This window comes from Meriones unguiculatus, chromosome 10, assembly GCF_030254825.1.
Source record: "Meriones unguiculatus strain TT.TT164.6M chromosome 10, Bangor_MerUng_6.1, whole genome shotgun sequence".
NCBI lineage: Eukaryota > Metazoa > Chordata > Mammalia > Rodentia > Muridae > Meriones > Meriones unguiculatus.
In genome coordinates this window covers 109,623,358-109,762,847 of record NC_083358.1, presented here as the reverse complement: position 1 = coordinate 109,762,847, position 139,490 = coordinate 109,623,358, and the positions used below count along the sequence as shown (strand labels likewise).

General features: G+C 43.1%; 3 protein-coding genes and 1 pseudogene across 10 annotated transcripts; 3 read left to right on the top strand and 1 right to left on the bottom strand.

Moving 5' to 3' along the window:
* Positions 1 to 22,072: 22,072 nt before the first annotated feature.
* Positions 22,073 to 22,222, bottom strand: Ctxnd2 (cortexin domain containing 2). Its single transcript, XM_060393344.1, has one exon. The coding sequence runs from the start codon at positions 22,214 to 22,216 to the stop codon at positions 22,073 to 22,075; it is 144 nt and encodes a 47-aa protein (XP_060249327.1). The 5' UTR covers positions 22,217 to 22,222.
* A 24,919-nt stretch (positions 22,223 to 47,141) lies between these two features.
* On the top strand, positions 47,142 to 57,657 carry LOC110544389 (histone-lysine N-methyltransferase SETDB1-like; annotated as a pseudogene).
* Positions 57,658 to 58,156: 499 nt separating this feature from the next.
* On the top strand, positions 58,157 to 122,713 carry Arnt (aryl hydrocarbon receptor nuclear translocator). 8 transcript variants are annotated; one of them, XM_021627788.2, is made up of 23 exons: positions 58,157 to 58,312; positions 73,235 to 73,346; positions 77,244 to 77,288; positions 84,629 to 84,673; positions 91,101 to 91,145; positions 94,557 to 94,770; positions 97,652 to 97,865; positions 98,973 to 99,075; positions 101,730 to 101,795; positions 102,813 to 102,898; positions 105,497 to 105,573; positions 106,553 to 106,687; positions 108,645 to 108,719; positions 109,766 to 109,917; positions 113,185 to 113,295; positions 113,473 to 113,542; positions 113,899 to 114,022; positions 114,214 to 114,316; positions 114,707 to 114,854; positions 117,173 to 117,335; positions 117,961 to 118,127; positions 118,834 to 118,933; positions 122,613 to 122,713. In XM_021627788.2, exons 1-22 carry the CDS (start codon positions 58,288 to 58,290, stop codon positions 118,921 to 118,923), a joined length of 2,370 nt encoding a protein of 789 aa, XP_021483463.1. In that variant the 5' UTR covers positions 58,157 to 58,287; the 3' UTR covers positions 118,924 to 118,933; positions 122,613 to 122,713. The 8 variants fall into 8 exon arrangements, with proteins under 8 accessions (XP_021483463.1, XP_021483462.1, XP_060249085.1 ...); XM_021627787.2 differs by lacking the exon at positions 122,613 to 122,713 and adding an exon at positions 119,747 to 120,761; XM_060393102.1 differs by lacking the exon at positions 122,613 to 122,713 and having other exon boundaries at positions 117,176 to 117,335; positions 118,834 to 120,761.
* On the top strand, positions 122,613 to 132,782 carry Ctsk (cathepsin K). The gene is made up of 8 exons (XM_060393108.1): positions 122,613 to 122,732; positions 124,375 to 124,495; positions 124,962 to 125,084; positions 125,165 to 125,320; positions 126,496 to 126,714; positions 130,114 to 130,279; positions 130,474 to 130,579; positions 132,213 to 132,782. The coding sequence occupies exons 2-8, from the start codon at positions 124,376 to 124,378 to the stop codon at positions 132,310 to 132,312; spliced, it is 990 nt and encodes a 329-aa protein (XP_060249091.1). The 5' UTR covers positions 122,613 to 122,732; position 124,375; the 3' UTR covers positions 132,313 to 132,782.
* Positions 132,783 to 139,490: the final 6,708 nt, after the last annotated feature.

Below are 139,490 nucleotides of genomic sequence, written 5' to 3'. Positions count from 1 at the left end.
GCAGTTTCCTCAATCCATAATTTACCACTATATGGATGATATCTTATTAGCTGATTCAGATATGAAAACCTTAGAAAATATTTTTGATGAAATAAATAGAACTTTGCCTTGTTGGGGATTACAGATTGCTCCTGAAAAAATACAAAGAGGAGATTCTATTAATTACCTAGGATATAAAATAGGTCTACAGAAAATTCGACCACAAAAAGTACAAATTAGAAAAAGCCAGTTAAGAACTCTTAATGATTTTCAAAAATTGCTGGGAGAAATTAACTGGCTACAGCCTACCCTTGGTTTAGCTACTCAAGAGCTAAGTAACTTATTTCAAACCTTACAGGGTGATAAGGACTTAAATAGTCCAAGAAGGTTATCAGCTGAAGCTGAAAAGGAATTGGCTCTGGTAGAAAGGGAATTACAAGATGCATGTATAGACCGTATTGATCCAAAGAGGGCCTGTATTTTGGTTATTTTGCCCTCCACTCATTCTCCCACAGGAATTCTTATGCAGAGGGAGGACTGTATTTTAGAATGGATATTTTTGGCACACAAACAAAATAAAAAACTGAAAACCTATATAGAAAAGGTTTCTGAATTGATCCTAAAAGGAAAAATGAGACTTCGTCAACTGGCTGGAATAGATCCAGCTGAAATTGTGGTGCCCTTTACCAATGCTGAGATTTTGTCATTATGGGCAGACAACGAATATTGGCAAAGAGCTTGTTGTGAATTTTTGGGAGAAATCAACAACAAATACCCAAAAAGCAAGCGACTTCAGTTTATAAAAAAAAAACCAATTGGATTCTCCCTCATATAGTAAAAGAAACTCCAATTTCTGGAGCTCCCACATTTTATACAGATGCCAATAAATCAAAAAAGGCTGGTTATAAGTCAGAAAATCTGAGTAAAGTCGTGGAGAGTCCATATGATTCAGTTCAAAAATCAGAATTATATGCAATTCTCTTGGTGTTATCAGATTTTCAGGACTCTCTTAATATAGTCACTGATTCTCAATATGCAGAAAGAGTTGTTCTGCATATAGAAACTGCTGATCTAATTCAGGATAATTCAGACTTAACTTCACTGTTCCTTCAATTACAACAAGTAATCAGAAATAGAAATAATCAATTGTATATAACACATGTCAGATCTCATACAGGTTTACCAGGTCCTCTAGCACAAGGCAATGATGAAATTGATCAACTATTGATAGGAAGCGTGTTAGAGGCCTCAGAATTTCATAAAAAACACCATGTTAACAGCAAAGGTTTAAAAAGAGAGTTTTCTATCACTTGGCAACAAGCCAAAGAAATTGTGAGAAAATGCCCCACGTTGGGCACCATTTGTTGTAAAAAGTTATTAATATTTACTATGGGTTTAACTTCTGGTATCGCTGCTGTTAATCCTCAGCAGCTGTAAAACCAAATCACCACACAGAGACTGGGTTTTTAGTTAACCTATAACACAATGCTGGGCAATATTTACTCCCTCCTAAACCTCCATGCCCTCAGTTTCCTAACATTTAGATTTCCCACATTATACTTGCTTTTTGTGAAATCTTAGGTCTGGTTCATGCTCCAAGTCCTCCAAGCTCTCCTCCCGCTCTCCTCTCCTCCTGCATCCCTCTCCCCGAGCTCCTCCTCCCTCTCGCCCCTCCCTGTTCTCTAGCTCCTCCCCTCTTTCCTGTCCTCTGGCTCCTCCCATTGCACAACATTGTATCTAGTTGCTTTATTTGTGTCCTGTTTACACAAGAGTTGAGACAGGATGCTTATAGTGAGTATCACAATGCAATATCCAAATTGAAACCAGAGAGTTGGGGGTGGGGAAATCAGCATTTGAATTAACAAGGGTAAGGCATATACATTTTAAAAGAACATTATACCAACAGTTGGCTTAAGCAGTATGGCTTGGTTTTATTTAATAAAATTAACAAAATAAATACCAAAGTCTTTTGTCCTCCCCCAAAGGATTGAGAAACTATTCCAAGTTCTCTATTAGAATGCCCAAGGTCATTATTTAAAATGCCTGATGAACGTTAAATGTTTCATAGCCTTAAACATTTAAACATTCTCCAAAACCTGTTTTTGCAATATCAATAAAGTACCCTTTTTAGGAGTGAAATCACAAAGCATAACCGTGATTTTAAAAGTCGAAACCAAATTACCAGTGCAATGCAATCTTTAAAACCAACAACAATTTACAATGAGAATTGTCTTCTCAGTCTAAAAGGAAATAGAATGATAAACAAAATTCATTATGACTAAGAGGTTCTGTAAAATTTTTTTCTATCTCTGACCACGTGGCAACCTAAACACCGCTAAAAGGAAATAGAATGATAAACAAAATTCATTATGACTAAGAGGTTCTTTAAAATTTTTTAAATTTTTTTCTATCCCTGACCACGTGGCAACCTCAAGATGGCGGAGTCACATGACCATGACACGGCCAGCCATATGGTTACTATTTAAACACCTCTATGCTTTTATAGATCATAGGCATACATATATGTTCTAAACAAGGGTTTGAATTTAACCTTTAAATATATCCAATAAATCTATAACCAAGACATTCAGAGCATATTAGCCATTTAAGATCAGTCAAAAACAAACATATAATGGCCATACATACATTTAAACAGACAGACAAAACTTGTCTTACTGGATCCAGCTGTAATTTCAAGCACTTTTTTTTTTTCTTTTTTCTACTCAGTGGCACCTCCTAGCTAGCCAAGAGCCAGCCAGCCATGGCTTTCTGGCCACAGCCAAAAGTGGCCCGGTTCCCTCTGCCATGGTTCCAGAGCCTGCGCTGCCTCTACGTTGCCATTCTAAGAACAGGGTGAGCATGCTGGGGAACAGCACGGCATGGCAGGGTGGCCAGTCCCGAGGCTGCTCCATTGTGGCTGGACCGACACTAGTGGGACCCGGACAGGACTGTGAACCCTCAGGAGGACTGAAGCCCTCAGGAGGAGGGGTGTGGGTGTGTGCATGGCCCGGGGCTGAGGTAGGATGGCTGAACCGCTGCCCACACCTCCGTGTTCCCACCCGCCTGCCAGAGCCGATTCTGACCGGTGATACTCAGGGAGGGGAAGGGAAGAGGAACAAATTGGACAGAAACAAATTGGACAGACAGCCGGAAGAGGTTAAAACTGATGGTGGGATTCCACATCCACCCTAGGGCCAGAGACTTCTCCTCTTTACCCCCACAGCTGTGCCCCTCGAGTGCGTCCACTCCCAGTCACGTTTCACTGTTCCTACAGATACAGATACCTCGAGGCCTTTCAGAACAGAAAACAGAAAGTAGATGCAAACATAAATACTGCACAGAGACACAGAACTTGGCCAAGACAAAAGGGTTTATTCGAGGTTCAGATCCTTCAGCTTGGGAGTCCTGGGAGGTCTTGGAGATCCCAGATGAGCCCCCAAGTATCTTATGCCCAAATTACGATACCCCAAAAGACTACCACCAGGAGTCGAGTCCGTTATAAAACACATGAGGATCTTTTTATTACAAGCTGCAGCTTGGGTTTACACACGCTCACGACCAAAGCGGTGAGAGCCGAGAGCCCCATGCTCAGGTTAATTGGGTGATTTAAAGATTCCCGTCACTCCCACCATGACCAAAGCAAGGGGATTCCTGCCTGGCAAGCATCTATTGGTCGAAACACAAAAGGGGATGTTGCATTTGGAATTGATTGGCTATAGGAAGTCCCCAAGCCATTAATGGTCTGGCTTCCCGACCTAGGGGGATGGGCTGCTTTCCTAGCAACTGTATCTCTAGTGGGCAGGAAAGAATGCAGTAAAGCTAGTTCTTCCCCTCAGGGCATTAAGGGTAGTTCTTCTCTGAAGGTAGCTGGACATGTCTCCATTTTCTAGCCTTAGTTCGGGCTTGTGCTTTAAACTTTAAAAAATAGCCACTGATTTTTAATCCTTAGGTCTCTCAGGAACCACGCCTGCCTGCTTCCACAGGCCAGGCCATTGCACTGATGCAGCTCCTGGCATCAAGCTTGACTCTCATAGGGTGGTGAAGGGCCTTAGTGGGAGGGATCAATTTCTTGGTGCGTGCACACAGGGCTGGTCAGTCAGAAAGAAGGGATTAACCACCTATGTTAAAAATGGAGGAAGTCACACCCACACACTGCATTTGGATTCCATTTGAGTTTGTTTCTCTTAGCATACAAATAAATTTTTCAGTGATCATTGCAGTTTTGTATACTCTCTTTGGGAGAGTTCAGAAATGAAGAAACTTAGAGAAGGAGGAGACTGAGAAGTGGATTGCTGGTTTGGAGAACATAGAACAGAGATTAAAATTAAGACACACGATTAAAGAAAAACCATTTTTCATTTCATGCTGCTAAGGCACAAGTATTTGAAAATAATATTTTTTTATGCCTAGTTACCTGTTTTACAGTCAGGGAAGTTGGTTCCTTTGAAAGACTAACACTTGCCATGTCCTGCTTATGAACAACCTGGACAGTGTGTGATGGTTCTCAATAATAACTTTCAATATTTTTCTCAGAAGCATTCTTCATTTTATAGTTTGTTTTTGAGATTGGAAGAGCGTTAATATGTGTTAATTGCTGTAACAAATCACATCCCCATAAATTCATGCCTAAATTAGTCACAAATGGTTTTAATTTTCCTATTTTTCCTCTTGGCCCTATACACCCCACCCATCTTGAACTTTGTTTTACCTGAGATAAAGTTCCAATCCTTAGAAGTTGACATTTACTTCTTGAAGAAGCCAATCTGGATGCCTAGATTTTGATGAAATTATTGTTACGTCTGCTCCTGTGTCTACTAAACCTTCAGTTCCAATGTGAGTTATTTTTATTTTTAGCTTAGGTCTCTGATCATTTACAGCAGTATGCCAAAATATGTTTTGTGTTTTTTTTGTGAATGTTTTTGTTTTACCATTTGAAGGAGTGCAGCATTGTTTTTAACAACAGGCATTAAATGTTTCAATTGGATGAGTTTCCCTTACGCTGATGAGGAATGATTGAATTCAATTTGAGTATTTCGTTACAGCAAAGGGTTACTTTACCTATACCTTGTTGATCTGCATTCGTTAGTCAATGTTGACCTTTCCCACAGCTTCTGCATACTCCAGAAGCCTGGGGCCTTCCTTTTGGATTATCTCAAAAAAAAAAAAAAAAACAACAAAAATAGTTTCTAGTGTTTTACCCAGTTTTCGAGACCTCAAAAGACCACTGACTACACCAGGAGTCAGAACTTGTCTGCAAAGGCAAAAAGCTGTTATTTCAGGCTTAAGCTCAGATTCCCAGCATGAACTGACAGAGCAGTCAGAGGTCAGGAGCCCCTAGCCAAGAAAGAAGCTAATTTTTATAGGGCTTTTAGTAAGGGGAAGGGAATTCTGGACTTGGCAGTTACATGATTGGGTGAGATTTAGCAAGAGCAGGCTTGTTACCTAGTGATTGGCTAAAGGCAAGTTGGAGTAACTGTTTTGGCAACCACAAGGTCAACAGTCATTTTGACCTGTTTCCTGATTGACTGGTGTCGGGGTGGGCACACTGTCTTGGAATGTTATGGTTTCCTGCATTTTTCAGGTTTTGGGAACGAGGGCTAAGTCAACTACAAGATGGAGGCTATTACCAAAATGGTGTCTGTTGTGCTCATATTCTACACTAGGAACAATCTCTCTTCAAATGGCCTTTCTCGCCACAATTAAAACATCTACCATTTTGATTTTTTCTAAGACTTTTAGAAATTACTTCTCCTATCAGATTAACATCATAAACATGAGATCCAATATCAGTGTATATCCAATCCATTCCTCTATTGGTGCTGATCTTGCCTTTAAAGGTCTAATCACTCTTTTGCATTCTGAATTAGCATTTTCAAAAGCCAAAGATTTAATTAGTATTTTTCTGACTTCTGAATTTGATACTATTCTATTTACAGCTGAAGTCAATCTTTGCCAAAAAAAAAAAAAAAAAAAAATCAGCGAAGGCTTCTTTTGGGTCTTGTATAATTTTAGTAAGTGACTCAGATCTTTTTCCTGATTCTTTACCCTTATCCCATGCATGTAGATGACAGTGCCAAGGTGTGACCATCACATTCAAACTGTCTTTGTAGATCAGCATATTGACCTTCACCTAGCAACTGATCCTGGGAAATATCAATATCTCTGGCCTGATTTCATTGTTCTATCACCTCTTCTTCCTTTTTCCACCATGATTGCCAGTGTAACTGAGGACCAGGTTCCAATACTGCTGTTGCCAAATATTTCTAGTCTTGGGGGATAATCTTGTTCTGAGTTGCCCATGAATTTAGAATCTGCTTCACGCTGGGTATGGTAGTGCACACCTGTAACCCCAGCACTCTGGGAAGCAGTGTGGGTCACCGTGAGTTCGGGACCAGCCTGGTCTACAAATCGAGTCCAGGACAGCCAAGGCTTGCAGAGAAACCCTGTCAGGAAAAAACAAAACAAAACAAACAAACAAAAAAATTAAATTAGAATCTGCTTCACATAGGATTAATGCAAACCATAGGAGATGTCTACTTCCTTATGTCTCTTCAAATCTAATATGTCTATAGGATTCCTGTTACAGTTACTTTTATAAAACTTTGTTTCTCAGGTTCTCTTAGCACGGCTATCACACAAATAATTGAGACTCTTTTATATTTGTTTAATAATAAGATTCACAACACAATAACTGAACAGTTCTTAGTCTATTCTTAACCCTCTAAACTAATTTGGTTTCCTCCCACCAAACATTCCAGAGATACTTGCACTTTGTAACTTCCTGCTCCAGCTTCTCCCTTCTCAGGACTCCTGGACATCTCCCTCGGCAGCAGTCCGTACTTCCTCTTCTAACTTCTTCCCAGGCTTGTAGGAAGTCCAGCCCTATTCTCTCCCCTGCTCAGTAATTAGCTGTAAGCTGTTTTATTGGCATAACAGGGACAATTGGGGAACTGATTTTACACAACATGGAGACAAGAGCATCTTAGAACAAGGATTGCTACCAGATATTGGGGGTATGGAAATCCGAATTTGAATTACACAGTAACTTTATGCCTATATTCCATTTAACTTCATTATAATATTGGGGTTGCCTATCATCTCCTGGTATATCTTGCATAGTAACTGGACTCTAAGGTTAGTCTTCTAACAGTCATGGGCAGCCCCTTTCAGTTTTATTATGTGGTGGCATGGTAGGTTCTTGTCTAAAATCCTGTCTGTGTTTGAAATTTTTCCTTAATCTCGTTTTTGGTGTTTCTAAAGCTTGTCTAAATTCCTTTGTCTGTGAATTTTTTTTTATTCTCCTTTATAAATCTCTCTAATTTTCCTTTTATGGCTTATATCTTATCAATCCACTTTATCTTTTTGTGAGTACAGAGAGTCATTATGGCTGTTAAAAATAAAGTATAAGATATCAAAATGATAATAGTCATAATTGGCATTGGGGCAATTTGAATAAATTCATTTAGCTTCTCATTTTCTGCTTCTAATTTTAAGCCAATCAGAGTAGCACTAAACAGGATTCTAAAGCCTTCTATTATGGTACTTCCCATCCTTAACCCCTTGAGGACTGCCCAAGTCTGACAGCTGCTCAGTTTGTCTGCAGCTGGAGCGATCTCTGTGTGGGGCTGTGCTCTTGTTAGAGCCAAAATGTTATATGAAAGAAAACCGCATTGTTTTCTATTATCAATAAACACTCAGGAGCCAGATATTGAGGTGATAACTTACTAGCTCAGAAAGGCAGAGGAAGCACCCCGCTGACTTTCCTACTCAGCTCCCATCCCAGAAGAAAAAAGTCAAAAGCCAAGAAGTTTGCTAGCTCAGCTGACAGGCCAGGACAAAAAGACCTGCTAGTTAACTGACAGCCCAGGGGAAAAAGTCAAAGCTTTCTTTTCCATGCTGTCTTAAATACCCCTCAACTCAAAGTCCCTCCTTTCTGTCTACTCCCTATTAGTGGTTACTTGCTCCTCCTCTTAGCCTAGTGTTAACTTTATTATATCCTGTGTACTGAACCACACCACAATCACCTGTTTACAATAAGCAGAAAGTTCTTGGATTAAAGGTGTGTGTTAGGGCTGAACCACGCCAAACAAGAAACAGGCTTTTAGCGTTCACAATCTCAGGGTTCACAATGGGATCAAATATCCTGCAACAAGCTGTGTTCTCAAAACAAAAACAAAGACGAAACACAAAAACAACAACTATGTCCAGAACAACTTAAAATGGCTAAATAGTCCAATATCACAGGCTGTTCCAGCCCAGACTTCAAATAAGCTTGTATTTTCACTGCGTTTAAAAACTGGACAAAAGTTTACAACCAGTTTTCTTTTTTTTTTTTAAGATTTTATTTATTTATTTCGAATGTTTTATCTGCATATACACCTGTATGCCAGAAGAGAGCAGTAGAAGGTATAGATGGTTGTGAGCCACCATGCGGTTGCTGGGAATTGAACTCAGGACCTCTGGAAGAGCAGTCAGAGCTCTTAACCACCGAGCCATCTCGCCAGCCCCCACAACCAGTTTTCTTAAGACAACTATTTTTCCAATTTCCTTGGGCTTCCAAAAGGGAAACTTTGCCCCCCCAAAATGAAAAACAATTTTAAAAGAGCATGATGCTCTCATTAATGAGAGGTGGATCCCAGGATCTGGCTGAACTGTAGAATGAATACCAGAAATAACACAAAAGAAATCCAAGCTCAAACATTAGCCTCTGACCAATCTTTGAAGTTGTGCTAAATGCTAAAAAAAGAAAGAAAGAAAGAAAAAAACCCTGAAAACTGAATATAGACAGTCATAGGGAGAATGTCTCTGAAAGGAGGAAAGAATTAGAGATTAAAAATAAAATATTTCCTATGTTAAAAATGGAGAGAAACACAATGGCATAATGCATCTTGATCCCATACAATTTTGTTTTGCTTAAGCATACAAATAATTGTATTTTCAGTAACATTTATAATTTTATATATCCGTTTTAAGAAAATCATAGAAGGCAGACCTAGATAAGAGATTGAAAAAAGAATTGCTAAGTTACAAACAATAGAACAGAACTTAGACAATCCTTTAGATCATGAAAAAATTTTAAATGAATCCAATCTAAAGTCTAAAGCACCACCATGTTACAAGACTGCAAAAAGGCAGTCCATAGCTGTTAGAAAACCTAAAACGATTCTCCCATCCTTATTAAAGGAATTAGATGAAGATGAGAGAAATACACAGGGTTATCAAGAATTCCCAAGGCAACATATAGAGATGCAATATACTGAGTTAAGAGTACAGACAATACTTGGTGCCACCTTGGAGCAATGTCATACAATAGCTTGTCTGTTTAACTTGGTAGAGTTTGAAAACTTAAAATATGTGCATCATATTTTACTGGTACAAATTCAGAATTCCAATGTGCTTAAGTTCTGAAAAAAATGATTCAAGAGAATAACACATTTATTAGAAGGGATGACTATTAACATTATAGAGATTTTTGGGTGATCAGGCAACAAACTGTTAATTTTTATTTGTTGGAAGCTTCTAACATGCACTTCCTGTTTACTCCAGTACCTAATTTTATTCCTTCTCAAGTCTCTGGTGGGGTTGAAGACCAAATAGTTATAGTTCCACAATTAAGCTTAAGTTGTTTAGAATTTAAGAAAATATTTTCATATAGGTAATACCAATAAGGATAAAAGTTAATATAGGTATAGAACTCTAAACTTGACAAGATAGGATAGTCAGATACTTTCTCCCAAGTTGCCAAATACACATGGACTAGACATTGCACACATAAATTTTATCTAATAGTGTTCATAATTTTTATAATTATTATTGTATTAAAAGAAAAGGAGCCTTTTATTGGACTTAAAGGGGGAAATGTTGGTATAATATTCTTGTGAATGAATATAATGCTAATTTCTCTACCCCACTATCTGGTTTCAATCCGGACATTGCATTGTGATGTTTATTCTGAGCATTATCTGTCTCAAGTTTGTGTAAACATGCCACCATTTGTTCTCTGTATTTTCAATAAAACAACCAGCCAATGCTATGCAATGGAGAGAATAGGGTGGGAAATCCTGGTCCAGAGGGGAGGAGAGAGAAGGAATAGGAGGAGAACAGAGTTCAGCAGGAGAGGAATGGAAACCACAGGGAGAGATGAACCGAACCTAAGATATGACTAAAAGCAAGTATAAAGTTGGAAATTCTAAATGAGTGGGCCTGGAGGTTTAGGATGGAGTAACTATTGCCCAGCATTGTGCTCTAGGCTAATTAAATAAATCCTGGTTTCTGTGTGGTGATTTGGGTGTACAGCTGGTTTAGGAATAACCACTGTTTAATTAAAGATAAATCAATAGTAAATATTAATATTCAACAACAGGCTGATTAGGGTCAATGGGCCTTTACCAAACTCAGTCAAATCAGGATACCAGCAGAAGAGTCCAAAGGCCAACAGCAATCAACAGGAATCAGCATGACAAGTCAGCTAAAGCCACAAGACTCAGTTGGATTGCCTAGAGAAGTTCTCTGCAACATTTCTCTCTGTGAAGTCAAGTGGTGAAGCATGAAGATCAGCACAGCCATGTTGATCCAAAAAGTAACGCTTCACTGTGCATGGGCCTCTATATCTCCTCTCCTTAGAGTCCATCCATTGTTAGTATAATGTTCTTGTGGAATGTATACAATTAACCCTATTCTCTCCATCTATAATATCAACAGTTGGGAGGCAGCAGCAGGTGGATCTCTGAGTTCAAGGCCAGCCTGATCTACAAAGCAAGTCCAGGACAGCCAAGGCTACATACACAGAGAAACCCTGTCTCAAACAAACAACAAACAAGTAGTCATAGTGTGGCCCAATCCTAGAATACCTGAAGCTACAAATACTAGCTAGCATACACATAAAGCTCTTTAACGCAACAGCTTTCTGTAAACAAGAGCTAAATAAAGTTAACCCTAGGTCAAGAGGCAGAGCAAGCAACCAGTTGACTGTAGAGAGTGAGAGGAAATTTGGAGGACGGACTAGAGAAGTTGAAAGAAGAGACATTCAGTTCGTAGGGTTTTTAAGACAGCATGGAGAAAGAAAAGGGCTTTTTTCCTTCTAGGATGTCAGCTGAGTAGGAAGGTCAGCTGGGTCCTTTCTCTGCCTCTCTGAGCTAGCAGGCTTTTGCCCCAATATACGGCTCTTGATTTTTTATTGGTAAAACCGAATGATTGAGATTTTTCTCTTTATAACAACATCATATTTTATAATATTTCTGTGTTTTTTAAAGAAACCAAAATTCCAGAATTGTCATTACAGGGTAGGGATGAAGTTCAGTTGGTATAGTACAAGCTAAACAAAAGGGAGACTTATGGTTCAATCTTTTCCACTAGTTTAATCAAAACAATGGGAACAATGACTCAGGCTCTCCACAAGCTTGATGACCAAAGTTTAATCTCCAGAACCCCGTGTCCCAGTTAGGGTGTCTATTGCAGTGATAAGACAACATGACAAAATGCAATTTGGGAAAGAAAGTGTTTATTTTAGCTTACAGTTCCAAATCACAGGACTTCATGAAGGGAAGTTAGACAGGAACTCATGCCACAGAGAAAGAATGCATACTGCTTTACTCCTCACGGCAGCTTACATAACCTGCCTTCTTACATAACCCAGGACCAATGGCCAAGGGATGACTGCATTCACTGTGAGCTGGGCCCTCCCACATCAATCATCAATCATGAAAATGGCCCTACAGGCTTTCTCAGAGGCCAATACAATGAAGGCACTTTCTCAGCTGAGGCTCCAGATGACACTAGTTTCTGACAAGCTGAAGAAGTAAAGAGGTAGAGAAAGGAAGAAGATGGAAAAGAACCTACAATGTAGTGAATGCTGCTGCAGGATGCACCCAGATGAGGCACTAAGCAGAATGAGAAATATTTCTAATGCCATAGAGGAAACAGTAGGAGATGAAGGAATGGATAATTTTTCTCAAGAGGCCAGCAAAAATTTATTGCTGCTGCTACCTATATTCTGTTCCAAAAAATGTTGGGAGAATTGCTAAGCAGTTGGAAGATTTGTGGATGGACATGCTGGGGAGGCAAGTATCATCAGAAAAAAGAGAAGTGAAAGGTTCAGACCCAATGACTGAGCAACAGAGCTGGTGTCTCCCCCAGGAGGAAAGAGAAGAAAAAACTGTGCTGGAAGGCATATCAGGGCCCTGCCTGGTACCTCACACTTAAGTTTTTAGTTCCCACAGTTCCTGGAGGAAGCATAGAGCTGGGTGGGCTGCAAGGGAGAAGGAGGTGGCATCCTCACGGGGTTTCAGGGTCAGAAAAATGATGAAACAGCCTGTCTTGAGAGAAAGGCTTAAATCCTCATTAGCTTTCCCAGCAGTCCTACAGTATATGCCTGCTAACAGAGTGGAATGAGGTTACGATGAGATAGGATGGTGTCCTATAGAAATGATAAATCTAAGGCATTTTAGAGAGACCAATGATTTCTTATGGGATACATTCACCTTATGTGAAACAAACTCTAAATAACTGGGCTACTCAAAATAAAATTATTCCCCCAAACTGAGAGGGATTGGTGATAGCTACACTGGAAGCCTGCCCACAATGGCAGTGGTTAACGTAGGGGAGGGAGAGAGCTGCAAATACTGCAAGCACCTGCTGTATTAAAACAAAACAAAACAAAACAAAAAAAAACTTTCATTTATATTTCTTATATCTTTTTCTCCCTACTCCACCCCAATCCCTTCCAACATCCCAACACCAGGTAGGAGAGAGAAAGGGTTACTGGGAGAAGGGGCTCAGTTCTCTTCTTAGCTGCTTCCTGCTGGTTAAGGTTATCGGGTTCCTTGGAGCCAGTCCAATCCAGGTTTCAGTAAATCTGTAACTTCTTGTCTCACAACAGCAACCAGGAACAGCAAGGGGGAGCAGGAGCAGCCTTGTTCTTTCTCAGAGCTCTACACTCTCTGGGCTCTGGCATTTATTCTCTCTTCAGAGTTCTCAGATTTAAACTATCTGCAGCTGGCAAAAAGCACCTCTCAGAGCCCACATAAGGCAAATAGTCAGCTGCTGGGGACTATCTGAATCAGTCCCACATCCCACCTGGGACCAAAACAAAAACATATTTATAGCCACAACAAACAGCAAAATGGTGCAAGGTGAATTAACATAGTAAAAGATCAGCTGCTAGGTGAAGGGCAGTATTTTGATATACAAGAACAGATTCAATTTGATGATACCCATAAAGAATGATATCAATTAGTGGCTTTAAGAGTGTGGGACAAAGTTAAGAAGCCCACCTCATTTACAAATTTACAAAGACTCTAGAGAAGCCTTCACTGATATATATATATATATATATATATATATATATATATATATATATATATACACACACACACAGAGATTAGTCTCAGCTGTGAAGAAAGCCATATCACACCCTGATGCAAGTCAGGTGTTGAAATTTTGAAAATTTTGCATATGAAAATGCAAATATTGAATGTATGTAGTTATTAGACCATTAACAGTGTATTGTTTTTAATAAAATCCCAAATGTTTGATTTTACCAATAAAGACTCAGGAGCCAGATGCTGGGGTAAGCACCTACTAGCTCAGAGAGAGAGAGAAGGCACCCAGATGACCTTCCTATTCAGCCAGTGTCCCAGAAGGAAAAAAAAAAACCTTCTCATTCCCCATGCTGTCTTAGAAACACTTCTGTTGATTATTAATATTTAATATTGAATTGTATTTTAGTTAAACAGCAGTTATTCCTAAACCAGTTATATACCCAAATCATCACACAGAGACTAGGATTGAGTTAATTAACCTAGAGCACAATGTTGGGCAATGATTACTTCATCCTAATCCCCCAAGCCTGCATAGCTTCCTCCCATTCAGATTTCCCACATTATACTTGCTTTTTAGTCATATCTGAAGTCCGGTTCAATCTCCTCTTGGATCTCTCCTCCCATTTCTCCTTTCTTCTCCCCCCAACCCCCCATTGACCCTACCTATTCGCTCAGCATTGGCTGGTTGTTTTTATTTTTATTGACAATACAGAGAACAAATGGTAGCATGTTTACACAAACTTGAGACAAGTGATGCTTAGAATAAGCATCGCAATTCAATGTCTGGATTGAAACCAGATAGTGGGGTAGAGAACTCAGCATTTGAATGAACAAGGGTAAATTGTGTACATTCCACAAGAAGATTATACCAACACACTTCAAACTGAATGTTCCTCCTTTCTACTTCCTGTGCATCCATCCTCCAGACTTCCTGTCACTGTGCTTTTTCCTATGTTCATTCCTGTCAATTGGTTGCTTGTTCTTCCTCTTGACCTATGGTTGACTTACTTAATCCTGTTTACAGAAAGCTCTTGGGTTTAAGGTGGCTCACTGAGCCACACCACAACTAGAAAAAAGCTTTTCCAGTACACAATCTTGGGGTTCACAGTGTGATCAAATATCCTGTAACAAAGGTGCAAGTAGTTCCTGTGGACAAAAGGATAAGGGATATGACTGATATTGGTTCTCACATGTCTGATGCTGACATCATAGGTCAAGCTAGAACTAGAGGCTTCTGATAATGCCTGGTGCTTCAGTTGTGTTAAATTTGGTCATTTGCAAAGAAACTGTGACCAAGCCACTTAAGATCTCAAATCTCAAAATGCCTGGTTTGATAACTGTGGGGAGTACGGTACTTTGATCCAGAGAAGGAACAAGCTGTTCCCAAGTGCAATGGGTTTTTTAAATACAAATCAGAGAGAAGGTCTAGGTTTCCCGGGTGTGCAGGCATTGCGACAAGGGTTGTCATTAGACCAATGAGTGTATGTCCAAGAGAAATTTCTTACCAAGACAATTGGTAATCCAAGACAATTTCTTACCATCAGGAAATGGCTTTGGGGGTAAGAGCCATTTCAAACTAAAACAGCTGAGAGTCACTGGCTTATAGAAAAAAAAACTGTGAAATTAAATCAACCTATATACTATAAGAATGTGTTAACATTAGAATGTTAGAATCATTAGAATCCCCAAAGTTTTGCTTTGTGGGTTTGCTTGTATTTCCACAGATCATTAAGAGCTGTGGAGGCAGAGGCAGGTGGATCAATGTGAATTTGAGGTCAGCCTGGTCTACAAAGCAAGTCCAGGAAAGCCACGGCTACACAGAGAAAATGTCTCAAAACAACAACAAAAACCAGAAAAATCCAATTCCCCTTTCTTTTCTATGTTTTTTTCTTTTCTTATCTAGTATTAGGGAGTTGAAGTAAAAGGGTGAGAAGAGTGGAAGAGAGAAAAGAATCCACAAAGTAGCAAATGTCAGCTACAGAGTGCTTGAAGTTTAAGGTCACTCTGGTTTACATAGTGAGTTATGGGACAGCTAGGGTTACAATGTTGAAACCTTGCCACACACCCAACAAAAACTGTCCCGCAGGCAAGTCAAGCAGGGTCTACCTGAAAGAGGGAGTGGGAATGATAGGGGCAGAGACGCGAAGAAGGGAGTCAAGACAGGTTTCTGATCAAGACTCCTTTTTAGGCACACAAGCAGCTCTTTTAAAGCAAAAAGCCACAAGCAACCTTCTCACGATAACAGCTCATCTGCTTCACTTGGCAAAACTTCTGAGGATTCACTCAAGTTTACACAAGGTTTGTTATCTAGGTCTCAGGAAGAGAGCACCCTGCTGGAGAAACTGCCAAGGTCAGTTTCTGAGAAACTGAACTTTAAATTAAACCCATATCTGCCAAGGCCAAGAGGCAAAATTCCATTACCAGACTCCTTCAAAAAAGTAAGCCAAAAGAAGTGGAGGAAGAAAAAAAGGAAAAGGAGAAAGGAAAAAGAAAGATAGAAAGAAACCCTACTTTCGTAGAGTCAGAAAAAGAAACACTTTTGAATCTATACTAACAGTATGTGTTTAGAGTTGTGTCTTTATGCCATGTGGTACAGTATCTCCTTTTGCCAATGTGTGTGTGTGTGTGTGTGTGTATACACATGGATGTAAAACCTTGCCAGATTGCTTCCCCTTCCATAGGAGTTTGAAACTCAAGGAATCCTGTAGACATTACGATGATCAGTGTTATTTGTTAACTCGACAGAAGTTCGAATCATCTTGATTACTCTAGTTGGGGGTGAATCAATCAGCCTGCTATGGGTAGCACCAATGTCTATTCTGGGGACCCTGGACTATGTAAGAGTAGAGAAATGGAGCTGAGCACCAGCATGCTTTAATCTACTGTTCTGACTGTGCATGTAACTTGAATAGCTGCTTCAGGCTCCTGCTCCTATGACTTTCTCCTCAGTAGTTATGGATTGTGTGCCTTGAACTTTGAGGTAACATAAACACTTTTCCCCTTAAGTTGTTTTGATTGGAGTATTTTGTCCTAGCAACAGAAAAAAAAAAAAAAAACAAACCCTAAGGTATGCACCTATCATAAATAAGTAGTAAATTAAGCACAGAAAAGACTAGCAATTGTAACTACTATAATAAAAAATAACAATTTCTGAACTGAGGAATCATTCTCACCAGAGATGTTAGCTAACCTCAGCCTGTGAGTTCCTTTTTTAAAAACTTTTTATTTGAAGCTGGGCATGGTGGCACAGACTTTTAATCCCAGCATTGAGGGAGGCAGAGGCAGGTGGATCTTTGTGAGTTCCGATCTTGTCCCCAGCTGATACCAGGCACATAGATGGTACACAGACATATATTCAGAGAAACACTAATAAGACTCATACACACGAAATAAAAATTTTAAATCTAAAACATAAATTTAAAATTTTACTTTTTATGATTTGTTCTTGTGAGTTGGGTATGGCGACACACATCTTTGATCCCAGCACTAAGGAGGAAGGGGCAGGTGGATCTCTGTGAGTTCTAGGCCAGCCTTATCTACATGGTGAATTTCAGGACAGCCAGAGCTACATACTAAGACCCTTTTCTCAGAAAACAAGACAAGATTTATTTTTATTATGATTATGTGTAGGTGCATGTGAGTGCAAATGTCTGCCGAGGACAGAGGGCATTGAATTCCCTGGAGCTGTAGTTACAGAGGGTGTGGAGAACATGTTTTCACCCTGGCCTTCACTAAGAGACAGAGCTAAGAGGATGTTCCACCAAGTTCCCTAGAACTTGTTTGTGTGACCTTGGACATATCTGCTACAGGGAAGTAGTTTCAGAAAACAAGTTTGGCAGTTCCATGAACTTCTTTCTTGTATTGATGTGACTTGTTTTTGTTAGGCCTGTTAAAAGGAATTGTGGAATAAATTCGAAGCGGCAGTCTTACTGAGAGCCCTCTTGAAATGATCCCGCATGTAGTGTGACTTGCTTTAATTATTTCAGTCCTCACTCCCCACTCAGGAACTTTTGGACTCTGCTGGCGGGCTCTGGCAAGATGGCTGTGAGCTGCCCTGTGCGTACTGCAAACTGAACCTGCATCCTCTGCAAGAGCAGCAAGTGCTCTTGACCACTGAACCATCTCCCTAGCTCTTCTTTCTGTAGCAGAGAACTTTTGATTTTGCTCTTATAGAAAATGCTTTGGAGTGTTGGGAGGTGGGGGATTGGGGTGTAGTTCAATGGTAAACACTTGCCTTGCATGTGAAAATTCCTGAGTTTGAGCTTCAAAACTATAAGAAGCAATTGTTCAAGCACAAGGGTTAGGGTGGGGGATGAAGTTAAAAGGCCCTATCACTTAATAAACAATTATAGTGTAATAGCTCCCTATCCTCCAGATAGGAGGCCTTTTGCTCCCAGCATAACTGAGAGTCAGAAGTCCTTTAGAATCTTTTAGAGTGTGGTGGTCCAAGCCTGTGGTCCCAGCACTTGGGAGCTGAGGCAAAAGGATAATCAAAACTACAAGCTGAAAGCCAAGCAAGACCCAACCACCCCATCCCCACTGGCTATTTTTGATGTGCGCATGGTTGATTGAATCCTAGCATTCGGAGAAATGACTACTGCAGTGTAAAGCCTGGCCCAGAATGACTCCATAAACCCACATTTCCTCTGAGATGACTGCTTGCTGATCCATATTCCTGGATGATCCAAGGTGACATTACCATAATTACATTCAAAACTGATGGCTTTCAGTTCACACTCACAGGGTAGGTAACTGTCTGGAGCAGTAGGCAGGCATGGCTGGACATGACAATTTTTATTCTCCGTTACTTCCACCCTAGATCTAGTCTTCCTTAGACTAACCCTTCTTGAGCTTCAGCAGACTAGAAGCCCTCTTTCTTTCTAGCAAACTCCCCTGCAGACTTTCTTGCCAGCCGGCTGATATCCCATACTTAAGTTTCTTTAACCTCACACTTCGGACAGTAGAGTGTAATGGAAGTTTTGGTTTCTTTGTAAACCCAGTTTCACTATGTAAATATGCCTTAACCCCAAATGTGGGATTTTAGTTGGGCTGTAGTTTGTCTACACCTGTTGATTGTCTGGTGTGTGGCTTTTGTTAGCTGGTACTGGCCTTCCACGTGTGGCACAGAGAGGAGCATGGTCTAGGACTCTGAGGGTGTAAATATGGGGGCCTGGAGAGCATGGTGGGATGGGCAGTGTTGGTGTGCGGCATGTGGCAGTTTGGAGAGACCCGAGATGGTGTGACAGTTTGGAGCAGACAGACGGAGAAACACTTTGGGGAGACTGCTGGCTGCCTTTGCTCTTGATGGAGAATGGTATAGAGCCCTAAAAGAACCCACCAACCCTAAAAAGCCTAAAGAAATAAAGGGGCTCCTTCTACCCACTAACCTTCTCTCTCCTTCATAGGGTTGGGAGGTTGGAAGGGAGGTTGAGACCTAAACACCCCAAATAGAGTTTAGTTTTAAAAACAAGTGCTACAGTAGAGAGCTATGACTTCCTTTTTGTTAAAAGCTCTCTCAAGCAAGGTGTGGTAGCACAAGCCTTTCATTCCAGAACTTGGGAAGCAGAGGCAGTCAGATCTGTGTGAGTTCAAAGCCAGCCAGATCCACAGATTGAGTTCCAGGACATCCAGGGTTACACAGTGTAATGCCAGGTTTACGGGACCCTCAGAGACCACCAGGAAACGACTCGATGCAATTGCAAGAGAGCTTTATTACAAGAGTGATCGAACTTGGGACCCAAGTCTCACTGACACAGCTGTAGAGAAGTGGGACCCCGAGCTCTGAGAGAACAGAGGAAAGTCTGTGAGCAGGGGGTTTCCATGGCAGCAAGCAGGGGGCCACAAGCCTTGGCGTTACAGAATTGGGTGAAGTTTAGCAGGGCGAGGTGACCTTTTCTGAGGCACACAATCACAATGGCTAAGGCATATAATCACAATGGCTATTTTTGTAAACCATATCTGAAACGTTGGGGAGAATTTTCCACCCGATTCTCAACCAATTCCCATTAATTATTGCCAGGGAGTTTGTCTCTATTTTCTATGAAGTATTTATTCTATATTCTTTCTTGGAGGCTGTTGCTAGGAAAGTTAACTTTGTTTTCTGCCAGGTGCACATTTTGTGATATTTCCTGGTACCTGAATTCAGTTCCCAGCCAAGATCTTTATTTCAAAATGGAGTTATACTCAGGCTAACTGTACTCTTCAACAGAGAAATGCTGTATTGAAAAACCAAACCAAACCAAACCAAACAAATAAACAACCAAACAACCAATCACACAAAAAAAATCTCTGGATAGCCGGGCATACTGGCACCCACCAGGATTCCAGGGCAGAGACAAGCAAATCTCTGTGAGTTCAAGGCCAGCTTGGTCTAACGAGCAAGTTCCAGGACAGCCAGGGCTGTTACACAGAGAAACCCTGTCTTGAAAAAACAAACACACAAAAAGGTCTCTGGAAAATTGATGCTAGTCCGTGTTATCTGTCAGTTTCCTGTGATTGTCACAACAAATGACCACATTTTGTGGTATAATGAGACAGAACGTATTTGCTCACAGTTCTGAAGAGCAGAAACCTGCAGTTAAATAGCTTCTTGACCTTTTGACTAACATCACGTGAAGAAGTCCACACTGAAGCTGGTGGTGAGGCCATACCACCAAAGGCTGCAGTCTCTTTCAGCTTCTGGTGGTTTTTGGCTTGTGGCTGCATGACTCAAATCTCTGTCTTCACTTTCATCTTGATGTGGTTTTCCCCTTACCTCCCATTTCCTGAGGCCCAGGCTTTCTTTGACATCACTATATGACCCAAGTTAAGAATTCAGCCCTTCTACCTCTGACTCTCACATGCGCTTATGGGTACGAACCACCTCATCCCGTCCAAGAGTCTTTATTTCTTTAAAGACTTTCCCCACATCTGAGCATGTCCCTAGCATTCAAGGATTAGGGCATCTACCTTTTGGAGCTTCTCTTTACCCTCTCAGATTACTGTACAGACGAGGGAACTTTGGCAGGTAGAGACTAGAGGCTTACTTGAGGCGAGTTAGACCACCTGTACCGCAGAGCTTTGCCCTTTTGAGAAGAAAGCAGAGTTGACACTCTGAAGAGGTCTGGTTGGTTGTTTACTGTATGAGAATTTCAGTTTTTATAAAAACACAGAGATGTTATGTGAATATGGTTTTGTTTTAACACCAGGTGTGGGATTTTGTGCTGCTTCATATTGTCCATAGCGGCTAACTATGACTTGTCTCATGCTCTGGCAGGGACATGATTTTGCCAGCTGAAGATAGTTTATGTTTGAAATTCCAGGGACTCTTTAGAGAATATATCAATGCAAGAGCCCCAAGAATGGTGTATGCTGCCCCTGCTGCTGTTGCTGTGTGTTGCTGGATTGCTGGTGGATGGTTGGAGATAACCTGAAGACAAAGATCAAACTTTCCCTGAGGAACTCCATGTTCCTAATCTGCAGGACGTATTCTAACAATATCAACGGCCCTCTTTTCCTCTAACATTTTTTTCTCTCTTACCTAGTGTTGGGGTGTAATGCCAGGATCACGGGACCCTCAGAGACCACCAGGAGACGACTTGATGCAATAGCAAGAAAGCTTTATTACGAGAGCAATCAAACTCGGGACCCAAGTCTCACTGACGCAGCAGCAGAGAAGTGGGACCCCGAGCCCTGAGTGAGCAGTGTTTTTAAAGGGAAAGACTGCAAGCAGGGGTTTCCATGACAGCAAGCGGGGGGGGGGCACATGTTTTCATGACAGCAAGCAGGAGGTTTCATGCCTTGACATTACAGGATTGGGTAAAAGCCACAGGGACAAGGTGACCTTTTACATAATCACAATTGCCATTTTTCTAAACTACATCTGGAACATTGGGGAGAATTTTCCCAACCAATTCTCATTGATTATTGCCAGGGAGATTGTCTCTATTTTCTATGAAGTATTTATTCTGTGATATTTCCTGGAGGCTGTTGTTAGGAGAGTTAACTTTGTTTTCCACCAGTGCATATTCTGTGATATTTCCTGGTACCTAAGTTCAGCTCCTGGTCAAGATGGCTCCTCATTTCAAAATGGAGTCACCCAAGCTAACTTAAACTCTTCAGAGGTATTGGAAGAGATAGGGTGGTATAGGGAGGTAGGACAAAGAGCCCAATAAAGTAACCAAAAGACTGGTTACAGTTAACCATTTCTGCATCTCTTACATTTGTGAGGAACAAATCAATTTGACCACCTCCAAGTCAGCTTCTAGTTTCAGGTGGGCCTCATCAAGCATAGCATTGCGTTGCATTACATTATTAAATTAAGATTCACTGTCCCATCCCAGGGACATTAGATATGGGACAATGGAAAATCATAGCCTTAGCCAATAAGTTCAACTTTAGCAGGATTCCCTGAAAAGAAACAATGGAAAAAGGACCTGTGTTTTCTCTCTGGTGAGATTTCTGTGTAAGAATCTTAAAGTTCTTATGTGCTTGTCACAGAACACAAGATCGGAAGGTTGAGAACCATGGAGGTAAGAGAATATAAAGTCTGTTCATACACACCAATATAAAAGATATGAAATCTTGTAATGGAGCATACTTTGTAGTCCTGGTACTTAGGAGGTGAAGGATACAGGAACATCAGGGGTCTGAGGCAAGCCCTGGATGTGTAAGGCCCTGATGCACATACTGTCTGTCCCCCCATAAAAAAGATCACAAGTCTCTTGTGAGAGGAATTGACCAGGTTTTATGGTTCTTCAGCTCAGAGATGAATCTGTGGCCTTATGAGGAATTCTTTATGACCTGGTCTCATGGGTATCCTTCATAAACTTTACACACCGAAAAACCATCACTATTAGAAACAGGAGCACAAGGACAACAAAGGCAATGGCAAAGCCTTTGTCCACATCAACTCCTTTGGACAGGCTCGAATCTTCCATGAGTTCACACACCTCTTACTGTCTTCCAGATGTAGCTACTTCCTCAGGCATATCTTCAGATTTGTTGTATTTCTAGAAAATAAAGAGCATAAACAAGTTGTTTTTTGTCTTGTGTGTGGAAAGTGAAGGGGCAAAGGGTTGAAAAAATATCGTCAAGATTGATTTAAAAGCCAGGCATGGTGGCCCATACCGTGATCTCAGCACTAAGGAGGCAGAGCCAGATTGAGCTGTAAGTTCAAGACTAGCCTGCCCTATGTGGCTCACCCTTGTTCCTGGTTGTCATTGGCCACCAGTTCCCAGGAACAAGAGATCAGATGCAACAAATAGGGTTCAGTGTGCCCCATGGGCACAAACAGAAGTACTCTTCCTGGACCAGCTTCAGGGAGGTAGATCAATTTTATTCTTGGTGAATGAGGGTCATATAGGGCTTTGGGGAGGGGTGGATATATCCCAGATGGGTGAATGTCAGTGTCTGAAAGGACAAGGCACTGAGATGCCTCATTAACACAGAGAGGCATTCTGGGAATCCCAGGCGCTTGCTGGCTGGTTTGTTGTAGGGAGAAAAGGAGGTAGATTTGTAATTTCCCTCAGGACTATGTGCCATTTCTCAGGTAGGTATGTGGGAGTCCAGGATACCCCAACCCAGGCAAAGAAAGGGAAGCAATGCTGACAAAAGGAGTCCCCCATTTTGCACGGAGCTCAGGGCTTTCCAGTAATGGTGAACTGCAACCTTAGTAGCAGGATTTTCTGACAGGTCTACCTCACAAGTTCTAGGTCAGCCAGAGCTACCCAGTGAGACTGTATCAAAAACAAAAGATTCTAAACATTCCAATTCTATATACCTCCCTAACTTTTCTTCTAATTCCTAAAATATCTATTGTACATTTTTCTACGAAATAGGATTTCACTATGTAGCCCTGGCTGGCCTTGAACTCATGGAGATCCTCTTTCCTGTTCCACTTGGGTGCTGGAATTGAAGACACTCACCACCATGCTTGGCTTCAACGTTATCCCTGTGTAAAGGTTTATTTCTATTTTTATATATGTGTGTGCCATGTGTGTTTGGTGTCCATGAAAGCTGAAGGATAAAATCATATCCCGTGCTCTAAGCACACATATGATATACATACATACATGCAAACAAATATTCATACACATTTTTTAAAAAGTTTAGAATTTCACCCATTTATGAGATCCTGTGTACTGCATGACCAAAGTGCCAGTGCAATGTGCTCACGGTAGGTATCATAGTACGACTGTTATGGAGTGTTGCAGGATATTTGATCCCATTGTGAACCCTGAGATTGTGAACTGTTTGGAGTGGTTCAGTCCTAACATGCACTTTTAATCCAAGAACTCTCTGTTTATTGTAAACAGGTGATTGTGGTGTGGCTCAGTCGTAGCACACACCTTTAATCCAAGAGCTTTCTGTACACAGGATTTAATAAAGTTAACCCTAGGTCAAGAGGTGGAGCAAGTAACCAGCTGACAGGGATTAGGCAGAAAAGAGGGAATGTGGGCTGAAGTATTTAAGAGAGCTTGGAGGAGGAGGAGCTTTTTGGTTTTTAGCTTCTGGCTTTTACCTCCTGGGATGTCAGGTGAGCTAGCAGGCCTTTTCTTCCTGGGTCATCAGCTGAGCTAGCAAGCTTTTGGCCTTGGGCTTTTTGGCTTTTGCTTCAGGACCTGAACTGAGTAGGAAGGTCAGCTGGCTGCTTTCTCTGCCTCTCTGAGATAGCAGGTTTTCAGCCCAACATCTGGCTCCTGAGTCTTCACTGGGAAAATTGAATAGTTTGGGATTTTTCTTTATTAATGATAACAATGGGGTACCCAACTGCTTTCTGATTAAACTTGAGGCATGTCCCACAGGAGGGAATTTATGATTGGTACTGTAAATCTGGCCAGAATCCTAGAACTAGACATAGACAACATAGACCCCATTGTGGAAGCCACTACGGTTTTGTGTTTGTCAAATTTTGACATGTTGTGCCCATCAAACTACTTTTATATTTATACTAATAGGCTAATGATCCTCTCTGTAGAAGAATTTTAATCCAGCAATATGGCTGCTCTGGCAAGGGATCACTTCCAAAGATCTTCTAGGGCTATGTGGTCCAGCTGGAATACAGACACACCCTGGATTACAGTATGATATGGCTGGAATACAGACACGCCCTTAGATATACCTTTAATCCCAAACAATGTAGGTAATGTTAGTTTGTAGAAGGAAACAACCACGTTTGAAAATGACATCTAATTATAGGATAGACAAAGAGACAAAAAGATTTCAGAATAGGATATTCCCAACTCTCACAAGAACAGATCGGAAGCTGGTGTGGTGGCCAAACCTCTAATCCCAGAACTAAGGGAGGCAGAGGAAGGCGGATCTCTATGAGGCCAGCCTGGTCTACAAAATGAGTCCAGGACAGCCAAGGCTACACAGAGAAACCCTGTCTCAAAGAAGAAAGAAAGAGAAAGAAAGGAAGGAAGGAAGGAAGGAAGGAAGGAAGGAAGGAAAGAAAGAAAGAAAGAAAGAAAGAAAGAAAGAAAGAAAGAAAGAAAGAAAGAAAGAGGAGTGAGGGAGTGAGGAAGGAAGAAAGGAAGGAAGAAAAGTGACTTAAGAGAGAACAGCACAAAGGGAGAGAGACAGTTTTACTGGAAGAGTTTTACAGACAGGTTAAAGAGAGAGCAACCTAGACACACAGATGAAAATAGAAAGAGCCAGAGAGTGAGAAGAAACCAGAAGATTAGAACAGAATGCTAGAGTTAATTTGAGGACAAGCAGAGCAATTCAGTTAGAAGCTGGAAGAAGCCGGTTTGAATCAGTCAGCTTAGAAAGGGGTCCTTAGGGACTGTCTCTGACATGAACTCAGTGGCTAGCTCTTTGACCACCTCTCCCTGAGGAGGAAGCAGCCTTACCAAGCCACAGTGGAAGACAATGCAGCTAGTTCTGATGAGACCTGATAAGCTAGTGTCAGATGGAGAGGGAGGAGGACCTCCCTTTTCAGTGGACTTGGAGAAGGGCATGGGAGCAAATGAGGGAGGGAGAGTAGGATTGGGAGGGAATGAGAGAGGGGGCTACAGCTGGGATACATAGTGAATAAACTGTAATTAATATAAAAATTAAAAAAAGAAAGGAGTCATTGCTGAGAAAAGCTGAGTTGAACCAGCCAGCCAGAGTTCAGAAAGAGCTAGAAAAGATGAGCTTGATCAGTAGTATGTCTCAGAGGTGAAAAACATTCTAGACCTAGATTAGTGTACAGATTAGCTTCCAGGACTAGGCCTAGGTTCGCAGATGGAGGCAGCAAGCTTCCAAGGTGGCAATTACATCAAGAGAATAAAAACTATTTGCACCTCTCAGTGGTGGGCAGAAGAAGCCTCATTTTGCAGTGGTTTGTGGTTCCTGCAGAGACCCCACTGGTCAAAGCTCTAAGAATAAGTGACTGTGTTAGGGATCATCCCTAAAGGGACACCTATATCATCCCCTCCAAGGTTCAGAGAACACTGTGGAAGATGAGCCTCAGAAAGCGTAAGAGCCAGAAGACGGGGAGGAAGGCTGCCTTTTTTTTTTTTTTTTTTAATTCACTTTACATACTGAACACACACCTCCCTCCTCTGCTCCTGGTCCCACCCTCCTACTTCTTTACCCTTTTCCTTATCCCCTTCTTCTCAGAAAAGGAGAGACATCCCCCACACACTTAACACCCACTCTGGTACATCCAGTCACACCTCTTCTACCGAGGCCAGACAAGGCATGGAAGGCTGACTTTTGAACATGGGGAGAGTATTGAACTCACTGCTCCATATTGTCTGTGATCACCTGCCCAGACCTGGATCGGATTGTATGGGTCAACACCGTCATGCATTTGGAGGAGGCTCATGGAGCCCACCCCTCCCTGAGGAGCTATTGGCAGGTGGGTGAGGGGGATGCATTTCTTTCGGTGGAACAGCTGCTAGCAAGCTGTCAGCGTCCTGGTAAATAATCTTCCACCAGTTCTCATGAAAGCAATTCTAATTGAACTCAATGGGCCTCATCTAAACTTGTATAGACATACATATACACAAGGCATGAATGTATTAGGGAGACTAAAAGAAGGTTCAGAGGCCTGGAGAGATGGCCCAGCGGTTAAGAGCACTGTCTGCTCTCCCAGAGGTTCTGAGTTCAGCTTCCAGCAACCACATGGTGGCTCCCAACCATCTATACTGAGATCTGATGGCCTCTTCTGGCGTTCAGGCATACATGCAGATAGAGCACACATATATAAAGTAAATAAATCTTAAAAGAAAAAAAAAAAGAGGAGGTTCAGAGGTTGGGGGAGAGGCCCAAGTGAAGGTAACAGAATGGATATGATCAAAATACAATATATGAATCCATGAAATTATAAAAAATAATTAACTAAACTTTACAAAGAAAGCGATGTGATCCATCGAAACAATTCTTAGAGCTGGTAATATCGCTCACTAGGTCAAGGTTAGCACATGCCTGTAATCCCAGAACATCAGAGGTAGAGATCGGAGGATCAGGAGTTCAAAGTCATCTACCTACATAACTGTAATGTATGTCTGTTAGATGGATGTTTAATGCATTTATGATAAGTGAAAGATGATTACAAAGGTCAAGCATGGTGGTGCACACCTGTGATCCCAGCACTCAGGGAGGCAGGGGCAGGCAGATCCCTGTGAGTTCCAGGCCAGCCTGGTCTACAAAGCCAGCCTAGGACTATGGTTCCAATCATATAAAACCCATTCTCTCTCTCTCTCTCTCATCCTGGCTGTCCTGGACTCACTTTGTAAACTGGGCTGGCCTCAGACTCACAGCAATTTGCCTGCTTCTGCCTCCTGCTTCTGTCTCCCAGAGTGCTGAAATTACAGGCATGTGCCACCACACCAGGCTAGCTTAGAGTATTTATTTCTGTGTATGTTTACAAAAAAATGATAAAAACTGTATAATGGAGAAATATACAGAAACAGGGAGTAGAATAATTATTGCTAAGGCTAGAGTTAAAGAATCTGAGTTTCTGACCAGGAGGCAGAGGCAGGAGAATCTCTGAGTTCGAGGCCAGCCTGATCTAAAACATGAGTCCAGGACAACCAGGGCTACAGACAATTCCTGTCTCAAAAGGCAAAACAAACAAATTTCAAAAACAGAAAACAACCAAAAAAGCCCAGCCCAGCTGCTTTAACTTTTTGCTCTTACAGATGATTCAAATTTTCATAGGTCTTCTCCCTCGAGGCCACAGATCCTCCAGGGAGAAGGAACAGAGAGAAAGAAACTGGGAGAAGAGGAGCGTTTCTCACTTAATGGACTGAGTGTGGCTACAGTGAGTCGATGGCCTGCTTGGACTCTGGTTAAATCTGGCTGTGTTTGAGTGAAGGGGATCTGTGGGCTTTTTGAGCAATGTTAAATCTTCATTCTGGACTGTCGTTGACCCTTTAAAAATAGCGCTCCTTCGCAGAGTGCAGTCACATGCCTCTAATCTCAGTGGGGTGGACATTGAGGCAGGGGGATACAGAGCTTCTCCTCCTTTGACCTCATAGCGAGACCTGTCTCCAACAACACACCTGGAATGGCTCGTTGCTGGTGGCAGTCACCTTCCGGTGCAGCTCAGGGTGCCTGAAAACTATGACACCCTTCAAGAGGAGTTGGTAGGCTTAAGGTTTGCAGAATCAGTCTCATTCTTTTCTTAGGCACATCTCAGCAGTGTTTGTAAAATCCCTGCTGGTACAGATGACAACAGTGGTTCCCCCCTCCAGATCCTCCAGCCAAATTTCATGTTGACACAGATAAATGTACACTCACTTTCTACCTCACTGAATCTTGACTAAAATGGGTTGACAAGTCCGGGGGCTACGGATCAGTGGGTTAAAGTGCTTGTGCAAGTGTGAGGATCTGAGCTCAGACGCCCAGCACCCACATGCAAGCCAGTAGCTGCGCCCTGTAATCACAGTGCTGGGCATAGCAGACTTGGGGTCTCCCTGGCCCTGGCCAGCCAGTCTAGCTGAAACGGCCACCTCTAGGCTTCAGTGAAAAATACTATCTCAAAAAGCGAAGGTAGGAAGCTGGAGAGATGGCTCAGTAGTTAGGAGCCCTTGTTCTTGCAGAGGACCCTGGTTCCAGTCTCGGAGCCCACACGGCAGCTCACAATTATCTTTAACTCTAGTATTACAGAATCTGAGGCCCTCTTTTGACCGTGGGCACCTGGCACTCAGCTGGTACACAGACATGTGTGTTAGCGCTCATCCACCTGAAACAAAACATATCTTTAAAACAAACGTGGAAGCTGTGTGAGGTGGTACATATCTTTAATCCCAGTACTTGGGAGGCAAAGGCAGGTGGATTTCTGTGAGTGTGAGGTCAGCCTGGTCTACAAGAGTGCTCCAGGACAGCCAGAGCTACACAGAGAGAACCTGTATCAAAACAAAACAAGTAACAAAAAACGAAGCCTCAAGACAATAAGGTGGAGAAGCAACTAAGTTAAACATCCTGATGGCATCTACCTCTGGCCTCCACAGGTAAACACACACACACACATACACACACACACACACACATACACACACACACACACACACATACACACACACATATACACACACACACATACACACACACACACACATACACACACACATACACACACACACATATACACACACACACATATACACACACACACACACATACACACACACAATCTTTAAAATTTTAGAAAGATGTGGGGCAGGGAATGTACCTCAGTGGAAGAATGCATACTCAGCATGTGCAAGGCCGTCTGCCCTCCTCAGAACCATACAAAAAACTAGATGTGGTGGCATACGGCTATAATCCCAGTTTTTAGGAGATAGAGGCACAGTGGCCAGGAGTTTAAGCTCACCCCCAACCACAAATGGTAGGCACTGAGGCAATTGTTCTGTGCCAGAATGTTTGTCTGGAAGGCAGAAGGCCCTGGGTTCAAGCTTTAACACCATAAAAATATGAAAAAATACAATCAAGTGTGCTGTTGTAGTAATCAAATATTCTAAACAAGAATGGAAACAACAAAAGTATTCTTTGACAGAACATATGTAGAAGGCTATTAAAATGAGACTCTATTTCAATTCCAAATGTGGTAGGAAAACCAACTTTATATATATATTTGGGGGTGACCTTGAAATACTGATTTCTGCCTCCACTTCCAAAATGCTGTGATTACAGACATACCCACCAAGTCTAGATTGTTTTGTTTGAGACAAGGTCTTGTAATACAGCCCTGGCTGACTCAGAGATTGCTCTGGGGACTTGAACTCTCCATGTCCCTCCTGTCTATGCCTCCTATGTGCTGGGATGACAGCCATAGGGCACTTTTTTTCCTTATAGATTACAGGTATTCTTGAGTTTTGCCCTTTTCTCTTAATGATGCATCTTGGAAGGGCTGGGGATGTAGTTTAGTGGTAGAATGCTGACCAGGCAAGTTGAAGACTTGGGGTTCAGTTTCTAGCACTGAAATAAAAAAATCAGGCTGGGTATAATTCCTATAGCTGCTGTTGTACCTGTAAACATAATTTCAGCTGCTTAATATTTGACAAAGATTCCAAAAATACAAGCTGAAAAAAGGAAAGAAAGCATCTTCAAAAAATGGTGCTAGGAAAACTGGATGTCCATATACAGAAGAATGCATTTAGACCCATATGTATTACAAATATGAACAAATTACTAACTCCCAATGAGAGAAAGACCTAAGCTTGAAGCCTAAACTGCTAAACCCCGAAACTGCTAGAAGAAATCACAGACAGTACCACACAGGCATAGGAAAGAGTTGCCTCAATGGGACTCAATTTGCCCAACAATTGACAAATGGGAACTCATACAGCTAAAAAGCTTTGGCATTGCTAAAGAAACAATCATTTGGATGAAGAGGAAGCCTACAAAATGGGAGAGAATCTGCCAATTACACATCTAACAGAGAATTAATATTCAGAATATATAAAGAACAGTGAAAAGCAAGACTCATTTGAAAATTGAGCCAGGGACCTGAACACAGAGTTCTTAGATGAGGAAAAAAAGGTGACGAAGAGATACCCCCAAAGTGGGTTGTTGCAATGGCTCCACCACTAAGAGTACCGGCTCCTCTCGCAGAGGACCAAGGTTGATTCCTTTGTCTTGAAATACAAACAAACATAACCACAGAACACACAGACTCTGGGCATCCTCAGCTCCGAGCTCTTACCCTCACTTTTCAGAGGAATTCACAAAAATCAAACCGTGAGGAAAAGACCCGGCACCACCATCCAAACCTGGAAAGAAGCAAGTGCCGGCACACCCGTGAGAGTGTTTAACTGGCTTTTTGGCCACACAAGGTAAAGCTAAAGTTTTGTTGCGAAAACTCTCTCTGGAGTAGGTATCACGCGTGAGAACAAGAAGTCATCCTCAGCTACTTAATGAGCATGCGACCAGCTGGGGCTGCATGAGATTCTGTCTCAAAAGACCAAAACAGGCGATAGTTATAAACAAACCCCCAAACCCAACCAAAACAGATGGTTATAAGCAAAATACAAACCCCTCCATTCACTATCCCCTCATAACAAGTTAGTGGATCTTGCCGGGGTATGTATAGGTATAGGTATATGTCACACACCTATACTCCCAGCACTCAGGGAGACAGAGGCAGGAGGATCTCTGTGAGTTCAGAACCAGCCTGGTCTACAAAACAAGACCAGGACAGCCAAAGCTACACGGAGAAACCCTGTCCTGAAAACAAAACAAACAACAACAAAAAAGAAGTTAGCAGCTCTTTCCAGTTGAGCAAATAGTTAAAACAAGACAAAACAAAATCCAAAAATCAGGGTGGTGAGGCGGCTCAGCCGGTGACCTGAGTTCAGTCAGCCACGTGAAAGTGGAAGGAGAAAATGGATTCCACAAGGTTGTCCTGTGACATCCATATAAGCACTATGACACCTGCACACACACACACACACACACACACTCACACACACATAAATACTCACACACACACACTCACACACAACGTGCATGACACAGGCACACCCACTAAGACTTTGTTTTTATTTTTTGAGACAGGGTTTCTCTGTGTAGCTATGGCTATCCTGGAACTTGCTCTATAGATCAGGCTGGTCTAGAACTCAGAGATCTACCTGCTTCAGCCACCACTGCCTGGCACTTTTTCAAGTCTTAAAAACAAAACAACAACAAAAACTAAGCATTAAAACAAAAAAGAAGTTGGATGGTGGTGGCACCTGCCTATAATCCCAGCACTCAGGAAGCTGAGGCAGGCAAATCTCTGCAAATTCAAAGCCAGCCTGGTCTACAGCACAAGTTCCAGGACAGCCAGGACTACATAGAGAAATTCTGTCCCAGAAAAAAAAAAAAAAAAAAAAAAAAGAAAAGGAAACAAACAAACAAACAAAAAACCTAATTGGAATTTTTGGGCTGTGAGATGCTAAACTCATCTGCTAACAGTATCAAGAGGACAGAATTGTCTTAGAGCATCAAAGGGAAATATGCCTCAGACTTTAAGAGCAAATTGGCCTAGAGCTCCTCCTGAGGGTCAGGAGGTGGAGATGGGTAGGTATCTGCTCTGCCCATGCACACATGCAGCATCCTTTTTAGAGATCTTTCCAAACAAGGTTATACACTTCCTGTGTGCTCTAAGCTGAGATGGTTCCTCGATCCTAATACCCGTTTTTATCAGTTTTGAGATTACCATACAAAACAATAAATCTTGTGATGGCAATCTTCTACGCCCCAACCCTTTCTAAAATAAGGCAGTGTGATTGCTTTCTCTTTCTGAATGATTCTTTTGTTGCTGTTGTTTTTCTTTTTTTCTTGTTTGTTTGTGGTTTTGATTTTCCCAGAAAGGGTCTCTCTGTGTAGTCCTGGCTGTTCTGGAACTCACTCTGTAGACCAGGCTGGTTTCAAGCTCACAGAGATCCTCCTGCCTCTGCCTCTCTAGGTGCTAGGACTAAAGACGTGCACCACCACCACTATTTTTTGCCAAATGATTCTTGTTTTTTGTTTGTTTGTTTGTTTTTGTTTTAAACAATGTCTCATGTAGACTAAGCTGGTCTAGAACTCACTATAAAACCCTGACTCTCTCAAGTCATATGAATTCCATATGACTTCTTTTTCCTAGTTCTGTGGGGGATGTCACTGAAATTTTGATGGGGATTGTGTTGGATCTCAAGACAGCTTTTGCTTTTGGTAATATATCTATTTTCACAATATTAATTCAGCCACTACATGATCAAGGTCATTTTGTTTTTTCAGTGTCTTCAGTATTTTTTTGCAGCAGATTCTCACTTCATTGTTTAGGTTTATTCTCTGGTAATATAGTTTTAATTTTTATATTATTTGAAGCTAAGTAGGATCATTTCCCCTGCAAGTTTGTTATTAGCATATTGAAAACTACTCATTTTTATATTGTATATTGTATCAATATTTGTATATTGATTTTGTATTATGTCCTTCTCCTGAAAGTATTTATCAGAGTGTCCTTAAGACCTGTCAAGAGTAGGTCATGTCGCCTATAAATCGAGATGACTTGATCTCTTTCTTTCCTACCTTCACTTCCTTCATCTCCTTCCTATTTATTGCGCTCTCTCTCTCGCTCTCTCTCTCTCTCTCTTTCTCTCTCTCTCTCTCTTTCTCTCTCTTTAAGACGTCAAGCACTGGGCTGGAGAGATGGCTTAGAGGTTAAGAGCAGTGGGACTGAGTTCAATTCCCAGCAACCACATGGTGGCTCATAACCATCTATGGTGAGATCTGGCGCCCCTCTTCTGGCATGCAGGCACATATGCAGTTAGAACACTGTATAAATAATAAATAAACAAATCTTTAAGACTTCAAACACTAGTTTAGGGTTGTGGCACAAGCTTTAATCCCAGCACTCAAGAGGCAAATGGGTTCGAGGATAACCTGGTCTTGAAGTACTGTATTGTTTAGAGCAAGGCAAGTTGGCTCTGGATTTTAAAAGAAATGCTCTCAGTTTTTCCAAAAAGATAAAGTACCTCCCTAATTTGTGACTTCCTTGTGACATGCTTCTCACCCCGTGTCATTCTAAGCTGCGTGTGTTCCACCAAGCATGCATTCTGTATATGTTTTCATTTCCTGTGGCCCCTTTCAGAATACCTCTCCAATCAGTCCCTGTCTCTTTAAGCTCTCTGCTGCTACGGTGCTCTGCGACATCAGAAGCCAGACTTCGTACATACACCGATTTCCTAAAACACACTCTAGTTCCCCTCCAAACCACACAGTGATCTGTTTCGTTTTTTGAGACAGGGTTTCTCTGTGTAGACTTGGCTGTCCCAGACTCACTTTGTAGACCAGGCTGGTTTCAAACTCACAGAGATCCACCTTCCTTTGCCTCCCCACATAGTGATCTTAATAAGTGTGAATTGATGAGTCTTTTGATCAAGATCCTTTGGCAATGCTCCACTGCCTCCAATCTCAGTGAGGTTCCAAGGCTCTCCACATTTGATCTGATTTTCCTCCTGTTTTGTTTTTTTAGTTTTTTATTTATTTATTTTTTTTTATATTTATCTTTTAGTGTTTTTTGTTTTGTTTTTTGAGGTGGGGTCTCTCTATACAGCCTAGCTATCGTGGAATTCTCTATGTTCAAGGCTGGACTTGAACTCAGAGATCCACCAGGTTCTGCCTCCTGAATGCTGGGATTAAAGGCATGCACCACCACATATGAACTTCCTTCTTTCCTTTTTTGTTTTTTTGTTTTGTTTTTCTGGCTGATCTGGACTTGCTTTGTAGACCAAGCTGGTTTTGAACTCACAGAGATCTACCTGTTTCTGCCTCCAAGTGCTGGGATTAAAGGTGTGTGCCACCATGCCTGGCTCCTTCCTTCCTTTTTCTTTTTTCTTTTTTCTTTTTTCTTTTACACATAATTTTTCTGTGTAGCTCTGGCTGTCCTGGAACTCACTCTGTTGACCAGGTTGGCCTTGAACTTATAGAGATGTAATTGCCTCTGCTTGGCTCACTTGGTCCTTCCTTCCTTCCTTCCTTCCTTCCTTCCTTCCTTCCTTCCTTCCTTCCTTCTTTCCTTCCTTTCTCCATCTTCTGTTTGTTTTTGAGATAGTGTCTCACTAAGTAGCCTTGTTCGTCCTGAAACTCACTATGTAGACAAAGCTCTAAACTCAGAGAGGTAGAAGTAGGAGGACTAGAAGGCTTGGTCTATGTGAAAGCCTGACTTAAAAACAACAAAAGGGGCTGGAGAAATGGTTAGGAGCACTGGCTGCTTTCCCAAAGGTCTGGAGTTCAATACCCAAGCACCCACATGGCAGCTCACACCTGTCTGTAACTCCAGTTTAAGGGGATCTAACACCCTTACCCAGACAACACCAGTGCATATAAGAAAAATTAAACCACCACAACAAAAGGCTCCAAATGAGGCTAACTTTAGAATTCAGAGCCTCAGAGAGTCGGGGTGTCATCGGGGTTCTGCCTTTATGTCCATGGCTCATCTCAACTCCACTTTCAGTGTCACTTTGAGCTCTCAGATTGGCTTCCATTATGGTCCAAAGAACGAGTCAACACAGGTCTGCAGTCTTTGTACTCAGGAGGCCAAGGAAAAGAAGATCAAAGCAAGTTTGAGGCCAGGCTGGGTTACATAGTGGATTTCAGGCCAGCCTGGGCCAAAGGGATCCCGCTCCCTGCTTCACCAGCTCCCCACAAAACAATGAGTTTCTGGGTTCATAAAAGGTGTACCTCACAGTACCCTTCAAGTCATCTCTCCCTTCTCCACTCTCCAGGACAAAAGAATATTTTCATATGAACAAGGATTTCTAATTTTGAGCACTGTAAATGAAAGTCTGTCTGTCTGTCTCTCTCTCTCTCTCAAACACACACAAATAAAATGAGAATAAATACAAATACCAAAAATAACTGCCATAGGAATAGTTAGCCTCACAAACAGGCAGAAGCCAAGCCAGATCTGAGGAAACAAAGCGTGAGCACAGGAACGGTCTGCTTAGGACAATGACAGCAGTAGGCATTGTTGCCAGCAGACATTCCTAGGACTGAGGACTGCTGTCATCACTGGACACTGCTGTCGCTGCCATGCCTGAATTATAAATTGTGTCATTCAGTATTCCATTCTAGCCAGGGCATCACGTTGGTCAAAGCTAAGTCATGAAACAGCATCTTCTCTGCCAGAGTGTAGCAGAGGGAATGTCTGGCCACTGTAGCCTGCTGCCTTCTAGAGCAGAAATGAGGTTTTGTCTCACAAAGATTCACACATGAGGAAAAATCTTCCCAGTAGGGAGGAATTTTGGATGTCGGATCAAAACAAAGCAAAACAAAATGAAACAACAGCAACCAAGGCAGGAGTTAGAGGTGGTTCCGTGGCTAAGCGCACCTGCTCCTTCAGAAGACCTGAGTTTGGCTCTAGCAGTCTTGTCAGGTGGCTCACAACTGCCTGTGGGCCCCTTCTAGGGGCAAGTCTGACTCACAGAGTGCTCACCCATGCACGCGCAGACACACACAAACAAAACAGGAATAATCACACAGTGCTCACCCATGCACGCGCAGACACACACAAACAAAACAGGAATAATTTTTTGTAATGACAAATGTCAACCTTTTGGTCTTGTCCCTAGACCAGTTAGTGGTCTTGTCTTTTTTTTTTTTTTCTTTTTTTTTTTTTTTTTTTTTATCAGTTACATTTTATTAACTCTGTATCCCAGTCGTGTCCCGATCCCTCATTCCCTCCCAGTCCCTCCCTCCCTCCCTCCCTCATCTCCACCGTGCCCCTTTCCAAGTCCACTGATGGGGGGGACCTCCTCCCCATTCATCTGATCCTGTTTTATCAGGTATCTTCAGGACTGGCTGCAAAGCCCTCCTCTGTGGCCTAACAGGACTGCTCCTCCCTTCGGGGGTGGGGAGCTTTTCTTTCTTTTTTACTCTCTTTTTTGGGTTTTTTTGAGCCAGGGTTTCTCTGTTTCACAGAGCCCTGGCTGTCCTGGACTCATTTTGTAGATCAGGTTGTCCTCAGACTCACAGAGCTCCACCTGGTTCTGCATATGTAGCACTGGGATTTAAGGGCTTGTGCCACTATCACCAGGTTCATGTGCTATTTCTTTTCTTTTCTTTTCTTTTCTTTTCTTTTCTTTTCTTTTCTTTTTAAGATTTATTTATTTAGTATGTATACAGTGTTCTGCCTGCATGTAGGCTTGCTCACCAGAAGAGGGCACCAGACCTCATTATAGATGGTTGTGAGCCACCATGTGGTTGCTGGGAATTGAACTCAGGACCTTTGGAAGAGCAGCCAGTGCTCTTAACTTCTGAGCCCTCTCTCCAGTCCGTGTGTGCTATTTCTAAAGGAAGATTTACTGTGTTTTTATTTTTGTGTGTTTATGTGCACATGTGTAGGCACCCAAGGAGACCAGAAGAGGGCATCAGATTCCCTAAAAAGTGGGGTTACTGATGGTTGTGAGCCACCTGAACGTGTGCTGGGAACCAAACTGGGGTCCACTAGAACAGCAAGTGCTCCTTAACACGGACACACTCTCTAGCCCCCAGTGGTTTTGTTTTGTTTTTTTGTGAGTCATTCTTACTAAGTAGCTCAACCTAGACTTGAACTCACCATGCTATTCAAACTGACATCACACTTGTAATCTTTCCATCTCAGCCATCACAGTGCTAGGACTGTGAGTGTGCTGTGACACTTCTGGCTCAGCTGTGTGCTGATTAAAGGAGAGTGAAGAAAGGAGTGGAGGAAAGATGCATCTCTGACCAGGCATGGTGGCAATTGCACAGATGCAGTCCCAGCCCTGGAAACATAGCTGAGGCCGAAGGTTTGCAAGTTCAACCCTGGGATACATAAAAAGGACCTGTCTCAAGAAAAAAAATTCAGGTATACCTCAAAACATGGGAAGGTTGGGGCTGGAGAGATGGCTCAGCCGTTAAGAGTGCTTGCTGCTCTTGCAGAAGACTAGGCTTGGTTCCTGCCACCCACACAGTTGTGAAGTGGCTCAGCCCTAGCACACAACTTTAATACAACACTTTTCTGTAAATAGGATTAAATAAAGTTAACCCTACCTCAAGAGGCAGAGCAAGTAGCCAGCTGACAGGGATTAGACAGAAGGAAGGGTATAGACAGCGGGGTGTTTAAGAGACCATAGAGAAAAAGGGTTTTCCTTCTGGGGTGTTGGCTCATTAGGAAGATCAGCTGGGTGCTTTCTCTGTCTCTTGGAGATTGTAGGTTTTCACCCCAGCGTGTGGCTCCCCAGTCTTTATTGCTAAAATCAAATGATTGGGATTTTCTTTCTTTATAACAACACCGTAGCCTGGCTGTCCTGGAACTCACTCTGTAGACCGGGCTGGTCTTGAACTCACAGAAATCCACCTCCTCTGCCTCCCAGGTGCTGGGATTAAAGGCAACTGCCATAATCATCTATCTGAGGCAAGAAGATAGAGGCAGGTAGATCTCTGAGCTCAAGGCCACCCTGGTCTATAGTGTGAATTCAGGACATCCAGAACAACACAGAGAAACCCTGTCTTGGGGAAAAAAAAAAAAAAAAAAAAAAGGAAAAAAACAGTACTCACGCAAATGCGCAGGAGAAATATCATCACGTGGGAGGGGAAGTTAGGAGTTACTAAGAGCAAGGTCTCTGCAGTTGAAAACCACCCAGGGAAGCTAACTGAAATGACTGTGTGTGAGAAAGGGAAGAACTAGAGACAGTGGAATGTTTGACATTGTGAAGGAAGAGATCACAGAAGGGTCATAAGTAGAGATTCTGAATCAGGCAGGGTCAGGGTCATAGAACTGAGGGGAGAGAAAAACACAACACAGAGCTGGAAACTGCACTATTCAGAAACTATAAAGCATAGAACCAACCACCTTCGATGATTTTCTTTCTCCTCACCTAAGGCATGGGGATCTTTTGGACCCTGAATCAAAGACCTTTTCATTTACTCATTAAGACTTCTTACTCAGATCTGCAAGGCTCAGAACTCTCTTTCCTCTCTCCCCAAAAGTGAAAATAAACATACCCTTGGCTCTTATTTTCATGTGCAAAGTTCTAGACTTTAAAGGACCTGATGTTTACAAATATCTCTTTAATAAAAAGAATATAAATGTTTAAGTACAAAACCAAATAAAGATGTTTTGCTGTTGCTATTTTGAGACAAGCTATCACACTGGAACTTGCCTTGTAGTCCAGGCTGGCCTCAAACTAGTAGTAATACGCTTAACCAAGACACCTAAACTCTAAGTTTGTGGCGGCTAAGTGTGAGCCGCCACACTCAGATCTAAATAATAGTTTAAGTGGAAAAAAGTCAATGAGTTGTTGGCAAAGTGTCCTGAAGGCAGAGGTATGAGGGTATAGGTGGGCTTTACAACAGAAGTTCCAGGCCAGTGGGGGCTCTGCTTCCCAAGTGCCATGGTTAAAATGTGTGCCACCCGCCTAAAATTTATTTCTTATTTATTCATTTACTAATTATTATTAATTTATTTACCTTTACCTTGTGTGCATTGGTGTTCTGCCTGCACGTATGTCTATGTGAGAGTGTCAGATCTTGGAGTTACAGACAGGTGTGAGCTGCCACGTGGGTAACTGGGATTTGAACCAGGGTCCTCTGGAAGAGCAGCCAGTGCTCTTAACCACTGAGCCATCTCTCTAGCCCACCAACTAGTTTCCTAATTTTTAAATTACTTTTATTATACGTGTATGAGTGTTTGTCTGCATGTACGTCTGTTTAGTCTTGCACACAGTGCCTGTGGAGGATAGAAAAGTGGATCCCTAGAACCGGAGCCACACAGGGATATGAACTATACGTGGTTTCTGAGAACCGAACCTGGTTCCTCTAAAACAGCAGCCAGCGCTCTTAACTGGTGAGCTATCTCTCTAGCCCTAATTTTTCAATTAAAAAAAACTATTTTAATTTATATTTTGATTTTTTTCCAAGACAGGGTTTCCTTGTATAGCTCTTGCTTAAAGGCCTGCGCCATCGCCTCCTGCCATAATTTCTTAAGTTTTAGCTTTGCTTGTTCTGTTGCAATTTCTTCTGACACAAAATATTCCATTTTGAAGGAAGGATCCTCAATATATATGATGTTAGAGAGGAAAGTGAAATGTTCCTTAAAACTCAAAAAACTGAAACTGACCAGATGCATTTGGTTCCATCTTCCTTAAATTTGCATGTACTGAGAATTCTGGAATTCTTGAATTTTGGATTAAAAAAAAAACAAAACAAAACAAAATCACATACACAGAAATAAAGCCAGGCATGGTGGTGCATGTCTTTAATTCCAGCGCTCAGGAGACAGAGGCAGACAGAACTCTGTGGATTCAACACTAGCCTCGTCTACAAAGTGAGTCCAGGACAGCCAGCGCTCTTGTTACACAGAGAAACACTGTCTCAATTCCCGCTGTCCCCCCCCCCCAAAAAAAAAAAAAGTATAGAATGTACTTTTGTTTTAATCCCAGATTTGGGGATGAGGGGTTGCTTCAGACTGTCCGCAGTCTGGTCTTTTACATAATCTTTAAAAGGTTGTTTATTTTAAGTGTGTGTGTGCCTGAGTGTGTATGTGTGTGTACCACATGTGTTTGGTAATCCTTATGGGTCAGAAGAAGGCCTCGGATGCCCTGGACCTGGAGCTACAGGCAGTTCTGAGGTTCCTGCTCTAGCTGAGGCGTGTTTTACTTGAGCGATTGTGTGATGTTTGGAATCCTGGGAACTTCTCAGAGGGTACATAAACGCAAGAGCTCTGAAAGGCAGGGGTGGATGGTTGTTGGCTGCTCATGGAGGCTGGATGAGTGTGTTAGTAGCTGTGGTCAAAGAAGAATCAAAAGGAAAGAAATTGGATTCAGGGGTTTCCCTAATTCCTCTCTCTCTCTTCGATCCTTGTTTTCCTCCCATCTAGGGTTAGGGTGTAAACCAACGGGAGAAATGGTGGGCGAAAGAAAAACCCACAAGTAGCAAAGAGCAGCTACACTTGCATCCGTAAGTGTAAGGATCATGGAGAGGAGGTCTCAAACAAGCTGAGCTGTCTAGAACAGGCTCATACTACTTACTAGTCGAGCATCAGGGACGAGGGAAAAAAAACCCAACAAAAATAAACCAGCTGAGCAGCCTAGAAGAAACGCTCCAACTTGTCCAGTTGCCTGCTGGTTGCATGATGAGCTGCAGGTTTCCAGCTTGTGTGAGCTGTCACTTACGCTGAGGTGCTTTGGCTCAAAGACAGCCGTCTTCCAGCCATTTCCGTTCCTGTGGGTGACCCTTCATTCATGGGCCTGTTCACGATTCCAAGAAAGGTTCACCAAGCTGGACTCTGGAGGCATCCTTGCTTTGGTCTGTCGTTCCCTGTATGGGGTGAGAAGACATTTGTCCACATCTCCCCAGAAATAGTGTCAACACCACTACAAAATGAGAAAGCACGATTTTCTAGAATTTGTTTGGTGTGTCAGGGAATGTTTTATTGGCTTCCGGGGTAACCGTGACTAGAGTTACATTAGTGTACGAGCACAGGCAGGTTTTTACTGTTACCGTCACTATTAGCACTGTCTTTTGGAGGCACCGCTCTCACGGGATAGTTTTTGACTGGCCTAGAACTCACTATTAAATCAAGCAAAGGTCCACGCCTCTGCCTCTCCAGTGCTAGGATTAAAGGCATGCACCTACACAACCAGGCACATCACAGACGGTTTGTAACTGAAGACAGCCTTCAAGGTTTTGTCATAGTCTAAGTGGAAAAAAAAAAAACACAGAGTAACCTCAAAACTCAAGCATTCAACTTGAGGGAAAGCAGGAGTTGCCCTCAAGTGCCTTAAGTTCTGGAAAGTATTTCCGCATTGTGTTGCAACACTAGGATGTGGTCTGTAATGTTTCCAATAAAGTGTTAGTCACTGTGTGTGTGTGTGTGTGTGATGAGTAGTGAAAATTATTACATGTTAGAAAATAAACCCTAGAGGGTCACGGCATTTTATATCATAGTCTGGTCTTTTACAAAATCTTTAAAAAGTTGTTTAAGTGTGTGTGTGCCTGAGTGTGTGTGTGTGTGTGTGTGTACCACATGTGTTTGGTAGTCCTTATGGGTCAGAAGAAGGCATCAGATCCCCTGCAACTTGAGCTACATGCAGTGCTGAGGTACCATGTGGGTACTGGGAACAGATCCTGGGTGCCCTTAACCACTCAGTCATCTCTCTAGCCCCTTCTGAGAAAATATTAGTGTTCCTTTCTGATATTAGAAAGCATGAATTTGGAAGCTGGGTACTCTGGTGCCTGCCTTTAGTCCCAGCATTTGGGAGGCAGAGGCAGGTGGGTCTTTGTGTTCCTGTGTTCAAGGCCAGCTTGGTCTACAGAGTGAGTTCCAGGACAGCCAAGACTACACAGAGAAACCCCCCTCCCCCCAAGAAAAAGAAAGAAAGAAAAGAAAAAGAGAATGAAATGGCTTTGGGATTGAAAAGATGGCTCTGACGTTAAGGTTGCGGACGTCTGCTCCCCAGAACACTGAGTGTTGTTTAAAGAATGAAAAGACTAAATCACATGATTTTTTTTTTTTTTTTTTTTTTACCAATGAAGACTCAGATGCTGGGGTGAAAACCTGCTAGGTCAGAGAGGCAGAGAAAGCACCCAGCTGACCTTCCTACTCAGCTCAGGTCTTGAAGGGAAAAATCAAAAGCCAAAAGCTCAAGGCTTGCTAGTTCAGCTGACAGCCCAGGAGGAAAAAGCTAAAAGACAATAAGCTCCTTTTTCTTCTTCACAGTGTTTCAAACACCCCTCAACTCAAAGTCCCTCCTATTCTTTATTCCCTACTGCTGGTTTCTTGCTCCACCTTTTGACCTACAGTTAACTTTATTAAATCCTGTGTAGAGAAAGCTCTTGGATTAAAGGAATGTGCTAGGGCTGAGCCACACCAAAATCACATGTTAACAATAAACAGAAAGTTCTTGGATTAAAAGTGAGTGTTAGGGCTGAACCACACCAAACAAAAGAGGCTTTTGCAGTTCACAGTCTCAGGGTTCACAGTCAGATCAAATGTCCTGCAACATGAGAGAATACATCTCTGTCCCTTTATATTCCCCACCACGGTAGTTTGTGACAACTAAAGGAAATTTAATAATGCTGACCTCCATCACGGGAACAAATACACACAAAGTACAGCCTACAAGAGGGTGCACACAGGTGTATGCAAACACCATGCCATTTTACGTAAGAGACTTGAGTATGCACAATTCGTTATCCGTATATACTGAGGGTCACTACTGTCCCTTTGTAATGGTTTTCACTACAGTCCTAGGGATCAAATTCAGGCCAGCAGACTTGGCTAGAAGAGTCCTGATCCCCTCAGGCATCTCACTTACTTACCGATAATCATTACATGTATTTGTTTACTTAATGTGCACACGTGTGTGGCTTAACCCACAGAGCCATCTTTCTTGTCCCAGGGTTTGCCTTAGGGCTTTTAGTTCCTTGAGATTTCGGTCAACCATGATCCAAAGCTATTAAGTGGAAAATGTCAGAAGTAAACAATGCACACGCTTTCATCTGCATGCCATTTGAGTAGTAGGGTAAGATCGGATACCTCCCTGCTGGAGGTAATGAGCAGTAATGAAGCATCCTTCCCCAGCATGTCCAGCGTGAGCACGGCTCGTGTGTGCAGGAGCCGTCTCGCTACGCTCCATTCACACCGTCCTTATTTCATGCAATGCTGGCCTCAAGGCTTGTGGGGAATGTTGAGGTAAGCCTTTTGGAGGCTCACATGGAATGGTGAGCGAAGAGTCAGCGACTCCTATGATTCTCTACTAGGGACTCCTAGCACACTAGTGAAGTCTCAAAATGGACACGAGGCCGGGGCGGCGACTCCTTCCCCCTTCTTTACGGAAGTCTCCTATGGTGACCTTGCTCAGCCCCCTTCTCCCACATTTCCTTATAGTCGCACCAACCTGATTGACGGTTACTGGTGCTCGAGGCTAGCATGGGATGGTCTGATTGGCCTTTCAGTCGTTTAAAGGCTCTCACACTGGCTAAGGAAGCTTTATCTGCACCTTGGAGCCTGATCTCCGGAGTCTGAGTCCCGGAATTCTCCGTGGGCTCTGCCGCTACTCACCCTGCTTCCCGATCCCCACGAAAGCTCAAGGTTAGTCACGCCGGCAATTTCAGTGTGCTGAACAAAGCCACAAAGTGCTTTCCTGTTGTCTTTTTTCTTTCGGCAGAGTTTGAGATTTTATAATAGTATTTTAATATAGACTTAAGCAGCGGGGCTATGAGAAACAGAGACACTCAGAAGAAAATAAGACCAAAAGAGAACTTGTCTGGGCTTCTCACAGGCAAGTTGTGATTTTTGTGTGTGTGTGTGTGTGTGTGTAGGGTGTGGGGGTTGGGTGCTCAGGTCTTGCCTGGCTTTCAGCTCAGACTTGGTCATCCTCTTGCTCAGTTTCCCCAAGTATTGGGACCACAGGCATGTGCTACCCTGCTAAGAGCCAAACAAAGGCCTCCTCCCTTGAGCAAAGGGAACCCATTGTGAACCCCAAGATTGTGAACTGGAAAACTGTTGATTGTCCTCCTGCCCAAGGGCTAAGGAGAACCGTACAGGGATCACACATCCCAGGAACAGCTCATGGCTAGTTCAACTTTAATTCCAGAGAACAAAGGTTATACACCCTTAGGGGAGTGGCGTGGGCGGGTGGAACTCCAAGAAAAATTCCCAGAATTCCAAACCTCACACAATCACAGAAACTACCTGCAGTTGGCAAAACTAGAGCACGAGGCAAATCATAGCCATCTGCTACAGACAGCCCGAAACAGCTCCACATCCCACACCTGGGATTAAAACGATAACATTCTTATAATATTTCTGTGTTTTTAAAGAAACTACAATTCCAAAATTTTCTCTATTTCTCTTCCTTAAGAAAGAGTCTCTCATTGCCTGACCTCACCAACTAGGCTAAGCTGGCTGGCCAGCGAGCTCCAGGGATCCTCCCGTTCCCACCTTTTCAGCCCTGGGGTTGCAAACATGGGCCTGGCATTTTTTACCTCGCGTTCTGGTATTTCATGCTTGTGGAGAGACTGAGCCATCTCCCCAGCTTCCATGTCTTTCTTAAACCAGAGATTAAGCCATGAGCCTTCCTTTTGCTTGGCAAGCACCACACCAACCAACTAGACCATAACCCCACCAACCTTCCTTATCTTCCTAAAAACAGATGAGGAATAGGTCATTGTTTGAGCAAGCTACGAAATTACCAATTTCTAGAAACAGAAATCTACATTGTTTCCAAATCTTCTCCCCTCTTTTTTCCTAGTCCTTCTTTGTTTTTCTCTCTCCTTCCTTTTTTCTTCAGTTCTTTGAGAGGGTCTTATGTAGCTAGTCTTAAACTTCTGATCTTCTTTCCTCCCTCATTCCCAGGCTAGACTTAAACTCAATAGGGAGTCAAGGCTGATGCTGAACGAACCATTTATCCTCCTGTCTCCATTTCCAAAGTGCTGATATTATGTGCATCAGTTTTTGTGCTCCACTTTGCTTCCTACTGATAAGACCCACGATCCCTTAAAGAGAGACACACTTTGGGGCTAGAAATGTCAGTGAGTGGTCAAGAGTACTGGCTCCTCTTGCATAGGACCTGTGTTTGGTTCCCAGAACATACGGAGTATTTCACAAACGTCTGTAAGTCCAGTTTAAGGGGATCTGACACACTCTTGTGGAATCTACAGGCGTGAGGCACACATGTGGTACACATACATGGGGTTTCCATCTGGGTACCAGCTTCTTGCAGCTCTGCATGTGGCATGGTGTGAGGCCAGCGTAAGGAGAAGAGAGCTTGCTTCAATTTTGCAATCGGAAAGACTGTTCTTTTGCAATGCTCAGTGTTAAAACAGATGGGGAAAGAAACTGACTAGTTCTGTACTGAAAGTAATTATACACAAAGATGAATAGGCACAAAGAAGCAAAGAAGGAAGCAAGAGAAATACACAAGATGAAACTCCTCCAAAGGAAGGAAACACAGAAAATGGAGATATCTGAACCGAACCTTGAGGAGGAGCCAAAGCCTGAGCAAAACCAGAGTAGGAACCCCAAGAAGAGAAAAAAAGTAATCAAAAGAAACTTTTATGGAAAGGCTGATTTAAGATGTTTAGGGGCTCGAAGCGGATGGACACAGCTGGCATTTAAGCAATGAAGATACGCGGAGAGGGTGAACGGAGTAGATGAGGTCAGTAGTGTGAGAGACAAATATGCAGCGACTCCTTGCAAGGCAAATTGAAACCACCCTTCCTCTTATGGAACGGAGTTGGCTTGATTTCTGTTCTATCTGATGTCACCATGGCAATACAGGTTTTTTATTAGCCTTTTCTTCACATAGTTTAACATGTCTTCCTACTTTGAATCTGTTCCTTGTTAGTGGTTTTAGATGGATCTCTTCTTATCTTGTTTTTGATTATATTTGGAACTGGCCTCCAAGTCTCTGGCTTTTAATACGAGAGTGTTACTAGTTTATATAAACAAAAAGAGCTTTTGCTAGGATACAAATTGAGAGGTTAAAAAGTAGTATAGAATATTGGTGAAACACAAGAGTCCCTTTGATTACACAAATGTCCGTAAAAACTCGTGCCATTGACCATACAAGCCCAGTGGTAAAATTATGATTTTTTTTTTCTGTTTATTTGTATTTTCCACGTTCCTAAAACGAACTCATGTATTTTTGCTAAAAATAATGTAAGTTTTATAACTAGGGCTGGAGAGATGGCTCAGTGATCAGAATCCCTTGTTGCTCTTGAAGAGGACCTTGTTTGGTGTGGCTCACAAGCATTGATAATTCCAGTTTCTGTGTATCCTGCCCACTTGTGTCTGACCTCTGTGAGTACCAAGCAAGCATATAGTATACATACATACATATATATAAAACATACACACACAGATGTTAATTTCACTGAGTAAAAATAAAGACCATTTTCCAGATTCTGTCTCTGTCTCTCTTTCTCTCTTTGTTTTGTTTTTCAAAACAGGGTATCTCTGTGTAGGCTTAAGGTTGTCCTTAACTTGTTTTGTAGATCAGGCTGTCCTCGAACTCAGAGAGATCCACCTGCCTCTGCCTCCTCATTTGGGGATCACAGGTATTGCCAGAGGGCTCAGCCCATTATAAATTCTTTGGTCAAATTATTTGAGCTTTATTTTCTGTTAGACCGGGCCCTCTCCCGAAAGCAGGGTTTGAGAAAATAGCATAATCAAACACAGGAAAAGGTGGGGTTAATATAGTAAAAAAAATAAAATAAAAAAGCAGGACTAGGAGGGTTTCAAGCTTTGGGAACTTTCAGAGAAATTTTGGTTATATACCAGCTTGGCTGAACATTTCAAAACAATTTGACAGAACATCTCATATGATCAGCGAGGAAGTCACAGTATAAAGCATGGAACATGTCAAATTCCAGAAAGTGTCTCAAGACTTGGTCAAATCCGAGGTTAACAGAAAACAGAAATGAGGTTATTTTGATCATGTAAAAAAATGGCTTTTAATCTTAAGACGGCATCAGGTTGTTCTATCACAGGAAAAACACACTTAGATGTGAAATTAAATAACGAAAAAGATTGCCTTTGTTTGTTTGTTTTGAAACGAGGTCTCACTGTGTAGTTCTGGCTGTCCGGGAGAACTCAAATCTGCCTGCCTCTCCCTCCCCAGTGCTGGGATTAGAGGCGTGCATCACCAACACCCAGCTAAGATTTTTTTTTTAATAAAAAAGATATATGTATCTATAAACGCATGCATGTAAGTTGTATGTGTGCAAAATAATCCCTTGAAAGCCTGCTTTGCCCAACCAATCCCTTCTCAGGAAGGTCCCTGCTTGACACATGTGTAATATGCTTATTTTCCCACAAACCCTGTCCAGTGCCGTTAGAGTATAATGTTTGGCTGCTTCGAGCTACCATAGCAGAGGCCGGAAGGACGATCGCTATTGCTTCCGGGCCTTTTGCTTTTTTTTTTTTTTTCCCCTTGACTCACGCTTCTTCCCCTCCCCCGCTGCCCCTCCATCAGTTTGCATTTGTCGCCGAGGTCGCGCCCTGGAGGCGAAGCTGGGGTCCGCGTGGTGAGACGCAGCCCTCGCGCCTGGGAGCCGGCGCGGCGGGCTGACCGAGGTAGGCGGAGGCCGAGGCGGCCCGGGGCTGCTTTGCTCGCGGGAGAGTGTGTAGAAAGCCGCAGGGAGGGGCGCGCGGCGGGGACGGGGGCGGGACCGAGCGGGGCGGGCCGGCCTGCGGCGGCGGGTGGACGTGGGGCAGGTGAGGCGCGGGAAGCTGGCCAGGGGCTGGCGGGTTCCCTTCGTGGCCCGGGCAGCCAGGGGTCTTGCGCGCGGTCTGTGCAGTGTGGATGTGGGTGGTCGCCTTTCCGTAGGAAAGACCCTCCCTGTCTGTTTGTTTGGTTATTTTCTGCTGGGCGTAGAATCCGGGGTCTGGTGCAGCTGAGAACCCCCTCCTCTCTACAGCCATTGCAGGTCTTTTTTTAAAGCCAACTTTGCACAGGGAAGCAAAGTAACGCAAGAAAAAGAAGGAACGGAAGAACCCAAGTTGGAATTACTTCATAGGGATCAGCTGTCTCAGGTGGACGAGGTACTCCAGAATGGACAGGTGTAGAGACAAAGACTCCCCTTATCTGTCGACCAAGGAACACGTTAGCTCATAGAAATACCTTCCTTTGTAGATAAGCACTCCTGAGTGTTTTGAAACACTGTTTTCGGTAGCTCCCTTTTGCATTTTGGTGTTCTCCAAGCTCGCTCTCAGCGATTAGAGCTTACTCAGGCCTTCGGTCTGTGTGAGAAGATGAGTTTCCCCAGAAAAACCTCTGGATCACCGGGGGAAGGAGGAGAGTGAGCAGAGTACGAATAAGAGGTTGCAGGATAGGAGTCCGTTTTCTCAGGAGAGAAATTGTGTGAGTTGAGGTTGGAGTCATTGTCGCTTCTTTTTGCACAGGGCAAAACCATGTCCTCCCTCCCTGGGTGCATCCGTTTGGAGGCAGCAACAGCTGCAGCTGACTCTGAAGACATCACTGAGCTGCAGCAGGCAGTGGTTGAAGAGCTGGGTATCTCGATGGAGGAGCTTCGTCAGTTCATTGATGAAGAACTGGAAAAGATGGACTGTATTCAGCAACGCAAGAAGCAGCTGGCGGAGCTGGAGACGTGGGTGGTGCAGAAAGAGTCTGAAGTGGCTTGTGTTGATCGGCTTCTGGACGATGCATCCAGGTAAGGACTCCTGGAAGCAGTATAAGTGCCCATTTGCAGACTTCTTAGCGTGACTGCTCGCGTCTTTGTACTGAGCGCTTTACACTTTGCAAAGCTCAGTCATGTGGGACCTTACCTCAGTTATGTGGGACCTTACACTCCTGAGTTTATCATGCATTGCAACATCTACTTTTCACTCATGCATAGCTGATACAGGATCAGCAGTAGGGAGACCAAGGCTTGGATTCCCTTGTCTTCCTCCTGTATTGCACTTCATTTCCTTGGTAAGATTCCTGGAAGTGAGTATTGTGGAGTTGCTGTCTTCTGTTTTTCTGCTATGAGACAGGATGTCAGTACGTAGCCCTGGAGTTGCTGAGATTTGCCCACTTGTGCCTCCCAGGTGGTACAGTTAAGGCATCCTAGTTTCTGTTAGGTTGATTCGGGTCTCACCAATACCAGAGTGCCTTGTAGCTCAGCATGATCTCGACTTTCTGATTAGCCCGCCTCTTTACATTCTGAGTGCTGAGATTATAGGTGTGGGCCACCATGCACCGTTCGTGAAGCACCAAGGACTGGGCAGTCATCCTCCAGTTGAGCTACATCCTCAACCTCTTAACTTGTCTTTAACTGGGAAGCATCAATAAATTCCTAAACCGCCAAGAATATCTGTTTCAGATTGCTACTGCAACCTCAGATAAGCGGGTCGATAATGTTAGTACTGCAATTAGGGCAGATTTTGGATTGTTGATAGAACTGATGCCACTGTTTTTTAATGGTCTTTATTTTTCGACACAAGGTCTCATTACATAGCTCTGGTTGCCCTAGAACTCACTATATAGACCAGAGTGGCCTGGAACTCACAGAGATCTACCTGTCTTTACCTCCCCAGTGCTGAGATTAAAGGTGTGCTCTACCGAGCCCAACAAAATTAAGCCTCTATGTAAAGCCTTATTCTTAGTTTCCAAATCGACACAAATAATGAGTATCAGGTCTTCTGACTTCTGTATGACAGGTAGAAAGACCACAACTATGGGAAATTGTTTCATGGAATCATTGCTTGGATACAAGATACATTATTCTATGGAGAACACATTTCAAATGTATACATTGGAACACATAGAGCAAACAATCTGTACTTAAATATGTATGATTTCTTGTTACCGTGTTGTTTCGTTTTGTGTGTGTGTGTGTTTTTTGGAGACAGGGCTTCTCTGTAACTGGCTGTCTTGGAAATAGCTCTGTACACCAGGTTGGCCTGCAACTCACAGAACTCTGCTTGCCTGTGCCTCCTGAGTGCTGTGATCAAAGATGTGGGGCACCACTGTCTTTGTTCCATTGAAAGGTTCTCACTCTGTAGGGCATGCTGGCCATGAAGTCACTATATTGTCCCAAATGACCTCAAACCTAGGTAGTCCTGAACTACCAGGATTATATATGTAAGTTCCTAGGCTTGGCATTACATAAGTGTATATAAATTCTAATGCCTTATGTCTCTACTGGCTTTGATCTTTTCTACGTGTGTTCCAATTGTAGGGCAGTGACTAATTGTGAGTCTTGGTGAAGGATTTCTACTCTAAGCTTGGACTATAATATGATGACAATAGCTCAGAGGATGAAGCATCTCAGTCTACAGAAATAATTGAGATTCCTGATGAAGATGATGATGTCCTCAGCATTGATTCAGGTAAATGGTGAAGATTTGGTTAGAAAAATCTTAAAATGGGAGCAGAAATTAAGAAGATGACTAGGTAGAAGATAAGAAAAGACAATGTCATTTATTCAAAAGGCCAATTTCCTGACTTATTTATTTTAGCCCAAAGCATGTATTATTAGTACAGTAAATGTTTCCTGTATTCTGTTGTTTTCCTATTTCAGATAAAGTATACTTCTTTTCTGTCATTTTCCTCTCATGTGTTTGTATGATTTGCCTATGTCTCAGTTTCTTGTTCTATTACTGTGATTAATTCCTCTGACAAAAGCAGTTGAAGGGTCTTTTTCTGGTTCACATTTCCAGATCATAGTCCACTGTGGTGGGGAAATCACAGTGCAGGAGCTTGAAGCATCTGGTCACGTTGTATATGCAGTCTGGAAACTGTGGGAATGCCTCATCCTGCTGCTGAGCTAGCTCTTACTTCATTTATGTAGTCTAAGGAATGGAACCACTCACAGTGGGCAGGGTCCTCTACCTCCACACAGGCAAAATAATTTCTCCTTGGCTTGCACAGAGTTTCATTTCCCAAGTCATTTTAAATCCTGTCAAGTTGACATCAGTGGTCACAGTGTGCCTGCACGCATGCATGATTGGGAGTACATGCATTAGAATTCAGAGGTTTACATCAGGTTTATTCCTTGATCTCTCAGTGAATGAGCTTGCCAGTTGTAGCGTGTGGGTCTCTGCCTCATGAGAGCTAGGATTAGTTTTGGGCTCTGAGCATCCAGACTACAGGACTTGGGACTTCCATCTACTGGGCTATCTCTCTAGTATTTTTATTTTGAGATAGGATTTCACTGTGTCAGAACCCAACACGTAGATCATCCTAGCCTCACACTTGGAACAGTTCTTCTGCTTTTTTTGTTTTGTTTTGTTTGAGACAGGGTTTCTCTGTGTAGCCCTGGTTGTCCTGGAACTTGCTCTGTAGACCAAGCTGTCCTCAATCTCAAACTTCTGCCTCCTGAGTGCTGAGACTAAAGGTGTGCACTACCATTCCTCGTAATACTTATTCTGGTTTCTAAGAGTTATAGTTACAGGCATGGGCCAACACAGCAAAGGCTGTTTTACTCAGTAGCCAGATGATGAAAACCTGTTAGCTCAGAGAGGCGGAGAAAGCACCCAGCTGACCTTCCCTCTCAGCCCCATGTCCAGATGGAAAAACCCCAAAAGGCTTATCAGCTCAATTGACAGCCCAGGAGGAAAAGGCCAAAAAACCCAAAGCCAAAGGCTTGCTAACTCAAAGCCCAAAAAGCCAGGGAGCTGAGGAGTTAAAGCCAGAGCTTAAGCTAAAAAGCCTTTTTGTACTTCTCCACACTGTCTTAAATACCCCTCTACTCAAAGTCCCTGTTATGCTTTAACCTCTGTCAGCTGGTTTCTTACTATTAACCTAGGGTTAACCATATTAAATCTGTGTACAGAAAGCTTTTGGATTAAAGGTGTGTGCTAGGGATGGCTGAACCACACCATAATCACTTGTGTTACTTGCTGTAACAAATCACATCCCCATAAATTTAAGGCTATATTAGTCACAAATCATTTCAATAATACTATTTGTCCTTCTGGCCCTATACACTCTTGCACTTTTTTTTTTTAAAAACTGAGATAAAGTTCCAATCCCTAGAAGCTGAATAGTTACTTCTTGAAGAGGCCAATCTGGATGCCAAGGTTTTGGTGAAATTATTGTTACATCTGCTCCTGTGTCTACTAAACTTTCAATTCCAATGCTATTTATATTTAATTTTTACTTAGGTCTCAATCGTTTGTAGCAGGTTGTCAAAATATTTCTCTCAGATTAGCATCATAAACTTGAGATCCAAAATCAGCTATAATTCTAATCCATTCCTCTGTTGGTGATGATCTTGCTTTAAAGGTCTTATCCCCCTTGCATTCTGAATTAGCATTATCTTAGTCAAAGTTTCAGTTAGTATTTTTCTCATTACTGACTCTGATACAATTCTATTTATAGCTGTAGTCAATATTTGCAAAAAAAAAAATCACTAATGGCTTCTTTTAGGCCTTGTAAATAATTTAGTAAATTTGTAAATGGCAATAGATACATGAGAAGATTCTCAGCATCACATCACTCATCATGTAAATCAAAACTGCTTTTTTGTTTTGTTTTTGATTTTGTTTGTTTGTATTTTGAGATAGGGTTTCTCTGTGTAGCCTTGGCTGTCCTGTACTTGCTTTTTAGACCAGGCAGGCCATAACTCAAAGAGATCCACCTACCTCTGCCTCCCTAAATACTGGGTTTATAGGTATGCCACTGTGGCGTCCAAAACCGCTTTTTAACTGTAGTGCCTGCCTGTAAAATCAACAATTGGGGATAGAACTCTTTGTTGTCGTTTTTGTTTTTCAAATAGAGTTTCTCTGACTGTCCTGGAAGTCGCTCTGTAGATAGCCTGGACTTGAACTCGGAGATCTGCTTGCACTCTTACTGCCTAGGTAGGCCAACACTCAGGATTGTAGATTCAAGGCCAGCTTCCACATACATAGTAAATGCCAGGGCAGCCTGGGCTACATGAAAACACACTCTCAAAAAACAAAAATGAACCATGCATGTCTGCTGGGTGCCAGCTGCCCGCTGTTAAAATGGGCAAGTTCACGAACCTGGGAAAGCGGTGCTGGTCCCGGTGGGATGCTACCCCCAACGCAAAGACATTATCATGAAGAGTATTCATGATGGCACCGCAGACATCCTTACAGCCACGCTCTGTTGGCTGGAATCAACTGCTATACCCGGAAAGTGACAGCTGTCGTGGACAAGAAGAAAATTGCCAAGAGATCGAAGATCATGTCCTTTGTGAAAGTTTATAACTGCAATCACCTCATGCCCACAAACTACTCTGTGGACATCCTCTTGGACAAAACTGTTGTCAACAAGGATGTCTTTAGAGACCCAGCTCTGAAATGCAAGGCCAGGCAGGAGGCCAAGGTTTGAGTTTGAGGCATGATACAAGACAGAGAAGAACAATGCAAATGTTTATTTCAGCATTATTCAAGATAGTGAATAAATAGAAACATAGATAGGTATTGGGGAATGAGTAAACCAAGTTCGTGGGGTCTGCTTCCAGTGTTCTGACTCAGTTGTACTGACTTGTCCTACAGCAGATGAACCTGTGTAGACCACAGGCACCACCTTTCAGGGGGAGATTGTATGACTCGATCGTATGAAATGTCCAAAGCAGGCAAATCTATACAGGCAGGTGGGGGGTTTCTAGTTGCCTGGGCTTAGGGAAGCCGAGGAAAGGCATTGCTGGGTAATGAGCATGGAGTTTCCTTTTGGGCTGATAAAAATGCTCTGAAAGTGAGTGCACCGTGATAGTTTCACAGTCTGATCAGTGGGTAAATTCACTGACCTACATGCACATGGATTGTGCCTTGATGAGAACTTTTACAATTGTAAAAGTTGTAGAATTGTAGCATTGACTTTAGATAAAATAGCCGTATTTCGTGTGCACTAACTAAACAGCCAGGTGATGGTGGAGTGGACAGTGACGGCGTGGGCTTTTCTGCCATCGGTGGTTCTGTGGCACAGCGCTTCTGGAAAATAAGCATTTGCTCAAATGCTTTAGCCTTGTCTCATTTTCAAATTGTGTGAATCAAGAGTAAGCTATTGCTGTACAAACTCAAATAGATGACGACAACCTTGCGTGTTGTAGGCCACCGCCTGTCTCAGTGCTTCTGCAGACATGAGCACTGGCAGGCGTTTACTGCTTTTAATCTCTAGACCCTTTCAGCACCTCCTGTTCTCCGTTCTTTGCTCTTTAAAGGTTTATGTTTATTATTGCTAACGTGTTAAAAATGTGCCTGTGTGTGCGAATGTGCATATCTCTGCACTGAGAACTCAGAAGAGGGCACCAGGTCCACTGAGGAATAGTGACGAGTGGCTGTGAGCCGCCAGTGCGGGTACTGGAAACCAAACCAGGTCCTCTGCAGAGAACTGTACACTCTTAACCTCTGATCCTCCTCGAGTCCGTGGTTTTTGCTCCCCTCGTGCCCTCTCCTTTCTCCATCCAATCTATCACAGCACTCTTTACAACAACTCTGTGTTTATAGGAACCATGGGTCAGATGTCTGAAGAACTGAGCAAAGATGGGGACCTGATAGTCAACATGCGGATTCTGGGCAAGAAGAGGACTAAGACGTGGCACAAAGGCACCCTCATTGCCATCCAGACCGTCGGTATGTCTGTTCAGCCTGGAGGAAGGACTGAGGAGCGGTAGCCTGTTGGGCTCCATTGCTGGTTCTTTGCTTTGTCTCCCGTGTTGCATTGAGGACTTACAGAGAAAGTAGCAAACTGTTGTTTTCGTTTTGTAAAAAAATCTTTCTGCCTTTTTTTTTTTTTTTTTACACAGGGCTAGGAAAGAAATACAAAGTGAAGTTTGACAACAAAGGAAAGAGTCTGCTGTCTGGAAACCACATTGCCTATGATTACCACCCTCCTGCTGACAAGCTGTTTGTGGGCAGTCGAGTGGTGGCCAAATACAAAGATGGGAATCAGGTCTGGCTTTACGCTGGCATCATAGCTGAGACCCCCAACGTCAAGAACAAGTTCAGGTACCTGGACAGGGATTGTAGGTTGTTGGGGGCCAGGAGCCGGTAGCACAGCACCCTTCTGTTCATACTGTGGTCAAGATTTCACTTTTAGCATTTGCGTTCTCAGTCCCTTGTGACCTGAGACCTTTTCTTCTTATCATGTCATATCTCTTATTTTACTTTTTGCTTTTAAAGAGAGCATCTCTGTGTAGCTTAGGCTGCCATCACACTTCTTCTGTATCCTAGGCTGGTTACAAATTCACAAATCTCCTGCCTCTGTCTCTTGAGTGCTAGAATTAGGGATATGTGCGACTACGCTTGGCCCTTTAGGGAAAAAAAGTCTTCATGGGAATTGGAAGATCAATCAAGATTTATTAATGGTTAGGTGATGCAATGGGAAGAAATGAAGTGAGTATTAAATGATAGCATAGATATGTGATTGAAAAATTTTTCGGGTTAGTTGGTTTTTTTTTGTTTGTTGTTTTTTGTTTGTTTTTGTTTTTGTTTTTTTTGGGGTTTTTTGTTTTTGTTTTTTTTAGTTTTTTTGAGATAGAGTTTCTCTTTGTAGCCTGTGCTGTCCTGGAATTCGTTCCGTATACCAGGCTGGCTTCGATTTCCCAGAGATACACCTGCCTCTGTCTCCCGGGTGCTGAGACTAAAGGTGTGTACCACTACTGTCTGGTATTTGGGTTTGTGGGTTTTTTTCTGCTTTTTTTTTTTTTTTTAATTGTCATTTATTACAAGGTTGGTTGTTTTGAGATGGTTTATTCCATCCTACAGTTCCAGGTAACAGTCTACTAATGTGGTAGGAATTCAGTTTGGAACTGAAGCAGAGAGCATTGAGGAATGCAGCTTGCTGACATTCTTTTAATGGCTTCCTCTGTTTTTTTTTTTTTTTTTTTTTTTTTTTGTACCATGTAGGACTACCTGCTCAGGATGCACCTTCCACAGACTTGTCTACTGTCCAGTGTAATGGAGTGTTTTGTTTAATTGTTCGTGACAAAGTCTCATAATCATGAGTTGCCTGAAACTAGCTATATATAGACCAGGCTGGCCCTGAAATCAGAATTAAACCTGGCCAGGCCTGACATTGAAGGTATGCACCACAATGCCAGGTTTTAGGTACTGTCTTAATTAACATTTCCTCTTCTCAGATGATTATGTCAAATTTACAAAATGTTAATCAGCACACCCGCATTTAAGAATTTGTATTTTATCTGAACGTGGTGGTGGATGCCTTTGAGTTCTGTACTTGGGAGGCAGAGGAAGGTGGATCTCTATGAGTTGGAGTCCAGCCTGGTCTCCAAAGGGTGCTCCAGGACAGCCAGGGCTGTTAACACAAAGAAATCTTCTGTTGAAAAAACCAAAATAAAATTTTAAAAAATTATAATTAGGAAAAAAATCTTAGTATATAACAGGCCTAATGACTCACAGCTATAATCTAGTAGTCAAAAAGCATGGCACAAGGATCATTTCAGGCTTGAGTATAGCCTGGGCTACATGGTGAGGTCTAGGGTAGCCTGAGTGACAGTGTGATGTCCTGTCTCATAAAAGTATAAATTGTTTTAGCTTCTTGTTAAAATTGCCTGTAACCTCATCACTTGGGAGGTAGAAGTAAGAGGTTCTCCAGGAGTTCAAGATTAGCAACCTTATATATTGAGACCCTGTTTCAATAAGCGAATGGTCCAAAAAGATTACTCAATGGTTAAGAACACTTATTGCTCTTGCAAATAACCTGAGCTACGTTTCCAGCACCTATATCTGATGGTTCACAGCTATTTGTAACTCTAGGTTCATGCAATTTGACACTTCTGCCTACTCTTTTACCTGCACTCAGGTACACAGACTTAGTTGCAGACACACATGCATATAAATAATAAAATTAAAGATAAAATGTGCAAAACCTCTAAACAAATCAACCATTCAACCAAACAACCTCAGCAACTAACAAACCAACCAAAAAAGAAGCAAGAATGATCTCTATCCTCTCACTGCATCTCTTCTTTTGGATGATTTTTAAACTTTTATCGACTTGTTTATGGTTGTTGAGTGTGTGGACGTGTGTAGGCCAGAGGACAGCTGTGGAATTAGCTTTCTCCTTCCCCTTTTATGTGACTTGGAGGGTCCACCATCAAGTGCCTTTAGCTCTTGAGCCATCTTGACAGTTCTACTTATTTCTTTCTAAATGTTTTAAGATTGTTTTGTATTGTGCGTGAGTGCACATGTTAGGATGTGAGGAGAACTGAACCTGGTTTGCAGGAGTCAATCCTCTCCACGAATGACTTCCCTAGCCGAGTCATCTTGATGGCTAATTTTCAAATATTTGGTGAATTAGATTGTAAGACAAGGGTCGTGCCATATACTTGTAGTCCTAACACTGGAAGGAGAGACAGTAAAATCAGGAATTTAAAGCCATTCTCATCTACATAGTGAATTTGAGGTCAGTCTGGGCTACATTAGACTTCATTTCAAAGGACAAAATTAAAAAACAACCTCTTCCCACAAAAAAATCCACATGTCCATGGGGATGAATGTATTAGGTTTTGAGCGTTAGTTTCTTTTAGTTTCCTTCTCACTACTGGATTAATTTGCAAAGTGTCCTTTGCTTCATGTCTTTGTTTTTTGTTTTCTTATGAGATAGTATCCTTCTGTGTAGCCTTGGCTGTCCTGGAACTCAGTCTGTAGACCAAACTGTCTTTGAACTCAGAGATCTGCCAGCCTCTGCCTCTTGGGTTCTGTGATTAAAGGTGTGCACCACTGTGCCTAGCTGTGTGTGTATTTCTTGACCTGTAAAATTGTAGACTTTATCTCGTGATGTTATGTGTACAATATAGCTGTCCTGAATTGCCCAGTTCTTATCTTTAAACAATAATTCTGTGTGGTTGTCACCTTGTCATTTGTAAAACTTGCCGATTTGTTCTTATTGACATAGGACGACACCATTTCTGGAGTGCAGAAAAAGGGACTAGTTTCATTTTGTAGTGCAGGCTGCTCCCTGCCTTCTGAGTGCTTGGATTGCCATCTTAATAAAAATTATTTGTTGCCTCCTGTTGTGCCTTTTGACTTCTTCGGTACTACATGATAATCACCGGCTCTTTTTATCCTCCCAGGTTTAGAGTAGGCTTTAAACAAGTAGTTATTTGGCTTTTACTAGGGCAAAGGTCTGTAAAGGAAAACAGTCTAGAAAGGATTAGCGATCACTAAGTGGAGCTGACGTGTTAGAATGAATAAAGAGGATTGCATAACATTATCTGCAGAGCCCATGTGCGGAGGAGCCCACCAGGAAAAAATTTTAGTGAAGTGCCCGTTTTCACTGCCTTTCACTGACGTCAACGTGGTCCTGACTTTCTGACGCCGAGAAGGCAGGATTAGGGAAACAGCTGGTGGCTTCCTCGCGCTGGCTCCGCGGACGGCCCTGTCACTAGCCCGGCCTGTGTGGACGTGGTGTTCCTATTGGGCAGCCTTCTCCGGGAGGCCGGCTGCACAGTGGCCGCGCCCACGCCGCGGGCGGGCCCTGTCCCCAGGATGGGGGCGGGGGCTGGGCTGCCGCCATCTTGGATTCCGCGGTGGCGGAGGTGAGGTGCCGTGTGTGAGCGGCGCTTCCCTCCCCTCCCCCAGCTCGGCGGCGGCCGCCCCTCCCACTGAGGGTGGCGCAGCAACGGTGCCATCTCGACCATGGCGGCGACTGCAGCTAACCCAGGTGAGGACGCAGAAGGGACTGACAAGTAGGGAGAGCCGGGCCGAGCCGTCGGGCTGTGGCGTAAGGGGTGGGGGAGGGGCGCGGGAGGCGCCCGGGCGGCCGGGTCGGTGCGGGGCGTCGGGGCTCCCGCCCGGCTGGAGTAGCGGCCGTGCCGGGCCGCCCGCTCTCCGGCGGCGCCGGGAGTGCTGTGGTCTGGCGGCGCTCTGCCGGCAGACGTCCCTCTGATGCCTGCTCGCTGGGCGAGGTGGCGTGTGTACTGCCAGGGCGAGCTGGGCTGCAGACGTGGGACCACGCTCACGTCTCACGAGGTCCTGATTTCCCGTTTATAGACCTTCACCTGGGAAAACTTGCTTCTTCTGAGTATCTGCTCGGATTCTTGCGGCTTGTGACTGCCACCCGCAGCCCTCCCCGACAGGCTCTACTTTGAAACTTGGAGTTTACGTGTTTCAGCATAGTTAGTGTCTTGCTGCTGAGGGCAGAGGTTGGGTAGTGGTTCAGGACAGGTCTTTCGTCCAGAACCCAGGCTTAAGTTTTTTTAGGTCGGGGCAGAGCAATTCCTGTTCTTTCAGGAAAATATCCTGTGCCATTTGTCTGCGAATGTCCTCTTGCTTGCGTCCTTCTTTTCCTCTTTTTCGTGTTATTTATTTTGAGGCAGGGTTTCACTCTAGCTCCAGGTTGACTTTGAACCGCTGCAATCTCCCCTCAGCTTTCCAACTAATGGGGTTATGCCGTGACCCAACACGGCAGTCCTCTTCCTTCTGCATTACAGTTAGTTTTTAGAAAGAATTTCATTTTAGTGGGCCTAGTTTACCTTGCCATTCTTCAATAAAGTGTATGCATTGTATTCCAGAAATCTGTATCTTCATAGCCTTTTAGAAAACAAGGTGCGGCCTCACCTTACCTGCTGTCTCACATTGAAACTGAAATTTTACTTAATGTCTGTGAAAAGCTGTATTGTATTGCAATAGAAGGGTTTTTAATATATGGCATATATATTACATGTATATACAGTAGTTGACTCGCTGCGAAATGTACTGTTTTTTCCACTACTTCTGGAGACAGCTTTTTTTTTTTTTGAGAGAGAGAGTGTGTGTCTCTACATATCTCTGGCTATCCTAGAGCTCACTGTGTAGGCCAGGCTGGCCTCAAATTCATAGAGATCATGTGCCAATATCAGTTCTTTTTTTAAAAAAATTAAGTTTAAAAAATTATGTATATGGGAATGTTTATGCTTGAGTGCAGCTGTGGAAGGAGTCTAGAATAAGGTGTTGGTCCTCTAGAACTAGAGTTTCAGGCGTTCACAAGCCACATGGTGTGGATGTTAGGAACTGACCTCAGCTCCTACAAGAGAAGTGCCATAAATATAAACAAATTCAGCTGTGTGAGTGGACTGCCTGATTTGTTCTTTTTTTAAACAAGTTACCTAAATGACAGCCATTTGATCAGATTTTCATTTCCTGATCAATATTATCTTAAGTCTCTAAGCAGAAATATTAATTTTTCTTCTTTTTTTTTCTGAGTGGAGATTTTCGAGAGGCTGGTCTGGAGCTTTCAGTGTAGCTCAGGCTGTCCTTGAACTTGCAGTGGTCCTCTTGCTTCTGTCTTCAGGAGCTGGAATTACATGTGCCACTGTATATAAACTATATAAATTAGCAAAAAAAAATTTTTTAAATAAAGTGAAGAATCCTTTTTAATGAAACACTTGATTTCTTTGCTTGTTTGTTTTGGCTTTGGTTTTTCAAGACAGAGTTTCTCTGTGTAGCCCTGGCTGTCCTGGAAGTCCTTCTCTATACCAGGCTGGCTTAGAACTCAGAAATCCACCTACCACTGCCTCCTGAGTGCCTCCTGAGTGTGGTCACCAGTTGATTTTGTTTATTGTTAGGTGGTTGCTTCCTTTTTCAATTTTGAGATTGCATTTTATTTGGTTTTTGGATATGGCATCTCCCTGATACAGGATAGAAAGACAGGAAATTATGGGGACATGGGAAGGGAAAGGAGCCCCTTCACAGTTTGGCTGAAGACATTATAACATTTGCTGAAGGTCTTCCTCCTTTCCTAACTGTAAAACTGCCATTTTCTAGAAATATCACCAGAAACTGCCTTTGTAGTAAGGGCATGTTCTGAGCCCCTGGTGAAACCTGCCTAGCTCATGGAGTGGAGTCATCCTAGGTACTTAACAAAAGAAGGAGGACCAGGCCTGAACTTCTTTAATCCTTGCAGAGGTGGTGGGGAGGTATCCGAGTTCCAGGCTACATATTGAGTCCTTGTCTCAAAACCAAAAGTCAAACCAAACAAAAAAACTAAAAAGGTGAGGAGTAGGTTGTTAGCAAACCTTTGAGAATTAACCAGAGAATCTTCTAAGACACGGACTGCTGCTCCTTACTCAAAGTACAGGATGTCTTTTTTTTTCCTGAGTAGCTTTTCTTTTTGTTTTGTGCTTAAAATCTGTATTACACTTGCCTTTAATAAACTTTAATTTTGCATCATACTGTCTGGTCTTGAAGCTCTTCTCTGAGTACAGTCAGGAATCCTAGGTTTGCCTGAATGATGATCCCTAAAGCTGTCCAGGCTGCTGACAGAACCCAAGTGTTTGTTCCTGCTGTAGCTGTCATCCTTACGTAGCCAAGGCTGCCTCAGCCTCTGACATGCTGGGATTACAGACCTGGACACAGAACCAGCGTAGCCAGTGAGACTGACCCACTGCTCCCTTTGTTTATCATCTGTTCCTCCTTCCTTTTCCTGGGGCTGCTTTTCCAGCTCAAGGTTTCTTTTCCTTCTTCCATATTGAGAATTCCCTCTTCTAACTTAACTGATCCCATGTTCAGTACACACATGATAATTAAGTCAGAAAATAATACCTTTATATTGTTGTCCCCCTTTACCCTGTTGTGTGAAATATAGGATATGTTGCACCCTGTTAAATTTTGGAAAATTATATCCATGACCAGAGGGACATACGATGGAAAATGTATTATGCTCAATGAAAAGAAAGTAAATGGTTCTCAAGTCAAGATTTCCTGCTTTCTTGAGACCAGGCTAGCCTGGAACTCATTATGTAGGCCAGGCTGTCTTCAAACTTATTTTGGTCCTTCTATGTCTGCCTCCTTAGTGCTAATATTTTAGGTTTAATACCTAGCTGTTATGGAACTATCTTGGCTTATTTATGTAGATCAGTTTTAGAAACTGGGGGCATCATTTTTTTAAAAAAAAATTTTTTTTCTTCTCTATTTTTGCTTAAATAAGCTCTGATTATATTTCTTTGTAATTCTTTTTGGTTTTATCTTCAAGTGCCTGAAATTAACAAAAAAAGAAGTATTATTGTGTGTGTGTGTGTGTGTGTGTGTGTGTTGCTCTTGTTGTGGTGTGCAGTGTGGAGGTCAGAGGACAACTTTCCAAAATTGATTTTCTCCACCTCATGCCTGTGATTCCAGTTCTTGGGAGACTGAAGCAGGAAGATTGCTGCAGGTTGAAGCCTAACAAACACGAAGACTTTTCTCTTTAAACTTCAGTTAAGTTACTATTTAGGGTTGGAAACATGCTTGAGCATGTTAATTTGTGTGCTGGAGAGACAGTGGTTGAGAACACTGGCTGGCTCCTTAGAGAATCCGGGTTTAATTCTCAGCACTCACATGGCTGCACACAACCGTCTCTAACTCAAGTTCCAGGAGACCTAATGGCCTTTTCTGGCCTATGTGGGCACCAGGTGTGCATGTGATTCACAGACGTGCATGTGGGCAAAAACATCCATATACATAAAAATAACATATATATCTATCTAGGTTGCTATGAGATGGCTCAGTGGATTAGTCTTGCTGGTGACCTGAGTTCCAGTTCTGGGGGGAGGGGTGTTAGGTATTGAACTTAGGTCTACTCACATGCTATATAAGTCAGTAACACTGAGCTATATCCCCAACCCTTTTTAGTGTGTGAGAGAGTTCACAAACAGGACTGCACTTGCCACAGTATGTGTGAGGAGGTCAGAGGACAACCTTCGGTTTCCTTACGTCCACCTGTTTGAGACAGGGTCTCTTTATGGTTCACTGTTGTGCATACCAGGCCAGCTGTGGCCTGTAGGGGTTCTCCTGTCTCTGCCTTCCACCTCACAGAAGGAACACTGGTTACGTATATGCTACTGTACCAGATTTTGCATGGGTTCTGGAAATTTGAAATTAGGTCCTGAGAGTTGTGCTGTGCTTTACCCATAAGCAGTCTCCGCTCCCACCTCATTTAATTTCTTTCCTTTTTTTTTTCTTTTGAGACAGAGTCTCACTGTGTAGTACTAGCTGGCCTAAAACTCACTATGTTGACTAGGCTGGCTTTGAACTGACAGAGAGCCTACTGCTTCTGCCTCCTGAATGCCCAGCACCATTTTATTTGTCTTTTTGGATGAGGTCTCATGTAGGTCAGGCTCAGCTGGAGCTTTGCTTTTACCTGAGAATAACCGGGAATTCAGCCCTCCTTTTCCTACCTCCCAAGTGCTGGGCTTACAGGTGTACAGCACCACACCAACTTAGGAAAAAAAAAATTAAATTTGTTTATTTATATATTTGTGAATATTCGGGAACATATATGATAGTCAGAGGATAACTTGTAAGAGTCAGTTCTCTCTTTCTATCCTCTGGGTTCCTGAGGTTGAACTTGGTTCTCAGGCTTTGTAGCAAATGCTGTTTTGTTTTGTTTTTCTCCCCTGAGTTATTTATGTAAAGTTGATGTGTCTGAATGCTTTGCTTGCATATAGGTATAGTTCATGCATGCAGGGCCCACAGAGGCTAAAAGAGGGCATCAGAGCTCCTGGAACTTAATTAATGCTTATGAGCCACCATGACCTGGGAATTGAACCCAGGTTCTCTGCAAGAACTGCCAGTCCTTTTAACTGTTGAGCCGCCTTGCCAGGCCAAGAAAAAGTTCTTTAAGGACAACTTTATCCATATAAGTTAGAGCTTTAAAAGCATCAGTACTTTAATTTACTTTTTTTCCAGCTATATGAAAACAGAAAGCCAGAGAGTGAAATTTAGATGTCAGGATACTTTTTTGGCCACACTGAGGATTGAACCCCTATTCTTGTGATAGGCACTGAAATGCATCCCTAGGTATGTGTCTGAATATCTGCATACACACCACATACATGCAGGAGCCCAAGTAAGTCCCAAGAAGAGGCAGATCCTAGGAACTAGAACTGAAGGTAGCTGTGAGCTGCTGTGTGGGTGCTAGGAACTCAACCTAGGTCCTCTACAAGAACAGCAAGCATTTTTTTCTTCATTTATTTATTTGTTCATTTTATATATCAGTTACAACCCCACTCCCTCCTCTCCTCCCAGCCTCCAACTCCCCTTTCCCCCACCTACACCTCCCTCCCCCCTTCTCCCCCCTCCTTCCCAGTACCAACCCACCCTGGCACATCAAATCTCATTAGGACTAAGTGCCTTCTCTTTCACTGAGGCAAGACTAGGCAGCCCTGCTAGGGAAATGGGATCCAGAGGGAGGCAACAGAGTCCAAGTCAGAGACAGCCCCCTCCCAATTGTTAGGGAAGACGAAGCAGCCCATCAGCTTCATATTGTAGGAGGCTAGGACTAGTCCATGCAGGTTCTTTGGTGGTTCCGTCTCTATGAGCCCCCATGGGCCCAGGCTAGTTGGCCGTGTAGGTCTTCTTATGATGTCCTTGACCCCTCAGCTCCTTAATCCTTTTCCTAACTCTTCCACAAGACTCCCTGATTACACCTAATGTTTGGCTGTGGGTGTCTGCATCTGTTTCCATCAGCTGCTGGATGAAGTCCCTCAGATGACAGTTAATGTTAGGTTTCTGTTTGCAAGGATAGCAGAGCATCATTAATAGTCTCAGGGGTTGAGTCTCTCCCATGGAGTGGGTCTCAGGTTGGGCCAGTCATTGGTTGGCTGTTCCCTCAATCTTTGTTCCATCTTTTATCCTTGCACATCCTGTAGCACTCTTAACAGCTGAACATCTCTTCAGCCACCCAGTCTGGGTCCCCAGCCTTGTTACTAGTTAGGTTAAACGAATGATTCCTTTTAGGAGACAGGGTTTCTCTTTGTAGCCCTGGCTATCTTGGAACTCTCTTTGTAGGTTAGGCTGGCCCTGAACTCAGAGTTCCACCTGCCTCTGCCTCCGGAGTCCTGGGATTAAAGACGTGTGCCACCACTGCCAGGCCAGCATGGCAGAAGTTTTAAACATGTTCTCATGCTGTAGCTCAGGCTGATTCGGGACTCACAGTGAGCTTTCTGCCTTAAGTTTTAAATGTTAGCATTCCAGGTGTGAACATCACACCTTGTTCCCTTGTGTGTGTGCTCGAATGTATGTGTGCACAGATCCACATAGAGGCCAGAGGTCAGTTCCTTCCTTAGGCGTTGTCCACTTTGGTGTGTGGCGGAAGGCGGTAGGTGGATAGTGTGCGCACAGGTGTAGGTTGTCCACACCTGCGTGTGCACTCGTGCACAGGCCAGAAGGCGTTGGATGTCCACTGCTGTAACTCTGCCTTATTCCTTGGAGGCCAGGGCTTTCCCTGAACCTGGGGCTTGTGTGTTTGCCTAGGCCGGCAATCAGCAAGCCCTAGCAGTTTTCCTGTCTTGGACCCTCAGAGTGCAGGGATTATTGATGGATGCAAGAGCATGCTAGGCTTGCTTTGTGAGTGTGGGGATCCAAACTTCAAGGTTGTGTAGAAAGTGCTGTTAACCACTGAGCCATCTACCCCCCCCAACACACCCCATTTTTTTGAGACAGGCCTCTCCTGCTGGCCTGGAGCTTGCCAAGTAGGATAAGCTGGTGGTCGGGGAGCCCCCAGGGTCTCTGGATCAGCTTTCCCAGTGCTGGAATTACAAGTAAACATTACCATGCTATGCCTTTTTATGTGGTTTCAGGAGGTTACTATGGACCTTATTGCTTGGTTGGCAAGTCTTTGTTGATTTATTGAGCTATCTCCCTAGCCCCTTATTTATTAATTTTAAAATTAAACACTTTATTTTATGTATGTGAGTGTTTTGCCTACATGTATGTTTGTGTACCCTGTGAGTGCCTGATGTCTAGGAAGGTCAGGAGAGATGTTGGATCCCTTGGGACTGGGTTCACAGATGGTTGTGAGCTGTCCTGTGGGTGCTGGGAGTTTAATCTCTGGAAGAACAGCTAGTGTGGTCTTAACTGCTGAGCCATCTCTCCAGCCCTACTTTGTTTTCTAAAGATGTTAATTAAATTATGTGCATTGGTGTCATAGTTACTTTTTTGTGGCTGTGAAAAGACATCATGACCAGGGCAACTAATAAAAGCATTGATTTATTAGACGTAAATTTTCAGAGGTTGAGTCCATGCCCATGGTGGCTGCAGCGTGTTGGTGGGCTGCACCCTTCCACCCACGCCACACCTCCCAACTTTCCCAGGACAGCTTCTCCCGTCTGTGGACCGAGCGTTGAAATGTGCGGGCCTGTGGGGGCCGTTCTCGAGCACATGACTGTGATTACTGAATGTCTGAGTGTAGGTTTGTTCACGGGAGCGCGGGTGCCCTTGGAGGTCAGGAAAGGGCACTGATTCTCTACAGCTGCAGTTACAGGTGGCTCTGAGGGTTCTGGAAACTGAACTCATGTCTTCTGCAGGAACAGCAAGTTGTCTTAACTACTACTAAGCTACCTCTCTAGACCCCAAAATCTTTTTTTTTTTTTTTTTTTAAATAATGAACCATTTTACTAAGCAGTTAAAATACAATAAACTTTTTGTTTTTGAGGAGAGTGTCCTTTGGACTAGGCTAGGTTGGAGCACTATGTCATGAGGATGGCCTTGAAGTTCTGATCCAGCTGCTGTGATCTTAAAGGCACAGCCATGCCTGGCTTCCATTGTGCTAGGGATGGAGCCCAGGGTTTGGAGTATCTGAGCACACATTCTACCAATCCAGTCAATGCTCAGTGGATAACAGTTCTAAAAGGAACCTCAGTTGGCATATTCTTATGCAATAGACTTGTACCAATTTTTTAATCTTCTCTGTTTACTTAGAAATTAAGAAGTTGAGACTTACATGTTGGCCTTGCATCAGTAAACACTGAGCGTGCGCGGGAGTGGCCCTGCTGATGGGAGCGCTGGCTGCTCTTGGAGAGGACTTATTTTTGGTTCCCAGCATATACACGGTGCCATCCACAACTCTTGATTCCAGTGGAGCTGTTGCCTTCCCTTGGCCTCCACGGGCACCTGGCATGCCTGTGTGGCATATATACGTGCAGGTGAAACCCTCACACGCATAAAGTAAATACAGAACAGAAAAAGGTTCTCTAATGTTCCAGAATTATAAAGAATCTTGAAAAACATTTCTGCTGAGGCTATCTAGTGTTTTATCAACCATGTAACTGATTTCATTCAGACGTTGTAGTAATACAGGATTCCGAGCTTGACCTCGGCGGAGTCTGAGCCAGTTCTCCCACCCTCTGGTGGTAGCCCTGCTTCTGTAACCTTCTGGTTGAATCGCTTCACTTGCTGTTCTGACAGAGTCTGGGTGTGTGGTCAGGCTGGACGTAAACTCTCCATCTTCCTGCCTCTGTCTCCTGAGTGCTTGAGAGACAGACGCTGGAGCTTTAGGTAGGTGATGAGTTCAAGGCCAACCTCTGGGCTACATGAGCCTGCCTCAGCTTCATCAGTACTAGGTTTATAAGCATGACCTACTATACCTGGCTAGATCCATCTATTTTTCAGAATTCTGTCTTATTTTCCATGATTTTAATAAGTAGAAGTCAGTAAGTTAGTGCATTGTAAATAAAGCAGCCCTGTCTCTGAGACTGCACTCACCCCACAGCTCTGTGAGGTCTGAGGCCAGAGATCTACACAGTGAGACCCTATCTCAGAGCAAAAACAAAGAGCAGTAACTTCATTTCACAATAAGGAAATAAGCTTAGAGAAAGAAGTGAACATATTTATTAAGCATTTATTATTTTCTCTGTGTGCCAAGCTAGACTTTACTATTTTGTTGCTTGCTTTCACTCTCTGAGCTGCCTTGTCAACTCTATGGTATGTTTTTGTTTTGTGGACTTGTGCATATCTGTGTGTGTGCCTGGAGTGCAGTGCTCTTAGAGACCAGACGAGGGTGTGAGAGCCTCTGGAGCAAGAGTTACCAGCATGGCACCTAGAACAGAACTCTGACTCATTCCTTGACCTTACAGTTTCTTCCCCAAGTCTGCAGAGACTCCCCCACCCGTTCTTTCTTTTTTTTTTTTTTTCTTTCTTTTCCTTCCCACTCTGCCTCCCTCCCTCCTTTCCTCCCTCCTTCCTTTGTTCCTTCCTGTTGTTATTGTCATATTGACTGGTCTGGAACTTGCTGTGTACATCAGGGGAGTTGAACTCTGCCTCCTCAGTGCTGGGACTAGACTTTTTGAAGTTTGTTTTATGGGTTCTCATCTTAGCTGTAACTTAGCTTGCTTCCGGGACACTTGAAAAGAATGTGTCTTTGTTTGGGGTGGGACGTTTCTCTAGGTATTGAATTATTCTGGTTAATGTTGTTTTCTTCCATTTTGCTGCAGATTTTCTAATTGTTCTTTTGGTTGTTAAGAGAGGGATGTTCAAATCATCAGATATGATTTTTTCCTTTTAGTTGTAGCAGATTATACAGGACATTATATCTACTCTTGTTTAGTATATGTGCATTGCTGTGTTATTGTTGGTGGATTCTCTGTAATGTAAATTATTTGCTGTTTTAACTGATTTATTTGTAAATATAGCCACTCCTGTAGCTACAATTTTAGGAGAAAAGCTTGGGCTGTCAGTGTCAGCTGATCAGGCACAGTCACCTAGCCCAATAAATTGACAAGTAAAGGTAAAGAAACAGATTCACTCATTGTGGCCACACTGGGGAAAGAAACAGATAAAAGGGTCCAGTGACCCCTAAGTCCTTTTCACTCTAGTAACTTGAGCTTTAGGCTAAAATGGAACAGTTAGGACAGCAAGCAGGGTGAAGCAGTCCTGGACACAGTGTCTCATTGTCTAGGGTCCTGCTAGGTGAATGAGTTAAATTGTTGCTACGCAGATCAGTTTCCTGCAAGATAGTTCATTCTGGGTGTAGCCTCTTCCTCATAGGCAGTTGTTCTCATTTGGGAGGTAGTCTCTCCTGTCTCAGCTTAGGCATAGTTTCAGAACTTTATCTTGTTTTTGCTGGGATCCAGGGTGACTCAAAAGGACAGATAAAGACAGTGACCTAGCTCTGTGTCTTCAGCCAAAGAAAAGGAGACAAAATGAAGACAGAGATCTAGCCTTTCATCCTACTTTTAGTTAACACAAGGGCCCACATTAGCCATTGCAATGGTAACTTCTGGTGCTTTGATAAAAACACTGTGTGTGACCAAAGCAACCTGGGGAGGAAAGGATTTATTTTAGTTTATACTTCCGTATCCATGTCACAGTCCATCACTTAAGGAAGTCAAGGCAGGAACTCAAGTAGGGCAGGGTCTGGAGGCAGGATCTCAAGCAGAAGCCATGGCGTGCTGCTTACTGGCTTGCTCTCCCGTGGTTTGCTCAGCCTGTTTTATACCACCCAGGACCACCAGCCCAGGACTGGCATTGCCTACAGTAAGCTGGGCCCTGTGGTATCAATTAGTAATTAAGACAGTGCACCACAGGCTTGCCCACACACCAGTCTAGTGGGGGCATCTTCTCAGTTAAGGTTCCTTCTTCCCAGCTTGTACCAAGTTGAGGTGAAGCCATCCAGCATAGCCTCTGAGCGTTGCGTTGCAGTCCTGCCTTCCTTCCAGAACATGTACATGCTGTTTCTTGGGGGGGGGGGGGGTCAGGTTTCAATATAGGGTTTCTCTTTGTAGTCTTGGCTGTCCTAGACTTGCTTTGTAGACCAGGCTGGCCACGAACTCACAGAGATCCACCTGCCTCTGCCTTCCCAAGTGCTAGGATTACAGGCGTGTGCCACCTCGCCTGGCTCTTTTTTTTCCCTTTTTTTTTTTTTTTTTTTTTTTTTTAGGAAGAGACTCATGTAGCTGAGGATGACTTTGACCTCCCAGCCTCTGAGTGCTGGAATTATAGGGTGCATCAATACACCAGGGCCTCTTGCATGCTAGGCAAGCACTCTACTGGCTGAGCCATACCACCCCACCCCCAGCACCAGGTTGTGACACAAGGTAGGCCCCTTTAGCAAATTCTTGATCTCATGGATAAAAGAGTCAAGAGACTAAGAGAGATGGCGCAGTAGTTAAGGGCATGTATTGCTCTTGCAGAGGACCTGAGCTTGATTTCAAGTGCCCATAGCAGGTGGCTCACAACTGTCGTGCACTGCCCTCTTTTGGCATCAACAGGCAACTGTGCTCAATTATGTACATACCTAATCCCAAACCCCCAAATAAAAATAAAATAAATCTTCTTTAAGTGCACTTGGAGCTGGACACTGTAGTGCACGCCTGTAATCCCAGCACTCAGGAGACAGAGGCAGGCAGATCTCTGTGAGTTCAAGGCCAGCCTGGTCTACAAAGCAAGTCCAAGACAGCCAGGGCTACACAGAGAAACCCTGTTTGAGGGGTGGTGACAGTGAGGAGAAAGCGAGCAAGCAAGCAGGCTGGAGATGTCAGTACTGTCCAGAGAAAGGAGATGCAAAAAAGACAAAGAGGAAAAAGTCATATTCTTAAGTAGAGCAGGAGGAAGAATCACCTAGGAGGACAGGTGGATACACCAGAGAGCTGTAGTATTCAGAGCCTGTCACCAAACTGTCCTTTCAGGATCAAGAAAGTTTGGATGCAAGTTTACTTATTTCTGTATTTATGAGACAGCCTTACACTGTAGCCCAGGCGGCCTAGAACTCACTGTGTAGCCCAGGCTGGTCTGGGATTAGTAGCCTTTCTCCTGAGTGCTGAAATTACAAGAAGCTCTGCTCTACACTTGGATGGAAATAGTAATGTTATTTGTTTGAGGTTTGTAGTCAGTCAAGAATTGCTCTAGGTGGCCTAGGACTCAGAAGATGTCTAAAGTCAGAAAGAAGAATAGCCAGCTGCATTTATTGTTGTTAGTTTACTGTCTAGTTTTTGCTAGCTTTGGGCCAGGAAGGAATACGTAACAGTTTTGAATGATGTCAGTTTAACTTTTAAAATGATTTAAACATTTGCTTATGTGAGTTCTTCTGTGTGTGCACACATACAGCAGAGGACAGCCTCAAGTGTTCCTTAGCGGAGTCTGCTCTGCTATCTTATTCATTCATTCATTCATTCATTCATTCATTCATTCACTTTACATCCTTGTTGTAGCCCCGTCATCCCTCCTCCCCTCCCAGCCCTATTTTTCTTCCTTTTCTTCTTTCCCGCTGCTCCTCAGAAAAGGAGAGCTCCCTTTCCCATCCAGAACAGCTCATCAAGTTGCATCACGGGAAAGTGATCAAAAAGCTGGCAAGTGAGTCTGTGTCCGATGCAGTCCCTGCTTCCCTTACTGAAGGACCCACATGAGGCCTAAGCTGCCCATCTGCTACGTCTTTGTAGGGGACCTAGGTCCAGTTCCTGCATGGTCTTCTGTTGATGCTTCAGTCTCAGCAAGCCCCTCTGGGCCCGACAGGGTCTCTCATTGGCCTGGAGCTTACCAAGTAACCTAAACAGGGTGGCCATCTTGTGTAACGGAAGTTTTGGTTTTTTGTAATCTCAGTTATGTTATGTAAATATGTTTTTGTCTTAGTCCCACGGGTGGGGTTTTAGTTGGGCTGTAGTTTGTCCAGTGTTAATTGTCTCCTGCAGCTTTTGCCAGCTGGTAACAGCCTTCCACATATGGCATGGAGAGGGCCTCTAGGGCTCTAGAGAATATAAATTTGAGAGCCGAGAAAGAGAAAGTGTAGCTTGAGGTGTTAGCCTGCGGCGTGGATCAGTTTGGAGAGGCCAGAGACTGGCCAGTGTGGGAGTTTGGAGCAGGCAGAAACGCTTGGCTGTTTGCTTCGTGCAGCAGTTGAGGAGACCGCTGGCTGCGGTGCTGTTGGCAGACTGGTATAGCCCTGAAAGATCCTTGACCTTCAACCACCAGGAGAAGTAAAGGCGTCCAGGCCCCCTCTCCCTACTAACCTCCTCTCTCCTGTGTACGTTTGGGAGGTTGGAAAGAAGGCCTAAACACCCCAGATAAAGCAGAGTTGTAAAGATGAGTGCTACGCTCTTGTCTGCTTGCCTTTGCTTTGTCGGCTCTCAAGTTTATATTCCCTAGAGCTCTAGGCCCATTTGTGGAAGGTTGTTACCAGCTGGCAAAAGCCAGGCACCCCCATGAGACAATTAATGAGTGCTAGAGGTCTGAGCTCAGGTCCTTATGCTTGTGTAGTAACCACTTTCCTGTCTGAGGCATGTGTCTTCCTTACCCCAGTTTACCTGTTGGTAAAGGCTAGTTTTGGACTAATTTAACATTTCTGTTGTTGGCTCATTTTATATTTTTTTTTCATTTATTTTTTTAGAGAGTGTGTGTGAGCCCATCCTGACTAATGTATAGAGATCAGAGGACAGCGTGCCTGAATTGTCTCCTTCTACTGTGTATCCTGGGTATTTTACTCAGGTGACCATGTTCCTCCTGGTCAGGCTCAGTGGTAGCTCTTTTCCCTACTGAGCCATCTTTCTAGCCCTCCAACACCTGTATTTTCAGAAGTTTAAGTAGAATGTGTGCTAGTATGGGTTTCTTGTGTCTTTCATTTTTGGAGTTTTTTGCAACTTCTTGATTCTGTAGGTTTATATTTGTTGTCAAAATTAGGAATTTTCCATTATTTTCTCAGCCCTTCTTTCTTTCTTATCTTTTTCCATGACTCCTACAGATGTTAGCTCTTTCTGCTGTAGCGCCGGTGCTATCTGAAGTTCTGGTAGTTTTTCTTCTGTTTGTTTTTGCCCCCAGCCTGGTTTCTCTCATTTCAGAATTTTTTTTTCTTCTCTAGTGCTGGCCCCAAACTAGCTATATAGCATAGGTTGACTTCAAACATGCAATCCCTTTGCCTGCGTCTCAAGTGCAAAGGTAATAGAGATGTACCATCGTGCCTAACCCACTTACAGTTGTTATTCCCAGAGTTTACAATTTTTCCCCATATCCTGTCTTTATTTGCTAAGGCTTTCCCCCCCAAATGTTCTTTTAACTGCTTGCTGAAGGTTTTTGTTTTGTTTCTCTGTGTAGCCTTGGGTGTCCTGGATTCCCTTTAGACCAGGTTGCCCTTGAACCAAAGTGATCTGTCTACCTCTGCCTTCCTGAGTGCTGGGGTACAGATGTGCACTACTGCACCCAGCTGCTTAAGAATTTTTGTCATGGCTACTTGCAAAACTTCTGTTAAGATAATTCTAACATCTGTATCATCTTTTGTTTTGTTTTGGTTTTGTTTGTCTCTGTAGCTTTGGCTGTCCGGGAACTCATTGTGTAGATTAGGCTGGCCTGGAACTCAGAGATTCACCCGCCTCTTCCTCCCTAGTGCTGGGATTAAACGCGTGCACCACCACTGCTGATTTGTTTTGCTTTTGTTGTTGTTTTTGTTTTTCAAGACAGGGTTTCTCTGTGTTACTCTGGCTGTCCTGGACTCACTTTGTAGACCAGGCTGCCCTCAAACTCTCAGAGGTCCACCTTCCTCTGCCTTCCTGAGTGCTGGGATTTACAGGCATATGCTACCTTCCCCCAGTGCACTGCTGACTTTGAACTCTTGATTTTTCTCTCTTCGGTCTTCCAAGTACTGGGATCACAGATGTTTGTGACCAGGCCTGGCTTAAGCTATATTTATTTATTTTTGTATATGGCTGTGGGATGTCACAGTGCATGTGTGGAGGTCATCAGCCACTTTATGAGTTAGTTTTCTCTTTCCATCGTGTGGGTGCCAGGTATTGAATTAAGGTCATCAGCATTGGCAGCAAGCCACCTTTCAAGATACTTAGCATCTTGGTGAGCTGTGGTGGAAGCAAGTGGTTTAGCCAGCATCATGACATTGATTCTTGAGGATATTGACGGTATGCTTTTCTGACAGAAATGACATCGGATGTACCATCTCTGGGCCCCACCATTGCTTCAGGAAACGCTGGACCCGGGATTCAGGGTGGAGGAGCTGTTGTTCAGAGGGCTGTTAAGCGACGGCCAGGGTGAGTTTGAACATATGCTGTTAGTGTCTGTCTCTCTTGTAGGATCAACTTGATTGAGTTAGGTGCTGCTTCAGCTCGTCTGTCCCTGACCTCGCTTTAATTGATTGCTTACTGCACTGCAGTCACCAAACTAACTCTTAGTCCCTGGATCATTCTTTATGCAGGCATACTATTTTATGTAAACTTCTTTAAATATGTTTACGTAACTTGAGTAAAAATACAGCTGTAAAGAAAAAGATGAAACTGTTTTATCTGTTATCATTTTACTCTCATCTTACCTCTTTTAGAGAATCAAGTATTTCACAGGTAGTGCTGATTTTATTTCTACATTCATCACTTCTATATATATTTCACATAAACATTTCTAAGCAGGTTAAAATTGTTTTCTAATGATCTATCTTTGTTAATAAGCAGGTTAAAAAAGAAAAAAATTCTGGAAGGTGAACAACTATGGCAAAGAAGGATTGCACTGTTGTTAAAAATTGTTGGCTTTCCTTAAGCTCTGTGTCTGCATTCTCAAAATTGTTTTCCTAAGCTTATTTCTTTGCTAATTTATTGATGCTTTCTTTGACTTGGAATGAGCATCATTTAGTTTCAAAAGTATTTAAGTGCCAGATCAGATGTGGCGTTGAAGTGTGACTGCTGATAGATACGAAGATAGAGGAGATGCATTTTCTGTTTCAAGTTTCTAAAGTTCTGATAGTCGATATATTATATATAAATCTCGTACAAGACAGAACATGGCAAAAGTAAATGAGGTCTGGTGGCTTATACCTGAAGTCCTAGCCCTCAGTAGGGCTGAGTGAGGAAGTGGAGACATGAGCTCATCCTGGATTACGTAGTGATACTCTAGCTCCAAATAAAACTAAGCATAAATAAAACAAATTAACTAAAAATGTACAACAGAAAAGATGGAATAAATACTAAAAATATATATTTCTTAAGCAGTTTTTAAACACCTTACCAAAGATTGGTAAGAGTTTTTAAAAGAAGAAGGTTGCTTTAGTGCAGTGGTTCTCAACCTTCCTGATGCTGCGACCCTTTAATACAGTTCCTCATGTGTGGGGACCCCAGCCATAAAGTTATTTCATTGCTGTTTCCTAACTGTCATTTTGCTACTGTTACGGATCATAACTGAGTTTTAAAGCCACCAAAAATGTAAATGTAAATATCTGATATGTAGGATATCTGACATGTGACTCCCAAAGGGGTCGCGACCCACAGATTGAGAACAGTTGCTTTGGGGCCAGTGAGACAGCTCAGTGCTTAGAGGCACTTGCCTATAATCCTAGTTACTTTCACTTGATCCTCAGAACCCGCATAAAGATGGAAGGAGAAAACCAAGTCTTCCAAATTGTCCTCTGACCTCTACATACGGTGTCCAGATACATAAGCCCTCAAGCACATAAAAATACTAAACTTAAAAATAAATAAATAAATGATACACGGTTCCTTTAGAAGTACGTGGGACAATGGGTTCTATTTTACTCACTTTTTGCTACTAAATTTTGTAGTTACCTTTTTTTTTTTAAATCTATTTCAATAGCATTCCTTACCAACCATGTTAGGCACCACCTGTAGATGCTTTTTTTTTTTGAAATTACTTTATTTTCTTGGGGTTTCTTATATCTCTTTCTTCCGTATGTACCCCAATCTCTTCTAACACCAAGTAGGAGCCTGCATGAGGCAAATAGTTTGCTGCTGTGGACAGTCTGAATCAGCCCCATATTTACACACCTGTGATTAAAACCAAGTCATGTTCACAATATAACATAACTGAGTTTTAAGGAACCAAAAATTTTTTTGTATTTGTGTGTAGTGGGGATTGGGGCTCAAACTCAAGGCCTTGTGTTTTCTTTGGCTAGTAATTTTACCACTGAACTATTTTCCCTTTCTGTTGCCTGATCTTGTTTTTGTTGTTTTGTTTTGTTTTTGCTTTTGCTTTTGAAATAAGATATGGGAACCATGATTTTTCCCTAAATGCTAGGATTATGGTTAGTGCCACTGTGTTTTGCGGAAAAATCCATGAAAAGAAATCTCGAGTTCCTGAGAAATGGCTCGGTGGTTCAGAGTGCACACCACTCTTACAGAATCTGAATCCAGTTCGTAGCATCCATTTTGGTGGCTTAAAACCATCTGTGACTCTAGTTCTAGGGGATATGACGCCCTTTTCTGGACTCTGGGCACCTGCACATGTGCATGTACCCCACACAGAAACATAATAAAATAAAGTCTTTAAAAGTCATAAAAGTTGGTCTCTTCAATATTAAAAACACATTTTAAAAAGCGTTTACTCTTTTGTTTTCTAACAGTCTGTTGATTGTTGCTCTTTTGACGTGGCTTTCCTGTAGCCCCAGCTAGTTTGTCCTCCTGTTCTTGGTTCCACTTCCCAAGTGTTTGGAAACAAAAACATGTGACCACCACACCTACTTTGCCACAGTCCTGCTGTGTAGCCATGTTGCCCTGGAATTCACTATGTATACCAAGCTGGCCTCCCACTCATGATCTTCCAGGACTGCAGTCAAGTGCCACTACGTCTGGGTGTGGTGGCATTCATCTTTAATCTCAGCACTTGAGAGACAGAGACAAGGGCAGCTTGGTGTACATAGTGGTTTCCAGGACAGCCAGAGCTACATAGAAAGACCTTGTCTCAGAAAACCAAATCAAACCACAGTCTCACTTGTGTGGTGTGTGTGTGTGTGTACACATTTATTTATTCATTTATTTGTTTGTTTCGTTACTGTTTTTCAATCTCTGTGTTTGTATAGGTCAGAAGACAACTCGTGGTACTTCTTTCTTCGCTATTGGGGTCTCACGTATCCTATTTAGGCCTGTAGGCTTGGGGGCAAACTCCTTAATCTTCTTAGCTCTTTCTTCGTCTCTTTGTTTTATATTGTGATTGTCTGGCTCCTTGAGGGTAGTTTTCTTTTTAACACATGTCCCACAATATTTTGTGTGTGCATGTGATCTTGCCTTCTTGCTTCTCTCTTTGACAGGGTCTAGCCATATAGCTTAAGCTGGCCTTGGATTTACCGTCCTTTTGTTTCTGACTTGCTGAGTACTGTGAGTTAAAGGTGTGGCCACCAAGCTGGCCACGCAGCGCAGTGGCTTGAATGCAGTGTAGAATATATTTTAGACTAACAACTTTCTGTAATGTCACTGCTTTGAAAGACGTTTCAGAAAACTGACAACAGGGCTTAGAGTAGACCGTAAAAAGGAAAAATAGATCTCAGGATTCGTTCGTTTGTTTGTTCGTTTGTTTGTTTTGTTTTCAGGCAGGGTCTCATGCAGCCCAGGCTAACTGTATAACCAAGGTAGAACTCCTTTTTGTCCTGTTGCCACCTCCCGTGGGACAGGATTACAGGTGTGTGCCACCATGCCTGGTTTTATGCTGTACTGGAGAGTGAACCCTGGGCTTCATGTACTCTAGCAGCTGAGCTGTGTTCTTAGACCCTGGGAGCTTTTAATATTTGTGTATCTTTTCCTGGTGTAGTACTTGCCTGGTGTTTACAAATTCTGGCGGAGGGATCACTCGTGCTCTTGTGCCGCTGCTGTTCTCCCACTTCTTCCTTTTGCTTTTTGAAACAGGTTCTAATTATATAGCCAAGGCTAGCCTAGAATTCACTATGTAACTGAGGGTGGCCTTGAATTCTCAGTTCTCATCACAGTTTCTGGAGGGTGGGATTATAGGCATGTGCCACCATGGCTGTCTTTTGTTGCCCAATTTTTTTGCCCAGTTATGAAATTATGAAAAACATCTAGTGTAGATTTGTTTTGCTTCTGTCTGCTTCTTTTACGTAGGTGAGTACATAGGGATCTTGTATTATTCTGTTTTTACTTTGTTTAAGATTCTATATTACCAATAGGCTCAGAGTCTCTTTTGTTGCTCTTCCCCAGGCTGGATTTTGATGATGACGGAGAAGTGAGCAGTAAATTTTTGAGGTAAGAGTTTTGATTGTTATTATTATTATTTTTAGAGATTTCTAAGCAGTGGACTGGAGGGCTGGTTGACTGGTTCAGTGGGTAACAACACTTCTACCAAGCCTGATGATCGAAGTTTGAGCCCCAGAACCCACATTGCTGAAGAACTTACTGCTGCAAAGTCTCTGCTCTCCACACACTGGCCGTGACACATGCACTGTTCACCCTCACAAATAAATAAATAAGTACATGTCATAAAATTAAAATCAGTGGACTGGGAATGTAGCTTGGTAGAATGCTTGTCTCCCATGCTTGGGGTTCAACCCTTAGTACCACAAAGGTTATTGAAGTGTGTTTATACTTCTGGATTACCATGCTTTTCTCATTGGCCTAAGAAATATGCTTCATTCTAAAACTATACATTTTCTTCTAGGACAGTTTTAGGCATTCTGTTATTTTTAGAGGTAGTACCTCAGAGAGGAGGGCACAGAAAATTTAAAAGACCTTCCATAAGCCAGTCATAGGATTAGTTATGGCTTGAAAAATAGCAGGCTAGAAAGATGGTGCTGTGGTTAAGGGCTTAACATCGTAAATCTAAGGATAAATAATAAAATTACATAAATGCCAAGTGGACATGGCAGCCTGCTTGGAAGGTAGAGACAGGAGATCCCCAGAGCAAGCTGGCATGGAGAGTAGTTCTAGCTGAAAGCTCTGAATTTGAGAAACCCTGTCTGCATACATGTGTATCACATGTGCACACACCCACATATGTGAGTGCTGAGTTTGTGATTATTTTGTTTCCCTCCCGTGAGCCCTGGGTGTGACTAAATGATTCTGCCTCATTTAGTAAGGTAGAAGAGAGATGAAGGATCATTCCCTGCATTAGCTTTGGGCCTCTTCATGCATGCTCACTCATATACACATGTGCCTATCATATGCACACATGCACATCTATACAAATGGAAAATGAAAAAATATTGACTAGTTCTCACATGTCTGTGGATTGACTGAGTCAGTTGCGTAGGTTCATGGTAAGACTGCATTCAGCAGTCTGGTTGGTTAAAAGTTATACTCAACTGGCATAGTTGCCTCTCTGTCTCTCTCTCTCCATTTCTCCTTCCTCTCCATTGTCTTTTCTTCAACCAGGAAGAGTGTAATGATGGCTGTAATACAAAGGGCAAATCTCAGTGTGCTTAACGAACCTTTGCTTCTATGACTTAGCAGCTTGTGTATTCATGTCTTGAGTCACTATTGTAGAGGACTATAAAAGGATGTGGATATTAGATGTACAATTTGATGATGTTTTACTCTGTCATGCTTCAGGAACTGTTAACTCCTTTTAGGTAGCAGGGATTACCGATTTTGTGTGTTTAAGGTGGGGGGCGGGGCAGCATCACATGTAGTTTTAGGCAAGCCTCATACTTGATGCAGCCTCAGATCGTATGGTGGTTTGAGTGAGAATGTTTTCCAGGGGCTTATATATTTGAATTCTTGCTCCTCAATTAGTGGACCAGTTTGGAAAGGATAAGGTATGTGTGCGGGTGTGTCACTGGGGCATTCTCTGAGGTCTTACCCCGTTTCCAGTATGTTCTCGCTGCCTCTTGTTGGTGGAACAAAACGTGAGCTCTCAGCTGTTCCTGCCACATGCCTTTGCCTCCCTTTTGGATGTCTCTCGACTGTCTGCCCTGGGGAGGCACTGCCCACAGTGAGATGGCCACTCCTCATGAGTCATTGCCCACAGGCCAATCTGATGGCGACAGTGTCTCAGTTGAGATTCCCCCTTCTCAGATAGGTCTATGTTTGTGTCAAGTTGACAAAAACCAACCAGCACAGCAATTGAAAGTAATTCTTCCTGACATTTAATGGATCTTTTTCATTCATTCGTTCATTCATTCATTTATTTATTTTAGGCGACAGCTTTTCTCTGTGTAACGGAGCCGTGGCTGTCCTGGACTTGCTTTGTAGACCAAGCTGGCCTCAAACTTAGAGAGATCTATCTGCCTCTGCCTCCTGAGTGCTGGGATTGCAGGCTTTTTGCCACCACATCTGCCCTGACACTTAGTGGATCTTAATAAATGAGAGGAGCTGAGCACGGAGCATGCCTGTAATCCCAGTGCTCCAGAGGCAGACACGGTTGGATCTCTGTGAGTTTGAGGCCAGCCTGGTCTGCAAAGAGGGTCCAGGACAGCAAAGACTACACAGAAAAACCCTGTTTTTTGTTGTTATTGCTAGATTTATGTATTTTTATTTTTTAAGTGTCTGGATGTTCTACCTGCAAGTCAGGGCACAACATGCACACGGTGCTGGCAGAGGCCAGAGTGAGTGGTGGGTCCTCTGGAAGTGGAATTATAGAGGACTGTGGGCTATGATATGAATGTTTGTGTTGGGTTGTCTATCAGAGAATGCGCAGACATGGATTTAATGCAATAGAAGGTCTGCTAGCCTACCGGCAGCTACACTGGGTGTTCAGGATCCCAGTGCAGCACTGAGCCTTTCTCAGGGTAAGCTTTTAAGCATAAAAGCCATGTCCTGGGTTGACGCATTTCAGTTAACAAGAACAGTAACTAGAAACAGTTAACAGAAGCCAGAAAGCAATGTTAGTACATTTCAAGACTTTCCCAGAAATATGGACTTTGATGGATTAGGCCCTTGTTTTAGTTTTGGCAGATGGTGCTATCTCCATGCTGAGTTTCACAGCCCGAATGTCTCATCCCCCATGGAGTCAGTTGTGCTAAGATCTGGGGGCCTTACCTACTGAGGTCCTGTTACACTGGGAACTGCACCCAGGTCCTTAGCAAAAGCAGCAACTGCTCTTAAAAAATGAGTCATTTTTCCAGCTCTAAGGTAGACATTTTCCAAGCAGCTCTATTGGCTTATCTTTACTAAAGTATCCTTAATTACAGTGACGTGCTCTTATTAGAACAGCGTTGTATGTATGAATGGTATAGAGGAAACTAGATAATCTGTTCATGTCAGATAACGTTGACCCTGAGTTATCGCCTCCACAAAATCAAGGAGTCAAAAGTTTCGTAACAGTTTGGTCCTTAGCAGCTCACTGTATGACTGTGGTTTTGTAACACTTTGGTCCTTAGCAGACCACTATATGACTGTGGTTTCATGTGATTACAACGGGAGTTACCAAGTTCTTATATAGTGACATAGCTGCTCAGAGTTCAGACGGCAAAGAAGTCATCATGTTTGTGATGATGTTGGCATGTTGAGGTTGATAGTTGTAATAAAGGTAGCACATACATATGTATTTAGTAATAGCTGATTATAAAATGACTGTCACTTGCTTACGTATTTATATGTTATAGTGTACTTTCCATTTTGTCTTGTTAGTAATCAAGCACAGGGCTTACAGAATGTTAGGCAAGCCCCCATTATTGCTGTTTTAGAGTGTGCCCCTTCTTATTGAATGACAAAGTTTACTGTAAAACATTATACCCTTGGATTGCCATTTTGTGAAACCTGTGTAGATCCTAATAGTTCCTTCTGCTTGTCCTGAAAATGTAGCATGTAGAATTGGGGGAAAATACTCACTTTCTACATCAGGCTGGCTTTGAACTCAGACAAACGTACCTGCCTCTGCCTCTGGAGTGCTGGGATTACAGGTGTGTGCCTCTTTGCCAGTCCTACATTTGTCTCTTGCCCCCCCTGTCCTCTGGTTAATTATCTTAGGTTGATAAATCTTTCTAGGCGGAATTTATGGCAATAAGAGAAGCTGTGGGTATGGTGTGGCTGTGTGTTTTAAACAGTTATTTCTTGTGAGTATATTGTCGTATGCGCTACAGCACATCTATGAAGGTCTGTTGGCGTACTTTTAAAAAACTTCCACTTGCGTTTCTTTATCCTTTTCTCTGCTCCACCACAATCCCTTCCAACACCCAGCACCCCACAGGAGAGAGAAGGTGGGAGGGGGGGTGCAGTTCTTTCTTAGCTGCTTCCGGCTGGTCAGGGTTGTCGGGTTCCTTGGAGCTAGTCCAGTCCTTGTTTCAGGAGATCTCCATCTTCGTATCTCACAACAACAACTAGGAGCAGCAAAGGGGAAGCAGGAGCAGCCTTGTTCTTTCTCCGATCTTCATACTCCCTGGGCTCTGGCATTTATTCGCTCTTCAGAGTCCTCAGATTTAAACTATTTGCAGCTTGCAAAGAGCTCTTCTCAGAGCCCACATGAGTCAAATAGTTTGCTGTTGTGGACTATCTGAATCAGTCCCACACCCCACATCTGGGACTAAAACAAATACATGTTTATATCAACAACAAAGGTCAAAGAGCAAATTGCAGGAATAGAACCTCCCTCCCTCCATCATATAGGTTCTGGGGATTGAACGAAGTCAGCAGCTTTTGGCAACAGGTGTTTTTATTTACTGAAACAGCTCACCTAGCTCATTTTGTTTAACAGAGTCCCCTTTGTAATCCAGTCAAGCCTGGAAAGCTTTGTATGTCCAGGCTTTACTCAGTGAGAGCCTCTTCCCTCAGGGGTGGGACTGTGGGCTCAGGCCAGCACACCCTGCCTAGACAGGGTGGTTTTTGTTTTGTTGTAAATAGGTCTGCCTGGCCTGAGACTCCCAGAACGCCGCCTGTCTCTGCCTCCCAGTTCTGGGACTAAAGAAGTGCCCCTAACATGCATGACCTTCCAGTGTGTTTTTCACACTTTCTACAGTGATGAGTAGAGCATTGTGTTTAGAGTGGCATTCCTGACTCCTTTGAGATAGGTGGCATGAGCTGCTGCTTCTCTTGTGAGGAAGACAAGAAACAGGTAAAGACAGTGACATTCACACCATTGTTGCATAACTGAGGGCCAGTATTAGACTGAGAATCTCAAGGGCCTTTGGGGAGGACTCATTTCATCTGGAGACTGAAATGGTGAAAAGGAAGCAAAATGAGATGTCTGATTTGGGTGGAGTGGCTCAGAGCTAGAGAGGCTTCCTAGGAAAGGAAAGGGAGTTACAAAGACTTGGAAGCAAATGGAGGAACGGAGGAGCTATTGTTGCTCATGGGTCACAGTGCAGAGGGGTAGAGGTAGAAACTGCTCCAGAGGAGGCAATAGCCAGGAGCTTTGTAACCTGCATGAGCTTTGCTGTCAGTGGAAGACTTAGCGAGTAGTCTTGTTTTAATTTAATAGTTGGTCTTGTTGTTTTACACCAAACATAGATTACTTTCAAAATTGGTAAAATCAAATTTAAAAATGAAAGGGGAAAAAAGGAATGCCAAAGAAAAGAAACAAATGGCCAACAGGCATATGAAAGATCAACATTGCTAATCAGTAGGAGATACACAAGTCAAAACTATACTGTCATGTCACTTCATATCTGTCCCAGTGACCACTATCAAAACCAAAACCAAATAGGAGCTAAGTCTGGATGCTGGAGTCCACCACCCTTCAGTGGGTGGAGGGAACCCGGTAACCAGGGCTGCATAGTGAGATCCTGTTTCAAAAAGAAACAACCAACCAACCAACCTCCCCCCCTCCCCCCAGAAAATAACTGTCTCTAGAGATGCGGAGGAATTGTAACAGATGTACACTGCGGTAATGTAAAATGGAAAGCAGTATGGTACCACTTGAAATTTGAACTCTCGTTATAGCTCATGATCAGAGCACTTGCCTTACAAGCTCAGAGCTTTGGGTTCAATTCCTTTTACCAAAACTTTGTATGTTAGTTTTTTTGGTAAAACTTTATATTTGCTTATGTATCTGGGTTTCTCCTGGTTCCCAAAGAGGCCATAAGATGTCTGATCTCCTGGAACTGGAGCTACAGTTACAAGCTGCAATGTGGGTTCTGAGACCTGGACCTGGGTTCTCTGTCTAACCCTAAATAAATGAGTTTTGAGCTAGGTATGATGGCATATACATATCAATCCAGTACTTGGGAGGCTGAAGCTAGAATATCGCTGTGAGTTCAGATCAAGCCTGAGCTTCATAACAAGATGCTGTCTCAAATATACAAAAAGGAGTAAAGCTGTTGAGACGGCTCAGCAGGCAAAGATGCTTGTTGCTGAACTCAGTGACCTCTGCACTCCATCCCTGGAACCCACACTGTGACAGAGGAGAGAACCAGCTCATGCAAGCTGTCATCCAGCCTCCACAGCTGCCCTGTGGCTGCAAACACAAGTTTGGTTTTGATGGTCCGAACTTGCTCCATAGACCACGCTAACCTCTAACCTGTGGCAGCCCTCTTGAACCTGCCTCCTGCATGCAGGGGTTCAGTTGTGTACTCTTCTGTATTTTCATACAAGTGTATAAGGCATTTTGATTGCATACCCACCCCTCACCCTGTCTTCCTCTTACTTTCATGTCTTTTGGGGTGGGTGCCAAGGTGGAGGAATCTCAGTGTTTTGTTAGGCTGTCTACCTACTAGTAGTATGTGTGAGTGGTTCCTTACAGCAGTGTGTACACTCTCCCCGGGGCTACACCAGTGAGGAAAATCTCTCCCAACAACTGCTAACTACTTACAGATAAGAGGGTGTGGCTCTTGAACTTGTATGCTAGGATGTTGATGGACCCAACCTTTTGTAATCACAGGTACCATGAATTCAGTAATTCATTGGTCATGTCATCTCCAGAAGACACCGTTCCACAACAGTCTGCCCTTCTCTTAACTCAGATTGTTCCTGTGCCCTCTTATGCAGTGGTCCCTGAGCCTTAGAGGCTTTGGCTATCTCCTTCCCACCCTGATCCCCCGTGGAGTCTTGCCCTGCTGTTCTGACCAGCCCCCTTATACCTGGCTCAAGTGTCCTCTTCCCTCAGCTGCCTAAGCATCTGGGATGGTGGAACTTCAGGCATGTGCTACCTACCACACCCGACTTAGAGCAGTCTCTTAGGAGTTATGTGAACACCTATGTTTATGACTCTGTTTTTCACAGAAGAATGAACACAGGAAAATATACACACTCTTCTATGTTGTTGTTTTTTTTTTTTTAAAGCCACAATTAAAAACAGAAACAAACTGAGCCAGGCATGGTGGTTAGCATCTGTACCAATACCAGTACTTGGGAGAGAGAAGCAGAAGGCCCTACAGGAACTAGACTAGCCAGTGCTACATAGCTGGCACCCCGTCTCAAACAACCAACCCCCCAAACAAACAAACAAAACCAAATATATTCCCAAGTTCAGGGTGATCACGAGACACTTGGTGTTCTCGTGTCATCTTTCTGTGTGTCTGATAAGTAGAAATGACAGGTGGTAGTCATGGCTTTGAAAGTTCTCGGATGCTGTTAGGATCTGTTGCTTTGTGCTGCTTGTCTGTTGGCTCCTTCCCTGTTGCATTGCTTTACTTCTTTCCAGTTTGTATGTCAGAGTAGAATAGGTATAAGTGCAACAGTTTGTATTAATATTTTTCCACCCTCTCCCTCTTCAGGTGTGATGATGAACAGATGTGTAACGACAAAGAACGCTTTGCCAGGTAATGTACTACAGTGTTTGTCCTGGTAATGGGATCAAGCATACCAAATGCTGATTTTAATTTTATCTAGGTGAGAGTGAACCTCTGTTTACTCTCCTTCCTCTTCCGAGGTGTTGAAGCGGCCTGTAATTTATGCGTGTTCAGTAAGCTAGTGGTATATTTTTACATAATGCTTTTCTCATGAACGCAAGTTAATGGTAGTGTGTTTTTCTATCTATAGGAACACAAACTTGGGACTTTGTGGGTATGTTTATTGTTATATCGGTACAAATATGGAAGAATTTTTACAGAAAATGGTTTTACTCATTAAATGAGTTTTTTCTGGATACTAACTTAAATTTGTTTGGATAACTGTCAGAAGATTATAAAATATAGTTATTTTACTTTTTATTAGAGAGCAATCTTTTTCAGCCCAGATGCTGGCTTTACTTTTAGGATATTCTTACTGTAAGTTACTCCCCCACTTCCCAAAAATAAGGGCATGAGGCTGGAGAAATGGCTCCATGGGTGAGGGCTTGTTGCTCTTCAGAGGACCAGAGTTTGACTCTCAGCATGCACAGGGTGGCGCACAACCACCTGTCACTCCAACTGAGGGAACCTGATACCCTCTTTTGGCTTCTGTTGACATCCACATGCATGTGGACATACATACATACAGGTGCACACTTAAAACATAAATAAGTAAACACTTGGGGAGCCAAGATGTTGGGTTCCAATTGTAAGCTTGTGCCCTGGCCTGTCACCTCAGTACCTTCAACCCTGCTGAGCGTGACGTGTCTCTGGAGGCCCCGAAGGTACATGTCAAGTGCTTGAGCATAAGGGCCTGGCTTACACAGGGTATCTGCTTCAGTACACACAAAGAAGACCCTGCCTCCATTCGTTGGCCCTATTTCAGACCCACTCCTGAGAACTCGCACACTGTTAGGAGCTGTGCTGATATTTGGGCCCTTCATTTTCTGGGAGTATGTCCTCAGAACAGTCAGGGACAGAAAGAAAAGGAAAATTGGACCAGACATTCAACCTCTCCTATTAAATTTGGCAAGGATGACTCTTATTCTTGTAAATAAATCTACTGGTCACTGAAAACAAACAAAAAAACAAATGCTTTAAGCTCTATCCCTAAATCCAACTGTGAAAGGAAAGGACTTCTTTCTGGAAGTTGTCCCCTTCCGCACACATACTGTGACACTCATATGCCTGTACTTGTACATTATATAGACACACATAATGATGATAATAATTAAAACTTTCGGATTGGCTGCAGAGATGGCTCAGAGTATAAAGTGATTAGCCCTAGAACCCACATCAAATCTTGATACAGAGTGTCCCAGGAGTTTGTAATCCTAGTGCATCTCTTTTGGGATATAGAAGGTTGTGGCTCAGCTGACTTGCTGTGCGCAGCAGTGAATAATAAGAATGACTCTGTCTCGGGCTGGAGAGATGGCTCAGAGGTTGGGAGCACTGGCTCTTCTTCTAAAGGTCCTGAGCTCAATTCCCAGTAACCGCATGGTGGCTTATAACCATCTGTAATGAGATCTAGTACCCTCTTTTGCTGTGCAGACATGCAGGCAGAATACTGTATAAATAATAAATAAATGAATAAATCTTTTGAAAAAAGTGACTATCTCAGACAACACCAATCTTGCCCTTGAGCCTTTCCATGTATCACCACACATACATACACACACACACACACACACACACTCTCACACGCACTCACACGCTTGGGTACGTAAAACCTCATTTTAAATGTTATATTTAATTGAGTACTTTAAAACTACTTACTTTATTTTTAATTATGTTTATGTGTGTCTGTGTGTGGGTATGTACATGTAAGTGTGGGTGTCAAAAGATGTTGTAAGGAGGTTGGACTCCTGGAAGAGCAGCAAGTTACTTAGCCACTGAGCTGTTCCTGTAGCCCAGTGAATACTTATTTAAGGTTTTATTACATTGATCGATTAATTAACAGATTAAGAGAGAGAAACAGTGTGTGTGTGTTTGCTGCATTCCATGTGTCATCCTCAGGACAACTGCTGGGAGTAGATTCTTGCCTTCCACCTGTGTATCCCAGTGATCAAACTCAAATCCTTAGGCTTAGCAGCAAGCACCTTTACCCCCTGAGCCCTCCTGCTGGGCTTTCTGTGAGTACTTACTAATAATATTTGTTCATTACTGAACCTACTTGTCTGGGGTCTACTTTGAGGACTATTGATCTAGAGAACCAAGAATATTGGGCAGAGTCGTTAGCTGTTAGAAACAGTGTTGGCAGTATGTAGGGTAGGTCGGAAAGAAGAGGTGGGTGGGTAATAGGAAGGAAGAGGGAGGGAGGAAGAAACTGTTGAACATACACTGAACAAGTGTGAAAGCATGCGTGCTTGGGCCCAGAAATGTGGCCATGGTGTAGTTGATTGTTTTACAAGAGCAGTTTATTAAAACTTCTTGAAATAAATGAAATCTTTAACGATTCAAATTTCTAAAGTGAAACGTTAATTCCTGATTTGGGGATAATATTTCAGATTCAACTAAAAAGTCAAGCCACAAAACTGGATGTGATAGTGCACACTTGAAATCGCAGTGCTATGGAGGTAGAGGCAAGAGATCAGAAATTCTAGGTTAGGGACTGGACAGATGGCACAGAAGTTAAGAGCACTGGCTGCTCCTGAACCTCAGTTTGATTCCCAGAATCCACATGGTGGCTCCCAGTCATGTATAACTCCAATTCAAGGGGATCCAATGCCTTCTCCTGGCCTCTATGGGCCTTGCTTGCATGAGTACATGCATTCATACAAGAAAAACGCTTATATACATCAAGATAAACAAATCTTTTTTTAAAAAAAAGTTACTTGGCAGCAGGTCAGTGGTAGCACACACCTTTAATCCCAGCACTCAGGGAAGCAGAGGCAGGTAGATCTGTTGAGTTCGAGGCCAGCCTGGTCTGCAGAGTGAGTTTCAGGACAGCCAGGACTACAAAGAGAAACCCTATTTTGAAAGACAAGTTATTTGACTATGTACTACAAGACCAAGCTACATGAGACCCCATCTAAAAAACACAGGCCAGCTCATTAAGGCAAGTAGTACAGGTCCACAGTCTCTTGATAGAAATTCCAGAAAGCCATGAAAACACAACCTGCAGTGTTTCAATCTGCATATGTCATATTCTATTAAGAAATATTCGAGTAGAGAAGAGATTGTGACTATACTAAAAATACTAAAAGGAATTTTAAATGATTAACTATCAAGCAAAAATTTATTTCCTAAGTTGAAAATTTGTTAGGATAGTTTACCTCATATACTACTGGAAATTCAGTAAAAGAGGTTCAAAAGCTAAAAATAGGTGAATTTACTTATCTTTTGAATGAATGTTTTGTTGTTTGTTAAAAAATTATCTAGAAGTATTAGGGAACAGGTAGATATAACTACTCAGTTATCTGTCTTCTTATTGGCACACGTACACACTGTATCTACATGTTACAGTTTTCATGGCCTTTCTGCAATCTTTATTGTGTCTTTATTTATGTATTCCCTTCCCCCCCTTTTTTTCTCGAGACAGGGTTTTTCTGTGTAGACTTGGCTTGTTCTGGACTCACTTTGTAGACCAGGCTGGCCTCCATCTCACAAGAGATCCACCTGCCTCTGCTCCCCTTAGCGCTGGGATTAAAGGCATGCGAATCCAGCTTGTTTATCTATTTTTAAGGCTCAAGAACAATTAATTTTATCAGAGTTTAAAAGAAGAAGAGGGCAGGCAAGCTGTAAAACTTTAGCCACTGGCTGGAGGAAGGAATCAAGGAAAGAGCCTGAAAGGCCATGCCATTTTAAGCTGGCATGGAGATTAGACATTTGATGGACAGGCAGCCACATGGTGGTGAGGGAGGCTTTAGAGAAAGATTAGGTATGCCTTCTCTTTAGATAGGGCAACTTTTCTCACCCTGGGGCTTGTGACCCCTTTTGGGGATCAAATGACCTGTTCACAGGGGTTGCATATCAGATATTTACATTACAATTCATAACAGCAGCAAAAGTACAGTTAGGAAGTAACAACAAAAATAATTTTGTGGTTGGGGTCACCACAACATGAGGAACTGCATTAAAGGGTCGCAGCATTAGAAAGGCTGAGAGCCACTGACATAGAGAAGGGAGGAAAGGAGAAAGAGGCAGAGTGAATGACTCTTACATGGCTGTAGTGTGTCATTCTGCTTTTAAACATTAGTTGATTGTACATGTTTGTGTGTGTCTGCATGTGGTATGTGCATATGAGGGCATGTGCCCATGGAAGCCATAGGATTCCTCAGAGTTGAATTTACAGGTAGTTGTGAGCTGTCCAGCATGGGTGCTGGGAACCAGACTCAAATCCTCTGCCCAAATAGTGTGTGCTCTTAACATCTGAGCCATCTCTCCTGTCTCTCCCACCCCATTCTCTCTCTGTCTCTGTCTCTCTCTCTTAAAGTTAAGATCTCACCAGCCCTGGCTTTTCTGGAACCTGTGGGCATTATTTTGCCCTTGTTTTCTTAGTGTTGGCATTCAAGTTGAATACCACCACAGCCAGCTCTTCTGCTGTTGACCCTTTGTATATATATGTGCATGGAGAGGCAGGAGGACAGCTTCAGGTGTCACTCACCGGGAGCCACACACCCTCCCCCCTTGGCTGACATTGTGTCTCTCTGTGTGTTGGAATGCACTAGGTTGGCTAGGCTGCTGTTCAGTGAGCCCCTGGGATCCTCCAGTCTCTACCTTCCAAGTGCCAAGATTGCAAGGATTTTACCTCTTTTCTATTATTGGGATTTTCCATATATCGATCAAATGGTAACATATAATGATAATTAGTATTAAGCTCAGGTTTTGCTCTGATGCACATCACTAGGCTCAAGCAGTTCTCCTGTTTGATCATTCCAGGTAGCTGGGACTACAAGGCCCCGGCTTCCTGCTGTATCCATCTCAAGGCAGAGTCCTGAGAAGTTACTTTATTTTTGTGCCTGGCTTTATTGTCTTTGTTTATATGAGACAGTCTCTCCATCTCGTGGTTACACGTGTTCCACCATTGAGATACATGCTCCTTGTCATCTGAAAGGTTTTTTTTTTTTTTTTTTTACTTGTTATTTTATCTGTATTTGTCTTGGCTGCATGTTTATCTTTGCTGCTATCATGTGGGTACCTGGTGTCCATGGAGGAGAGAAGAGGGCATCAGATCTTCTAGGACTGGAGACAGAGACTGTGTAGGACTGTGTGGATACTGGGAATTAAACCTGCCTCCTCTGGAGGAGCAGCAGTGTTCTATCTACTGACCCATCTGTCCATCCCCGTTGTTGTCATTTTTAATAGCTAAATCTTTTTGGACTGTTAATATATTTTATTAGATAATTTATTCGAGGCTTATCTCTTTTACTTAAAATGAGTACTGATGCAGTAAGTTAGCTAAAACTTGTTTTTTCAGTTTGCCTCTTCCTCTTCTTTTGGAGGCGGGTGGTTACCGAGACAGTCTTTTTTCCATAGCCCTGGTTATCCGGGAACTCACTCACTATACTAGTCTGGCCTTGAACTCCTCAAGTTCTGGGAGTAAAGGCAGGTACCACCATGCCTACCTAGGTCCTGCTACCTGCCACCCTTTCTTAGGATCTCGGTTTTCTGGAAGAATGTAGTGATAACCATTGTCCAAGGGAGGAAAGACTGATAACTGGTTAAACTAAGAAAATTTGCTAAGGTGAGTGAACAAGAATTAATTAGATTAGGAATGTGTCAATGACAGAGGATATGTAAGAAGCCTAGCTTTTGATTTAAGGATGTGATTTCATGGTTGAGCTAGATGGCTAAGTGTATGACTCCTACCAGCAAACCTGAGGACCCAAGTTCTAGCTCCAAAATCACATGGTGAATGAAGAGAAGAGACTGCCAGAGTTGTCCCCTGAGCTCTGTATGCACTCTGCGGCACACATACACAGCACATAGACACACTCAATGTTGTAATGGAAAACAACTCTGCTCATAACGCTCCTGCTGTGCGCGTGTTTATGTTAGGGAATTGTGTTTCCGATCAATTTATTCACTATAGAATATTGTGTGTGATCGTCTTCCCAGATTGGCACCAGTTTATAAGAACGATAATTCTGAATTCCCTGGTTGGGTCTTGTTTAAACTTTGTATCTTTGCTCCCTATAGAGATTGTTTGACAAAATGTTTTTCATGTTTAGATCATACTAGTTCCTAGTCGGTCTTGACGTTTGCCTTACAAGTTCCTTTTTTGAAATAAATGTATCTGTGGATTATAGGCAAGGTCCCTGCTTGTATTGCCTTCTCCTCCCTTTTCTCTGTATCCATCTTATTTCTCCTTTTCTTTCCTTTCCATTTTGTGTTTCATTTCTCCCCCCTTTCATCCACCCTTTTCTTTCCTTTCTTTTTATTTTAATTTCGCTTAGTCCATCAATTCTGTTTCTAGGTCGGATGATGAGCAGAGCTCTGCGGATAAAGAGAGACTGGCCAGGTAGGAGACGCGCGCTCGGCATGATGCAGATGCTGCTCTCTGCTCGCCCTGCATCTTACCTCCCTTTCTCCCTTCCTGCCATTTTTGCTATCTATGCAAAGGAAGACATGGGTTTTTACAAGTCTGGGTATAATAGGAACTTTGACTTCCACGTCAGAAAGTGGATGAGTTAAGCAGGGCCTAGTAGCGCACTCTTTTGACCCCAGCACTTAAGAGACAGAGACAGGAGGGTCTCCACGAGGATGAGGCCAGCCTCATCTACAGAGGAGTTCCAAGGGCAGCCAGGTACACAGGGAAACGCTGTTTCAGGAAAAAAAAAAGATTGCTGTTCATTTTTAAGATTTTTTATTTCATCACTAAGTTTCACAGAATGAAAAGAAGTTAAAAATAATGTGGCCGTGTCCATTGGTGCTTTAACAGGAATTATTCTTTACCAGAACACCTGTAATCACCATAGTTCCTAGCATTTAGGCCATAACAGTCCTCTGCACTTCCCAGTGTAGATTCACAGTCTAGATTTCTGTCAGAACTGATGGAATCCTTATAATTCCTGAGGAGAGTTTCTGCTTCCTTGGTGTGGCTGTTTAAAAGATGGGCTTTCTAGGCTGGAGAGAGAGCTCAGTCTGTAGCGTGCTTGCTGTGCAAACCTGATTACCAGTGTTGTCCCTGGAACCTATGAAAAGGAGGGTGTGGGTGGATAACTGCACACGAGGGATGCCAAGGCACTCAGCTCCCTGAGGCTCACTGGGCAGCTACCCTCACCTAGTAGTCATGCGTGGGTCCCAGTGAGAGGTGCTGTCTCAGAAAATAAGGCGAAGGTGGCTCTCTTAAGACATACCCCCTGAGATTGACCTTCAGTTTCCGTGCACATGCATGTTCACACAGCGTGCATGTGTGTGCACATTAGTTTTCTGGACTTCGTCTCAGAAGTTTGTCAGATACAACGAAGATGGGTACTTTAACTTTGCGAGTAGATTTTTTTTAATGTCTTAGGCTGAGTAATTAAAGATGAACCTATGAAGTGGGACCTTTTTTGTCTTTTGGAAAGAGACATTTTTTTCTTTTTTCTCTTTCAAGGCAGCGTCTCATGTACTCTATGCTGACCTTAAACTCCTGATTCTCAAAAGGGTGAACACTGTGCCACTCAGTGAGCTGGGTTCTGGGCCCTGAGTTAGTTTTCTGTAGACTGTTGTTCATGACAAAGAAGGACTGCTTTATGCCAAATTTTTCTGTTCTGGTCTTTGAGTTGACATGCTCTCCTAGTAACTGAATCATAAACATTTTTACTATTGTTCCCTTGTTTTCTTCAAGCTTGGCCACAAATGCATTCTGTTTTAACCCATGCCTACTCCTGCTAATGCGTCTCCTCCTCAGGGAACTGATTCAGCATGATGAGGAAGAGGAAAGCTTTGCACTGGGGAGGAGGGCAGCTCTATGAAAGCCATTTCATCCTTTGACTACAGCTGGTTCATTTCATAACAAGGAATTTTGTGTTAGATTTTTGTGGGGTTTTGTTGTTTTTTTTTTTTTTTTTTCTTTTACAGAATAGATCCATAAGTGGTAAGAGAAATACATACAGATGACATGGAGGACCCTGAGCAGCCTTTTGGCTTTCCAGAATGCCTGATTGTAAACACTTAAGTTATTCCTTTTAACAATTACGTTGTAATTCTGCCCCAGTTTTGAGGTCTTTGTTACCTCAGTTGAGTCTTTGTTACCCTGGTAAGATCCGTGTTCTCTTTCCGTGCTTTTAATTGTGCCTCTGGCTACTCTGTTCCTATCAATACATTTTGCCCAGTCTGGGGACCCACATGATAATTTACCCTCTCAAGGTCAGTGCCACTACCAAATCCAGGTAAGAAGGTAGAAATTTTGTGCGTTAGTGTAACAAATAAAATTCCAAAGTATTTCAGTTGTACATTTTAATGTCATAAGAACCTTTGACAACAAAGCAGCACTAAATATACTAAGAGAATTTATATTAGCATGTCTTCTTTTTATTTCCTTTTATTTATTTATTTTTCTTTTCGGGACAAGGTTATATCCCTGGCTGTCCTTGAACTCACAAAGGAGATCCCCCTGCCTCTACACCTGAGTGCTGGGATTAAAGGCGTGCGCCACTACACCCAGCTTCTTCTCCTTTCCTTTTCCCTCTTCCACTTTCTTTCTTTCTCTTTCTTTCTTTCTTTCTTTCTTTCTCTTTCTTTCTTTCTTTCTTTCTTTCTTTCTTTCTTTCTTTCTTTCTTTCTTTCTTTCTTTCTTTCTTTCTTTCTTTCTTTCTTTCTTTCTTTCTTTCTTTTTTAAGAAACAGTCTTACGTGTGCCAGGCTGGCCCCAGACTTGATATGTAGCTGAGAAAGAACTGTCCACTCAGTGCTGGGATTAAAGGTTTATACGACTATGCCTGTTGTGTGGACTGCAGGAGATCAAACTCAGAGCGCTGTGCATGCCAGGCAAGCGCTCTACCTGCTGAACTAAACTACAGTCTGAGTTGGTTATTTCTGCTGCTTTTCTTCTCCTCCTCTGGAAAAAAAAGGGAGCCCTAGTTCTTGAGACCAATCTTGCTATGTAGCCCAGGCTGGCCTCAAACTCACTTTGAAGTTTATGGTGATCCCCCTGCCTCAGCCTCCTAGTTCCTGGGGTTATAGACAGGCATGTGACACCATGCCTGGCCTCATTTGGTTCTTTGGAACAGGTTATCACTATCTAGTCCAGGTTGCCCTGGGACTTGCTGTATATCCCAGACAGGCCTCAGACTCAAAAGTCTTGTGACTTAGTTTTCTGAGTGCTGGAATCATAAGCATATACTAAGCATAAGCATGTCACGTCTGGCCTCTGTACTATTATTTTATAAGCTGTTGATCTACTTAAGTTGGCAAAAGTTGGTGGTAAAAATAAAAGGTTTTATTTTCTAGCCTTCAAGTGTTTTAATTAGAAAACATGTAGTCAGTAAAGCTGAGATTTATCCCCTTAGAAACTTAAATAAATGAAATTAATATATAAAATAAACAAAAAAAAACCTTTTTTTTCTTCTCCTCCTCTCTCCCCCCCCCCCCCCCGTTTAGATCAAGCTAAGAACTCAGAGATCTGCCTGCCTCTGCCTCTTGACTGTTGTGCGCCACCCCACTTAGTTTTAATTATTATTTATTAAAACATTTCTTTACTCTGAAGAAATGGTAATTTAGAGGAAGCGGTTTTCTAGAGAGGCCTTATGTCTTGTACTTTGTCTAGACTTTGTTGGTTTGTTTCATGCTTTGCGTGAGGTTGGCCTGTTTGGCTTCTGAGACTTGAACATCATCTGACCTAGGTACTATATCCTTCAGCAGCTGACCAGTATCCATATCATTCTCCTGATACCAAAGGACCAGATATGACCACCTAGAATAGAGCTTCTTTCTCTTTCTTTATGCAGGGAAAATCATAGTGAAATAGAACGGCGGCGGCGGAACAAGATGACAGCTTACATCACAGAACTGTCAGACATGGTACCTACCTGTAGTGCCCTGGCTCGAAAACCAGACAAGCTAACCATCTTACGCATGGCCGTTTCTCACATGAAGTCCTTGAGAGGCACTGGCAACACATCCACTGATGGCTCCTACAAGCCGTCTTTCCTTACTGATCAGGTCTCTGCGACTTAAAACTGACTCTGGGTATATCTGTGTGTGTGTGTGTGTGTGTGTGTGTGTGTGTGTGTGTGTGTGTGTTTGAGGTAAGGTCTCATGTGGCCCAGGCTGGTCTGCAGCTCAACTCTTCATTGGCACTGAACTTCTGATCTCTCGCCTCCAGCTCCCATGTGCCACCATGAGCAGCTTCAGGAGGTTGGTTCTTCAGGAAACATCAGACCATGAACAAATGAATTTCAGTCCTTGGCTATAACTAAGTGTTGAGGCAATAAGAAATAAAGAGTTGTAAAGGACTGTGTAGCAAGATTTTAGGTGTTTTAGAACTTGACTCATAAATACAACCTGTAAAGTGAAAGAAGGATGTAATCCCAGAGAGATCACCACATTCATGGAACCAGGGTTTCTTGGGTTTAGGATTCTAGAGGAAATGGTTGCACTCCTGAAGCAACTTTGAGTCTTAATGGTAAGAGGAGACTTATCAGGCAGCCCCTGTGGATCTGTAATCCATTACATTTGATACACTTCGAGGAAAGCAGAGAAGGAAGAAAAGCTTCCCATCATTAGGAACTCTATTTAAGAGTTACAGCTGTGCTCATTGGTAGAGCACTCACATTCTGTGCTGGAGAGCGTAGCTTCAGTCTTCACTCCTGCCAGAAGGAAGAACTAAATTTGAACATAATATATGAGTGGTAAGCTATGGAAATGAAGGCGGTGAGAAAAGGCATATGGATGACACATGGCTTCTTGGTTAATATTTTGTGTATGATAAACATGTAAGGATGGGATTCCTAAACACAGTTAGTCTCTTTAGACTGAGAATGACTAGGGAAGATAAGTTACATTTCAATTAAAAATCCATGATTACGCAGGGCATGATGGTGAATGTCTTTAATCCCAGCACTAAGGAAGCCAAGGCCAGCCTGGTCTACATAGAGCGTTCTAGGCCAGCCAGAGCTACGTAGCAAGACCCTGTTTCAAAAACGAAAAGAAATATGATTGTTTAAACCTAGGATGCGTAGAGCCCTGATTTTAATCCACAGCACCATAACACACCTGGATATGGTAGCTCTTAAACTTGTACTTTCAACACTGAGGTAGGAGTATGAAGGTAAGAAGCTGAAGTCATCTTCCAAAAGGCCAGCCTGTTAGACATAAGACCTTATCTAAAGTAAGTATACATACATAGAAAATGTGTGATTACTGTGGCAAGTTTAGGAAAAAAAAAGACAGTATAAAGAATGAGGCAAAGGACATTTAATGTAATGTCACCATTGTCATCTAAAAATTACAGGAATATGGCTTGAGAGACAGGAATAAGTTCTCCAAATAGGGTGGTTTATTTGCTAGTCCATGGACTGCATTTAATAGTACATAGAAATAGTTTGTGTCCTCAGGAAACATGCGGGCATTGATTAAACTACAGGTGTGCTTCTTTTATGGCAAGCCGCGTACTTTGTGCTGTGAGGGATGTAAAGAGTGGTCATTGGTGACATCTGCAAGTTGATAACCAATAACCCAAAGCTAGAGTCACAACCGGAGGGGCAGTAACGAGGCTGTAGAAGGAGCGGGCGTAGGTCCCGGGCATGGCGCTTCGCTGCTTCAGTCTGTCAGTCAAGATACAGGCAATTTCTGTGAATTACACCGCAATTGATGAGACTCGGAAATCAGGAAACAGTGGGGGAGGAGTGTGGTGGTGTGGAGGGAAGCTACATGGTGGATGTGGGTTTTATTTCATGGTGTGGAAGCATGTGTATGGTTTCTGAGAAGAGGATGAGTGGAGACCAGGACCTAGGAAATAGCTACATGTAACACATGAACAAAGGGAAGAGACTCCGGAGCAGAAAATAAAGCAGAGATGAGTGGAGATTCAGAAGACAGTGGGGAATATCATCAGACTGTAGACAGACTGAGAACGACGAGGATCCAGGAGAAGGGACTTGAGCTGGCATTTAGGAGGATGTAAGTAAACCACTTAAATAAACAACAACAAAACAGACATGAGTGATGCACAGTGAAGGTTGAGGAGTAATTAAAAAGACTAAGACACTAAGTGTACTAGGATCTAGCTGCTTTGACGTCATTAATGCACCCTCAAAACGACAGTGATCTAATTATGTCTTTATGATTAGTCACTGTCAGAAAACTAAACTCTAAATTCTTTAATAAGAAACAACGTATTCTAAACAAATTGAGGGAAGATTTGTATAGAATTAGGAAATTTTTGTGTTTATAAGCTTGAATGGAAAGGGGAAGGGAGAGGATCCTAAAAAGAACACACAGAGGGTGGGATCAGCAAGTGCACTGTCAGAAGCTGGGGATATAGTTCCCTCAGAATTGTTGCCTCGAGTGCACAAAGCGTCCAGGAAGACCAGCCTGGTACTGCACACAAGTAATGTCAGTACCTGGGAGGTAGAAACGCCACGTCATCTTCCACTGGGTAGCAGATTTGAATTCATACTCATCTGCATGAGACTGTCATAAAACAAAACAAAAACCCACCAAGTTATTAGCTGTATGTGTTGGTTGTAATTTTAGTACATGGGCTGAAGCAAGGCCAGAAGAGCCCTGACCCCTCCAAAAGTCCTATCATTCACTGTGAGCCTTTTTATTTATTTTCCTTTCAGTACTAAGAGGAAGAGGTGACTAGCAACTTAGAGAAACTGAAGAAATGCTTATTGTAAGAAGCTTTGCCGGAGGATAGTTAGGGTGGGAACTCATAGCTTAATGAGGTATGAACCTGTAATTCCTAATGGAGCAATGCATCTACACCAGAGAATCTTGCTGCTTCCCACGGCTAGCATTATATGGGTTTTTTTGTTTTGTTTTGTTTTGTTTTGTTTTTGAGAGTTCACTATTAACTTTGATTTATCTTTTTGACCAGGAACTGAAGCATTTGATCTTGGAGGCAGCAGATGGCTTTCTGTTTATTGTCTCGTGCGAGACTGGCCGGGTGGTGTATGTCTCCGACTCAGTGACTCCTGTTCTCAATCAGCCGCAGTCTGAGTGGTTTGGGAGCACGCTGTATGATCAGGTGCACCCAGATGATGTGGATAAACTTCGGGAGCAGCTTTCTACTTCAGAAAACGCCCTGACAGGTGAGAGCTGGGCGGACAGCAGGTAAGTGGGGAAAAAGTATTTTCCTGCAGCATTAGAGATATTTAAGTCCTTACATTGGTTTGTTGAACCTGGCAGAGCTTATACTTTTTCCTACTCATTCTTAGGAAATATTTCATCAGTGATTATGTTCTTATAAAAGTTAATTTGTATCTTAATATCTTAAATAAAACAGGGAAATTAAAATATACAATAGTTTTCTTCCCCTGTTTCCACATAATAAAAGATTATCTATGCTGGTATTTCATTTAGTACCTGGCATTTTTTTCCATACTCACTTGTGTTTGACTTTGTGCTAGGTTCTATGATAGTAGATTTTAATTTTATAGAAGAGTGATTACTGGTAAGTTTATGAGGCACTTGGTTGTTATCATATCTCTACTGTGTCTTTTCTTCCTCCACCCATTTAAATTGCAATTCAGTCCTTTTGCCAACATTTGGCTAGAGGAATAAGTGGCATCTGTTCTAAGCAACTGTATAGAAAGTTACAAAATGGAAAAAAATAACTAGTAGTTAAAATATGAGAAAATCCAGTATCTTTGCAGTGGAAATGTTCATATTAATGTTGTTTTTAGTTTTTCCCTTCTTTTGTGATATTGTACATTTCATTTCTCTAGTTTTCCTTCTTCCCAAAAGTTAGTTCTGTAGAGAACAGTTTTGTTTTTAGACAGAAACTTTTTTTAGCAGGTCAAATTACTTGTTTTTAGACCATAATCCCCACCACCCCAAACTTTGAAGGTAGTTAGTAGACCAACCTCTTGGGGCAGTGGCAGAGGGAGCCCATCCTGTAACCCGGCAACCCAGGCTCAGGCTGCAGAGCCTGCAGAAATGTGGAAGGCGGAGAGAGCGCAGCAGTAATCCAGCACCTCCCACTCCTGTTTTATTCGGAGATATTTCCACAGTGCCATTTTGGAACTAATAATGAGATTTCTAGATGAGGATGGAAGCAGATTAGGCTTTAAAAAAGCATCTCTGTCATAAAGCAGGCGGCTGGAGGGCATGTTTGGACACTTCACCTCTGCCTCGAGTGTCTCTCCCCCTTCCCATCCACAAGAACTAACTTCAGGTTGTTCTCCATCTTTCTCCAGGGAGGATTCTGGATCTAAAGACTGGAACAGTGAAAAAAGAAGGTCAGCAGTCTTCCATGAGGATGTGTATGGGCTCAAGAAGATCGTTTATTTGCCGAATGAGGTGTGAAGCTTGCGATTGTGCTGGGGGAGGAATAATAAGTAACTGAAGCTTTCATTTCTGTCAAAAGCATTAACATTTAGTATCTAGAGCTACATTCCTGGCCACGGTTGGATTACATTTCTCAAGAACCAGTTGTTTTATCATAGTTAAAATACAGTATTTAGTAAGAGAAATAACACTTAATGACTGACTCTTATGGTATAGTTAGTAGGTCCTTTGTATCTGTCTTCTCATTTTATCTTCACAACTGTCCATAGGGTAAGATTCATGGTTACTATTTTATTGAGCATAAAAGTGGATTTAGGGGGCTTGATTGATGGATCGGCAGTTAAAAGCCCTTTCTGCTCTTCCAGAGGACCTGGGGTTTGAATCCCAAAATGACATGGCAGCTCAGAACTATCTGTAACTCTGGTTCCAGGGGACCTGATGCTCTCTCCTGGCCTCTGTAGGCCCCAGGCCTACACATGGTGCACAGGCATGCAGGCAGAATGCCCATACACATGAAAATAAAAATGTTTTAAATGGAGTCGGGGGCTGGCGACGTGTGTCAGCAGTTAAGAATGATAGCAGCTCTTCGGAGGACTGATTATCCCCAGCATCCACATGGCGGCCCATGGCCATCTGTGGGCATTAGGCGTGCAGGTGGTGCGCTTACGTACAGGTAGAACAGTGGTACACACTTTTACAAGAGTTAAGACAGCTCTTCAACTACATGTGAGGTCGGTCTCTGGCCCGCACATACATGTGCATGTACAGCATGAGCGCACACACACATACACATACATGCATGTATGGATCAAATATTAACTTCTGGGTCTGGGGAGTTAGCTCAGGGTGAGGAGATTTTGTTGGTCTTGCAGAGGACTGGAGTTAGTCTCCCAGCACCTGTATCAGACACCTCATAACCGCCTGTGCCTCTAGCTCCAAGGGGATTCAAAGCGTCCAGCCTCCACAAGTACCTGCGCTCACCATATACATACTCCCCTCCTTCCCCTGTGCATACAGTTAAATGAAATAAATCTTAAAAACAAAACAGACAAACTGAGTGTGGCCTCGCATGCCTCAAATCATAGTGCTCAGGAGGCACAGGTAGACGTATCTTTGTGAGTTTGAGGCCAGCCATAGCTGTATAGTACAATCTTGTCTCAAGAAAAGAAAGAAAACAATCTTTAGCTTCGCAAGATTATATAATACCTGATACGAGGTTAATGCAGCATCTTGTTTTAATCTATAGCAGCGTAACTCATAGACTTTGTCCCTCCCCCATTTATATGTATCCAGACCTCATACTCAGCAATGACCTGTTTCAGTGCCTAAGTGCTGGGATTGTAGGCATTTTTGTTGTTTTGTTTTTCAGATTAAAAAAACTTGTGCACCGGGCGTGGTGACACACGCCTGTAATCCCAGAACCTTGGAAGCTGAGGTAGGAAGATGATGAGTTCCAGGCTAGTATGAATTATATAGTAAAACCTTATCTCTAAAAAAATAGAAAAATAGAGAAAGAAGAAAAGTAGGATTGGAGGGAGTGTCCCTACTTGTGGATATGTGAGCCTGGAAGAAGATAGAAAATAATGAAATGTAGCAAATAGAGATAGTTACACTTACAGCAGAAATCAGAGAACAGGAGCTCCCTATTTGTGAATAAAGTTTCACTGGCCCATAGCCAGGCCTGTTTGACAGTTACTATCTTTGGCTGTTTTTATTTTTTATTGCCAGAACTGATCAACTAGAAAGACTATGTGGCCCACAAGGGCCACTTAATATCTGTCTTTTACAGGAAAAGTTCACCAACTTCTGATGTAAGGAGACTACATTTAAAGAGTGTGTGGAAACTTGTAGTTGAATTTCCATTAAAAGTTTTAAAGGAGTTCAGGCTGGTAGTCTGCACCTTTAGTTTCAGCTCCTTTTGGGGCTAAAGAAAGAAGATCTCAAATTCACTGCCAGCCTAGGCAACTTAGTGAGATCTAGTCCATTGTTCAATGACAGAATGCTTGCCTGGCATGCACAAAAAATATCTTAGTACTCTAAAAACATTTTTTAGCTAAATTGCTGGTGGTGGTGTGGTGGTGCTCTTGTGTAGTCTCATGAGGAGCTCAAGTTCATTCTTGCTGCGTGAGCTCTCTGTGTGGGAACCACAGAGATAAGGTAGGTTAGTGGGTAAGGACACTGGCAGGAAGGCCGACAGTACACGTGTGATAACTAGAGCCACAGGAGAAGAGAACTAGCTCCCCTAAGTTGTGTCCTGTCCTCCACATGTGCATAGCAACACACACACACACAAAGTTATACATGTTTTTTTAAATGATCTGAGAATATGGCTAAGTTGGTAGAGTGCTTATCTAAATGCATGTAGCTGTGGGTTCAATACCCAGCACCACATAAAACTGTCTGTTAGTACATGTCTGTAATGTCATCACTCAGGTGCTGGTGACCAAAGGGTCAGAAGTTCAAGGTCCTCCCTGGCTGTTTATGTATTTCCAGGCCAGCCTAGGCCTGAAAGTGCTACCTCAAAATCAACAAACAAAATAATAGACTGTTTCTCAATCTCAGCCTGACTTTCCTTGTTACCAGTTTTGTGTATATAGTGGGATCATCTTACCCTGCTGTTAGGTTTCTCATAGCCCAGCAACTTGTATTTTCTGTTTGTTCAACAGGTGTGGCAGTGGCTCCATGGACTCTGTTTCCATGAATAGACTGAGCTTTTTGAGGAATAGATGCAGGTAAAATCCAAAGCAATGAAGAGCAAGAGATGCTTTTTTTTTTTTTTTTTAACTTTCTCCACCAGCTCTCACCCTCTTCTTTTACCTCACCGCACTTACGTTCTGACAGGATGTTTCTGAACTTCATTTATTGGGTTTTGTGAGACAGGGTTCTCTGTGTAGCCCTGGCTGTCCTGGAAGTCACTCTGTAGACCAGGCTGTCCTGGAACTCAGAGATCCACCTAGCTCTGCCTCTGAAGGGCCAGGATTAAACGTGTGCCCAGTACTGCCTGATTGTGAACTCTAAAAGCTTCTCTCGTTAAAGGAAGTTGCTTAGTACTTTACTTGTTTTTCTTGTGTGTTTTACTTCAACAAGGCTAAAAACTTAGTTGGGTTTTTTGTTGTTGTTTGTTTTCTGGTGGGAAAGGGCAGGTACTGACAGTTTTTTTATCCAAGAAGCTAACGTTAAAAGTACTTGGGCTTGGTTTCCCTTTAACTTTTGCTTTGTGGGGGCTTCTAAGATGGCTTACCTGACAAAGGTGATTGCTGCCAGCCCTGACAACTGAGTGTAATCCCTGGAGCTCACATGGTAGGAGAGAACTGACTCCCACGGGTTGTCCCCTGACCTCCATCCCCCAAACACACACACACACACGTAAAGAAGCAGATGTAAAAAATTTTTAAATGAAAACAAAACTATATTTTGGGACCAGCAAGGTGGCTTAGCAAATAAAGGCACTTGCTGAGAACTGAGTTCAGTTCCCACAACCCTCAAAAGAAGGAGAGAAGCGATTCCACAGTTTTCTTTCCTCTGGCCTCCAACCTTCCAACCTCCACAGGTTTGAAGTGGCACACGCCCCCACACACATACCGGTAATAAATGGATGCGTGAGTGAGTGAGTGAGGAGTGAGTGAGTGAGTGAGGAGTGAGTGAGTGAGGAGTGAGTGAGTGAGTGAGTGAGTGAGTGAGTGAGTCGTACTTTGAAAAGACTGGTTTACTGTGTAGAATCTCACCCCTGACTGCTGTAACTCTTCTAGGAATGGGCTGGGTTCTGTGAAGGAAGGGGAGCCTCACTTCGTGGTAGTCCACTGCACAGGCTACATCAAGGCTTGGCCTCCAGCAGGTAGGGAAACTATGTGGTGATTTCTTTCCTGACGCACTTGATTATGTAAGAAACTGTCAATATTTTATTATAGTTACAGGAATGGGTGCCCCATTATAAAATGTGCTTAAGAATAACTGAAAAGAAAGTTAGATAGAACAGACTTCCTCTCATCCATTACTGACTTTATAGTCTAATTGAGGATATGGATTACTCACACATGGAAATGACTCAACATTGGTTTTATCATAAACGCCAGTGGGTTTGTTTGTTTGCTTGCTTGCTTGCTTTTCAAAACAGGGTTTCTCTTTAGTGGTTCTGGACCTGGCTTTGTAAACCTAGCTAGCCTGATTTCCACCTGCCTCCGCCTCCTGAGTGCTGGGCTTAAAGCCATGCACCACCATTGCACAACTTTTTTATTTTTAATGTGTCACTGAAAGCTGGAAAAAAGGACTCAGCAGTTAAAAGCACTTTACTGCTCTTGTAGAAAACTTGGGTTCAGCCTCAGCACCCACATGTTGGCTTACAACCACCTGCAGCTCAGTTCCCTGGGATCTGACACCCTCCTCTGGCCTCTGCAGGTTCCTGTACTCATTTGGTACCCATAAACTCACACAGGCATTGTACACACAGGAATAAAGGGATCTTTTAAAGTGCATATTATACATGCTTACTTCTATTTATTTATGTATGTATATGTAAGGATCAAAAAACAGAACAAAAGAAATAAGCTAGTAACTGTATATAGTTTTAAATTATTCAAAATTGTAATAATAGTGTACACTGAATTCTGTGTCGTTAAGCAGTTGTGGCAACGAAACACTGAAATTTAATTTTATTTGAGCTAGGATCTCTATGTAGCCCTGGTTACCCTGGAGTTCTTTATATAAACCAGGTTGACCGCAGACTCACAGAGGTCCACCTGCCTTTGGATCAAAGGTGTGTGCCACCATGCCAAGCTTGAAATGTTGGAATTTAATGCAATTAATTTGGGCAAACTGAAATCAAAGAGAGGCCTTGAAGGATGAGTGTACAATGGCTCAATTGCAATGACTTTAAAAGGGGGTTTTACTCTGGAAAAACTAGAGTAGTTTTATTTGAATTTGAGATTAAATAAGGGTGGTAGCAGAGGTGATAAGATATGGGATCAGATTCTATCTTCTTTTGAGACCTTGAACTCACGCAGCCTCCTACCTCAGCCTCAAAAGTGCTGGGATTCCAGCTTGGTTCTCCAGGCCTCACAAGGCCAGTGCTGTGAACTGTCACCTTTCCAGATGTCACCTTCTTTATTTCTTCCCTACTGGAAGAGGATTACTGGGAAGTGGAGATTTACAAAAGACAGAGAAGCAAAGAGAAACAAGTGTTCATTTTTATTTATTTTATATGTGTGGGTGTTTCGTCTGCATGTGTGTCTTTGCACCACTTGTCTGCCTAGTGCCCACACAGGCCAGAAGAGAGTGTCGGGTGCCGTGAGACTAGAGTGGCACACAGTTGTGAGCTGCCACCCAAGTGCTGGGGGTTGAGCCCGGGTCCTCTGCAAGAGCGGCCAGCGCTCTTACCCACTGAGCCTTTTCTCAGCTCCTGTTGATACAGTTTAAGAAGAAGTTAACACCACATTAGAAAAACTTGACATTTGCTTTCTGACATCATATTAATAGTTTACCCTGTGGTAAGTTACTTGACCAGTTTCCTTGCCTATCTGAGATAATACATCCTGAATATCATTGTTGTGAGAGTTAGATATAGTTTAAGAAAAGCATGCGGCCCAGTGCCTGGCATAAGCCGTGTAGCTGATAAATGGGAATTAATATAATTGAGAAAAGTTAATTTGAAATATCATGCATAATGATGCATGAACTTTTTATTTGACTTCCTGTATAAATCATACATTTAAAGGTATGCATGGCCGCTGGAGAGATGGCTCAGAGGTTAAGAGCACTGTCTGTCCTTCCAGAGGTCCCAAGTTCAATCCCCAGCAACCACATGGTGGCTCACAGTCCTCTTCTGTCATGCTGGTAAACATGCAGATAGAGCACTCATGTGTAAAATAAAAAAATAAACCTAAGGGTATGCATAAAATTCGTCAAAAAAAAAGTCTTCTGGATAAAAATGAGAGACAAAGAAGTTGTGAGGGACTAACTCCTTTCTTTCTGTGAATAAGAATATCTCTTCGTGTTTGGGATAATTTAATTTCTGTTTACTTTAAAAGTCACTGGTAGACAGGAGTGTTTACTTCTCTGTGCAGGTTGTAGTCACAAGCATACGTTTTTACACTACTTTGGTTGGGACTTGTGTTTTCCAATTTGTTAAAATGGTTGAAGCCAGATGTGCTGGAACATGCCTGTAATACAGCATTGGGAAGGACAGTGAAGAGTCAAGTGACCGTCAACTACAGAAGTTCCATTATAGTTTGTCTTAAAAATAAACACGCAGACACACACACACACATACACACACACACACACACACACACACACACGAAAAGACTTATGTAAGTTCTGTATAATTGATTACCTTTTGTAATCTCTTGTTTTATATATGTTAGTGAGTCTTTAGTCACCTGACTCTGCAGGATTTGCGTTTGAGATCTCTGAGTAACTCTTCTTTTCCTTCATGAAGGTGTCTCCCTCCCGGATGATGACCCTGAGGCTGGCCAGGGCAGCAAATTCTGCCTAGTGGCGATTGGCCGGCTGCAGGCAAGTATGAGTCTTCACATCTGTGTCCCTTTCAGATTAGGAAAAGTCTTTTCAGGATTTCCTGTGGTAATTTTGTTTTGCTCTGTGAATACATAGGAAAATTCTGTAAAACTCAAGATCTGAAAAAATGTTATTTATGATAAACATTGCTACTCTCCGATTTAGCAAATATCAGGAGCATGAGAGAGGATGGTTATCTTTTTGCTGTTGATATTGCGAATGGCACTTTCCTGTGTTTCCTTTGGCTTTTTGGTTCAAGGACTCCTCCGCTTCAGCCTTCGGTATGCTGGACATAGGCAGGCGTCTCCATCCAGGCTCCCTTGGCTTGGTCGTTTTTAGCTGTACAGTACCTACTTTTCTATTTCTCATTAATTTCTTTTGTCCCTATTTAAAATGGGAACAGTTTTTATTATGTCATTACATGCTTTATAATCAATTCTTTAAAAATATCTTAAAATTTATTTTTATTTTATGACTGTTCTGTTTGTTTGTTTGTCTGTTAACCACTTGCATGCCTGGTGACTGAGGGGACGAAAAGAAGTCATTGTATCCCCTGGAACTGGATTTACAGATGGTTGTGACCTGCCAGATGGGTGCTGGGACTTGAACTCAGGTTCTCTGGGAAGCAGCCAGTGCCCTTAACACCGAGCCATCTCTCCAGCCTCTTGATTTTGATTCTTTTCATGAACACAGTTCTCAGAAACTTGAATCAGATAAACATGGGCTAACCGAGTAAAAAATAGGTGGTTTAGAGTTACATTCATTATTTTCTTGCTTTACTCAGTCAAGAGAGCCTTGTGGGAGCAGAGCCAGACTTTATGGCTCTCGTTGGAGTTGCCAGTTTTGCATTTCTGGGTGAAATGCTTACGAGTTTCTAGATCTTGTAATCTCGTATCCATGTGGATACTACGTGAGGAAATGGAAAATGTTCTGTAAGTGCTGGTTTTATCTTGGCTCCTTTTCCTGTTTCCACTCTTAGGTAACTAGTTCTCCCAACTGTACAGACATGAGTAACATCTGTCAGCCAACAGAGTTCATCTCCCGACACAACATTGAGGGAGTGTTCACTTTCGTAGATCATCGTTGTGTAGCTACTGTTGGCTACCAGCCACAGGTGAGCAGGGGGTTCTAAGTTCTCGATCCTTAGGCCTCTGTTTTCTGTGGGCAGTGTTGAGGTACCATGGCCATCCAGCTCCAGGCGTGACTAGAACATAGCAGTCCAGTTAGAGAAAGAGATGCTGCTGTGTGCTGGCAGCAGAGTCTCGCCTCAGCTTCCTGCCATGACGCCAGTCCTCACAGAGAAATAATTGTGTGTAAAACTGTGTGGAAATAGTGGGTATACATATATACTTAGTTTTTGTTACTAACATTAATACAGATAATCCCAAACTACTTATTTTAATTATTGTAGTATAAGTGCCCTTATTTAGGAAACTTATATAATTGCTAATGGAATAATAGCCTGAATTAATGTAAGTTTAGCGCTGGTTATTATAATGATCTCCTGCAGTAGTAGATCAGTTAACTATCCCTGATTTAGATGACCTGTCTTATCTCTGTGAGCCTGGCTTTAAGTATGTGAACTGGCCAGTGAAAAAGTCTTGAAAATGAAGAAAAAGGTTGGAGGATTTACTTAGAACCCTGATGAAACACTTCCTGTAAAGCTGCTGCCAAAGCACTATGGTGCTAATGTGCTGATCTGTTCTGATGAGTAGACCAGAAGAGCGTTCTTTACATTCATGGTCATTGGATTTTCAGCAAAGGTGTAAGACAGTTCAAGGGGGAAAGATGTAATAAATGGTTGTGTAGATATCGGGTTCCATATGCCCCATCATCACCCCTAAAAGTCGTCATACCACAGACTGAGACCAACCCAAAGCCCTAAATGTGTAGGTACTAAAGTTAGAAATAAGCTCTAGAAGGGAATCTTTGTGTGTGCGCATAGGTAAGAAGGCCAGGGCCCAGCCTTGAGGGGTTCACCGGGTATTAGTCATCTTTCTGCTTTGAGGCTACATCTCTCATTGGCCTGGACCTTGCCAAGTAGACTAGGCTTGCTGACCGCTGAGCTCCCGTGATCCAGCTGTTTCTGGTTACTCTGAGATTATGAGAATATGCCACACTTTGACTCTATTTTATTTTTTATTTTTATTAGTTTAAAATAATTAAGTTAAGTCTTAATTATATTAAGACTTAATTAAGTCTCATGTTTCAACATGTCTCATGTTTCCTTGGCTAGACTGGAACTCACTGTAGACCAGGCTCACCTCAAACCCGGAGATCTGCCTGCTTATTGTATGTGTATATATGAGTGCCTGAATTATGTGCAGCATGTGTTTACAAAATGGTGCCACAGAGACCAGGAGAATACCCTGGATCCTCTGGAGCTGGGTGCCAGGTGGTTAGAGCACTATCTTGATAAGCACTGCTTTACAGGAAGTGTTGGATCTCCTAGGAATGAGCCATCACTCCTGCCCCACTTGGATCCCCACCCCCTACCTTTTTTGAAAATGTATATTCTAAGGACCAGACTCAGGTCCTCATGTTCGGAAAACATGAGTGTTATCTACAGGCTTTAACTTTTTCCATTCCTGTCTCCCCCTTACCACCCCCACCCCCCGCCCAAATCTCTTCTTAGGCTAGCCTCAAACTGGAACTCTTTCTGTCCTAGCCTGAGATGCTGAGAGTCTAGAGTTCACCATGCCTGGGAAAAATTCCCCTCTAAGATGACATCATTAAGAGAGCTAGTAAGATGACTATGAGAAAAAGCTCTGTAATTTTAATTGTTTTGTTACAGTCTACAAATACAAGTACATAGATGACCCATAGAATGTGAGAGGAATTAAGAGTCCGTTCTCCCTACCATGTGGGTTGCAGAGATGGAGCTGAGACCACCAAGCTCAGTGGCAAGTCCTCCTGTCACTGGCCCTGGCTTCCTGTTCCCTTGTTTCTGTTTACTTTGTCCTGCATACACCTGTTTATAGGATAAAGAGAAGAAGTAACATTCGCATATCTAGCTGATAGGAAGATTAGGTGACCATAAAAAGTGTATGTTTTATTTTTCTCTCTTCTAGGAGCTCTTAGGAAAGAACATTGTAGAATTTTGTCATCCTGAAGACCAACAACTTCTAAGAGACAGCTTTCAGCAGGTAAAATTTATCCTGGTTTCGGTCTGAGTACATATTTTGATCAATTCTTTGTGTTAATTCCAGATACTTACTGGTCAGTGTTCAGTTGAGCACTGTGGTGGACACTATAATTCTCTTTATGCTTAGCTTATGTTTTTAAGAAATAAAAAACAATTCTACTTTGAAACTAGTCAAAATCCAAGATATTTCTGCTTTGGCTTTATCTAAGAAATTGTCTTCAAAGCATTTAAAATATATCTACTTCACTGACCTTATTTTAGATTGTAGCAGGAAAGTTTTCTCAGAATTTTATAGATAATTGAAAGTTAACTCAGTTGTAACTAGTTAGAATTTTCAGGCACTGAGCTCCTGAAAATACTTGGTGAATATAATAGACTAGGTATAGTAACAGTTCTTTCTCTTTTTACAAGATAATTAAGTCTTGATGCTGTTCTTCCCGATATAATGGGTATAGTGACACTTAAGGTAGAGGCTTATGGGAAGCTTAAATAAGGTAAAGCCATAAGGCACACATAACTTAGTGTTTGGTACATGATTGTACTAAACTAAATGTTAGTTGCTAATATTCTTTATTGTTAAAGATGGAGAAGTAAGATTGTCTTCTGTTCCATAAGAACAGGTACTAAAACATTAACCAATCTTAAGGATTCCTGTAGGGGTTTTGTGGAAACTAAAATTCTCAAGTTTTAAATTGAAGAGCTGGGATTGATAAGTAATGTGTAAAATGTATATAGTGTCGCCGAACTGAAATTCCTGGTACAGTCAAACAAAGCCAGTTCATCAAGTATGTCTGCAGCAGACTTCAGGGGAAATATGGAAACGCTGTCTCTGTGCTCCCCAGCCCCCACCCCCTGACAGTCCACTCATGCAGTCTGCAGCTCTGGACTAGATATATGTCCCCCCTTAAATTCCTCTTCCTCTTGTTTGAACATTGAAAAAGACAGATGCCCCAAGGGCAACAACACAAGAGTTGTAAGGTTGTAAAAACGGGAAGATTATTAACTCTCTTTTTTTTTAAGTCCACTGATGGATGAAAACCCTTTCAGGTGGTGAAATTAAAAGGCCAGGTGCTGTCTGTCATGTTCCGATTCCGCTCTAAGAACCGAGAATGGCTCTGGATGAGAACCAGCTCCTTTACGTTCCAAAACCCTTACTCGGATGAAATTGAGTATATCATCTGCACCAACACCAATGTAAAGTATGTCCCTCCAATCTCTTTCTCATACTGGGTTGTTTATCCTGCAGCAGCCCTGGGGTGGGGCGGGTTCAGTCAGGGCACAGCTTCACTTTATCATGCTCTCTCCTTCTCTTCAACTTGGACTTGTACATACCAGCAGCTTGCGGTTTCTCATACAACAACCGTCTGTATGAGTCTGTATGAGTTAAGAGAGCAAGGTGGGATTTGTTTGCTGTTGACCTGTGTTATTAATTTGTGTACGTCACACACGGACGGGCATGTATGAACATGTATGACCATCAGAGTACATGAGGAGTGGTTCTCTGCTTTTACCAACTAGGTCCCCAGCATGGAATTCAACCGGTCAGCCTGGTGGCAAATACCTTTTCCCACCAGGCCACCCCACTGGCTCCTGGTAGAGTGAGTGTTAATAAGCAGCAGCAGCTCACGCTGTGGGCAGGGCTTTCGTGACTGCCCACCTGCTGCCCCTGCGGAGCACTCCGTGAACTTCTGTTCCTTAGAAGAGCTTGCAAGTCAGCCTGAAACAGCAGTTCAGAGATTAGTCCTGGAGATGGAAAGAGTCTCATTTCACTTTTCTGAACTTTGTTTATTTAGTTATAATTTTACTTTTACTTTTTTTTTTAACTTATTCTCATTTTATGTGCATTGGTATTTTTCTGGCTGATCTGGAACTCTTATTTGTAGACCAGGCTGTCCGTGAACTTACAGATATCTACCTACCTCCCTGAGTGCTGAGGTTAAATGTGTGTTTTATTTGGCTCTAGGATTTTGTTTTATCCACCAATGTTTTGCTTTTCGTCTGAAACAAGGTTGGGCAAACTTTTCTATGAAGGACATATGAAATACATACTTCAGCCTTGGGTGAACCGTGTGGTCTTTACTGCAGCTGCGCAGCTGTGCTGTTGACCTGTTGAAACAGGCACAGAAAGAACTTGACTGCGCTCTTTCAGTCTTTATATATGAAATAGGCAGTAGACTAGATCCATGCGTCAAAGCTTGCTGCACAGCATCATCACGTCCCACTCGTTAAATTCTGCTCCTTTCTCTCAGCTTGCTCTTTGTTGGTAGTAGTCTTTGTCTGGTTTTTTTGTTTTTTGAGACAGGGTTTGTGTAGTTCTGGATGGTCTGAAACCACTAGACCAGGCTGGACTTGAACTCACAGCAATCATTTTTTCTTCTGCTTCATGAGTTTAAGGATTACAGGTGTGTACCACCATGCCAAGCTTTTAGATTTGTTTTTTACTTTAATTTTTTTAATAATTTATTTTTTTATTTTATGTGCATTGGTGTGAGGGTTTCAGATCCCTTAGAATTGGAGTTACAAACAGTTGTGAGCTGCCATGTGGGTGCTGGGAATTGAACCCGGGTCCTTTGGAAGAGCTGACAGTACTCTTAACCACTGAGCCATCTCTCCAGCCCCTTTCTTTAATTTTTTTAAAGATTATTTTATGTTATATGTTTGAGTGTTTTGCTCACACATATGTCTGTGCACTGCATACATGTCTGATATCCTTGGAGGTAAGAAGAAAGGGATCAAATCCCTTGGAACTAGAGTTGGTGACAGTTATGAGAAGCCATGTGGGTAATGGGAACTGAACCTGGGTCCTTTCCGTGAACAAGAAGTGCTTTTAACCACTGTCCATATCACTAGCCCCTAGCTCTCAGCTTTTTAAAAAGTTTTCTTGAGGGCTGGAGAGATGGCTCAGAGGTCAAGAGCACTGGCTGCTCTTCCAAAGATCCTGAGTTCAATTCCCAGTGACTACATGGTGGCTCGCAGCCATCTACAATGAGCTCTGGTATCTTCTTCTGGCCTGCAGGTGTACACGCAGGCAGAATAGTGTGTACATAATACGTTTTCGTGAGGTGTGTTCTAGCACAGGCCACAGATCCCACCCATTATACAGATAGTTTTCAGTTCATTACACATTAGAGCCATCTGTTTTCAGAACGTTTCATTCCTACTCCGGCACTGAGTGAGTGCACTAAGATTGGCCATTCTCCCCTTTCTTCTGAAGTCTTCGATGTCTAAGTTAACTATCCCTATAGATGTGCTTATTTTAGAGATGCCATGTAAAGCACAGAATGTGGCTCCCTTGTGCCTCACTGTTTTCCTGTGTCACCATGTGGTAGCATGTATTAGTACCTCATTTTGTTGGTGGTTTTGTGCATTAATACTCCATTATATGGATGTGCATTATATGGACGTGGCTTTTTGTTTGTTTTAATTTTTTCCCTTTTCTCTCTCTTTCTTTCTTTCTTTCTTTCTTTCTTTCTTTCTCTCTCTCTCTCTCTCTCTCTCTCTCTCTCTCTCTCGTTCATTTCTTTGAGACAGGGCTTCCCTGTGTAGTCCTGGCTGTTCTAAAACTCACTCTCTAGATCAGTGAGTGATGGTGGCCTTGAACTCAGAGGTCCATCTTTGCCTCCCAAGTGCTGGGATTAAAGGCATGTGCTACCATACCTGGCATGAACTCAGTTTTTAAAGAGCAGATTGCAGTAGCAGGATTACAGTTTTGAAGTAGCCATGAAAATAATTTTATGGTTGGGGTTCACCACAGCATGAGGAACTCTAATAAAGGGTTGCAGCATTAGGAAGGCTGAAAATCACTGACCTGTACGGAGTTCCAGACAGTCAGGTCTTCATAGAGATACCCTATCCTAAAAAAGAGACAAACAAAAAGATCAAATTGCTATAATGTATACATTCATATCAGTTTTTTACTTATTTTAAAAACACATTTGTGTTTTTTAAATATTAATATGTTAACAATACACAGGTATCAGATAGCTTGAAGGAGTTAGAAGGCACATGACGGGCTGAGGGTGTTGCTCAGTTGGTAGAGTGCCTGCCTAGCATGCATGTGGACCTGAGTTTGGTCCCCAGCACCTCATAGACTGAATATGATGGTGCATGTTTGTGGTCTCAGTTGCTTGGAGATAGAGTCAGGTGATTGGAAATTAAAGGTCACCATACTTCTGGGTTTAAACTAGCCTGGGCTATGTGAAACCATGTTTCAAGACAACAAACAAATTAAAAAAACAAACAAAACAAACCAGAATGAGCCCTTGTTTCTTAGAACATAGTTACAGTTTGTACTAGTATGTTTTGTTAGTTTGTTTCCTGAATCTGAGGCCATAAGTTACCTATGGGACTGGACTTAATAAAGATCTGTTAGTGATTGTTCCACCTTACAGGTCAATATATAGAGTTATCGTACTGAGTCATTCCTTGTTTCCCTTTCTCTGTTCTCGTCTACTTTGTTTTTCTAGGAACTCTAGCCAGGAACCACGGCCTGCACTGTCTAACACAATCCAGAGGTCACAGCTAGGTCCAGCAACCAATTTATCCCTAGAGATGGGTACAGGGCAGCTGGCGTCCAGGTAAGCAATGGTGAAATACTTCACTTTTGAGCACTCTGTAGCCAGGATGTGTTAATATGCAGTCACATTTTTTGTTGTCGCTTCACGCGGTTTACTTTTTATAGGCCTTTTCTCCAAATTCTTTGTTAAAAATCTCTTTTTCCCATATTGCTTCCCATACTGATACTTGACCTATAGGCAGCAGCAGCAAACAGAACTGGATATGGTACCAGGAAGAGATGGGCTGGCCAGCTATAATCATTCCCAGGCAAGTGTGCACCTTTTTTTTTTTTTTTTTTTTAAGAAGGTAGTGAACCTTTAACTGTATCTCAACGCTGGCAGGATGGATTAGTGGTTAAAAGAGTGCTGCTCCTGCAGAAGGCCCAAGTTCAGTTGCTAGTATAGCTCATAACCAGCTGTGACTTCAGCTCCGGGTCTGATGCCTCTGACCTGTGTGGTGCTATATTCATGTATATACACATAAACATAATTTAAAAGAGACAGATAAATCTTTAAAACAATATTTACCAGTACCAGTGAAAATGTGTGTTTTGTATAAAATTGGACATTATTGAATTACCATTTTAACCATTTATTGATTATTCTTATTGCTTTGTTCCATAGGTTTCTGTCCAGTCTGTGGCAACTGCAGGACCAGAGCATAGCAAGCCCCTTGAGAAGTCAGATGGCCTCTTCGCCCAGGACAGAGATCCAAGGTTTTCAGAAATGTATCCAAACATCAGTGCAGGTACAAGTCTCTTCCGCAGACTCCTTTCACTGTCTGATTTCAGTTCTCACTGGTGGGACTGCTGCTGCCCAGTCAGTCATCTTCCAGCGTGCTTCCTCTGAAATTACAGTACTTGATGAGTGCATAGGAATTTATTAAACTATATGCTGCAGCCCCTTGATGGCCCTCCCCCAACTCCTTTTGGTCTACAGATCAGAGTAAAGGCATCTCCTCCAGCACTGTCCCTGCCACCCAACAGCTATTCTCCCAGGGCAACTCATTCCCTCCTAACCCCCGGCCGGCAGAAACTTTCAGGTGAGCCCATATGTGTGTGCTGCTTGGCAGGGCTCTGTGGATTCAGCTGAATCCACATGTCAGTCTTCCCTTGCTTCTCTGGTCGTTTCAGACAAAACGGTAGACCTTACTGGACCTAGGCTGAGACAAAGAAGCTGCTTCTTCCTCCTGTTTTTTTTTTTTTTTTTTTTTTTTTTTTTTTTTGCACCTATTCTATTGCCTTGTTCTAGGTTCCATCTCTGTGTGGTCAGTGTGTGGCTGTCAGTCTTTCTTGTGCTTTTTGGATTTATCAGGTTTTCCTTAACTGCAAGGAAATCAGAGGAATCTAGGGATAGGATTTGTCCTTTGATTCATAGCTTCTGTGATAGAGTCACCTTTTAATCCTTTATCTCTGTATTTGTTCCCTCCTAGGAATAGTGGTCTGAGCCCCCCCGGAACCATTGTCCAGCCGCCATCTTCTTCAGGGCAGGTGTTGGCCCAGATTTCTCGGCACTCCAACCCTACCCAGGGAGCAGCACCAGCCTGGCCTGCTAGCACCCGTCCAGGCTTCTCTGCCCAGGTAAAGCCTCTCCTCTGTCTGACCTTGTATGTTGTATTTTGTTTGTTAGGATCTTTTTTTTTTCCTACAGGTAAATTTATTATTGTCATTTTAGCTACTTCCTCTCCAATTTCTGCTCTTGATCTTTTGATTTTCATCTTTGTTGAGAGTAGCCAAATAATTAAAATACCAGAGAACTTGCCAAACTCTCATTAGAGCCCAGGGTTTTCACAGTCTCACCTTAAGGCAGAGTTGCTCATTCAGAATTCTCTGAACAACCTTGATTTCAAGCTTGTTTGGAGTAAGTTCAAAGAGCCATGTAATACAGGACCGAAGCAGAAAATTAGTAATTGTATTCACTGATTTGTGAAAAGATAGTATCATGTATAACACATAGTGAATGTGTTAGGCGTATTTGTTACTGTGCATTTCCCTCATGTAAATAATATTTTTAAAAGTTAAAAAAAAAAAAAGAAAACTCAAACCTAGAATTATTGCATGCATATTTTATTTGTGTGAAATGCACCAGAAAGGCATCCATTACTCTGCTGTCCAGAGTGAGCATTGATGGTGAGGACAGTTTCTGCCATGGTTTTCAGGGCTCTGACATAATCAAGCATATACTGTCTCCTAGGAGTTACTTTTTAATGTGCTATTTACAGACGTCTGTAGAAATGGTGATTCCTCAGACACTGTTGGGCTGATGACTAGTCTCTTAGTCAGTAAACAGCACAACTGGGTGTGACAGCACACAGCTAATCCCAGCACAGAAGAGGCTGAGGCCAGAGGATGGGCCTGGTCCACACAGTGAGATAAACTGTCTCAAAAAGAGAGAACAGAACAACAACAACAAAAATAATGGAAAATAAAAGCAAGAAAGCGTCCAGAATGTCAATCATGAGTCTCTCCTGGTGAGGTTGATAATGAGGTTTCATTTCTAGTTTCTTTTTTCCAATTTTTTTCCTTTTCTTCTTGAAACAGTTTAGAGTTTTTATTAAAAGACTCTTTAAATACAGATTTAAAGAAAAGCACACCGAAAGACATAACTGAGCATGGGCATGAATTTCCCTACAAGGGTTGTCACCAAATTCTTGTGTAATACAATATATTCCAATAGGAAGAAAAACGGTTATGCTTCTAGAAGAGCCTAGAAATGGGTGGAACACAGGCTGAGTGGAGGAGGAAGTGGTGTCTCGTTTGTGAAGCTCTACTGTTAGGACCGAGAATTGGCTCTGTTGCTGACCTGCTTGTCACTCAAGCCTGCATTTAATCCCCAAGATCCACTTGGTGGGAAAAGAGAACCCACTCCTGCATGTTATCTTCTAAGATCCATGCTCATACATGCATGTGCTCACATGACACACATACACATGCACACTAAGTAAATGTTGAAACAAAGGAAGTAACTCCAGTATTAAATAAGCACACCTGTATTCCCAGCACTGGGAAGGTAGACACAGGTGATCTCTAGAGCTTACTAACCAGTTAGTCCAGCCATATCGGTGAGCTCCAAGGTCATTGAGAACCCAATCTCAAAAAATAAGGTTGGAGCCTTTAATCCCAGCACTCAGGAGGCACAGGCAGGCTGAACTCTGTGAATCTGAGGCCAGCCTGGTCTACAGGGTGAATTCCAGGACAGCTAAGGCTACACAGAGAAACCCTACCTCAGACAACCAATAGATGGATGGATGGATGGATGGATGGATGGATGGATGGATGGATGGATGGATGGATGGATGAATAGAGAGTAATAAAAAAAGCTACCCAGCATCATTGGCATCTGTGTGTGCATGCAACCACTTACACACAAACATGCACATGAACACACACATCCATCGCACACATCTAAGGTAGAAGACATGTTGTTCTCTGGCTGCTGTTTGTGCATGTGAGCCTACACATACATGTTGAACATGCACACACATGCAGTTAGTTTATGGCATGCTCTCTGTTGGTCTAATAATTGTATGAGTTCATTATGTATAGGAATGGGTTTGTTAATGTTTTCATGTATGTGTATGGTGTATTTTGATCATAACCTCTTTCTACTGTACACTTACTGATGTCTCTTATCAACTGATTCCTCTTCTCAGTGTCTTTTTTCTCTGTTTCATGACCCACTGAGCTTAATTACATAATTATCACAATTTGTAATTATTTTCTTTTTGCACTTTTAGTTCAGTTACCTAGAAACATGGTTTTAGGAGGAACTGGGAGCTAATGAGACGTATACAGTTAGAGCAGGTGCCAGCCTGTGTGCAGAGGAGAGCCGCGGTTGACGAACATGGAGTCACGGGAGTGAAGTGCTCAGTTATGTTCCTGTACTGTGCTTTCCTCAGCAGGTGCCCACCCAGGCTACAGCCAAGACTCGTTCTTCCCAGTTTGGTGTGAGCAACTTTCAGACTTCCTCCTCCTTCAGTGCTATGTCTCTGCCGGGGGCCCCCACCGCGTCACCGGGTGCTGCTGCCTACCCTTCCCTCACCAACCGCGGATCCAACTTCCGTAAGTTCAGACAAGGAAGAGGACAACAGGAAAACCAAAGTACCAGAGGACGAGGGTTTGCTAGTCACAGTTGCTTGCCTGAGTCCTGTATGTACTGACCTAATTATAAGGAGCTGCGTAGTCCCAGTCTGTTTGAAAATCAGAAGCCTTACACAGGTTGAAGTGTCTCGTTGGACAAAGTGCTTGACATGCGAGCCTGAAAACCTGCATTCGGTCCCTAGACCATGCTGTCCTCTGACCACCCTGAGCTCACATACTCACACACACCATACACAAAACAGTAATAGTTTTTAAACATCTCTATAAAATCTTGCTATAAAAAACTTTTAACACCTGTAATAAAAACCATGTGAATTATTGTACTATTTACAGCAATAATACTACAAAAAAACATGTATGCTAATGGACTGCATATTTAAACGAACAGAGAATTCTTCAGAAATCCTATCTAGGGAATGAAGCTTAAATTGATAGTGAGTTTTGAAATAGAAGAGGCATTGATTAGCAGAGAGAAAACCAGAAGGTATCATATGTGAAAGTACTGACTCCTATCAAGCTATGTGCTGGTTTCTCCCCACCATTAAAGGTAATAAATTGAGGCTGTTTATCCTTACTTTATTGCTAGCTCCTGAGACTGGACAGACTGCAGGACAGTTCCAGACCCGGACAGCAGAGGGTGTAGGTGTCTGGTCACAGTGGCAGGGCCAGCAGCCTCATCATCGGTCCAGTTCCAGTGAGCAGCACGTTCAGCAAACGTCAGCACAAGCACCTAGCCAGCCTGAGGTCTTTCAGGTGAGTGGGTGAAGACCTCAGAGAGAGAAGGAAGCATGCCTGGTATTGGCTAGTGGGAGGTGACACAGGAGGAAGACAGAAAGGATGTGTAGGGATGAGTGTTGTGAACTGAAGCAGTTATAGACATGCCCCTTAAGCAGACCAGGCAAAGATACTGATGTGAAGCAACATGGAAAGATGCTGAAGAAAATTATTTTAACTCATAACAAAGATCCACATCTCAAAGTAGCTTTGGATTTAAATAGGATAATAAAAAAAGTAGATGAAGTAGAACATGCTGATTATAGTTATAAGTATCTGTTTCTCCTGCGGGAGCTGCAAGATTGAATGATGTCAACTTAGAGAACAAGCTAGTCAGAAAGACCAAAAAAGAGGCAAAATAGGGTTTGGTTGGAAACAAATGTGATTATTTACATTTCTGGTAAGTCTTTAGGGGTTAAATGAAATGGTGGCATGCGCGTTTTCTTCCATTGAAAATATCACGGACCAGCAAAAGGGATAATAAAGGAACTAGAGGAGGAAGATAGAAAAGAGACGAGGAAAAAGGCAGAAGTGTGAGGAGTTGGTTCTCGGAAGAGGAAGGTTAAGAGAGCTCAGCATACACGGGCTTTTGCAGCTCAGGAATGGTGATTTATGTGTGGGGGTACCAGGAGGGAACACAATAAAAATAAGGATATATGACCAAATCTTACCTTTTTCCCATTAGGAAATGCTGTCCATGCTGGGAGATCAGAGCAACAGCTACAACAATGAAGAATTTCCTGATCTAGCTATGTTTCCCCCCTTTTCAGAATAGAACTATTGGGGTGAGGATAAGGGCGGGGAAATCACTGTTTGTTTTTAAAGTAAATCTTTTGTAAACAGAATAAAAGTTCCTCTCCCTTCCCTTCCCTCACCCCTGATATATGTGTACCCCTTCACCCCTTGACTTTCTGAAGTGACATTATAGAAGAAATTAAATTAATTTCCCAGGCTTTTAGGATCCTCTGGAAATTTGAGGACAGGTGAGGTTAGAACTCCTTATGTCTTCTGACCAGGAGTTGCACAGAAATGAATTGTCCTGGAGTCAAGGGGCAGAATAGAAGAACCTGACAGCCACTAATTGTCTTGAATACTATGGCTCGTTTTGGATAGAAATTCTGAACAGAGGCAAGGAGAGGAGAAATATCCTCATAACTGAGGATCATGAAATATGGTAGATCTATGTGGAGCTTTAGGAAGTGCTCAATCCCCTGGAAAGAAACATGAAAGGGTGTGAATGTGTGTGTGTGTAAGAGAGAGGGAGAGAGAAAGAGTGTGTGTGTGTGTGTGTGTGCGTGCGTGCGTGCGTGCGTGCGTGCGTGCGTGCGTGCGTGCGTGCGTGCATGTGTGCATGTGTGCATGTGTTTGAGCTCCTATGTTTTGTTCTTTCTCCCTATTAGGGAGTATATGCAAATTTTGTCCCAGATTTTCTTGGTCTTTCTGCTTGCTCTTCAAAGAGTCCTAAGAAGTTAATTTTTCCAGGTATTTTTCTATTTAGTATTGCAGCCAAAGAGTATTTAAGTTAAGTCTTTGCTGCACTTAAACCCATACCCAGCCAAAATGAAACTGTAGGCTAACATACAGTCTTCTGTTGATAGGGTTGGTCTATAACAGAACACATTCAGTGATCAAGCTGGATTACTTGTGCTCTTTGGTGCTCTCAACTTATCTGGAAGATCTGCGGATATTACCAAAATAGGCTGGCTAGACAAACACTGTCACAAATCCCAGATTTGCCCATAACGATAATGCTGCATTTTCTGTGAGTCACACATGTGTTCTGGAGAGGTATTTCTGCATGGAAACTCAACTTCTTGGATCAGCTATTTGAGTGAAAGATTATAAACCAAATAGAAGCCCTCCTGCACAGAAGCCTCTCCTCCTTGTCACCAAACAACATGTAGATCTTCCCGAAGTCTGTCTGTCTTTGCTCCCTCTCCAATCTTGATGTTGGGTTTTGCTTCGGAGCATAAATAGAGGTCTGCATTAGGTAGACTCAGATCCCAGCAGGATCACCTGATAATTACAGCCATAGAATGCAGACACATTACTGCGCTCCTTTGCCTTCCTCAGGTGAGGCTCATAAATCAGCAGCCTCTTTTCGTAAAAGTTGGCTCCTGTCGAAGATTAAATTAATAACAGAAAAGATCTATTAAGAGCACTCACTGGGGAGAGGAGCCCAGATGGAGAGACTGAGGGGATGGTTACTCAGTTTCCCTCCATTTGTCTCCAGTCTGGTGCCAGGCAATAGAGTGAGAAAGGAGGCTATTTTTTTACTCTGTGTGCACACATACAGTATACATACATTATATATATATATATATATATATATTTATATCAATTTACAAAACCAAAAAGTTGGGTTTCCAATGAAATATTTGTTTTTTAATAATCAACTTGTTTTTAAATGTGATCTGAACTATAATGTACAGTTATCACAGGGCTTTTGAAGAAAGGGAGGGGGAAGCCACTCTGAGGGGTTTGTTCTGCTTTACCTTCAGGGTTTTATTTTTGATTGTTTTTTCTTGTTGGCCATCTGTGCTAAGCCTTACAGTGGCAAAAATGATGACATGTAGCAAAGATTTTAAAACAAAGTATTTTTTCTTTTATAAAGTTTATTGTGTTGTGTGATCTTGATTGCGACTTCCTTTCCCCTTTACAGTTCATAAGTAACAGACATGTATAACTAGAAGAATTCATAAATGAGCTCCAAACACCCAAGCAGAAAGCATAGTTGAGTCTCAGTTTCAGGAGTTAGGGCTCGTAGGCCCCTGATCACTCAGCAAGCTGTTCCTCTCCTTCCCTCCTGACCCTGACACATCCTGAGTAAAGCTGGTAGAGACGCCCTGCCGTCACACTCTGGAAGCGGGGGTTGCCCAGTGCCTTAGAAGTAGCTGGGAAGCGCTCTTGGGACTTGAGGCAGTGGGGTACGGCTGCTCTTCCCAGTGTGTCCTCCCACTTAAGAGGACAAAGGGGGTTGTAAACTTCAAGTTGTTCAAGTTGTGAACCTGGGCTACATTGATCCCTCTAGAAATCCAGAGGCAGGCAGGGGCAGGCAGGACTTGGGTCTATGTGAGGGATCCGGCTGGAAACTCAGTCTAGATTTGTGGTAATGCCCTTTTTACTCCAGGGCATTTAGGGCTGTGGTTGGCCGAGCTAGACTCTTATGACCTGTCACATGCCTGGCTTTTGGGGAAGCATTTGGACTCTTATGACTGGACCTAGTTGGGGTCTTTCATGACTGAGACACAGTGCTCTTCAGACATCCCTCCACCTGAGAGTTTAGTCACATGTGTATCCGTCAGCCCGTTGCTGCTGCTGAATCGTTGTAAATCTGCGCTGCCTTGGGTGCAGCGTCGCTTTCCTCCCTGAGTGCTGTTGGGCGTTGCACCGTGGGCCTCATGATATTAGGCAAGCACACCACCACTGAGCCACGTTCCTCAGTCCTCTTTCAACTTTGGATTTTCAGACAGGTTTTCACTAAGGTTCCTAGGCTAGGCCTGAACTTGAGTCTGCTGTCATTAGATACAGGATCTCACTGTATAACCCCTTGAGACTCACTCTGTAGACTGACGTGGCCGTGACCTCACAAAGAACCACCTGCCGCCCAGTGCAAGGGTAAAGGTGTGCCCACAACCAATCATAACTTTGCTTTAGCTTCCTGAGTAGCTGGGATTACAGACCTGCCCCACACAAGCTCAGCTCTCTGGCCACTTTTAAACCATTTCACCTGGATTTTGTGGGTAGTGCCTCCCTCTGCACAGCCATCATGGGTTAGAAAAGCTACTTTCTGGGCTGGAGAGATGGCTCAGAGGTTAAGAGCATTGGCTGCTCTTCCTTAGAGGTCCTGAGTTCAACTCCCAGCAACCACATGGTGCCTTATTACCATCTATAATGAGATCTGGTACCTTCTCTTGTGCCCTCTTCTGGCCTGCAATCATAAATGTATGCAGAAGACTGTGTGCATAATTAATAAATCTTAAAAAAAAAAAAGCTTTCTGCCCAGAAGCAGTTAACACTAACTAGTCTCGAAGTTTGTTTTTTTTTTTTTTTTTAAAGTTTAGGTTGGAGCCTTACAATATCATAATTAACTGTTTTCTAAGCTTGAGCCCCGACCCCACCCCTTTGCCCCCTGTCATCCCAAAAGAGGATCTGACACAAAGTTGAAAAACATCAGGGTAAGGGAGGTGGGTCATGACTGGAAGGTTAGAGAAAGATGGAATTCCCCAGTAAGGTATTTTGAGGAAGGGCAGAGACAGGGCTGTGTTTTCGTTTCTCCACTAAAGCCTCAATTTGAATAATGTGCTGTCTTATTTTTGCCCCTGAAGACAGTCAGACGAAACTGAACATTAAGTAACTCTCCACCCTGGCGTACTTACTGAACACAAAAACACTGCAGTGTGTGTCCTTCCTAACTCCCTTCTCATTCTATCCCTGCCTCCCTCCCTTATCCAAATTTTCCAGCCACTGCTGGAGTTGACTTCCGCAATCCTGACGGAATAAATCTAGCACCCTTAGTCTTCCGCTCACAGTAGCCACACTTCCTGCCTGAAAGGAGCCGAGACAACAGATTTTCAACAGCAGGTAATGTTCTTCTTAACTTCTAGATCTTTTGTCTCCTTCCTACCAGTTAACCTTTTAAGAGGAGAAAGGAATACAAATTGAATAATTATAATAAATGATAATAATTTTAAAAAAGAAGAAAAAGAGGGGAGGAGGGAGGGACTTATGGGGGGATACAAAGTGAATAAAGTGTAATTAATAAAAAAAAAAAAAAGGAAAAGGATATAGTAAATTGGGGATCAAATAGCTTAAGTTCCCTGAATGAAAACATACTCCTTAGTACATTTTCTGGCAATCTGTCTGTAAATCTTTAGGATTCTGTGTATAAGTGTATTCATCCTGTGTGTGTGTGTGTGTGTGTGAATATGTGGTTGTTGGTAAAAGCAAAGGATGAGGGTTCCGTAAACCTGTCTCAAAAGTGGACTTCTGGATTTCTGTGTAACCCAAGAGTAAACCGACTCCTGAGGAAGAGAAGTTAACAGCCATCTCCATGCCTGGAACACTCAGTATTAAATGCTGTGCTGGATATTCTGTTGCTTTGCAAAGAATTGTGCAATGCTGGCTGCATTTTTCTGTGGCCAGCGTTGCACAACACATACTGTGCTGGAGACGGGGAAGTAGTTTTTAAACTTAAGAACTTGCAATAAAGCCAATGCAAGAAATTAATGGAGCCAGAGAAAATTCCTAAAAATCTGTGAGCTGCAAACTTGGTCATTACAGAATATTATTTTTCCACCCCGCGTTTCCAGTCATGAGTCTGAGGCTTTCACCCTGTGAAACAGCCACGTCTCTGTTGGGGGGAGGGTGGAAGCCACTTACTCATAGCATCTGGTTAAGATTAGAACAGTTTCCTGCCTTAACAGGGAGAGGGCATGAGGAAAGACATGGATAAGGCAAATGAAGACACAGTGAACAGATCACAGATGCTGTCCAAGTTAGTCCTGGCAAGATCTGCGTCTAGGCAAGGAAGGACAGATAGCATGAGCAAAGCATGAAGCCCACTTTAGCTGGAGCTCTGGATCTAACCACATCCCCACTGTGCTTATTCTGTTCATGTGTACCCTCACTGGGGTGCGAGGGAAGAGCGGTGCTAACCCTGCCTGGTTACATGCTTCCCCCACCTCTGCCTGTCTAAGGTACTGAAATCAGATGTTCCAGCACTCCCCCAGCTTCTGTCTGTCATTGCTTTATCATGAAAACTGCCTGCAATTTTGTGTCTGTCTTCCACATGCAGCCAAGTTTTCCTGCCTCAAAGTTCAAAAGAAGGGATTCTTAGGCTGGGCATAGTGGCCCATGCCTTCAATCCAGCACAGGCTGGAGGGAAGCAGAGCTTCGAATTCAAAGCCATCTTGGTCAACATAGTGAGCTCAAGGCCATCCAAGACTTACATAGCAAGACTGTGGTTCTAAAAGTATGCGTGCATGCATGTGTATGTGTGTGCGCGCACATGCGCACGCACTATGGTGTCATTCTCTTGGGTTTTTTGACCCCTTAGGATTAATGCATGTAAATGCAATTTTCTGGTAGAAAGGACTTATTTTTCTAGCTCCTAAAAGGTTAAAAGCCACTTTCTTGGCAGTGTGCCTGCTGTCATTTCCACATCCTAAGCCAGCCTGTGAACATTCTGCCAGTGGAAATCTCCCCTAATTATTCCTTTCTCCAGGATGTGGGCGTTTAAGTTTCTGCTTCTACCCACGGTGAGCTTTGCTCTGTACCCTGAGGAAATGCTGGACTCGCAGTGGGAGCTATGGAAGAAGACGCACAGGAAGCAGTATAACAGCAAGGTGTGCCGGGGAGCACGGAAGAGGGCTGGGGCCTGTGCCCCTGCTGTGGTGTCTAGCTTTCCCTCAATCATAACACCGTGCCTAACCCCAAGGAAGCAGCCCCTGTTCTCTGACTCTCCGGCTGGCTTCCGCTTCTGTGCTTCAGTCCATCTGTCTGCTTTCCAGGCGGACAGCTGCAGGGGCAGCTCAGGAGCAGATCTCATGTTCAAGTACTGAGTCCAGTGCTTAGTACCACGGATGGGGCTGTGTGGTGTTTATGTGGGGAAAGCTCTTTTGGGGACTACTCTCGTAGTAATGCTATTCTACGATTTCTCTAGAGCTTTGCAGAAGTGTTTGTGTGTACTTTTAAGATTCTATAGTTCCCCACCTAGATTGTAAGCTTTTTCTGCATATGTTGCATCTTTTCTCCTAAAACCTACCTATATAACCACACACAATCTACAAATTTACTAACTGTCCCATTTAGGTAGATGAAATCTCTCGGCGTTTAATTTGGGAGAAAAACCTGAAGCAAATTTCCATCCATAATCTTGAGGCCTCTCTCGGTGTCCACACATACGAACTGGCCATGAATCACTTGGGCGACATGGTGAGCTGCCTCTCAGATCCAGGCCCCCCACTGTCTTCATCCTGGGCGCTCCCGATGCTTGACCCCCTCTTTTGTCTCAGACCAGTGAAGAAGTGCTTCAGAAGATGACTGGACTCAAGTTACCACCCTCCGGTTCCCACAGTAACGATACTCTCTACACCCCAGAGTGGGAAGGCCGAGTCCCAGACTCCATTGACTATCGGAAGAAAGGATACGTTACTCCAGTCAAAAACCAGGTGCTTTCTTGTGTGTGGGTAATCTGGCCTGAACTTTGATATGTCATACAATCAGAATATGGCATAGTCTATTGCTTATTACCTATTTTGAATATCTGGAGTTTTTCTACTTATTTATTTATTTTTGGTTTTTGGAGACAGGGTTTCTCTGTGTAGCCTTGGCTGTCCTGAACTCACTTTGTAGACCAGGCTAGCCTCAGATTCACAGAGATCTGCCTGCCTCTACCTCCTGAGTGCTGGGATTACAGGCCTGCACCACTGCACCCGGCTTTTTCTACTTTTAAAATTTTATACACACTGTCACAACAAGCACTTTAATGTATACTTTTGAGCTCATATAGAAATATTTGTGAAAATAAATTCTGAAATGGCATTTACCAGGACACAGAGAACTCTTCCCCCAAGAAAGGTTTTTACAATCTTAGATTCTGACCTGCAGGAGAATCTCTTTCTAGGACCCCACCAGCACAGGGGTATTCTGGCAATGAGAGGAATATTTGATCTAACATTCAGCGAACAGCATCCCTAGAACCAAACAAACTCAGTTCTAAGCTACAGCGCTAAAGGTTCAGGATCTAAGGTGTAGCCTTCCTCCTCAAGAAACTCTTATTCTTAAAAAAAAAAAAAATAGAAACTCTGGGAAAGAGAAAGTTCTAGAAGCAGGAGAGCAGACACTTTCTGAGAGATTACTATGCAAATATGCAGTACTATGCAGCACTCACAAGAGTCCACTCACCTGCAGCACCTCTTACTCTTTGTGTTGTTTTGAGACAAGGTCTCATGCCCAGGCTGGCCTCCCACTCAGTCTGAGGCCGAGGTGACCCTGAGCTCCTGACCCTCTCGCCTCCACCTCTCAGGTGAGGGAATCACACGTGTTCCACCAAGCCCAGCTTACTCTCATTTTAAAGGTAGGGAAACAGGCTCAGAGATGATCAGTAACTGATCAAGGTCACATAGCTAGTACGCAGAAACATGGGTCAGAACTCAGGAGAACTGTCGCCAAAGCTGTAAAGTTCTGTACTTGACTTCAGTTACAGGGAACAGTGGCCACCACTGTTATCAACGGGGATGCTGACAAGGCCTCACAACAAAGGCAGCGCTGGTCAGTTCATAAAGGGCATGGAATTTTGTCAGGCTGGTAGAAAACTGCTGACTGATGTTTGTACTTCTCTCAGGGGGAGTGTGGTTCCTGTTGGGCTTTTAGCTCTGCAGGTGCCCTGGAGGGCCAGCTCAAGAAGAAAACTGGCAAGCTCTTAAACCTGAGTCCCCAGAATCTCGTGGACTGTGTGTCTGAGAATAATGGCTGTGGAGGTGGCTACATGACCAATGCCTTCCGGTATGTGCAGGAGAACGGGGGCATTGACTCTGAAGACGCTTATCCCTACGTGGGGCAGGTGAGACCACGCCACAGTGTGGGGCCTGTGGTGGCTCTTCCCCCAGCAAGACTTTGTTTTCTGTTGTGGTGCTCTGTTTTCGTTCCTTTTCCTTCCTTCCTCCCTTTCTTTCCTTCCTTCTTTCTTTCTTTCTTTCTTTCTTTCTTTCTTTCTTTCTTTCTTTCTTTCTTTCTTTCTTTCTTTCTTTCTTCCTTTCTTTCTTTCTTTCTTCCTTCCTTCCTTCCTTCCTTCCTTCTTTCCTCCTTCCTTCCTCCTTCTTTCCTTTCTCTTTCTTTCTTTCTTTCTTTCTTTCTTTCTTTCTTTCCTTCCTTCCTTTTAAAATTTTGAGACAATCTCGTGTAGCCTGTGTTAGCCTTAAACTCACTGTGTAGCTGAGGACATCCCTGAACTCTTGGCTTGAGCTTCCAAGTGCTGCACTCATAGGCCTGGGTCCCAGGCATGCCTATCCTGCTTTCTTCAAAGAATTATTTACCATAGAAGGCCAAAATTCTCATAATAGGAGAAAACTTTGAGCCATCTCTCCAGCCCCATGCCTTTTTTGTTTTGTTTTGAGACAGGGTTTCTCTGTGTCACCGTGGCTGTCCTGGACTCACTTTGTAGACCAGACTGGCCTTGAGATCGCAGAGATCCACCTCTCTGCCTCTGTAAGGGCTAGGATTAAAGGTGTGTGCCTCTGCGCTTGGCTGCTCCCTGGCCTTTTTGATATTGTTGGGACTGATGGGCAATAGAAAGCTTTGTGATATGGACCTTTGAAAGAGGAACAGCAGGTTTCAGTGATAAAGATGTTGGTGACTATGTGCTAACGTGTGTGCTCTGCGTGTTTTCTTAGGTTGGCTGCTCCTTGAGAGTTAAGGAAATAGTACCACACACTCAAATTCATACTAAGATTTTACAGAATGCGTTAGTGTATGTATTTGCATATATGGTGTGTGTTTGTACATGCAAGTGGGCTTGTGTCATAGCATGCATGTGAAGGCCAGAGAAGAATTTTCTGGCTTCCCTGCTTCTACCATGGGTCCTGCAGATCAAGCTTTAGTTATCAGGCCGTCTTACCAGCACCCCAAACACGATCTGCCTGCCAGGTCTGCTTACCTAGTGCCTTTCCTCCATGCACCCATGGGACACGTATCCTAGGGGGTATTACTTTGGAACATAATCGCCTGGGTATGAAGGCATATGTATCTTTAAATTTACTATATCATGTCAAACTGTTTGCCAAAAATTATACTGCTACCTGCAGTATATAAGAAATCTAGCTGATTCACACTCAGGGCTTCCTCAGGATATTTCCTGGTCATTTGTACTCCTTCTAAACTGATAGTGAGAGACTTCGTGTGCATGCTTCCAGCACATGGGAGGTGGAAGCAGGGGGATCAGGAGTTCAAGATCAACCTAAACTATGTGGTGAATCAGGTATAGCCAGCCTGAGCTCCATAGGACTCTCTGTGACAGGAGGATGAGACAAAAAACAAAAAGAAAATGGTGAAGAAGGAGAGAGTCTAATCTGTTGCCTGTTAATTCTGACATTATTTGACACATTTCCCACTCACCATGTAAAGGATATATTTAAGAAAAGTATACACTAAAGAACTAACCATTAGTCACTTGACAATTGACAACTTGAATCTTTTTAGAAGTTTACTTTTTATTTTATGTGAGTGTTTTGCCTGCGTGTATGTACATGTATTATGTGTGTGCCTGGTACCCCAGAGGTTAGAAGGACATGGGATCCCCTGGAACTAACTGAAGTTACATATGCTTTTGAACAACCCCGTGGGTACTGGGAACCAAACCTGGGTCCTCTGCAAAAATAGGAACGCATGAATTACCCAGCACCACATCAACCAGTTTGTAAGAAATGTTGGTTTGTCTGTTTCTGTTCTGGGGTATGGGAGGGGGGTCACCCAGAGATCTAGTCCTTCTGCCTCCTGAGTGGTGGGGTCAAAGTCTAGCATGTTAGGCCCTGACATTCTTTCGAGTCCATTCACAAAACTTTATTTCATTTGTAGATCATATGTTTCATCTGTGCTTCTTCTCATTCTTTCTCCTCCTCCTCCTTTTTTTTTAATCTGGAGTTTGGGATCCTCTTGTATCATGCCACTCTGTGTGAGTGAACTGAACAGTTTAATACCGGAATCACATGGCAGAGAACAGATTTTGAGAAATCACGCTTAGACCATCCCATCGAAAGCTGGCAGTGCTGTTGGTACCTCTTTCTGGTTGTCATTATTTCAATATGTATTCTTTTGCATAAAACCTCAGGGTGGGAGAGGTCTAGTGCGTAGGAGAATCCGCTGTCACAGAGACTTCCTGTTGTTAGCGAGGCCTGCAGAGCCTGCACGCTCTTGAAAGGCCACAAGCTGAATTACTTAGTTATTGCTTGTTTTCATGCCATGTTGTATACTTATTTCTGTCTCTGGTGGAAACAGAAGATCCAGCTAAAACTAAAACTCTTCACCTCATGCTAGCGTCCTTGAGTGGTGTACAGAAGGTCAAGCCCATTTCTTGAGCTAGGCTTAGTGTGGACAGACACCCCCCCCCACACACACACAGAGCATCCAGTACCTTCCTGACCCCTGAAGCTTACACATAGCACACAGGCAGAAGATAATTTGTGTTTTCTTTTTTTCAAAACACCTCTTATTTTAAAAATCTTCTTCATCAGTAAAAACAGTCTCTCACCTGGGAGAGGTGAGGCAGGCTTGTCACCACAGCACATGCAGGTGGAGGCAGGGGGTCAGGAGTTTGGGGTCATCGCTCTATAGCTAGGAAGTGAGTTCAGGGCCAGCCTAGGCTACATGGTAAACTGTCTCAAAAAATAAATAAGTAAAAGAAGACTAAGATGATGATGATGCAGGGCTGGAGAGATGGCTGAGTTATAGAATACTTGCTTTTTCTTCCAAACAACCTGAAATCTGTTCCTGGCATCCACTTCAGGCAGCTCATAACTGCCTGTAACTCTAGCTCCCAGGGATCCAGTGCTTTCTTCTAGCCGTCAAGAGAGCATACACACACATATGTGCACACACAAGATACACAGAAGCAAATAAATAAATAAATAAAAAGAAAACCGTCCCCTTTTCTTTTGGAGTTGATTTTTCTGAGTGCTAGGAAGCAGGAAACCACTTGATTTTTTTTTCATATTTTTTTTTTGTTTTGTTTTGTTTTTGAGACAGGATCCTACCATGTAGCCTAGACTGGCCTTGAACTCATGGCAGTCCTCCTGCCTCAGCCTCTTGATTGCTGGGATTATAAGTGGGATTATTGGCTTCTTTTCATAGCTTTCTAAAATGGTAAGACCTGAAAACTACTTCGTTGCCTCTAACATACTCAACTTCTTGCAAACTCATTGCCAGTTGATTAGCTGTCGTCCTATTTCACCGTTGGTTTCCTCCCCAGGAAGAAAGTTGTATGTACAACGCAACAGCAAAGGCAGCTAAATGCAGAGGGTACAGAGAGATTCCCGTGGGCAACGAGAAAGCCCTCAAGAGAGCAGTGGCCCGGGTAGGGCCCATCTCCGTGGCGATTGACGCAAGCCTGCCGTCTTTCCAGTTTTACAGCAGAGGTGAGGACCTCTTCCTGCCGAGCCCTCTCTTCCAGGCCGTGGGTGTGGCCCCAGGACCCCAGAGTGCCTCACCCCGTCTGTTACACACAGTGGCAGCTGCTGCAGGCAGGGCCTCTCAGCTGGAAGCCCTGACGCCAGGGATCACAAAGGCCCCCTTAGCTTGCAGAGAACCTCATTCACAGTCTGTTTTGTAGGTGTGTACTACGATGAAAATTGCAACTGCTATGATGTGAACCACGCGATGTTGGTGGTAGGCTATGGCGTCCAGAAGGGAAACAAATACTGGATAATTAAAAACAGGTAATTGTGGGGACACTGCCTCTGTCGTGTAACAACCTTCGTAAGCCTCACCTCCAGCTTCCTGATAGTCCTTTCAGGCTCATGTTATGAAAGTAACGTGTGATGTCCTGTTTGCAGTACATGCTGGACAGCTGCTCCTGGAGCAAGATGCTTAGTTGCACGGAAACAGATGGGCAGATTGGTGCCAGTCTCTTGCAGCCAAGTCAGACTTAACTGACATACAGTCTGTGTGTTCATTCCTGGCAGTCTCGGTCATCTGACTTCCACAGAAATCTGTCCTGCTGCAGAGTAAAGCTAAAACCTCCTTAGACTGACAGCAAAGATCATGCAACCCAATGTTAGCGGTTGGTTGGTTGGTTGACTTTGATTTTTTGAGACAGGGTTTCCTGTAGCTCAGGCTAGCCTTGAGCTCAATATGGCCCTGGAATCTTCAACCTTATCTTAATCTCTCTCCAGCTCTGTCCCCCATTTCAGTCTGTCATGTGTTTCTGAGCCACACTGTCATAGCACATCATACTTTTTCATACATCATTTGTTTCACTTCCTTCCACCCTCCCACCATTCCCTCAGATCCTGTCTACTCAGCCTTCAGCTTCAGCCTCAAGCACCACTTCTCATATCGTGTCTTCCTCTCCCCACCCCCTCCTCTTCCCCTCTAGCCTCCTTCCTTCTTCTCCTTCTGCTTTCTGAGACAGGGCCTCCTTATGTAGCCTCTGCTGGCCTGAACTTGTTGCCTAGACCAAGTCAGGATGGACCTCACAGAGATCCACCTGCTCTGCCTCCTAAGTATTGCTGGAGTTACAAGCCTTTTCTCCCAACCCGCCACCTGAGACAGGGGTTCTTTATGTTGCTGTGGCTGGCCTGGAAGCCTCTAAGTCTAAGTCTCTAAGTCTCTAAGCTGACCTCAAACTCACAGAGACCCGCCTGCCTCTGGCTTTTCGTCTAGTGTCTTTAAGATCTGATTTTGTTGCGGTGATGGAATATTCTGACAAAGTAACTAAGGAAGGAAGGGCTTATGTTACAGTTCCGGGTCACCATCCATCATGGCAGGGAAGTCAAGGCAGCTGGAGCTTGAGGCTACTGTCACATCACATCCATGATCAGGAACAGAGTGACAAAAATGATGAACACATGCTAGTATTTGGCTCTCTTTATTTCACGCAGTCCAGGACCTGCCCAGGGAAGAGTTCTCCGCATCAGTTAACATAATTAAGACAATTCCCAGAGGTCCATCTCCCAACTGGCTCTAGACTCTGTTAAGTTGACAGTTAACACTAACTGGTACAAAACTAACCTGGATAACATACATGCCTTCTTTCCACATCTTGACTTTTTTTCTTTTTTGAGACAGGGTTCCTCTTTGTAGCCTTGGCTGTCCTGGAACTCACTCTGTAGACCAGACTGGCCTCAAACTCACAGAGATCCTCCTGTCTCTGCGTACCGAGTGCTGGGATTAAAGGCGTGCACCGCCACTACCTGCCTTCTTGACTTTAACACTTGTTAAAAATAAAACCCACCTTACTCTTTTTTTTTTTTTTTTTTTTTTAATATTATCGGTACCTAGCAGAATGCAGGAAGTATTTTAAGGACTATATAGCTTAAGATGCTGAGTATTTTTTGGTTGGCTCTACAGCTGGGGAGAAACCTGGGGGAACAAAGGATATGTTCTCTTGGCTCGAAACAAGAACAATGCCTGCGGCATCACCAGCCTGGCCAGCTTCCCCAAGATGTGATCCCGGCCAGCGACCCGGCCAGCGACCCGTCTGCTCTCCCCTTCCTTCTCTGATGGTGCAAGATAACGGTGTACTTCGGAAGGGATTCGCATGCCCTCCTGCAGTGGAAGCATCCATACTTGACTTCTCCTCTCCGGTGACAGCGGGACTTCGTCCTCTCAGCCAGGGCTCTTCTCTCTGTGGACGGACGCAACAGGACATTGTCTGCGAGTTGAGGGCTCTTAGGCTGAGGTGTCTGTACCGAAGGACCCTGGAGGCCTCCAGCAGGCTAGAGGCCTACGGTGGCCTTCCCAAGTCCCTGGCTTCTGCACGCTCCGGAGCACATTCCTGTCTTCCGCTGGGATTCTCAAGTCTATTCATAATTCTTCGACAAATTTACACAACATAAGAAGTGTGCGTTTGTTTCCTTCTTTGCGTTTGAAATAAAGTATCTCATTTACAATTTAATAAATCACATGCATTCACGCTCATGTTGGTAATGGTGCTGGCCGGCAGTTATTTATCAAGTACTTGAGTCATGAGAACTAGACATTTCTGGGAGTAAGTGGACCTAGGGTGGTCTGTCGGTACTTAAATGTGCCTGTGACGCTGGACACAGTGGTCTGTGTGTGTCCCAGCACTTGAGAGGCAGAGGCAGGAGGACGGCAGCAGTGGGTGACAGGCATACCTAAGCCTCAAACAGACATGGCTGTGGTCAGAGGTGTTTGTTTTAAAGAAAAACAAGCCAGTGCCATGCTTAGCATTGGCTGGTCTCTCCTCCCAGAGCCAGGGGAGGAGAGGCTGCTGTCACACAGGCTGAAGATGCTCTCGCAATCGTGTTTAGACTGTATTGCTGCTAGACCCAAGGTTCTCACCCTTCGGAAAGCTGTGACCCTCTAACACAGTTCCTCACGCTGTGGTGACCCCACAGAAAGTTATTTCCATTGCTACTCCATAACTGTAATTCTGCTACTGTTAGGAATCATAATATAAATATCTGTGTTGGTCCATGGTTTTAGGTGACCCCTGTGAAAGGGTCCATTGACCCCCCCCAAAGGGAGTTGCGACCCACAGGTTGAGAACCACTGTGCTAGAGGAATAAATTACCACTATTGTACCACATGGAAGAGTTCACAGTTATGGTTATTCACTGTTGTACACTCTTTTAAATATTTTTAAATTTAATATAAACTTTGATTTTTTTTTATGTATTGTATGTATGTGTGTGTGTTTTACTTGCCTTTATGTCTGTGTACCGTGTGCATGCCTGGTGCCCTCAGAGGCCAGAAGAGGGTGTCAGATGCCCTGGACCTGGAGTGGTTGCTGGGAGTCAAACCTGGGACCTCTGGAAGAGCAGACGGTGCTCTCAAACTCTGAGCCCTCTCTCCGTCCCTCACTGTCATACACTCTTAGTTCATGCTGTGTAAACCCCACCACCAGTTTTTTGGCCTGTAAATGGACATGCCAGGTATATATGTGGCAGCACGTGCCTTTAATCTGTGAGCCTCTGTGAGTTTGAGGCCACCCTGGTCTATAGAGTAAGCTCCAAGATAGCTGGGCTACACAGTGAGGCCCTGTCTGAAGCCTACCCACCCAGAAATATGTGGACATATAGTAAGCTATATTAAGTCTGAAGGGATGAGAACAGTTAGTTCTACCTTCAAGAATGTCATAGGCTGTGGGCATGGTCATGCCGTTTGCCCGCACTTTCAGCTCCTCGAAAGGATGAAGCAGGAGAACCACACGCTCAGGAGTTCCAAGACACCAGACAACAAAGCAAGACAATGCCTCAAGAACAAAAAGTTTTATAGAGTAGATAATACTGAAATGCTAGGGTAGTTTGTGGTGGTGCACACCTTTAGTCTCAGCTCTCAGGAGGCAGAGGCAGGAGGATCTCTGTGAGTTCAAAGCCAGCCTGGTGTATGTAGGAAGTTCTAGGAAAGTCAGGCCTACATAGAGATAAACAGTCTTAAAAAAAAAAAAAAAAAAAAAAGGCTGGAAACAGGAATGTAGTAGAACATTAATAAGTACAGAAGGAAACAGCCAGTGATGGTGAGAACGCTATATTGCCTGTACCAACAGAAGTCAGTCATTAACGTATTGGATTTTATGTTGGTATAACGTTCTTGTGGAATGTATACAGTTTACCCTTGTTCATTCACATGCTGATTTCTCTACCCCACTCTCTGGTTTCAATCCAGACATTGCACTGTGATGTTTATTCTAAGCATCACCTTTGTATAAACATGCCACCGTTTGTTCTCTGTAATTTCAATAACACCACCAGCCAATGCTGAGCAATGGAGAGAATAGGGTGGGACATCCTGGTCCAGAGGGGAGGAGAAAGAAGTGAGTGGGAGGAGTTGGAGAGGACTTGGAACCACGAGGAGAGATGAACCAGAACTAAGATATGACCAAAAGCTAGTAAATGTGGGAAATCTGAATGGTAGGAAACTATGCAGGCTTGGAGGTTTAAGATGGAGAAACTATTGCCCAGCATTGTGCTCGAGGTTAATTAAATTCTAGTCTCTTTGTGGTGATTTGGGTATACAGCTGGTTTAGGAATAACTGCTGCTTAACTAAGAGATAAATCAATGGTAAATATTAATAGTCAACAACAATTTTAGATAGAGGCTTTAATGACAGCACAAAGAGTTGGTACATGGGTAAAAGACCACATGAAGCCGAGCGTTCTGGAGGAGCTGTTAAGGTTGGTATGACTCGAATACAGTGCAAAGCACACAGCGGAGCTAAGAAGAGGAAAGTAAAGATGACCCCTGGTAACCTCACATGGTCAGTGTGTACCCAGGGGCTCACTGGCAGTTAGTGTGCGTCAAACATTTTTGAGTCAGGGACTCTCCAAGCAGGCTGGCTGGCCAGCGGGCACTAGAAAATCCCACTCTGCTCCTTAGCACTGAATTAGCAATCACCACTCACTGCCCTAGTCTTCAAAACAAAACAACAAAAATGTCCCCCCCCCAAAAAAAATTATCTGTTTTTCTTTTTCATGTGTGTGTGCTCTTGTATGCTTGGTACCCAGGGAGGTCAGAACAAGGCATTGGCTCCCCTGGAACTGGAGTTACCCACAGCTGTGAGCTGCCCTGTGGGTGCTGGGAACTGAACCAGGTCCTCTGCAGGAGCAGCCAGTGTGCTCAGCCATGGAGCCGGCCTTCAGCCACGCTCCTCTCTTTAATTTTTTTATTTGTGACTGTGTGTTTATGTGTGTACGTGTTTTCAGAGTTCAGAAGATGTCCAATTCCTAGAGCTGGGCCACAGCTGGTATTGGGGCTGGGAACTGAACCTTCCTCCTCTGCAGAAGCACCGAGTGCCTCAACCACGGCTCCACAATTGTCAGTTAACACCGTTCGCTGCTTCGCCCATCTCTGAATACTCTCCAGCTGCTGGAAGTACTTTCTCACTGTTAGTTACTTCAAGTCTGAATCCAGGCAGCTTTACCCACCGTTGGAATGTTAAGTCGGCAAGATGGCTCAGCAAGCGAAGGCACTCCTCTAAGCTGTCCTCCGACACCCACGCACGCTGTGGTATGTGCACGCCTTTACACACACGATAAACACATGTAATTCTTGAAAAGTCTGCTGTGTCCTTTAACAGTCACCTACTCCCGTCCTCCTACACAGGCTTTTTTCCTCCTCACTTGCTGAGAGCCCAGGTAACAGCTGGGGAAACCAGAAACGATAAACACGCAGGGCTGTCTCCTCAACAGGTGAGGTGGAGGACCGGCCTTTCCACCCAGAAGGCTGGGAGTGGGGATGGCTAACGACCTGGTGATTTGTGCTTTCTGTAGAGCCAGGCCAAACCAAGCTCCCACAGCCGGGACGGAGGTGCTTAATAAGCTAGGTGACTTTTGTGTTATCTGGGTGGACAGAGTCCCATAGCCAGGATCAGAGGGGGCTAATAGCTCCAATGACCTCTATGCTCTGTGTGGCCTGGGACCACACCACAGCCTCCCCCAGGCCCTTGAGATAACACATGTAGCCTAACTCTAGAACCCATTTTCTCTGAACTTTTTCCCAAATTGTTCTGTCCTGAAACATGCTTACTATTTAACTGCCCAGAGTCCGACGCTAGACGTTTGAACCAACGTCAGCTAACTAAGTGAGGTTGAACCGGATTTCCTTCTTCCCCCATGTGGGTGGTTTCTCTGCCGGTCCTGGTTTCTGCAGTGACCTTCCCATTCATTGATTTAAAGGCTCACTGATTTTTATTGATCCAGTAAAGTGGTTTGATTAATTGCTTCCTCTTTGTGGCCAAGGCCCCAGTGCTCTCTTTACTGTAATCTGAACTGTTTCTCACAGGCTTCACAGGCATGAGAAGGAAATGAAGACGTCAAATGATAGGCTGCTCTACTCTCTAAGACGGGCATTAGTGAAACCATGAGTTCTGAGATACTTTCATACTGCTCCTAACTCCTCTGCCATTGGGAAGCCTTCCTGAGTGGTTAACAGGCTTCTTACTCACATACCACCCCTTGTCAGGGACTGTGGTAAAGTCCTTGACCTTGGTCATTACAGTCTTAAAGGCTTTCTTTCCTGAGACTTGTTTTTTGTTGGTGGGGGGAGGGGCAAGGGGAGTGCAGTGCCCGCAGAGGCCAGAAGAGGGCACCAGATCTCCTGGAGCTGACATTACATCATTGTGAGTCACCTGATGGTAGAAGGTGGGATCCAAACTCTGAGAGAACTCTGATAGAACTCTGCTGAGCCATCTCTCTCTCCAGCCCTCCGAAGCAATTTCCACAGACACACACACACACACACACACACACACACACTTATTCTTTCTTGGGGGGCAGGGTGAGAATGGTTTCTCTGTGTAGCCCTGGCTGTCCTGGAACTTGCTCAAGACCAGGTTGGCTTTGAACTCAGAGACCTGCCTGCCTCTGCCTCCTGAGCACTAGACTAAAGGCGTGCACGACCACTCACAGCCCAGTAATTGCAACATAGGCTCTCACTCTAGCTCACGTCTGGAATTTACTGTAGTGCTCAGGCCACCATCAAACTTGTGGTGATCCTCCTGCCGCAGCCTCCCCAGGACTGGGTTTATAGGCCTGTATCACCATGTCTGGCCCATGGATTTACAGAATAAAGGTGCTGGGTTTTTTTATGAAAGGCCTCATGAATAGAAAATTCTAGGAAATGCATTGAAAAACAATCAAAACTAATGAAATGAACTTGACACAGCTGCAGAACTCAAAATCAAGACGTGAAAGTCGGGTTATGGGCCAGGCATGGTGGCACACACCTTTGATTCCAGCACTTAGGGAGGCAGAGGCAGGGGGATCTCTGTGAGTTCTAGGCCAGCCTGGTCTACAGAGTGAGTTTCAAGACAGCTGGGACTACACAGAGAAACACTGCTTCAAAAACAAAAACAAAACAGAGCAGAAAAGTCAGCTTAGTTCTTTATGGACTAACAAACTAAAAATGAAATTAAGGCAACTCTATTTAAAGTAACATTCAAAAGAATAATGAAAAAACAAAAACAAAAACAAAAAAAATACAGAAAGAACACAAAGTTACATTTTCCAAATTACAAAATTTTGTTTAAAAAGGTTAAAGGCTGGGTAATTTTGTTTAAAAAGGTTAAAGGTTAAAGGCCTACACTCACAGTCTCAGCACTCTGGAGGCAGAGGTGGGAGATCATGTAACATGGAGGCTGGGAGCATATAAGGACTTCTGGGACAGCCAGGGCTATATCGTAAGACCGTCTGTAAAAGTAAAATAAATAAACAATATTTTTTAAAAAAGAAAGAAAACCTAAATAAAGGCCAAGTGTGGCTTATGTGTTGTCCCAACACTTGGGAGGCTGAGGCAGGAGGATTGCTATAAGTTCAGAGCCATCCTGGACACAGTGAGTTCTAGGCCAACCTGGGCTAATAGTGAGGCCCTATCACTCTTTAAGAAAAAAGAAAATGAACAAATGGAAAGGCATAAAAATAAATGGTGGAGCTAATGTAAGAACAGTTTGGTAGGTCCTCAAAAAGTTAAGCATGGAATTATCTGTGACACAGTAATTTCACTTCAAGAAACAGATCCAACAAAAAAGCAAGAATTCAGACAGAAAGTTAAACACGGTAGTAGCAACATTTTTTATAATAATCAGAAGTTATAACACAAGAGGCCATTGGACCAATATACTATTATCCACACAAGTCATTATTATTCAGCCATGAAAAATGCAGAGCTGGGTGTTGGTAGTGTGATGCCAGGATCACGGAACCCTCAGAGACCACCAGGAGATGACTCGACTCGATGCAAGAGCAAGAGAGCTTTATTACGAGAGCGATCGAACTCGGGACCCAAGTCTCACTGGTGCAGCAGTAGAGAAGTGGGACCCCAAGCTCTGAGTGAGCAGGGTTTTTAAAGGGAAAGTCTGTGAGCAGGGGGTTTCCATGGCAGCACGCCCAGGGGTGGGGTGGGGTGGCATATGCCTTGAAGTTACAGGATTAAGGTAAAAGTCAGAGGGGAGAAGTAACCTTCTCTGAGGCACAGAATCACAGTTGCTAAGGCACATGATCACAATTACTATTCTTCTAAACTGTATCTGAAACATTGGGGAGAATTTTCCCACCTGATTCCTAACGAATTCTCATTGATTATTGCCAGGGAGATTGTCTCCATTTTCTATGAAGCATTTATTCTGTAATATTTCCTGGAGGCTGTTGCTAAGAGAGTTTGTTGTCTGCCAAGTGTACATTCTGTGGTATTTCCTGGTACCTGAGTTCAGCTCCCAGTCAAGATGGCTCCATATTTCAAAATGGAGTTATACTCAGGCTAACGTAAACTCTTCAGTAGCACACACCTACAATCCCAGCACTGCAGGCTGAGGCGGAAGGATTGCTGCAGTTTCAAGGTTGGCTTAGACTAAACAGTGAGTTCCAGGCTAACAAACAAACAGAAATTCTGCTATAGTCTATCACCTGTATGAACATTAAAAACGTAAGTGAAAAGCCAAGCAAAACGTTCCCATATTGTGCTTCCCCACACAGGAGTCATTTAACAAGGCAAAATCAGAGACAAGAAGCAGAACAGTGCCCCAGGCATGGGGAGGCACTGGGCTTGAAGGCTGCTGCTTAATTGGAATGTAGGTGGATGGGAAATCACGGAGAGGGAAGAGAGCCTGGCTGTGTGTGGGCCCTAAGTTTATTGTAACTCTACTTTCCACTTAAGGTTTGTTTTTGCTTT

What these genes read in the sequence shown, in the direction of transcription:
- Ctxnd2 (XM_060393344.1), bottom strand. Translation starts at nt 22,216, where the DNA reads ATGGAAGATTCGAGCCTGTCCAAAGGAGTTGATGTGGACAAAGGCTTT.
- Arnt (XM_021627788.2), top strand. Translation starts at nt 58,288, where the DNA reads ATGGCGGCGACTGCAGCTAACCCAG. An exon ending in GCTGTTAAGCGACGGCCAGG is followed by an intron (nt 73,347 to 77,243) that starts GTGAGTTTGAAC and finishes GCTCTTCCCCAG; the next exon opens with GCTGGATTTTGATGATGACG. An exon ending in CAACCGCGGATCCAACTTCC is followed by an intron (nt 117,336 to 117,960) that starts GTAAGTTCAGAC and finishes CTTTATTGCTAG; the next exon opens with CTCCTGAGACTGGACAGACT.
- Ctsk (XM_060393108.1), top strand. Translation starts at nt 124,376, where the DNA reads ATGTGGGCGTTTAAGTTTCTGCTTCTACCCACGGTGAGCTTTGCTCTG. An exon ending in TGAATCACTTGGGCGACATG is followed by an intron (nt 125,085 to 125,164) that starts GTGAGCTGCCTC and finishes CTTTTGTCTCAG; the next exon opens with ACCAGTGAAGAAGTGCTTCA. An exon ending in TTTCCAGTTTTACAGCAGAG is followed by an intron (nt 130,280 to 130,473) that starts GTGAGGACCTCT and finishes TCTGTTTTGTAG; the next exon opens with GTGTGTACTACGATGAAAAT.